General features: G+C 40.0%; 1 pseudogene; it reads right to left on the bottom strand.

The window, feature by feature from the left end:
• Positions 1-54,855: 54,855 nt before the first annotated feature.
• Positions 54,856-141,348, bottom strand: LOC133132553 (uncharacterized; annotated as a pseudogene).
• Positions 141,349-144,179: the final 2,831 nt, after the last annotated feature.

The following is a 144,179-nucleotide window of genomic DNA, read 5'->3' as shown; positions in this document are numbered from 1 at the left end:
TAATGCCTTGTTCACGGCTATAATTTTCAGCTGCCTCCGGGCTGTCCTCCTTTCTCGCTCTGTTCACCCCGTTTTCGGCTTTCATAACACCCAAGGAGCAGTGACAAACAGATGGCTGGTGGCATCTCTTCTGTCCTCTCTATACTGAACCCACTTCTCAATTTTAACTGCTCTCAGCTGAAGGTAATCACAGGTATCTTAGAAAAGTGCAGTTTGAGAATAAGCTTGGTTCAGAAATGTATATGGAATATCTGAGCTTCACACATTTCTTCAGTTAGCATTACACCTATGGTTTATAAACTTCTCCATGTTTGTAGGAAGGAGCTACTGTACATGGGAAATATGGATATTTCCCATATATATGTAGGACCATAAGGCAAAAGGACATTAAATGATTGACTGATTGCAGTCCTCTGAGCCTACACCACTATAGTACAGTCAATTGAATAAATTCCAATAAATTGCTGAGGAGCATTTACATCAGATGGTACTGTGTGTAGAGGTGACAGTGTCCTCTAACTTATCTAAAAATATCTTTAAAAACAAGAAATCATTTGAAATGAATTAATTTAAACCATTTTCCATCCTCCCTGTAAAGCCCAATATCCTATGAGATTAATATGCAGTGAATTGGACACAATACGGCATCTATCTTACAATTTTTTTTTTAAATTTGCCTTTTCACATGCGAAGGTCACACGTGCATGTGAATGTTTGGTCATTTTGTCATCTGAATTAAAACAGTCACATTTGAAAAGAAAATGTCACATGAACCGGACAATTGCCAATCACATGTAAATTAAAATTTCCAAAAGAAAATAGGTCACATACAACATGGAAAGTAATTTGCAACTTTTCACATCACGTTATAAAACTACAATTTTCAAATGTGAACACAACATGCAACTTTAAATAACATATGTTAACCTTTTCCACTCTCATCTTAAAAAAGGCATTATTTTTATAGTTATAGTTTTATAGTTCATGTGCTCTTCACATGTTGGGTGTTTGAACAGATGTGGTTTTGAATACGTTTTGAATTTGTAAGAGATGCACAAGCTGTATAACAATATCAGTCTCAGTGCTCACAGTCATATCACATCCTAATTAAAAACAAATACATAAAAACAAAGAAATAAATAGGAATCTCAGAAGTATCGCTAACAAGCCTATTAGTGTAGAGAAAATGTGCCACCATTAAAATGCTGTTTACTCTCCTTTAATGAGACAGGGGGACCAGAAAAGCTCATTTGCATTGAACAAGAGGGTCAGAAAGGGTCAGATCATGCAGCTATTTCAAACTCATTTGAAGGCAAGCAGTTAGAGCTGACACTCAGTGAATTTCCAGCGCATTTCAAAGCAATTTTATGACAGACCTTTACCTAAAGGTCAACATGTAGGCAGGTATAAGTCCAGTTACTCTTCTCTGAGCTAAATGGCCGAAGTTCCTCTGCAGTAGCATGAGGAGCTGCACGCTCTAGTGTGCTCAAACACCAGTCATTGCTTTTTTTTATGAATCAGAGGTAATCTTGTTTATGCAACAGCAGTCACCAACACACCACAGTCCTCAGTGAAGGTCACATGCCACTAATTGAGGTTTAATTGTCAATTAAATTAATGCTGGAGGACGTATGTCTAGTTTTGAGCTGTTCCAGTATTAGTGCTTGCATAATTGCTCAATCCAAATCACCAATGTTCCGTCTCACAAATGGCACTGTTATCATAGTGCACTCAGAAAGAAGCAATTAAGGGAACATTGTCTTATGAGGACATGCAATTTAGGTAAGACCTAGCAATTGGAGAGAGACAATCAAAGCAGAACCAGAAACGTGTTTATAGTCTTACTCTAAATGCATTACTCATAATGTGTACAAATGGCTAATTTGATCAGATCGAGTTACTACGCAGTCTAAACCGACTGAGCAACATGCGGCTCCAGAGCTGTGCATTGATCCAGGCTATTGATGGTGCAGTCAATTATTTCACAGTGACTTTACAGAGCTGGCGAAACAAGAGCCAATTGCACTGGCTGTGCTCGCCCTTGTGAGTGCAGACATATTAATCATTGCTTTATATTGCATTCTACATCTATCACAATATGAAAAAGGTTGTATGCAAGTAAGTATAAGAATTTTAAGGATAACACTGGCAATTTTCATTTCCATCAACATGTCCTATGGAAAGACCAAAACCAATAAATATTCTCTCAATTCATTTATCCTACAAACTATTAATTCTCCATCAAGCCACCGCCGATATACAAGAAGTCGTAGAAATCCAACAATGTCCGAAAAGGTATTAAACAAGTCAGAGACATACTGTTGTTTGGTCAGCATAATTAATCAATAAGAGAACCTGGCGTTTATAGTTTTTTACTGAAACAACTTTATAAAGTTAAAATGCTATTTCTATATGTTTAAGCAGACTAACCGTAATGAAGGCAAAGCACATGCCCGGGGGGAGGGGCATCACCCCCTTGTTTTCAGTGAATTCAGACGATAAATGAAATCATTATCTAGCCCTTAATTCCTGTATTCATATTTTCTTCACTAATTGGAGATTTGTATCAATGGTTTTTCTGATCACTGTCTGATTTAAGTACTCTCTTAGGATTGTACTTAAATCCTTTCTGTTTATGTGCACATACCTCATTCATTGCTATTGTGATACAAGAAGTCTTGAAATATAATGTTTTTAGGAAGATCAAGTGCAACAATATATCTTGTGATCTGTTGGAAACTTCAATATAATTAGTATTTTATTTCCATAATGAACACCCTAATTGGCCAGAATCGGGAAATACAGTCAATAAGTCCATGTAATTGCATGTCCATATACGAGAACTTAAAATGAGAGACAGCGACAAACCCTTCCCCCTTACCTGTCAGCAGAGGAAATTGCCACGGAAGAAAATCAGAGTGCAAAGCTGAGCCAATGTCAGTAGGAGAAAATGCATTAAAATATGTATATGAATGTTCTGATTTTCATCCGGTGCTACAGCAACTTCCCTAATGATATGAAGGCCATTTCATTAGACAGCTCTCTTGGGTGCCTTCTGTCCAGCCTGATAGCAGTTATTTGCAATAAAATGCAATGAATGCCACCACTGGTGAACATTTTCCTGTCTGTAGTGGAATAAATGTCACTCCTTTATCCTGTGCATTACTGTGCAATGTTTAGTAGACCTTTCCATTTTAGAAATAATTGATGCATCAGCTACCATTAGTTGGCGATGGTGATTTTAATGGTGAATTATGGTAAGATACATTCCTCAGGATGAAAGCAGTGGAAATGCAAATCTGCAATATCATGCTCTACAGAAGAATAAAGTCAATATACTGTAAGTCTGGATGCAAAATGCAGAAATGTAATGAAATGAGGCAGATATCACAATGTAATCTGCACTATTAAATATGACCCTATTGGTATGAGCCTACTAAATTCAAGCACAATCTGTCATTTGCACAATTGCTAGCATGGTAACAAAAGAACCTAGACAATTACTCACTGAAAACAATGACCAGGGTTTAAAACTTGGCTGATAGTTATTTCATCCACACTTAAACTTACTGTTCATTAATGACAAGCTAAATAATATGTATGCATACTCACCTTTGTCAAATTATTATTATAAACAACTGGTGGCATATCCAGTTGCATGGATAGTACACTTCAAGGCACCACTGGTCAAATGTAATATTACTTACACAAACACAATGGTTAAAAGCCAATTATTGGATAGTGAGCAGTATAAGGACTCTTGTTCTTTTCAACATAAAGAAACTCATTTGAATCTGAATAAAATAGGCTTAATGTTATAGTATTGGTTTTCTTTGGACCTATTTTAAAAATAGCTTTGATATAAAAATTCTATATAAACATAATTAGCTTGTTGTACAAAGTTCTAAGCTTGAGAAAATAGTTATTTAAAGTCTTACTTATTAGACTTTGAAAAGATAAAAAACCTGCTTTGATGTAAAATGTGAATTTTTCAATATAGCAGACTCAAGACTGGAAGGGTGTGTCAGTTCTGTCCTAATTATTTATGCATTCTCTTTTGATTGACGGCCCGCTCATTCCCTTTATCAGCACCACATTGATAGCTAACTTGTGTTCCCTAAAAAGATCAGGCAAGATAGATAGCTAACATTAGCGAAATATAACACTACACTATAAAATCATCTAGCTAACTAGGTGTGTATCTGTTATGCAAACTCACTGTGTTCCGAACAGAACACGGGGAAGTGGCCGCTTCCACCAGAAGTTAAAGTCTGTTCAATGGAATGTGATTTATGATTATGGTTGCTAATTGACTCTCTCAGACACTAAAACACTTTGATTGTGATTAATTTGACCAATAATTATAGAGAAAATGACAAATAATTGCACAACGTCCCTGGGATAGGAAGACCGTCCGAGCACCAGTGTATAAGCCTGCCCGGTTCAAAGTCGCTTGTCAGCACCAGCTTCCCCACCATACTGTCACAGGGGAGCACCATTACCTTGTCATTGTTTGCTGAGACCGAGCGCAAACCTGTCTCGTACAAAGTGTTTAATTATACTTTACTTACACACACACAAAAACCAATCTGGAAGTAATTTCTTATTTCGCCCTCAAAGTTGCACTGAACATTGTGAGCTAACTTGGTGTTCAGAACTCTGTGAGCTTATGTTACACTCCCTTGGTTAAGTGGCAGGCTATGTTGAATTTAAGCAGACTTATTTTAACATATGTACTGTATTTAGGCTATGTTTTGTGACTCCACATGGCTCTGGGGATGGCTGAGTCTCAGTCTCAGTCTTGAGAAGCAATTGTGGAGTCTTTCCTCTATGCAGCGCAATGTCGTCTGGTCCAGTCTGCCGTCCATTTTGCTGGTTGAATAAGTCCTTTTGCTGCCTGGAAAAGTTTGTTTCTGGTGGCCAGCAATATGCATTCACCAGGTTTGTTTGTAATAGGCCTAGACTAAGGTACCGCGAGGCAAGCTATGCCTGTGGAGGAGTGTGCGAGCTGCACTTCCAAGCACTTTGCGTGAGAGCCAGAAGAGTTGGCACAAGGCCAAGTACAGACAAAAAGGGAGGATGAAAGGGTCTCCTAATATTTTATACTGTTGTATGTTTTTGTTTACTTATGCTGCTTCCCAGTGTTACAGCATTGTTTACTGAATACAATGAACAGTGCAGTCGATAGTAACCTGGTGGAATCAACTAACAAATCAAAACAAATTATTAAATGGGCACGACAAATCTCACAATCTGATTGGTTAATAGCCATGGTAAAATAACAATATACCACTGCTATGGCTTCTAATGCTTGGTTACAGTTCTATTTCCATTAGCAGTAATTCAAGTCAAAATGAAAAACATACTTGCAAGCCGATGCACGGCAATCATCTTGCAACAATGTTACCCCTGATTTGCAAGCAAGCAGGGATGCAGAACACTGCCTCTGCTTCCCCATCATTCAGAAACTATCAAATGTGGGTCTTGATTTGCGAGAGAGATTTGTGTCTGTAAGTGGGCAGAAGTGCGAGAGTTCTCTCAGGTGACAGAAACTTGTGGACCAAAGGATGCAGAGCAGTGCTCTCCAAATAATGAAATGGGTTGACCCAAGCAACGTGATCAGACTGACTTTGGACAATTTTTCAGGGTTTCCATAATGGTAACATACAAATAAACATCAAAAATGAATAAACTCTTGTTTGCTCACTCACGGTAGCTAACTAGCTAGCTAGCAATAACTTTGCTGACACTGCTTCATGCAGAGAGCACCGCACCTGCACTGATGTGGCAATACTACGAGTCACTCATATCATTTAAAATAATAGAAATAAATAGTAAAAAGCTTCTAGATTTACGGAACACTCAGACGTGGGTGAGGATGGGAAATAAATGAAAGGGTATGATGGCAGATGAAAATTCTATACTTAGAGATCAGTAGGAGGCCTTCTGTGCAGAATGAGTTATTACTGGTGGAATCCAGCTTGTGAACCAGGGTTGTCCTCCCCCAAATGCTGTTGCTTAGGATCATTCCTCTCCTCAGGCACATTTTCCCACATGAGTGATCCCAGAATCTGAATTAAAAATGACTAACTGCATCAGCATCTGATCCATGTGAATAGTATCTGAAGAAAGGAGTGCATCGGGGATGACGATGAGCCTATTTTTTTCAACCGTGGCTGCACAGCTATAACCCATCAAGCTTGCATCTGTCCTTCAGCACCAGCTGCTCATTGGGGCATGGTTCCCACATGGCAGGCAACGAGATCAGCAGGCGGCTGCTGTCATTTTCATCTCCCTATCCACTGGGAATGCTAACTTAAGCCCCTGTCTAATGGACCGAAAATGTGAGTGTCTAATTATTTACCATATAGGTAGGATAAAAATAAAAATAAATCTTTTTTTTGTCCAGTAATATGTCAGTTTTCCCCAATACATTATAATATGTTTATGAGAAACTTCACACATTGTTTTACATATTGTTTTATATGCCTGGATTGAGATAATGCGGAGAGGCAGGTATGCCCCACTTATTAATTCTCCCCATTGGTCTATATTTTATTCAACCAATAACAACATCTGCTCACATCTACTTCAACCAATAATAACATCTGTTCTGTGCCAAACATTATCTTAAAACAAGCCCTGCAAAAATGACTCTCAACAGGGCTCAAAAAAGGCTTGACCTGAACTTTCGTTTAAGATAGTACTTTATTAACAAAGGCACGAAAATATATATATGAAAAATAATTTCTTAAAGCAAGCACGCTATTCAAATTAATCCTGAAAATGTAATAAAAATATTTTTGGTAGCGAGCCGCGGTAGCAGAACAGCGGATTTGCAGCCCTACACATACAACAACACACAGTTCAGACTTATGCCTAAAAAGGTTGAAAAATATCTAGGTCTTGGGTATCAAGAGATGACAAAATATTGTAGCAAATCCAATTATAGATTTTAAAAACCTAGTGTTGTCACTGCTTTCTTTAATGAATATTTATGTGGTATGCAGTCCTGCCAGGTAAGTAATTTTTGCACACCTGGCCTGACCCCTCCCTACCTCTAAGAAGCTTTGTGAAGCCTTTGTACAGCCATTCCACAAAGCAATACTCAGTGAGCCATTTAGAAGACAGAAACAAATACATTTTTAAATTAATTTATTGAAATCACCACACAAACTACATACAATGAAGATTCCATTCACAAACACAGTTTTGCGTGCCATTTTTCAAAACGGTTCCTGTTTAGCTGCAAGCACAGGGGGACATCGCACTTTCACAGAGTGTTGTTTTTTTCCCCAATGTCCATCCTGCAGAGCATGCACGTCTTGCAAAAATGCAGAGGTATTATTTTGAGATGTAATGGTTAGAACTTACAAACGCTCATTACTGAATATTCAGACGAACACAGAGAGAAGTTGCAATACAGCACACGTATTTACCAATATGATTGTTAGAAATACACTTGCTCTTGGAGTTGGTCTGTCCTCAAACATAGATATAGTGCGCTAATATCGATTTGCTGACACCCAGTTTTAGAATCCTGGGTATACCACTACATGTCATTATTATTCATGTATTATTTTGAGATGCAATGGTTAGAGTGTGGGGATTTACAAACACGCATATTGCTGAATATTGAAGCTGGAGAAGTTGCAGGAAAAATGCAGTTACTCATGACGCCCAGTCATCCGTGCCATTTTCCATAATGAAACGTGTTCTGTGATGAAACTTTTTTACCTCAAAAGAAGGGAATAGCCTATGTTTCTGTATGTCATTATATCGTGCTTTACGGTTGGTGTTCTCACGCATGGCATCGCCCCTCCCCTGCCAGAGAATAATTATCACCTCGTTTCAATTTGAAAGAGATGGGCCGCACAGGGCGAAACTCACATATTAATGAGTAAAGATTAAGAAATCGCATTGGTTTAAAACCTTTTTAAACTGTTAATCTTATGTGTCAATAGGTGCATTGTGAAGTCAAGATTCTAAGGTTTCTGTATGTTGCATCTGTATGGTAAAATCTCACAAAGTGAATCATCCAAACAGAAAGGAAAGTTGATCTGATCTTGTCGGTGTCGACCCCAGAGGGTTAATAATGATCCTTATTCTGTGTACATGTGGGTTGCAATTGTTCTATCAGGAGCCGGGACTAAGGAACCAATCTGCCCAGAAATGGAACGGGCCGAGAGGCGGGCATCACATAGATCAACCCACTTCATGCCAGTCTTCACCTCGTGCCCCAGTGACCAACCCCTGGTCACTCCTTCTGCACCAGAATGCTATGCGATGCAAGACAACTGTACCCATTTATTTACACAGACATGTGGATGATCAATTGTTTATACTGCTCCTGTTGTACAATTGTCCAGTTAAAAGGAAACGCCCATCTGTGATTGAAGAAACTCTGATGCCCGCCTCCATGGACTCTGCCTCCTCTGCCTCCCGTTCCATTCTGCAAGCCGTGATTTCCAGGAAAGGTGCCCAACAGCAAGTACGGGTCTTGATCAATTCTGGGGCCAATACTTCCCATCTGACGATGGCTGTTCGAACCAAAGCACACACTGGCACTCTGCTGGTGAGATTCTGGTCTCGGGGTATCACTGTGAAGAGATTACCTTCTACATCATGAAGTCACCTCATGTTCCCGTGGTGTTGAGCAGACCCTGGCCTCTACGACAAAACCTGCAGGTCAACCGGGTCCAAGGGACTATTGGAATCCTAGTTGTCACGTCTCCTGCCTCCACTCCAGAGGCCAACTTGAGATGGATCCTACTAAAACAAAGGCAGTTGTGGATTGCCCCCTTCCCACCAACAGAAAAGAACTGCAACAGCTCCCGACCAGTTTTACACTCATCGTGTATGCACTGGCTTAAAAATATTACCTGCCCCCACCCACAACTCCACATCCATACCCCTTTTCTTGTCTAGTCATACATCGTAGGGAGGCACATAATTACCATACCTCAGAAGTCTCCTGTGGGTCGTACTTCTTGTAAAATGCTTGCTTAGACCCCATCAGATCTGATGGAATGAAGGTGTCCCTGAAGGCTCTGAAACTGTCCCGAAAACAGATCTTTGGTAATCTACAGGAATAAAAAAGAAAAAATATAACAATAATTTATATGATAATACTTTTTTTCATGGGTGAATATAGTACGACCTGGAATAGCTCACTGCTATATTCCCATCGTCTAGCAACAGGTGTAAGGTGTTATACATACAGTAGATTTATATATAATATATATAATTTGGTGCTACCTCATTCTTAGCAGTTCTCCTTTGTGGAAACCTGTGCGGAGAGCTGTGAGGGGCAAGTGCTCAAAGTGAGAAAATAGCACATCAACTTACCAATTGTTGGTAACTGTTTTACCATTCATGAGCTGAGAATTAGAAGGTACTATCTGCGTTCTGAGAGAGATATTGAGCTTCAAAGATTCAAAAGTTAATGGTTAAAGCAGATACAACTTTTACATTGAGCATTTTTTCATACTTGTAACTACATGACATTAACTGATTTTCCCCAAAAATGTGAGTTAGAACATTGGCTCACACATTATTGTACGTTTCACTGGACTGAATGAAAATGAATGAGAGCATCAAGTTTTTTCCCCTTTTTCTCCCAATTTGGTTGCCAGTTGTACCCAACTATAGAAATTACCCATGTTATCTAGGATACACAGCTTACATACGGCCACGTCGCCTGGCAGCAGGAATGAATCTAACGATCTGGAGAGTGACACGCCTTCTCCAAGCTGCATCGTCTCCAACCACGACTGTGACTCTGAAGCGATTGGGGCACTGTTGTTGTATGTCGGCAAGCCTCCCCCTGCTGAGTCCTTCCCCCTCCATCAGAGCGTCGAGCCAATTATGCCGCCTGAGCCAGCCAAACCCAACCTTTGGCAGGACCAGGAATGGAACCCTTGTTGTTGCTGCAACACACTGAACTGCAACAGAAAGGTTCACTGCATCTTAGTATGTTGTTCCAACCTGGCTCAATTTAAAAATAGCCTCCCTCTTTCTTAAAATGCAGGCTATTTTACATATAACTGGTGCAGCTGCCCAGGAGGTAATCCAACAAATAAATCAGATTGCTTCTTCCCAATGCCATTCAACAAATTCTGAATAAACACGGTCTAAGTGACCGTGTTCATTAATTATGAAGGAGATCACAGAAAATAATGTGATCTTCAAACTAACTGATGTTGGAGAGTCTCTCTCTACTGTCAGTAAAAGAGCATCCTATTTTCAGAAGGAGTTTCCAATGGTGATGCCAATTAAATACAAACTTGACAAAGGCATGCAGTCACATACTTATGTACCAATTTTGATAATGCTAAAAAAAAATGATTTTTGATTTTCATTTTTGATGTCTGAGACTGCACTGAGGATTATACTTGGCCTTTACATAGAAGACTTTGAAATTGCCAATCCTCTGGGCACTTCGAGAAAGAAGCACAAATTATACAGTGTTTATTGGGTTCTTGCCAATCTGCTGTCAAAACATCGCTCCTCTCTTCAGTCTATTCTTCAGTCTATACTGTTTGATTGCCAGTGCAAAGAGTGTTTCTGTCACTTGGACACAAATCCATAAAAACCAAAAATTCAGTCACTCAGTTTCCATGAAGGGAATTGTGAAGTGACATGGGTGTTTTCATGTTTTTGTCTTGATTTCTTTTTTCACATATACACACCATTCAAGCTCTTTACACTCAGTGAGCACTTTATTAGGTATTTATTTAGACTTATTCTTTAGACATATTGGTCTTTTGCTACTGTAGCCTATCCTCTTAAGAGGTTTGATGTGTTGTTTGTTCAGAGATGCTCTTCTGCATACCACTGTTGTCATTTGTGGTTATTTGCCTGACTTCCTGTCAGCTTTGATCAGTCTGGCCCTTCTCCACTGACCTCTCTCATTAACAAGGTGTGGTTGACCATAGAACTGCTGCTCCCTGAAAGTTTTGTTTCTCCCATCATTCTCTGTTGTGCATGAAAATTCCAGGAGATCAGCAATTTCTGAGATAGTCAAACCGCCCTGTCTGGCACCATCAATCATTCCATGGTCAAAGTCACTTAGATCACATTTTGTCCCCATTCTGACATACGATCTGAAAAACAGCTGAACCTCTTGACCATGTCTGCCTGAATGCAATTCACTTATGTGTACTTATATAAGCAAATAATCATATCATATAATGTAATAGTGTTATAGACAAGTTTATACAATTTAAAGCTTTTTTAAACACTTTGTTGTTTCTCATATGCAGCCTTTTTCCTTTGGCACCCTCATTTTTATTTAGGGTGCCAATGATTCTGGAGCCCACTGTAACTAACCAATACTGCTCCAAAACTTGTATTGGTCAAAACTTGAGCTAAAAAACAGTATATAGGAAACAAATGTAACATCATGGGTTTTATGTTTATCTTTAGGAAGAGTATCACCACAATGCTGGATAGGCTTACTCAAAATCTTTCTTTGGTATGTTTTGATGGATATTACATGTATAAGCCTAGGTGTTATAAGACTAGCTATGTTACAATTAGGTGAAATTGTATCTTGCTTCACCTGGCTTCATTAATCTGTCTAACCACTGCTGGACCCTGGAGATTCCTGACCCTGTTTTTCCAACATATAATTGGGCCTTTCAAGTCAGAACTTCAAAAGTTCTCCCATCTTTGGGGATCAGTTAGGATGTGAGCAAAAATGTAGTGCCATGCTGTGATTACTGTAAAGCTCTAGCGCTATTGATATATGCAAACTAAAACAATTTTCTCCTAAAGGGTCATTACAAACTAAGTGTGGGGTGTCATGACGGTCTACATTAGGACAGAGACTCTAGAGAGAGGGCTCACAGTAGACATAAAACACACAGATCTACTACTCGAACATAAAGGACTGGTTGGTTGCACATACAGACTAGACTAAAATTATATATAATAGTTAAATCATGCAGCACAGAACATCCTGTCATTTAAGTCGGGCTTGAAAAGTAAATAAATAAATAGTGTTGAACTAAAACAAGAACCTTCACCCATACCAGCCCTTTTCAGTTTCAAGATTAGACACCCCTCTACTGAAACAGACTCGAAAAAAAACTCTGATTAAACACCCCTCCCTGCCTGCCTATGAGTCTATCGTATCTGTATCCCTTGCATACCTTGTTCATTTTATCATGGTGAGACCTTCAATCAATTACCTGATTCTACTGATCTTTCCTTCAAAATTCCTGTAAAACTGTCGCCGATCAACTCAGACAAAGCAAAGCACTTAGCTGGCAAGAGCAAGGAGGAGTTCCTGCCACCCAATAGCATCAAATGATCTGGTTCCACAAATTGACTGTCTGTGAGGTGACAGGAGAGTAGTGGACACAATGGCACAATATCATGGACTCCCTTTATATGTACTCAGTGGTTCACCGCTTTTCTTTGGAAATCAGTGCCAACTGGGAGACCGAAAACACAGTCCACAAATCAAGCTGGACAAGGCACAGCGCCATTAGGGGGCTGCTCGTAGAATCTCACAGCAGGGGATTTATGGGGGGGGGTTACAGGATGGGGCACAGTTACACCTGCCATGCGCCTATTGTTTTGGAATTACTCATGTACTTGTCATTGAAATCCCTTGATAAAAGAGATGAAAAGGTGGCATACTCTGCAGACAGAAGAAAGCACTATATAGATGAATTGATCATCATTGGAAGGGCTACTAACAATGGTGGTGTGTGACTGCAGTGAGGCTTGCCAGGAATTACTTCAAATGTTATTGCCCTTGCCATTAAAAGGCCTCAACAATTAAAATCAGCCATCAAGCACGTGGGCCGAGTATGACTTGGAATAAATGAATGACTGAATGAATAAATAAATAAATAAAATACATAAATAAATACATAAATGTACCATGAATAAGATTAGAAATTAAATGTGCTCGCTAATTAATCTGGATTTAATGAAAGCATGTATTGTTCTAATATTAGAATTAGAATTTCAAAGCAAACCTGTTGCTTTTGCTGTAGCACTGCTACTCATATCTTCATTATTAATAATAAGAATATTATTATTAAAAACACAGGTTCTTAACACATACGCAAAACCAGTTGATTTGAACCTTTTGTTCTGTTGTCCTCCATCAGCAAGGTGAAACGATGTATGTTCTTGCTAGCCTAGCTAAATTGTTATCATAGTTAACAACCAGAACTGCATCTGCATTGTTGTGCAATATAAATTGTAAATTCTGCTGCAATTGCATGTTGTAACTGATAGTAGAATTACATTCATGTTTGCAATTCATGTAGCCATTGTATAAACTGGAGGCTGCCGGTTGGATAATCCAGGTAAGGAATTGTTCCAGGGCATGGATGGACCCCATTGTCAGGTGTGTGATTTCACCAGTGTTCATTGTTTTTGGAGATTGCACTCACTCATAAAAATGATGAAGGTGAAATAATGTTTGGCTCATTACATTTTAGATACAATATATAGCAAATTGACTTATCCAGAGCAACTAACATAGCTTTTTCTTTTTACATACAATCTATTTGTACAGCTGGAGAATGACAGAAACAATTCACATTAAGTACCTTAAGCATTTGAAATGTGTGTAGTACATTATAACCTATATAAGCAGCGTTAATAACAAATTAAATAGCTTTTGTAAAATGGTGTATTAGTAGTCCAAAATATTGATAGTTTTGGGTCAGCAGTCAATTTCAGCATGGTTATGCTAAATAAACCCTTGGATATTATTAATTAAATTGACAAGAAAACATTGTTTACTGAGAGCAACGTGATATACAGTATGTTCATCATCCATATGCGTATTTCATAATAACTATGAAAAGAAGAAAAGTATCTAAAAGTTTTTTTCTCTGTGGGACACGCATTAATTTTCCATGTCCCAGAAAATGAATCTAATGACGTCTGTCACTGTGTGCTGTTTGGATATTTCAATGATAGACACTTTTTAAACAGGCATTTCTAAAGCATGGCATATGTAGTTTTAATTTCCATGAAATTATCTTTTTAGAAATATAGACAGGTAAAAAATTCCCCTTACATTTACTTATAATACAATATACAGTACTGTGCAAAAGGCACCTGTATAACATTCATTACATTACATTATTGGCATTTGGCAGACGCTCTTATCCAGAGCAACGTACAGTTGATTAGACTAAGCAGGAGACAATCCTCCCCTGGAGCAATGCAGGGTTAAGGGCCTTGCTCAAGGGCCCAATGGCTGTGTGGATCTTATTGTAGCTACACCTGGATTCGAACCACCGACCTTGTGTTTCCCAGTCATTTACCTTAACCACTACGCTACAGGCCGCCCCGTATTCTGTACAGATAAGATTGTTTCTAAAATAATTAAATGAAAGGTCCTAAATAAACGTACTATACATTTTACATTACATTTTAGTAATTTGGAAGAAGAGTTAAAAACTGAATCAAATCAATATTTTTTGTGACCACCCTTCGCCATTAAAACTGCATCACTTCTCTTAGATAGCCAACGCTGTCATGCAGTTCTGTAAGACAATCAGCAGGGAGGTTGTTCCAAGCATGTTGGAGAATCACATTTTTATGTAAAAAGTAGTCAATTGCTTACAGTAATATGTTACTCTTTAAAATTAAATACAAAAATATCTCTGTAAAATCAAATCTTTTGGAAAATGAATATTTGGAAATTTCAAATGTGTTATTTTATACTAAGGGTGCCTAAGACTTCTGCACAGTACTGTACATTCAGTGAGCACTTTATTAGGTATGCTTCTGCTGCTGCATCCACTTTGACGTGTTGGTTTGTGTTTGGTGTTCGGAGATGCGTTAATGCATACCACTGTTGTAATGTGTGGTTATTCCGTTTGGTCAAAGCCGACTGGAAGGTGACAGTCTGGACATTCTCCTCTGACCTGTCATTAACAAGGTTACTATTCTTGAACCCTTTTGACTGCAGGCATAATCCTGGTCTCTTCTGAAAGGTAACCCTTCGAATCAGAATTACTCTAAATATTACTAAAACAGTTACAGAAGCTCAAACACAGTGAAAGTGGAAGCTTTTTTTCCTCACTGAAAAGATTTTCTGTTTTGGACTAGATACAGATTAATGTAGCTGTGGCTGCTGTGCTTATAAACACAATGGAGCCATAGCTACAACAATGCACAAATCCCATTAGCTACAGCAATGCACAAATTTGAGGACAATACCACCAAAAATTTTAATTCTACATCATTTTATTCTCATGTATGTCTAGGCAGTTTTCCAAACATTTGGAGACTAACATGGACACATGGAAGCTAAATTATTTGCTCTAATGAGGTGTAAAATACAGCATTTTCTTACTAAACTACACAACACTTTATCCTGAAAAAAGTGTTTGCAGTTCCCCCTGGCTGTCACCCTCCCCCTACCTCCCTGTCTCATTACATTACATTACATTACATTACATTAGATTACGTGGCATTTAGCAGACGCTCTTATCCAGAGCGACGTACAACAAAGTCTCAACCTCCCAACCTTTGCAGCTATCCTCAGACAGCAACAGGTCGAGAAGATCATAAAAAAGTACAATAGTCACAATAATACCATCTTGTATACTAATATATTCATTGAGGTCCGTTGACTGAAGTTTCCGTCAAATACCAAACCCCCATCAACAAGTCAAACACATTCCATAATTTCACATGCTATTTATTATTCAAAAGCATATTTTGAGATTTAGATGATCAGCAATATAAAATAGGGTCATGTGACTGAATATGCCCTCTATTGTGGAGTCAACGTTGTTTTTGCGGTCTTCCTCAGAAATATTCACTCAGACGAGATTCCTTGGAAGTCTATTTAGATGTATTAGAGGTATTGCAAAATAAATGTTTTTGTTGTAAAATGTCAACCATGAAATCTCAAGAACTGTTTTTGCCGCAACAGTCTCAGAGTGTTGGGACAGAGGAACCAAGCGCGGACTAAATCGACAGGCTTTAATATAGCAGACAATACTGTAATGCAAAATGCAGGGTACAAAAACCAGCTGGTCAGGGCAGAGGTGCAGAAATTGCAAAGAGAGTCCAAAGAGACAGCAAACCTAATACAGAAAAAACAGAACTGACAAACTAGCAAAGGATGTGACACAGCGGGCCTATTGAAAATGCTACGTTTTCGTTATGCAGGTGAAAAAATGCTGTGTTGTTTTATGCAAGCCTAACAAACTATACACTGTTGAAAATGTAATATCATTAGCTAAAATGCTTTTTACTCATCATTTCAATAACATTCCCACATTTGGTTCTTTGAGGAGCTGAAGTAATACAAAATTTTCTTACACATGATTGGGGTAATGAATTTTCTCTGCAACTACATTACCAATACTAGTCAGAGACACTCATACTTGGGCTCAACATGTTTGGGAGAGCCTATACAATGTAGATAATAGCACTTCTATGTACAAGTTCTTTTGTAGAAGTGTAGAGGAGCGGCGAAACGGACAACAATGATAATTCCTCCAGATAAATTCTAAGTAAACAATGGACATTCTATCAACATATCTCCCAGTTAGCAGATTTTAAGAATGACACTGACATATTAGTTCTTGTAGTATGTGGATTTCCAAAATGCAGAGGAGGTGAGGTCCCCCCATGCACCCACATGTTACAAAATAAGGAACTGTTGTTGCTGAAGCAATGGCATCTTAAAATTGGTGATACAGATAGAACTGTGAGTTTCAACTCTTTCAAAAGGTATATCAAAAGGTACCGCAGTGAAAAAATTGCTCCCAGAGAAAATAAATGAATGCAAAAAAACAAAAAAAACATCACTGGCCCAGGACAAGACTTAAGGGGGGTTAAGAAATCCCCCATGCTACAGCATGATTCAATTAAATTTAAAAGTCAAATGCTCTATTGATGTTGGGCTGCACAAAACAATCTGCTTCCTCAACACCTTTCAGATTTACAACACATTTATTGTTGGTTCAGTTCAGGCAGCTATCACTTAAGTGTATTTATTTCCAAGTGGTAAGACGACAAGAGAACACTAAATTAAACAAGGTCTGGTTTCATCTCTTGCACTTGCAAAAATGTTCAACTCAAAATATCAAAGCATCCACCTTAATGTGAAAATGTCAACATATTTCCTAATTTGTTCAAAGGTGCTTTCCATGTGAATTTATGGATTGGCTATTTCTCACTTGTGATCTGACCAAAGGTCACAAAGGTGACAGATTTATTTTAAACTAAGGTTCTGGTAGCAAGAAGGCATCATGCCTTTTTCAGTTATCATTTCTTTTTATGATCACACTCTGGCAGTCAGGCATTTGACGAAAGAAAATGTATTTGGTATTAGATGCAGTAAATACATAAATATAATCAAATTCAGTATCGAATGAAATCCATTAACTGGATTATTGTAAATGACTACTAAATGGGAGTGAGTGAGTGAGTGAGTGAGTGAGCGAGCACATTTCTACGATACCATATTATGATTCAGATGTATAGTAATACCCTTCTTTTCCTCAACCACATTTATTTTAGAGGATATAATGTTTTTCTGATTTAGAGCCTAGCTAGGAGCTTGATGAATTAGGAGGGTTTTTTTGCTTGGTTAAAAAAATATTAACCAACATTACAAAGCACACCCGTTGTCATTAGAAAAGGTTCATTAACTTCCACATTGAGCAGAAGTTCACTGCATTCTTTTACAACAAATGAGTGGACTCTTTTTGGGGGTGGTAGGATATTTTGCCCTTCTCTGTGGAATCAAATGCAGGACTATGAACATGTGGACAACTTTTCTCAGGGGAATTAGGTCTACTACAATGCGCAAGGGAGATACAGTCAGAGAACATTTGTTCTTGAGAAAATCTCTAAAGACTTCAGTGTATGGAGTGCTGGTCATACACTCAGTGAGCACTTTATTAGGTATTTGACTAATGTTTTTAGACTGACTGCTGATTTCCTGGGATTTTCACGCACAACAGTCTCTTTTATCAGGTATCTAGAACAATTGACCCCAGTCACAGAAATCCAGTAGGCAGAGGCATTTTCAAAGTTTTTATTGTAATCAAGGAGAGTCAAACAAGCGTGGGTCGATAACAAACAGCAGGAATAAGGCACTTTGTGTTTAAGTATCCAAGCAATGGGTCAATATGACAGCGAACGGGAACAGTAAGGATAACCCAAAACGGGGTCGTGATCACAGGTGAAGGGTCGATAACAATCAGGCAAAGCAGACAAAAACAGAATCGAAATTTGAAACTGCAGTTCAAAACAAGACAGACTGGTAAAGTTGCGGAAGTGTGGAGACAAAACAGGTAGTATGTCACGTTTCAGGTCTGTCTCGCCATGTTTTATGTTTATTCATGTTGTCTTAGTCACGTAGTGTCTTATCATGTATTATGTTAGTCTAGGTTCGTCATGTTGTTTAGTTTATTTCTTGTTACGATTTATTTTCTCGTCATGTCTAGTTATGTTTCGTTACGATTATATTACCTTGTTATGTTGAATGGTTATCGTCTTAGTTTCGTTTTGTATTATGTTTTGATTTATGTTTATTGTTACGTTAACTGGTCGTTGTTTATGCATACACTTTTACATGTCTTTCCGCAAACCTTGCGTTCCGCCTTTTCTCTCTCGCTCCTTCTGTCATTCACTCCCTAATTATTTCCATTTGTCTATTTACTAAAACGACTAACGCTAGATCAGGATTGGGTAGAAACTAACAAGACTAATCATGTGTTCATGTTACCTTACGTTTCTCGTGCATGTCATTTACTAATTTACTAATGCTAGGGCAGGATAGGTTTATTACTAACGATTACTAATCTCCTTGTTAAACTTGTCATCCATCGCACCTGTTTTCCATTTCCTTGCTACGCTCTAACTAATTGTCTACACCTGTCTACACCCGCATTTATAGCCCAGTCGTGCAACTGTTCTTCGCGAAATTGTCTGCCTCTTGAACGCCAAAGCAACTCTTGAGCATTACTATTATTGATTACACGTTACGATCCAAGCCTGTTTACCGACCATAGTTTATTGATTTCTGTTTTGTTGACCACCGCTTGTTTTTGACCACGTCCTCGCCTACCGTCTTTGTACTTTTGCCTCGCTGATTGTTTTATGGTTTCGACTTCCGCATCGCCCTCGACTACGACTCTGCCTGCCGTCCGCCTGTACTTCAGCCCTGCTGACAGCTCTCCTGCTACCGGACCTCCCTGCACGTTTACCGACTACGAGTTTGCCTCTTCCCTCGGCACCGTGCTTTTTGTTTGTTTACTTTTTGTTTGGCTGGATCTACGTGTATGGACTTTGCTTGTGTTGACTACTCTCCTGGGATTCGTCCCGAATAAAGCCCTGAGGGGTCTTTATATTACTATTGTTTCTGAGTCGTGCATTTTGGGTCCAACCCCCACGCACCCGTCTCATAGTAACAAAAATCAATCAGGTATAAATGCTGGGAGGTACGGTCGAGAAATAATCTGGCGACTAACTGAACAAACAGAGGGGTGTATATAAGACAGATAACAAGAGGGAATGGCAATCAGGTGTGGGAAACAATCAGGAAGAGAAAACGCAGGTGAAACGAATAACAGTGAATGAACAAACTGACAGGGTGGCTATGGTGTGCACAGAGGGTACTAAGACAGGGAAATGCGACGCACATAGACAAAAATCGAATGCGAAAACACGGAACCTGACATCTTGAGTTTGCAGAGAATGATGTGAAAAACAAAAAACAGTGAACAGCATTTCTGCGGGCAGAACCACCTTGTTAATGAGAGAGGTCAGAGGGGAAGGGCCAAACTGGTCGAAATTGACAGGCAGGTGACAGTAACTCTGAACATACAACAATTCTGATTTCAAAATATACAGTTAATGGGCTGTCACTCTGTACCAAAACATTGCACAGCTGTACAACAATTCAAGCTCATTGGTTTAAAAATGATTCTAATTGCCACAGCCAATAGCGTGGGGGCTTATTCTGATTGTTCGGGTATCGCTACCCAAATTGCACTCCAGTCAAGCTATCACTGAAACTCTGCATACTATTGCTTATCCAACCAAAGACTACATATCTAGTTAACGTAACAATACCAGCAACACACATATTAGCCATAGTTAGCTTAGCTCGACAAATTTACAAATATCCCCTTGAGGAAATACGAAGATATGTATTCTTCGCTTGGGTAATAAGCAATAGTATACAGAGTTTCAGGGACAACTTATCTGGAGTGCAATTTTGGCAGCTACACATTCCTTTTATCTCTTTTTGTGTTGAATCATGCGTGTTTTGCTAAACCTTTATTTGTCTCAAACTGTAAGTTGCAGTTGAATCATTTGTGGTGCAGCTAGTTCCATAACAAAAATAAGTTGCTTGCTCATAATATAGTTAGCTAAAGTGAAAACTTCAAAAAGAAAAAGCATATAAATAGTGTTGTGCAGCACATTAAAGTCAACATTTCATAAAGTCACCTGGCGAACATTTTTTTACTAGAACACTACGAACAGATGGCAGGTTCTGATGTTTTTGCCACTGTCAACTTTCCAAAACAGTGCATGTTGTGGTTTGAGGGTATTTGTTCCTGCAATTCCTCTCTTGACTATTAGGAGTCCAAAATTACCTATTGTACCTGTAGGAGCCATTTTCCATTCAAATGAGTTGAATGCGTGCTACAGGAGTACAGAGAACTTGGTTTCAATTTAGGATCTTTTATTTTGAAAGAACTCTTATTTTTGTTATTATGAGAAGACCTTGAGCTTTAAGATGGCCGACACTCACTTTTGATTTTTATAACACTGAGAACAAAGGAATTAGGAATACGTAAGAGCACACAGTTCTTTACGGCTATTGAAGACTATTTGACCCTTTTTGAATACTTAAATGTCACATTTTCATTATTTGGATCTACTTATTTAACCACTTTCTACTAACCATTTCCAATCATTGAAATCTATTGGAGTTTCCTTTGTTTGCTCTCATCCACCTGCTTACTCACCTGCCAACTCACCTGCCTTGCCTGGCTACCCTGCATCACCTCCTGCCTGCCCTGCTTCCCTCTCTACCCCCAACCATCGCATCTTCATCCATTAAGGTACAATTCAATCATTGCAAAGCCAGTCAAAGAAGCTCGATATTACGTCTAAACTTGTGGCTATTTTATGGACTAATTTGAAAATATGCCAATACAGTACCTTTAAGTAGCATATTTGGTAGCATATCCCTTACTTGAAATAACTACAACAAGCCTGCAACCCATTGACTTTACAGGCTTTTCCTGCAGCCTCTTTCAGTTTCTGTTTGTTTCAGGGGGGTTTTTCCTTCAATCTTCACCTCGGGAGGTGAAATGCATGCTCAATAGGATAAAGGTTTGGTGATGGACTTGGGCAGTCTAAAACCTTCCACTTTTTCTCCCTAATGTTGTGTTGGCAGTGTGTTTTGGGTCATTGTCTTGCTGTTTTATGAAGTTCCTCCCAAGTAGTTTGGATGCATATCTCAAGAATGTTTTTGGAGACTTCTGAATTCACCCTGCTGCTACAATCATGAGTTACATCATCTATAAAGATTAGTGAGCCCACTGCAGAAGCAGCCATGCAAGCCCAATCCATGGCACTTCCTCCACTGTGCTCCACAGATGAGCTTGTATGTTTTGGACCATGAGCAGATCCCTTCTTTCTCGACACTTTAACCTCTACCAAAGTGATGGAAAGGCCAATCTTGGTCTTTTTTACACTCATCTCTATACCTCTTTGCAAATTGTAATCTCACCTTGCTGCTCTTTAAGTCTTCTTCAAACGGTTGATTGAGATACCTTAACCCCTGCCCTGTGGAGATTGTTTGTGAAGTCACTGACTGATGTTTTGGGGTTTTTCTTCACAGCTCTCACAATGTTTCTCTCATCCCGGTTGTGTCCCATCCTGCTGTTGTTTTCCTTGGTTGATCGGTTTCATGTCTGTTGGTCAGTACACCGGCATTTTTTTTTTTTTTCAGGACATTCTAAGTCGTGGTACAAGCTATCCCCAATGATTTTCCCTCTTTTCTAAGCTTCAGACTGCTCTCTGGTCTTTGTGTTGGTTTACCCTTTCTAACACAAATGCAGTCTTCACAGGCAAAAGCCAAGGGCAAAACCAAGAGTATTTCAAGAAACACCTGTATGTTCTAATACAGGGCTGCCCAATCCAGTTCCTGGAGATCTACCATCCTCTATGTTTTCACTTCAACCCTAATTAGGAGCTCAACAAGCTGGTGAATATGATGTGCTTTATTAGGGTTGGAATGAAAACCTACAGGACGGTAGATCTCCAGAAATGGGGTTGGGCAGCCCTGCTGTAAACAATAAGGCCCGCTGTCCAACCTTTTACGGGAATTTCCTTACCCAGTAAATATTCAGCAGTATAAAATTATGTATTATTATTGTTGTCATAATCCTAATCCTCATTGTTATAATTATCTGTGTGAATTGTCCAAACATTAGGATTAACCTAATTTTTCATTGCTCAAGAGTTTTCATTCCAACCCTAATAAAGCACATCATATTCACCAGCTTGTTGAGCTCCTAATTAGTAGAATCAGGTGTGTCACATTAGGGTTGAGGTGAAAACATAGAGGATGGTAGATCTCCAGGAACTGGATTGGGCAGCCCTGTTCTAATGCTTTTGCTCACCTAAAGATTGGGTGGTCTGATATAACAGGTGATATGTTCTAAGTTGTTTAACAAATCTAGATAAAAATACTAGGAAATAAAAGCTGAAATTCAGATCTGTCATCTCATGTACATCGCTTGACCTCAAACTCAGTTGTCTTCAGTGTATAGCAAAAACAAAGGAATTGACCTTGCGGTTCCAGTACTTTTTGAAGGAACTCTATTACCAATCAAGATATTACTAATGCAGTTAATGCATGTAGCTTGCACTTACGTTAGCTTGTATCTACCAGCACAAATTGGAAATACTGTGCTGTTTAGTTCACTCAACGGTAAGATAGATAAGACTGCTCAGTGATGTCGGTATGCACCAATACATAATGGTCGGTGTAATGATTATTGCTACGGCCTATTATCCTACAACTTAACGGGCTGGTTGTCACGGACAGGCAATCTGAAGGCAAGCGCAGACTCGCAAATGGCAGAATAGGGAGAGTCGTACAGTCCCAGGTCAATAGCCAGCAAATAGTCGCAACAAGGATAAGGAAGTTCATAACGATAAGACAGGCGATGGTAAGAAGCCGGCCAAACAGGGCAATGGGGATCAGACAGAGCGTTCGGAGCAGGCAGGGTTCAATACCAGGTAATCAGTGCAATGGGGCAGGAGCGGGGAAGGAGCTGGGCTGAGGCGAAGAGGTAGAGGGCTGGAGACAGGACGGGACATGAACCGGAAACACAGGAGCAGGTAAGCAAGGCACAGGAAACAAGCAGAACACGGGAGCAGGTAACAGGAGAAAACCGCTGGAGTATGGCAAGCAAAGAATATATGGATACAGACAGACTATATACATAGGTAACGAGACACAACAGGAATCAGGTGAGTGTGATTACACATTAGGAAATGCATAACAGATGTGGGGGTGTGACCAAGGGACAGGTTCAGTGCAAACTGAAAACGGAACTTGCAAATACATAGAAACGGTGAAACAAACTAAGACGTGACACTGGTATGGAGGAAAGGCAAGCTTGCTAGATATGACTGTATTCCAGATGATTCCTCCACAACACTTTGATGGTGAGATGAAGTGAAACAAATCGTATTGAAAAGAGGCGGAAACCCTTTGATTGCAGTGGCCAATGGACTCCTGATGAGGAGATTGTTATAGCAAAAGAACATTTCAGAGCAGGAGACAAAAAAAAGAAATCAGAAAAAGTAGCTAATACCTTTTTTTGATAGTAGCTAAGATTCATCAGTCAGACAAAACATAACATAAGGAAATGGCAAAACAGGCCATTCAGCCCAGCAACATTGACCACTTGCTATGTGAAAAAATACTTCCGAATACCTGTACGGAATTTCACCTTTGCCAATTTCCATTTGTGTCCTCTCATTCTGCTAACTGAACTCAACCTGAAGAATCCCCTATACTTCACTTTGTTAATCCCATTAATGAATTTAAAAGCCTCAATCAAAGCCTCAATTAAAAGCCTTCTTTCACTAAGCTTAAAGAGAAGCATCCTAAGTCTATCCTCGTAACTCTTATCTTTTATACATGAAATCAATCTGTTTGCCCTTCTCTGGACCTTTTCTAGTGCCTCTATGTCCTTCTTATAGTGTTGTCCCCAGAACTGCACACAGTACTGGTCTAAAAAGAGTATTGTATAAGGTGAGTATAACTTCCTTGGACTTATAATCAGTACTCCTGCCTATGTATCCTAACATCCTATTTGCCTTCTTTACTACTACCGCACATTGACTAGAACCTGAAAGGCTTTGGTCAACTGTGACCGCCAAGTCTTTTTCCAGTTGGGCTCTATCCAATTTTGTACTACAAGATGCAACAAGGTATTCACAAGCACCTCTTTCCTCTGGTTTACCTGACAGGAGAGCCATATGCTTCTAAAAGATATGTCAATATGGGTAAATTATTAATAGAGGCCTTTAAATATGAGCAGTAGGACTGATACTGAGCAAAAATGTCTACAATCACAAGCCTCCTGCCCCCAAAGACGTTTGTATACATTTAAACTGGGAAGCTTGACAATCGATAAAAGATTGTGCTTTGCAATCTGCTGAAACATGCTGAAGAGAACCAAATACAATGGACTGTATTATGTAATGTAATATGTATTATTACTGTGACAATATGAAGCTCTCCCACAGCATGATCAGCATAATGTATACTACCGTTCAAATGTTTCGGGTCACCTTGTTTTTTCCTGCTTTTTCTGATTTAATATTAAATTTTCTCTGTTTGTAATCAAACACTTCATACGTAGTCAAAGCACAGACTCAGAGCTTTTATTAAAGGGTTTTTTATACATCTTGGTTTCACCATGTAGAAATTCCAGCACTTTTTATATGTAGTCCCCCATTTAAATTTTTAAGACAAATTAACATCATGTCAAAAAAGTTATGTTTTGTATTTGGTTGCATATCCTATGTATGCCATGACTTCCTGATGTCTGTGACACTTCCTGATGTCTGTGACCCATCAACATTATCAGAGTCTGGATATCTTATTTTCAGGCTGTCCTACAAGCTGAGCCCCATCCCACTTTTCTACTGTCAGATCTATTAATTTTTCTGAGACATTTATTCCATTTTAATGTTGTCAAATGCGGTTGGTATCGACAAAATATAGACCATTTCTCCATTACAATTATCAGATGAAAAGAAATGTTGGATTCACTTACCTTTGACTTGTATTAAATCAAAGCATTTTTCCAGTCTGATTTCCAACATTTCGTTATAACGTGCCCCAGAGCTGTTTCAACTTGCCTCGTAGTTGGGGCATGTTAGAACAGTTTCACTCCCGCTACTTTCAACTGAATTGTAATAGCCAAGAACGTCTTGGAACTGAATGTCTTGGAACTGTACCGATTGTCTATAGTCAAGCAAAGACATATCTAATAATAATAATATTTATATATATTTTTTAATTAGCTAAGCAAAAACCTTTGTTGTTCCCTGGTCTCCCCTAATCATCAAGTGAATTAATGACTTTCCAAGGAAGTCCAGGTTGTTTCTCAACATTTAGTGAACAATATTTTCTTTAGCCGGTGTTTCTGTAATAGCTATGCATGTCCAATGTAGTAATAATAATAATAATAATAATAATAATAATAACTTTCCATTTTCCTTTTTTTTTTTATTGGTTAGCAATCAAAGAATTTTAACAAGCTCTTCATTTGTCTGATTTAGATAATTTGAAAATGAGGAGCCATCAACTACACTACGAGAGCCGAGTCTGATTAACCACCATAGTGTTTAAGTAGGATGAGAAAAACAACTCTTAACACCCTCCCTGTCAGACAATTGTCAAGAGGTGTTGAAGTGCTGAAGTGGGAATGTGTCTGGTCCGCTCTTTAGTAGCAAACTGAATGAATTACAAAAGCAAAATGTGCTGCACGTTTTAGAATTACAAACATTGCACTCTATTCCCAAAGAGGAAACCTTATAACCTTGGCCGCTCATGTACAGTATTTTCATATTTTTAAGGTTTGCTTTCTACATTAATATGTGACTATTAAAAAAAAGAAGAAGAAACAATTAGGAGAAGACTTCAGATAATTAGGGATGATAAGAGTCAGATACCCTTATATAGACACCTTGACTGTAACTACTGGTGGACAGTAACAAAGTAATTAGTTATGGTAAGTACTTTTTAGCAGTATCTGTACTTTATTAAATAATTTCCATTCTTAGAGACTTTTACTTTCACTCCACTACTTTCTGCACGTGTCGTTTCTCTGAAGTGTGGAAAAAATGCATTGTCCAAAAAATCTCAAATAAATCTTGAAGAATAATGATGCACTTTCAAAATGAATCTTCCTATCTGTGCGCCGCAGTTATCCTTGGCTCAGGTTACAAAGCAACAATCTGAAGTCTTCCAAAACAGAAAGTGATCTTCAGCGGAACAAGAATAGCGGAGCAAGAATAGCGATAAATGTGATATTTTTTAGATCAGTAGAGTTTTAAAGAAGAAAACATTTACAAATTGATGCAGTTGTTAATGTTAGCACATTATCTCTTAGTGGTGGTTATTACTTTCCTAGTGCATAGCGTGAGCTATGCAGGTCCGTCACCAAAGCAATTGATGAAAATAAGTTAGAAGCTATAGTAGCCTACTTTTATTTTACTAATAAGCTGAACATGTGATTGTTGGGACTAAGCAGCGGCTACCTAAAATTCTCATTTACTCCTTCTCCTATCTTGTGTGGGGGAGTGTGGGGGAGAAAATGAGTGGAGGAAAGGAGGATACTTTTTTTTCAGAGTAACCGATTGGGAATATATCCGAATGGCACTAATTTGTGTGCCACCAGGTGAAGGGAAGTGGGATAGGGGGTGGGGGGTTCGCTTCAGCACCTTTGCCTTTCTAGATATTTTTGCTATTCTGTTTCCAGAAAGTATTTTTTGGAACAGGTAGGTAGGCTATGACATATTGACTATATGACTGTAATTAGGAAAAGTCATGAAAGGAGGCAGCAATGTGCCCCCCCCCCCCCCCCCCTCCTCGGAGATATGAAGGTGCAAAGTTTTTTCAAATGACTTTTTTCAAATAGGTTCCTACAGTAGGGTATTCTTGCCACAGAGGTAAAATGGCTAATTAAACAGGAAACCCCTGTCAGTAGCCAGCTTCCCTATGTCTGACATTGTTCTTTTAACAAAAACACCAATGTACATGCATGTCTTGATGAAACAATTGCCAACTGCATACTGTACTGGAGAACATAAATGAGTAACTCCAAAATTATAATAATCTTAATAGTCAGGGTCTGTTTATTTGTGTTTGTGCGTGTGTTTTTCCACTGATTTCATGGGTTCACTTTAGTCATATTCAACTGAACACCAGGAAACAATACTGTTCCTCGGCTGTGTTCATAATTCGTTTAGTTTGACTAGATTTCATATTATGTAACATGTATCCTTAACTTATAAGTGTTAATCCATCAATATGGCAGTGATTAGGCATGCTCATAATGCACCTATATGCAATAGCTTATAGGTGCATTTGTTATCCTCCTGTCAAGAATTTCTAATTACTAAAGCTCACTGCTTTATCTCATCAGGAAAAAGTTCATATTTTTCCCTGTAAATTGCTTCCCCTTCAATTGATATTTTCACAGAAAGGGCCCCGGTGATTCCATCCCATGGCATCTGTAGGAACACTGAACCTCTTCCCAGCAGAACAATATTTAAGGTTTAGCCATAATGCTGGGATTAAAAAGGGATTCTTGGCCATTAAGAAGTTGTATTCCAATGGAGCCAATGGTTCTAATTAAAGTTCTCTATCCCTGTTTGGATGAATCTCTTGGGTAGCCCTACAAAGCTCACAATCGAAATCAAGTTGTAAAAAAAGAAGAAAAAAAATCCTCAAAGCTCCTAGTTTAGGAGTCACAGGGGAAACCCAATAATGGATTTGTCAAATGTATCTTGTTAACTGGAGAGTGATTTAGGGTGGAAGCACTTGGGGACATCAGACAAGCCTCTGCAATTGGGATACTTGTGGAAAAGACCTTGTCTTCCAGTGAAGATCAGATTTAATTGATTACATAAAATTCATGAACAATTATCAACAAACCCTTCCGTTTCAAAGTTTGAAATCTTTTTCTGCTTTTTCTGATTTAATGTTATTTTCTCTGTTTGTAATCAAACAATGTATTGGAATGTATTTTTATACATTTTGGTTTCACCATGTAGTAATTACAGCAGTTTTTATATCTAGTCCCCCATTTCAATATTTGTGACAAATTAAGATAATATCAAAAGTGTCATGTTTTGTATTTAGTTGCATATCCTTTTCATGCCATTACTTCCTGATGTCTGTCACCCATCAGCATTATCAGATTCTGGATATCTTCATTTTAGGTTGTCCTGCAAGCGAAACTAAAACTTGTTGCATTAGAATGGATCTCATTGGGAATAGGGGGGTGGGTCTAGATTCTGCGGTAAATTATGCAGATACAGTATGGTTTGAACTCAAACCAATAATATTGCAGCTTTCTAGAAAATGTTAGTTTGCTATGGATCCCTATCGCTGGCCTGGTATTCTAATTTTATGAACATTGCCAAATGAACATAGCCAAAATATTCAAGTATTCTTGGCTAGCTGGCTAATATGTGGTATGGAAAATGCAATCTGTTTGATTGCAAAAAGTTCAAGTTCAAAATCATGATCGAGAAGTGACATTTTATGTACACTGAACAAAAATACACGCAACAAGTTTTTTGTTCATAGTTTTGTTCATGGAAATAAAGGGTCACAATTTTTTTTCATGTCCCCAAAAGGCTTATTTCTCCCATTTTGTGCACAAATTAAATCCCTATTAGTGAGCATTGTTTGCCAAACTAATCCATCCACCTGACAGGTTTGGCATATCAATATGCTAATTGAACAGCATGACAGTTACACCTAAAAGGCTACTATAGAATGTGCAGTTTTGTCAGACAATATCACACAAAAAATGCCTCAAGCTTTGAGGGAAAGTGTGATTGGCAGGGAACAGGACTTTCCACCAGAGCTGTTGCAAGGGAATTGAATAATTCTTAATTTCTTGATCATCTTGGCAGTATGTCAAACCGGCCTCACAACTGCAGACCTCACAATTGCCTTCTTCACCTGTACGATGGTTTGAGACCAGCCACTCGAATAGCTGATCAAACTGCTGGTTTGCACAACCGAAGAATTTCTCCACAAACTGTCAGAAACAATATGATCTATAAAAGGGAATATAATTAGCATGCTCATTGTCATCACTGTGGTCTTGACCTGACAATAGTTTGGTGTAAAAAAAAAAAAAAAAACAGAGTGGGTAAACACTCACCTTCAATGATCATTGGTTCATTTCCATTTCAGTTACTGTGAAAAAAAAAAAAAAAGAAGCAAATTAGCCATCACCCGGGAAATCTCCCAAGGCAGAAGTGCCAAATGAAACACGAAACCACTGTATGTGTATATTTACCATTGTCATTGTAATTGAAACTATTTTATTTGTAGAGAATGTTCCAGAATACATGACATCTCTGGAGGTTCAGAGGCGGAAACTGGCATTTGCATGACTTGGACATGACCAGAATGCATCATGCAATCTGCTGTGTGGGTGCAGAGGTGTAAATGTTGTATTTTGAGTGCTGCTACAGATTGTTTGTTTTTGGATGACAAGTTAGTTTGGTTGGAGGACCTCAAACTGTTTTCACCCTGAACTGTCTGAGATGGAGATATGCTATTGGAATTGTTTTATGGACTATGATTATGGGATTACACAGTACATAGTTCAGCCCAGGGCCTTAAGTCTAGTTATTGCCTGAATATGCATATTAGGGTTTTCTTCCTCTTTTCCTATAACTGTTACATTCCTCAAATATTTTATATTTTGACAGTTGTCACTGTCGATTTATTGAATAACACCAAGTGGGTTGTCACACCTCCAACTTACCACAACACATACACACACACGCACACACACACACACACACACACACAAATTCATGTGTACATAATGTATATTCAATCTTGAACTCAAATGCTGAAGTCTCATGCTAAACTAAGAGATAAAATGAGCCTCAATAACATATCACTGATCTATACAGGAAGTTCGAAAGCAGTGAGGTACTCAATGCAAGTGAACTAAATTCTAGGAAGCACACTAATATATTGGCATATGGTGCACCATCAGTTAAAGAACACCAGATAAGAGCTCATACATGCAACTGGACTGATAAAGAAGACTAGTCCTGTATTTCCACTGGCTGTGTAAAATGCATTGTATCACACAAGATATCAGACATTCTGTAATACGGAAAGTACTTGGTTATTTTTTATTAAAAAGAAAAAGAAAAGGAGAGAAGGGTCATCAAGAACAGCAAGTGCAGCAACCCACAGAGGGGAATTCTATCAAAGTGCATATGGTATAAACCACAAAGCTGTTTTGATTCTGCATGACCTTTCAATAAGAGAAAATTCTAGGCTGCAGAGCACATGCGGGCCAAAATCCTCTCAAAACCGAGCATTGGATTCCCAACAAGTGGCTCACTGGTGCATTCATCCATGTACACATTCTCTTTCTCCATATTCTTCTCTATCCTTATTTACTTTCCCAGTCTTTTTCTTGTCTTGTCCAATTTATTTTTTATTTGTGAAATGAATGTGTTTTTAAAACCCTTCATGAATTATATGCCACCATGGGTTGTAATAAGGTGCACTCAGCTAAATCGAAATGCTTTATTGGGCTTGGATTCAACAGAACAGCTTAGAGTGACATATTTTAAGCTTGTAATAATAATCAGTTTAGTTGTGATATAAATAATCTAAAATAAATGCGCCTTAAACATACAAAAACTGTAATACATTTTCTTGAATCACTTGCAAGCAGTTGCAAATATGTCTAAATGCTTACTTCTAAACCCTGTCCAACAAAAAACAAACCTACACATTTTTATTTTATGGAGCAGGTGAGACAGACAGAAATTAGTCTCATTGACCCATTTCAGCTTTTCACAACCCCATCCTGTACATCAGGGTTACTCAATCTTATCTAGAAATGGTGTGGGTGCAGGCGCTTAAACAAACCTTCTACTAATCAAGGTCCTTAGCAAAGACTACTAGTTGATTAATAGAAGCAGGTATGCAGCTGCTTGGTTGAAACAAGAGCCTTCATCCATACGGACGGATTGAGTAACCGTGTTGTACACTGTTTGTTTCATTGAAAAGGGCATTGCATTCCTCCCTCCAGTATCATTAGACAAACTGAATGACTGAACATAGATTTGTTCTACATGCATATTTAAATAAGTTAAAGGTGCTACATTACACCAATTGTTTAGCTGTACCAGCAGGTCTCCACATTCCAGAGGGTGTCAACATATAATAATGTAATAATGTAATAAAACATTAATAATGTAATGTAATGTAAATCACACTTATGCACCAACCTGTCTCAAGTCTGCTACAATAATCCCTGTCCCAAAACAGACAGCGATCAGGTCCCTGAATGACTATCGTCCAGTGGCCCTGACCCCCACTGTTATGAAGTGTTTTGAGCATCTTAACACACATAAAAAGTAGCATCCCCTCTTACCTGGACCAGCACCAGTTTATTTACAGGGCAAACGGGTAAACCGAGGACACTGTCTCACTGGCCCTCCACACTGCCTTTTCACATCTGGAACAGCGGGACAGCTACGTTAGGACTTGTTGACTATAGCTCCGCCTTCAATACCATCCCCCCCAATAACCTGGCTATCAAATTAAACAACCTTGGTATCAACACCCACCTGTGCAACTGGGTTCTGGACTTTCTGACCAGCAGACCACAAACAGTGCGTATGGATAAGCACTTCTCCTCCTCCATAACACTGAACACCGGCACGGATGGTGCAGTGGGTAGCACTGCCGCCTCACAGCAAGGTGGTCCTGGGTTCGAATCCCCGTCGGTCGGGGCCTCTCTGTGCGGAGTTTGCATGTTCTCCCCATGTCTGCGTGCGTTTCCTCTGGGTACTCTGGTTTCCTCCCACAGTCCAAAGACATGCAGCTTAGGCTGATTGGAGAGTCTAAATTGCCCATAGGTATGAGGTATGAGGTGAGTGAATGGTGTGTGTGCCCTGCGATGGACTGGCGACCTGTCCAGGGTGTATTCCTGCCTTTCGCCCAATGTATGCTGGGATAGGCTCCAGCCCCCCTGCGACCCTGTTCAGGATAAGTGGGTTAAGATAATGGATGGATGGAAGTTTGTGGATGACATCATCGTGATTGGTCAGATCAATAACAACAGAGAAGAGGTTTAGAACCTGAAGAATTGGAGCCGGGAGAACAACCTTTTTCTTAACATAAAAAAAAAACTAAAGAAGTGATAGGAGACAGAAACATAATGGTCACCATCCCATCAGCATCAACGGAGAGAGGGTAGAGACAGTCCAGAGCTTCAAATACATGGGAGCTTACATCAGCTATGACCTGACATGGTCCACCAACACAACAATGGCCAAGAAAGGTCTTCAGAGGCTTCACTTCCTGAGGTGCCTGAAGAAAGCACAACTCCCACAACAGCTGCTGGTCAACTTCTACAGGTGCGCCATAGAGTCCATTATAACATACTGCATTACAGCATGGTACTCTGGCTACAATCTTGACAACAGGAAGGCCCTCCAACCCATCATCAAAACAGCCCGGAGGATCATCGGCTCCCATCTCTGGAAGAGATCAACAGAATCTGCTGCAGCCGTAAAGCCATGAACATCTGTAAAGACTCGACCCACCCCGGACACAGCATCTTCACCCTTTTGCCATCTGGCAAGTGTTACAGAGCTCTGTATGCTCGTATGACAAGACTGAAGAACAGTTTTTACCCATATGCTGTCACACTGGTGACAGCATATGGGTAACTGGATGTGGCCAGACTGTTTTCAGGCTCTCTCAGCCTCTCAGTGCAATAAGGGTAATACCTAACAATCACAGTGACTGTTTGATTGTTCTCTATTTATTTATTTACATATTTATTGTTGCAACTAATCTGTTCTGTGCAATATTTTCTTCAGGTGCAATCATGTGTATGGTATTTTAGCTCTTACTATATTCACTATTACTTTGTAACTCATGTTTATAGTTTTATACCTTATGGTCTTTTTATATTTAATTGGGCATCTACAGGCTTTCTCCAAACGACGTTTCGTTGTACTTGTACACTGACAATAAAGTTAAGTAAGTAAGTAAGTTTATTTATGAATCCTAAATATCTGTAAAAGTGGGCAGACGAGAATGCGCTTTTTACGACTCCACTCAGTGAATGCCCTCGATTATCCTTATATGGTGGCTTAGTGCATCTTACTTCATGATATAAGTTGCTTTCAAATGGTAGTAAAACTGTGCCAAATAACACAATTGTAATTGTAGTGAAACATAAGGGAACATATTGGCAGAAATAAAATAAAAATGGCAGCAAGTAGCTACAAAAATAATTATCTGAAGTTAACAGAGGTACAGACAAGAGCAGAACTATTGTTTGGTCACATCAACAGCCAAGTATTGTATCCAGCAAAACAAAATATCTTGCTTGGCAAACTGACAGGTTGGCTCTGGGTAATGGCATAGACTCATCCTCATGTTTAAGGAAATCTGTCTGGTCCCTAAAACACACAGAGTGTATCATTCCTTTCCCAAAGTCATACAGCACAGCATTGAATGTGAATAGCTCAGATTGTATAGTTATGTATATAATTAGTTAATATTTTGATATTTCACAAATGTAAAGCAAGTTGCATATTATTTATAGTGCCATCATGTACCAACTATGGTAAACTATTTTCTCCATTTTATGCACATATAATAAGTGTTAACACAAGTAATGGAGTTAACAGGCTAAATACGTAGTTCGTTTGCGATGAGACTAAACCGAGAAGGTTAAAAAAAAACACTGGAGACGTATACTATGACGTTGCACAGAGTTTCTAAGGCCGATGTACAATGGTACATTAAGGTGAAAGTCGGCCGTTTGTGGTCATTTGGTCCTCCAGATTTGGGGGTTGGGTGTGGTGCTAACAATGCCACCCTATAAAAACAAGTACTGCCTTGGAGCATGGAATGTCCGAACCATGTCGGAGACTGGCAAGGCAGCACAAGTCCTCTGCGAGAAGAAGAGGTACCTCCTGGACATCCTGGGGATAAGTGAATGTTGCTGGAGTGGCTCTGGACATCAAGTGACAAATGATGGATCTGTCATCCTTCACTCAGGCCATGAGGACGCCCACAAACAAGGTGAAAAGGAGAAAGCCAAAAGTTTGCTGGAATGGGAACCCGTAAGTGATCAGAGGGCGCCTTAACTCAAAGTTCTGCAAACTCACCATTTTGCAGGGCTACGTGCCAACAAATGAGGTTGAAGAGGACAAAGAGGATTGGTTTGAAAAATAAAGAGAAGTTTCTAAGGTACCCCAACATGACACGCTCTTGATTACTGGCAACATTAATGCCAAAGTGGGAACAGACATCATCATCTCTCTCATCCTTTTCCTTCTTACATGTTTGCTGTTTGGATTCTGTGTATGACCATTGCCTTGTTTGTTTGCCTATAGCTAACACACATGATGCTTGGAAAGGGTGTTCGGCTGTAGGCTGTGCACGTCCACAGCAGGAATTATACTCCTTAATGGATAGGATTTAATGTAAAATCAGATATAATATTACATTTTCTTTAGGACACAAGACTTCTTTTGAAGTCAGCTAGCAGTTAGTATAAAAATGCAGTTATAAATTAAAATTCGGTCTGCCTATGCATTCATTTGGCTATTTAATGAATTGTGAATACGGTTAATTTGTGTTTCTTCCTTCCACGCTCCCACTCAATCATTCTGTAAGGATTTTTCCAACTGTTGTTCTATCGGTGTTAATATTCTTTCCTAAGTTGGACCACCGCCTGCTTCTTTTTCCCTCGTAAAGTTTTTTGTACGTTGCCTGACGTCATGCTATCTTGTCTTTATATCTATAGCCTACTGTTTGTCTTATAATAGGCCTACCTATTAGAATAAATGTTTTATGCACTGTAACTCCAAAGTTTTCCCTCTCCGTTGCTGTTGTATTCATATGCTGTAATACGACGTGAAGCAGCTATGCCCCGTTGTCCATTAGGCTACTTATATTTGTAGCTAAATATAAGTTCTCTTTCTTGTGGTAGCTCCATACCCATTTCTGAGCACCTTGTAATCTGGTATGGGTAAGCATGCCATATTTCTGACGTTTTATGGGAATTTTCCTTCCGTAAAATTAATTAGTAAGAGTAAATCGGTCTTAATGTGTTGGTATCTGCAACTGCAAGCAAGTCGCAATAGAGCAAATGTTTTCTTAGTAGGCTAATGACCAAATTCTGTTGGCATTTGGGGTGAGATACAGATGTCAATTTGTTAATCCTGTGGACACTCCGAAAGCGCTGTTAATAGAGGTCCCGTTTGAATTTGTGGGGATGGATCTAATTTGGCCATTAGACCAAAGTGCATGGGGATATTGTTTTTTGATCTGTGTGTGTCATACAATGCAGACTGGAATGGTTTGTGGGAGAACATCCATAGAAAACATCACAACTGCATTCTCAAGAATGCAAATCCATGAGATCATTCACCCATTGACCCACTTGCTCATATAGCAGTGGTGTAGAGCAAAGGGTTGCACCCCCCCCCCCCCCCCTTCCAAATTTGAATGTGCTTAATTTACTCTTTCAGTCTGTCCTGCCTATTCTAATGATCTTGAAGAACGTAAAAGTACATGCATGGTGATGTGCCCATCTATTACGACCCGGTCTAGGGTCAGGCCATGGATAGGGAGATGGTGTCTAGAATAAGGAGTGGGAACACTCAGGCCAACAAGTAACTCCGGTCCTGTCTGCCTAACCAAATATAAATAAACCTTACTAGTCTTCGAACGTTTACCGGGCTCGGAGTGGGCGTGTGGCCAACCCCAAATGGAGATCAGGTCTCCTCCCAGGATAGACTTCAAAAAGAATAAAGGAAAACAATAAGAAATAATTTAGGAAAATAACCAGAAGTGAAAAGTGTACATTTCTGGCAAACCGGAAGCATCCAGCAAAGATGCACAACTGTGTATACAAAAGCTTACGACAGAGGTCACACCCAGAAAGGCATCCCACCCTTTCAAATTTCTTTCCAGGATATCAACGGGAAGGGTGTCCCCACCGCACGTTACATGCCAGGGGGGGCATTTCCCCTGAAATTTGCATTACTAGGAGGTGTTGGGGGATTCCCCTGCTGATTACATGACCTGGAGGGATTCCCTCACACTTTGCAGTTCCTCAATTCGCAACGGAACAATGAAAATTCTTACATTTCACTTCTGCCAGTGGTGTAGACTGCTCATTTGTGGGAGATTTCTGACCACTCATGGGTATCAGCGAGCAGGTTCCAAATTCCAGGAGACTCCCGGACCATCCCGGGAGAGGTAGGATGCCTGATAATTTATTTTAATTATACACAGTGCAATATATTAATCTGAGAACATCATGACAGGTAATTATCCTTCTAATAGGTGCTCTGTAATCAATAAAACTTTTAGCCTGGGGAGGCCACTTCTATTGCAAGGGAGCTGGCCTGAGATTATAAAGCAGTTGTTCCCAGGTAAAATGAATTGCTGAGAACACCACAAGTAGAAAGTAGAATTGATGAATCTATTCGGGAAGCATAATTCAGTAGTTGCTTTTAGACCCGTCTAATGATGTCTATCAGTTTATGAGTGTGCTTCATAGTGTCACATGCTTTTAAACGTGATCTTCTCAGTTGAGGGAAAATAAATTTAGAAAGGAATAATCTGTTAATTATTTCGATTGCGTTTCCTGTAGACAGAGTGCCTAGATTTTAAATGGCACTATTGTCAGTCATCCATTATAGTCTATTTGCAAGGTTTTGATGCGGAAGGGAAAATAGAAACCAAAGCATCATAAATATCTACAGATTTTCTTCTAAAATAACCCTCCACACTTTAACTGCTATTTGTATCGGAAAAAACGTTTTGAAAGGTTTTGAAAGGAAAAAATGACTGCCAAAATGAATGCTAAAATTTTTGTACCCAGATTCAAGAAGGAAGGTTTTGTTTTTGTTAAGATATAATCTGGCAACCATTCCGGCTCTTGAATGGGTCTTGCTAGTGTCTCAATTTGGTTTGAGGCCGAGAGCTACTGATGTAGTTTTTTCTGAAGAGTGTAACAGCAGACATATTTGTAGAGACATTGCAGGTGCGTTAACCCCTTGCACAGTTTTTCTGGCAACCCTCTCCCATTTTTCATGTGTTGTAATTAGAAGCACTACAACTCCAGAGTTGAGCATCACAGAGAGTTGAAATGGTTTAAATGAAGGAAGACACTTGATGTATACCTAAATTATGAAAATAAACTAAAGTGCCACAAATACAAGATGAAAATACAAATATGAAGTTCTGCTAGTTTATTTAATTGGTGCGAGTATGAAAATGTGTTTTTTTAAAGATATTTTTTAGGCCTTTTTCAGCTTTATTGGACAGTATAGTATAGAGAGACAGAAGAATAGGAGCGAGAGAGAGGAAGACATGTGACAAATGTCAGACAGTCGGATTCGAACCGCCGACGTCGGGGCTCGCAATGAGCATGTGGTCAGTGCTCTATAGGCTGCGCCACCGAGACACCCGAAAATGTGTTTTTGACATATAACATTCAGCAAAATTTTTTGCTGCCTGATAGTTTTATGAAGTAGCTTCCCTTCCCTCCTGAAGCAAACCTCTAATACTCAATTTTTATTTTTTCTTCTGGTACTGCAATAGTCTATGAATTGCAATGTATGTAAATATTTTCTATTGTCTTGACAATTGTTCTATCTTCTCACTTACATTCACACCAATGGAAAAATAATTTACCTCTTGGAACCGTTTTTGGCAGATTCATTGAAAGGTCACGAATGTAAGACCTGCTGAAAGGAGGTTTTGTGGTAACAGTGTACTTCCTACTGAACGTTCAGTTAACCTAGTCTACCCAGACTATTGTAGCTTTTTTGCACTCCTGTTCGCAACTTTTCCAGTGATTTGCAGCCCAACAGAACAATGTAAATGGCACCTTATGAAAGTTATTTTTTGCATTGACAAGTTCCCATGATGTCTTTATAGGAATTACACCAAACATACCGCAATCTATAACTTGCGAATATAGCCTTGTCCTTGTTACAGACCCCCCTTATGACACATTAATTCAGATTTTCACACTAGGTCCAGTTTGTATATTAAGGTCAAATGAATGAGCTGTCTTTTACTATGGGTACAGATACCATGGATATGCACTTTCACACCTTCTATAGCACAAGACATCTGTCATTTGCACTGACATTAAAATACATTTGGCATGTAAAAGCATGCTTGCTCTTGTTATACTTGCTCGCCAGTAAATATTCCTTAATGGAAATTTTCCAGTATAATGACACAATTATATGACAAGTAGAAGGACAAGTAAATGAATTACTGTATGAAATGTAAACATTACAGGGGAAGTCTGGAGACATGTAATATTCAGGCTCAACAACGGGAGACTGATGACTGATTTGATTTAGGTTTTTAAATTAATTCCATTAAAGGATTAGCCAATTTAACTACACTATATTTTTCATGTTCAGTTCTGTCAGCAGAACAAGGGAATGGAAAATAAATGAAATATGACCATGATAACAGGGAGTATTGTATTACTGAGTTGTCAATGTGTGGAAGGTCAAAGACAATTCATGCAGTATTGGATACATTCTACATGTAAGGAATAATCCACGACGAGGTGATCGTTAAAGGGTTTTAACCCACAATGCAGAGTTAATACCCTTTAATGACCACCTTTTTGCTGGCACCAACTACTTCAAGCTGTTAAGGTGGCTACTGTTCCAGCATGTTGCTATGGTTACGTATGTTGGTTAAAGGTCTGCTCAAATTAGAGAAGCTGGCCATCTATGGCTAAGTCATTTTGTTTGATTTTATTTACAATAATTACTAAGGGTGCCAATCATTTTGACACCTATGTTGTTATCAGAAAAAATAAGATTACTTAATGAAAAACATTGAAGCATGAAATGTATTGAAATTAAAGCATTTCGTTTTCCCATATGTTTGAACATTGCATATAGTAGATTATTACCAGTGTTGTTTACTATGTGCAGCCTTTTTTCTTAATTTTTATTAAATTGGCTGGCCTTCTCTTTATGTGAGAAGGGAGCAGCACTGGCTCATGTTCATTGATAAGGCCATTTGCTACAGCCCATCATTTCTTCACAGCCTTATTAATTGGAGAGTTGAGCTTTATCAAACTCGCAGGACTTGTTGCAGCTTCAAGTGCCTGAATTATGGATATGGCCTTTCGATACTTTGCACCAATGAGTAATTGTAAGGAAAAAAGGATGTCTCTCGAACTTATAAAATATAAAAAGTTTATTCCGATACAAGCAGTGACAAAGCAATCCGACTGAACCACAAATCTTTCCAGTAACTACTTTTTAAACCACTTTTCATCAGCCAACCATGTGGCAGCAACTAAATGCATAAAAGCACGCAGGGTCATCATATGTGGCAATCCTCCCCACGAGTCCCTCCCCCCATCCAGAGGTTTTTGATGGGATGTAGTGTCAGTGAGTACATTATTTCATGTGTGTTGGTTTCACTGCAGGCCTTTCCACTAGAACCAGTTAAGTACAGATTTTTAAATTGCTATTTTGACAGCTGAGGTTAGAGCTTTGAACTAGTTTGTTTTATCGGTGTGCTGCTCATCACTGAAGGCTACCTGGTGTAAATGATAGTTTGATTGTTTTGATAGCATGGGTATTAGTCACTAGATTAGCTTTGATTTGGTATTCCTTTTAAGCGCTTTACCCAATAGAAATGTAATAAGGCGTAGCCTATAGGTGTGCTTAGAGCGACGCTTGCGCATATGCCTCCCTCAAGTACCTTCAATTCTTCGCCCTGACTGAGACCTGGATCACACCTGACAACACCGCCCTCTCATCCTCCTTATTCTTCTCTCACACTCGTCTTTGTGAGGAACTGCTCATGCTCAAATTTCACAATTACCCCTCTGCATATATCTGATCACCACTTCATCTCCTTCTGCCTCCCCCTTTTTCCATATCCACCCTCCCCTCCTCCCACCCACTCCCTCTCAGCCTCTTCCTTTGCCCCCACTGTCATTGCTTCTCTCCTCCCTCTTTAATCCTTCTTCGAACTTCGCACTGCATCTGCCACCCTGCTTTCATCTCTCTCCTCTGTCTTTGACTCTCTCAGCCCCCTTGTCTCAAGACCACCTTGCGCATCCCCTTCTAGTCCTTGGATGTCTGACACCCTATGTACCTCCAGGGCCAGCCTTCGCACAGCTGAGAGGAAGTGGGGGGAATCCAGAGACCCACTGGACCTCACAACCTACCAGTCTCTCCTGATGGAGTCGGTGGAGATGCAAGGGCTAGTTGACAGCGACAAATGCGACAGAGCCTGCCGTCTTTTCGTAGTGTTCTAGTAAGAAAATGTTCGCCGAACCGGTGACTCTATGAAATGTTGACTTTAGTGTGCTGCACAGCACTATTTATTTGTTTTGTCTTTTTGAAGTTTTCCATTTAGCTGAACTATATCATGAGCAAGAAACTTATTTTGCAATGGAACTAGCTGGCTATATAATTAAGATATGATAGTGTACCGCAAATGATGCAACTGCAACTTACAGTCTGAGACAAATAAAGGTTTAGCTAAACACGCATGATTCAACATGTTAAGAGATAAAAGGAACGTGTAGCTGCCCAAATTGCCTTCCAGATAAGCAATCACTGAAACTCTGTATACTATTGATCATTATCCAAGCAAAGAATATCTAGTTATAAAACAATACCAGTTTATTATTGGTAGCAACAAGCAAATTAGCTATTATTTAGCTTGCCGAATTTACAAACATCTGCCTAAGACACAACGCCTGTGCAACAACGTTCGCTACTGTGTTCATATTGCCTCGTGGATATTTGCAAATTCGTCAAGCAAATGTTGGAATGAAAATGGTTATCGTATAATGATAACGCAATATGTTCTCACATTTTGAGTGCTTCATTTTTATTTTTCAATGTTGATTGGTTAAGAAACATGTGACATGGAAACTTGACATCAATTGATGAACTACTCATGCATTTAGCAGGAACGCGACTGGCGAAGACGTTCGTTAAGTTCCTCGTAAGAGTCTCCCCGTCATGTCTCTTGTTCCCGTCTCTTGGTTTGTTTCTGCGTACACACCCTGTTCTACATATCCGTGTTATTTAATGTTCTGTTTCATGCTTTCCGTTTCGCATTCCATGATGGCATAACTGCTGTAGCAGTTCAGTTCATTGCAGTTGCACACTGTGGATCGAGGTTCGTTTCCCGGTCCTGCCTAAGGCTGAGTTTGGCCGGCTAATCTGGAGCTGCATAATTGGCTCGCTGCTGAATTTATTGACTTTGAATGTTTATCAGAAGTTTATTCAATGAATGAAAGTCATAATGTTTTTTTCTTCTCACTTTTAGCCTGACTGAATTTGAACTAGCACTGGTGAAGAAATCAATCTAAATACTGATCTGGTCAGGAAGGTTACTACTTCACTGGGGGAAGGTGTGGTGTAGGCCCAGTGTGGTGCCCAGTGGACTACCTTCACAGATCATTAACCCAGGTCTGCCACTTTGCCTCAAACAATTAAGCTCATCACAGCAGTGGGGAAAACAGGATTATAGTGATATTCTTGGAAACCCAGGATTTATGGATACACACAGACATAATAGCACAATATAAAAATGTGCCATAATCCCCCCTTTTTGCCACCTGCTTGCGCACAACAAAAACTTGTCCCGCATTCATTTCCCACTGTGTCTGTCATACTGCTGGAACTGCGTGCTGGGAGAGCTAATTAGCACATCCTTCCTCAGTGCGCTCCAATCCAGCAATCTTCCTGTTGCTGCCACTCAGTCTCCAAGCGCTCTTCCTCCCCACCACCTTCCAACTTCATTAGATGGGAATCAATCATCTTCTCACATCGAGTAATCACAATTTAATTTAATGCATTTGGAGTTTTTAATTCATTCAACTGTTATGGGCGCTAAGTGTCATTCTGCCTTTGAGAGAGCTACAGCGCCATTTTGTTTCTCTCAGCCCTTCCAACCCTCAAAAGAATTCTGGGTTTCTGTAAACACATTGCTGGGTTGATCCTGCTGTAGGGGTGCAAAACAAATCGACATAGTCGACTAAAATCAATGACCAAATTAGTTGCCAGGAGGTTTTTGTGAATCATTTCTTTTTAAAGATAATTTTGTTGAAAGGTAACACGGTATGTTGTTTTTGCTAGATAACATTGACCGAATTCATGTCGCTATGTTCAGTTGTGAATCGCATCTTCAATAGTTTTCAATTCTTTCCCCTGTGATAAATTTGACACTGAATTATCTCCTCTGCTACAGCTGTGCCACTCTATTCTCCAGCTTTATGATATTTGTGTCCATTACAAACAAATACACTTATAATTGAAAGTGCAGTCACCATAGGTGGCACTTTTACATCCTCTGAGTCAACTCAGAGGGTCAACAAGGATCAGGAAATCACCCCGGGTAAATGCAACAATTGGCCTCTTCAACATTGGGCCTGCCACTCCCATCTCAGAAGAGCTACATACAGTATATGTGACGTTTGCCAAATGAATTAATCAAAGCCAACTTTTTCGAGCCCTCTCCAAATTAACAGCTCACACAAAACTAAATTGAGCTCTTCATGGATCTTCCTCCCTCAATAGATACAGAACAAGAGGTCCAGATGCAGAGAATGCGCTTTGAACCATGCAGTGAATATAAATCAGACATATGTCAGACCAGGCTAAATTTCGTATGAAGAAGTTGAAGTAAAGGCAGTGCAGCATCAAACAAAAGTAATGAAACACATTGATTTCTTGCATTGATTCTGTGATTTCTTATGTGTGAGAAGACTGGAAGTCAAATACCACGGTTCTGATAAAAATGTGATTCATTCCTTAGATGACTGATAACATGCAGGTCAGGGCTGTGCCCCCTCACATAAATCAAACTTTTTCACCTTATTAATTTTCTTGAGACAGACCTTTTGTGCTTTGTGTGTACTTCATTGCTCTGGCTAACAAGCACAGTTTCCCCTCCAATGCATTTACAACAACCATTCTTATTGAACAAATTATACAAACCTCGAGAATGTGTATGCACTCTGCTGGGCTTTACATTTTTCAGCCCCTAATAATTGCCTTGAATGAAGTCAAAACAGTATTTGTGGACTACAGTGCATCCTGTGCTAGTACATATAGTGGGCTCAATAATTATTGGCACCCTTGATAAATATACACAAATACTTTTAACTAACTTTTAATCAGAGATGGAGACTCGAGTCAGCGACTCAAACTCCAAAATGACTTGTTAATATTGACTCGTGAACAATAAGAGTCTGCCAAATGCCATCATGAACAATGTCATTATTTTTCAATGATTTATATGAAAAATAATCACACCCAACATCGTTTTGCACACCACACCGTGCGCTTCCCAATTGTAACCATAGCAACGCCCTACACTGCATTTCTTGCAGCATAGCTAACATTACAGTTCTGTATGTTTTAACCTTTGGGTTTAAAGATTTCAGGCTCATTCAGCCAAACAAAATGATTGCAACTTGCAAAATTTGCAGCATGAAATTAAAAGATGCGGGAGCAACCACGTCAATTTTTATCAGACATTTGAAAACTCATCCGGAAAGGTCAGTCAGTTTACTAGCACAGGAGCTGATGCCACTGATTTTCACTGTTGCGTTGGCCAAGTCACGTTTGCTTGCATGTTGGCTGGCATTTCAAATTGCATTTCGAGAAGCTATGCAAGCTATCTAGAGAACGACTAGCGCTTCCAATAAAATGGTGATCTAATGGGGTTTTTATCTGGGGCATGAGAAGTTTAAAAACCTTTGAGTGTAGTCTTTAAGCTTGATATGCAAGCAGGACAGGGAGTCATTTTGAATGTCCTGTTAGGTGACGTTATGTAGTAGTTACGCGGACATTGATTGTTATTCCATTGTCATACAAATATGAACTGTATGTTAGGGTGCATCAAATTGCAATGCAAAATATTTATTGTCAACATATCAAACTGTCTGGGGTTGCATTTTGTTTGAATGCCCATAAAAATGACTTTTGCAAAGTTTTGGAAAAATTATTTGATATTTAGAGGTGCAACACAGCATGTGAAATTCTGAAATTTTGTCTTTTTGGGTGTTCTCGGAGCTTCATTCCCTCTACAACATGACAAGGCAATTTTTTGCAGATTAACAGTGTTTTTATTTTTCTTAAACACAATACAAATGGATCTCAAAACACAGATATAGCCCCCCCAAAATCCCCAATTAACAAACAAAAAACGAACAAAACAAAAAAATATTCCAAAATGTGCTGTAGACACAGACATTACATGCAGCCACAAGAAACCTTCATCTTGTGCCGACCTCTGCAGATCAATCAAGGCTGACATGGCAATTTCTAAAATGCAAGAACTTGTTTTTGACAACGTTTTTTGAAAATAACAAAAATGTATTTAGTTAAGAACCAAATTTTGGAGAACAACAAAAATTAAACCACCAAAATACGTATTATTCTCAAGCATCCTAGAGTTCTAGTTCTGGTCTGTGTTCAGCTTGCTCTTGCTGCCGCGAAGATTTGGCTGTTTAGAGCGGTCATGCTCAACTGCCTGCAGCACATGCAGGTGCTGCTCACTCCTGGCTGCTACCACAAAGTCTGACATGAGTTTGACACCACGCTCAATACAGTCATTGACAACTTTGATGGCACATACACATTCACTGCACCCGCCTGGAATGCTACACTCGTAGGCCAATCCTCTACATTGAGTGAGAGAAATGCTGGATCAATGTGCAGCTGGTGCATGCCGAACCAGCAGTCTGGGTTGGCGAGGTCAGACAAGCTGGTGGTCGGCGACAGGGCTGGAAACTTTGGCTTGCCAAACCCATTGCCAAAGCGCAGTTGTGGGGCTTGCATGGGGAGATCTGCCGGCTTGTGCTCCAAGATGGCATCTGCAAGTGCACGCTGCTCGCCAACTGGTACCTTGGTGCTGAAGAGTGCCAGGGGCAGCATCTCACCCGTCAGGTACCAGAGGTGCCGCTCCAGTGCCTTGATTGCTGAGGCTGCAATGCCCTCATCAACAGACTTGTATGCACACAAGTGGTGGTAGAGTTCCATGCGGCATCTATGGCAGTGTCACAGGTCAGCCACCATTTTGCGTAGATGTGAGTAATGAAGTTGGCGAATGCCTGAATCTTTGGCACCTGCTGCCGTGTGGTGATAGTGCCCTGGGGAAGCAATGCGATGTGCTGCTCCATCAAGGCCAGCTTGAGAGTGTAGAGCAGCTTGGCCATCCATCGTGCCATGTGCAACGCTCCGGGCCGTTGGAAGGTCACTGGAGTTTGCACTGCAGAGGCTACACAAGACACACAAGACACAGCTACACAAATTCGCGGTAGTCATCTCGCTTGTAGTCGAGCACTCCTGCAGCACACATGGTGAGCTCAGCACGCAACTCGCCAAGGAACGGTGGTTCGGTGTCTCCAGGATTGTAGCAGGACATTGTGCTGCTGTGATCATGTGGCAGCAGGTTCCAGTTGTCCCGCAGACATGTGAGGTAACCTCTGGTGAGCGTGACATCTCTACCTTGAGGTCAGTGAAAATGTGGCTGAGGAGCACCTCACCGATGTGGTGCCGGCACCCAGACCAGAGCAGTGGTCGGCCCAGTGAGAGCTGGATGGCAATGCAGGCTGCCGTGAGATGGCCGGTGTTTGACGCGGTGGTATCAAATGCTGACAACTTGGTCAGCGCAGCACCATTCCTGCAGCAGCTTGCACGTGAGCCAGGCGATGATTGTTCCACACGCCTCGTCAGTCCCCTTCATATATGCTGGCACATCAAGCAGTTTGAGCCGCTCTGCATCTCCGACCACCACTGTCAGACGCTCCTCCAACTGGTGCACATTGCTGAGCATCGGTGTCAACTTGTTATCCCAGTGCAGGGTGCACATGGGAGGTGGTGTCCACTGCTCATGTTGTTCTTCACTAGTGGCCTCCAGCACTTGGCGGCGCGATCGGTCTGCTGTTGCGTAGGATGTGGAGACATTTGCCCAATTGCCACCTGACTCAGCTATCAGGCCGTGCGTGAAGGCAGCCTGTTGCATTGGGGTGATCTTCAACCTCGTAGCCAGTGACACAAGACTCGGTCGGCTAAGGATGTCAGGTGGAATGAAGGCTATGGTGCCAGTCTTCTTACGTTCACGGATGAATGGTGTGCTCTCAGCCTGTGGAGGGGCTGTTTCATCTTTTTTTGTTTGTTTACAATGGTGTGTTACTGTGCTAAGCTCACACAGTGAGTGCTAGCTAGCTAGCCTGTAGACTGGCGTGAACGCAGTTCCCCATTAATAGAGCCTACTCGTGTCACTGAAAAATAACAGCTGATCTGAAATATGATTAGTTGTTGAACTAATAAGTATACTCCATAAAAACGTTAGCCATGCTATGTCATGAAAAAGGAAAAAAATATCTGATATTTCAAAGAATCACTGACCTTGACATGCTGCCATGTGTCTTAGACTTCTTCTGTTGGCATCCAGTTTATAGGTGCAAATTCCATTCTTGTCAATGTTCTTGTTTTTTTAAGATATTTTTTAGGCCTTTTTCAGCTTTATTGGACAGTATATAGTATAGAGAGACAGGAAGAATGGGAGCAAGAGAGAGGGGAAGACATGTGACAAATGTCAGATGGTTGGATTCGAACCGCCGACGTCGCGGTTCGCAATGAACATGCGTTCAGAGCTCTACAGGCTGCGCCACCGAGACACCCGCAATCTCTGCAATTCTTAAACTTGGGTTACGTATGGCCTCCCTCACCATCTTCCCCACCATATGTGGGAGCAATGTGCACTTTCGTCCTCTTCCTCAGAAGTGTGCAACAATTCCATACATTTACCATGTTTTTTTATTGGTAAATATGTGGAATGCAGAAGATTTTGTGGAATGCAGAAGTGCTAAGTGGTATGTTTTGTGCCTGATACGCACTTACGCACTTCCTGTTCTTCCTGTTTGTGGTGTTGGTGGTGTGTGTTTACAAGGAACGAAGGAGATTTAATTTTTCTCTTGGAAGCAAATCCTGTTGGCAATTCATTGAGTTAACTTACGGTTATTTAAACAGTTCTTCAGCTTTTATTTAGCTGCGCCACCGAGACACCAGGGGGAAATGGACTTTTGTTCAAGGATAAAGAAGCACAAGAAAAGATACTATGTATAAAACATTGAAACCAAAGCACAAAGTGATCGCACCAGAGAAAGACAAAAAAAAAAAAACCTGATTTGTCATGGCTAGCCTGGTTAGCCATAAAAGCTAGTGTGGTTGCACCTCTAAATCACCACGCATTGCAAAAATATTTTGCATCTGTTGTTACAACATGAAATGGAACACTTTTAGCACCCAGACAGATCAATATGCTGAACTTGTGTATTTTGATGCACCCTACTGTATGTACTTTAGCTTGTTTGCAATAGACGTTGGCATTGGAAGCTGTAGAACCTGAGTTAGGCATGTACTGTGGTTTTTAAATGCTTTATAATTTCTCTATGCATTGGTTAAAAGAATTCCTTAGCTTTGGGGTGTCTCGGTGGCGCAGCCTGTAGAGCACTGACCGCATGCTCGAATCCGACCGTCCGACATTTGTCGCATATCTTTCCCTCTCTCTCGCTTACATTCTTCCTGTCTCTCTATACTATATACTGTCCAATGAAGCTGAAAAAGGCCTAAAAAATATCTTCAAAAAAAAAAAAGAATTCTTGGACTTGTCCCTCAGAGACTTGAGATTCAGACTTGCATTTGATGACTTGTGAACTGACCAGTATTGACATGTATTTTCCAAGGTCTTACATTTTGTGGAAAAAGCACTTTTCCATTTAAAAGTAGGATGTGTTCCAATTGGGTGAGAAACAGTACAATGCTGTTTTTACTAAAAACTTCCGAACAAATTTTTCTAAAACTTTCAGGATTAATTTGAATAGCGTGTTTGCCTTACCAAAAATCTTTTCATGAAATTGGTGCCAGAACGGCAAAACGACAAGACTGGTGATTTTTGTGTATAGAATGCAATTTTAGGTAGACCTGTACACCAGCTTGTTAATGCAACAACTAAATGCATAAACGCATGCAAACAAACTAAAGAGATTCAGCTGTTTTTCAGGCCAAACATCAGAATGCGGAAGAAATGCTGTCTAAGTGACTTTGACTGTGGAATGGTTGTTGGTGCCAGACAGGGTGGTTGGAATATCTACTGATCTATTGGGATTTTCACGCACAACAGTTGAGTTTGCAGACAATGATGTAAAAAACAAATAACATCCAGTGAGCAGCAGTTCTGCGGGCAAAAACGCCTTGTTAATGAGAGAGATCAGAGAAGAAGGGCCAGACTGGTCAAAGCTGACAGGAAGGTGACAGTAACAGCTCTGAACACACAGAGCGTCAAACCTCTAAGTGGATAGGCTACAGCAGCAGGAGCCCAAATGGTTAAAAAAAGAATTGTTCATAAATATCTAATCAAGTGCTCACTGAGTGTATATTGTGAGAAAATACAATGCAACAATACATTTAAAAAAATATACCATGTAATGAGAGATGGTATATAGTATGCTGCATAGTGTTTGGGATTTGTCCACAACACATTTTTACAGAACTCTGCAGGCTTTTTAAACACTTTAAAGGAGTTGAAATCACAGGAGTTGAGATGTATATTTTAGAGGAACATACATCTGTTGTCAGTGTTTGAACATACTGCATGAGTTCAGTAGCATTTATTACAACCATCATTGTTCAGCCAATATTTAGATGTGGGATGGCAGTCCTTTTATTTGAGGATTTCTAGAGTTATTTGAACTTAATAAATTCGGACACTCTTTGACAATGGGCAAGGACGAGATTGATCCAGCTAACTTTCTGGTTTAAAATCACTTTGAAAACCTAAACCATTAAAAATGAAAAACCATTATGAATTCATTATAATTTGATTGGAGGCTGTATGTGTAGTTAGAACTATATCCATATCGGATTAACCTTGTAAACGATATGATCTTAACAGAGAACCTGATAATAAATATAAGTATAAGCATAAGTACAACGCAGTATAACACAGCATACTTTCAGCTTCATTCTCCCAGATGTTCTTTTTGCACAGTGAGCTAATGTGTCTCCTAAGAAAATAATGGCAAGACTTAATAAACATTTATGTGGGGTATAATATATTAACTATCAACATGCACTATAAAGATTAAATAAAATGTGATAAAAGTAGGAGCTACTGAATTTTGTGGGTTAGCCTTAATGCATGTGTGTTTTGGGAGATCCCATATAAAAACTAGCAGGAGAGCATGTTAAATTACCAGTAGGGAAAATATTTTATTTCTTAATATCTCTCAAAGCCTATGGGTTCCAAACTTAGGCAATGCTGGGCATTTTGTATGTTATGGTAATTGTAATCGTACATCATGTTTCCACACTAAAAAACCTGCAGTGGGCTCCAGAATAATTAGTGCCCTTGATAAAGAGAAATATATGTATATATGAAAAAAGGCTGTATATAATAAACAACACAATCTATTTGTTATGTTCAAACATGAGACAATTATATACTTTTATTTCAGTACATTTACTGTCATGTTCCACTGTAATCAATTTTTTTTCTGAAAACCATAGGTGTCAAAATTATTGGCACCCCAAATAATTATTATAAGTAAAGTAAAAACAAAGTGAAATTGAATCATTCATAAAGCACACTACTTTACCGATGTTGGAAAATAAATATTATTTCAGTAACAGTATTATGTTTTAGTTTACAGTATTTTTTTGTGTATATTTGTCATTTATCATAATTGTGGAGCCCACTGTATTCGATGTGTAAAACATTTCAACTGAATGAATGTCACGCATAACAAAACATTTCAGATAGATTTCTGAAAACCAGTGGAATACTATTTTTAATGTTGACGTGGCCGTCTGCTGTATGAGGGGACTTTTACTGCAGGAGGACATGGGCTAAAAATGAGATGATCATATTTGAACAGATAACTGAAGCTTAATAGAAACCTGAATGGCCTTTCTATTCCAGACTGTTGATCTTGTGTGGTTGTATTGCATCCAAAGCCAGTCACTTAAGCTGACATGACATTAACATGTACCATTGACTACGAAATGTTGTAGTTTCTTGTCTGTCACACTATTTGATGAAATGGAAGAATGTGGTCTTAATTGACTTGTACTCCTACTCTGGGGCATGCTAAAGTGGTAACTATTTTCAGTATAAATACTTATTGTGAATTCCCCTTTATTCTGGTTGGGTTGTAAATAAAGCACAGTCAGGTGTTTTTATGAGCCCCTCTGCCTTCGGCCTTTCAAAGCCAACAGAGCTGTCAGAATCTGTTCTCTCACAAATGCCCATGGGGCTGCTGTATGAAAGGAGATCTGTCCTTACCTATTACCCTGTGTTGTCTGTTCTGGAAATAAAGGGGAGGGGCCACCCACAATGAACCAAACATCTTTCTCCATTGGGCAGACCAAGGCCTCAGATTGCTGTCTTTAGAGTAGCTCACTTTAGAGTAGTAAACTGCATAGGCCTCAATTCAGATGCATTCAACAAAGAATCTTGTAACTGTATATTCATATAAAATGCCAATTTCCATTTATATTTTACATTCTGCCCTCTTAAGCCTGACATTAAATAGCTTTATCACTGTTGAGTTGGAGTGTGTTTCGTGTTAGTCTGTGTGCAGAGCAAAGAAACTTTAAGCAAACAACTTTCAGCTTACAATTCTATTTCATGACGATGAACCTTCATATGAAAAGAGTGTTGAATTAAATAATCTGCCTCCAGTCTCGGATACTTAAGGAAAGAGGCTTTCTCTTGCGGAGCCACCAGAATGAAATTTCATATTAACGATACATCAGAACAAAAAGAAAAAACAACAACCAAGGGTAAAGCTGGGGTTTTGCTATGCAACGTGTCAAAGGTGCAGTTGCCCATGGAACCGGTCATGGAGCTTTTTCGAGCCAGGTCTCACACCAATTTGACGACAGGTGACCAAATGTTCTGACTACTGAAATCGACCTCTTTTCTGAAATCTGAACATCCGGCCCTGGCGGTTGAAGTTAACATTGTGTGGCATGAGGGTAACCAAGGACGGTGTGCTAGTATACCAGTTATAAAAGTACTGAGTAATTAATCAACAATAAGATCCCTGGGAATTTCACCCAGGGAAATAAACCTCAGAAAGTAGGCTCATAGGTACGTTAATACTAAGAAGCAGGAGACATGATTTCCTCCACCAAAAGTAATGTTTATTGAGCATCGACAAAGTGAATTCTGGGGAAGGAGATTCAGTTAGTAAGGGGTAAACTAAAAGGAGACAAGCATGATTACATAGCAATAAGGCAAATGCTTTCTTTATTACAAAATGGTACTCCAAGTACAGCACAATAATTTAGTAATAAGTTAGGCAGTTTAAAAGTCAGTTTCATATCAGACTACAGACACTATACTTGCCACTACATATGAACACAAGGGAAAAGGGGGTTTACAATAGTACGGGAGAAAGGCTGTGGCTTACCTGGAGCTGGCAGACTAGCTGAGGTGTGTTTCAGGATCTAAACGGACACACGTGCACACAACAAGTCATAAGAAAAAGGTGAGATCAGCCAACCTATGTGCTCTTAAGTCACATGCAGTGCAGGGGACCACCAGGTACCTAGCCTCTTCTGGGGCACACAGCCATTGCGAAAGAAAAAGGGGGGAAATAATGAACACAGAACCAAACACGTGACAAAAATGCGACTTAGCTCAAATTAATGAATGACAACGCCACCCTCATTTATAGGAGTGAGGGGTCCTACAAGAAACATTAACTATACATGTTTTACCAAGGTCAATGTCCCCAGACAAGTACAGGTTCGGAGAAATCGGAACCAGAGGCTGATGTAACAATTATGTCAAGCTTTATTTCTTCAAATACAGGATGGCTTAAGAATCACCACAGGAGGAAGCGCTAACAAAATACAAAACCAGAACCACAGAAAATAAACAAAACGGGATGGATTGATATGGATAACTAAAGAGCAGTGGCTGCTTGGAAGTTGGCTACCCAGGATGGCCTAGGCCTGAGGGGGGCAACTAAGCAACATAGAGGCCTAGGCAGAAGGCTTAAAGACCTATTAAGGGGCACAGCAAACAAAATCCACAGCAAACAAAATGGTTACCACTGCACAAAACAAAAGAATCAAGTTGATAAAGTGTATCTAAATCACACAAAATCATATCAAAAACCCACCACAACCAATGGCCTACACTGGGGCCCATAAACCTATCACTCCTTCAATATTACACATGACCCCTCTAGAATAAATCACCCAAATGGTCACAAGTTAACCTAGCACAAGTAAAAATGTCACAAGTTAAAATGTGGGAAAAACATTGATGGCAATATTAATGTTGCACTTCTCCCTGTGGTAGGGTACTTTTTTTATTTTTTTTAAAGATATTTTTTAGGCCTTTTTCAGCTTTTATTTTATTTTATTATTTTATTGAACAGTATAGTATAGAGAGACCGGAAGAATGGGAGCGAGAAAGAGGGAAAGACATGCAACAAATGTCTGACGGTCGGATTCGAACCTCAATATATCTTCCTTGAATGGAGATCAAAATGGCTGTTGGTCAAATATACCAGTTGGGACCATGCCCCAAAGGGAAACTTAACCATGCACATGAATAAAACCAGTTCCAATCAATACTAATTAGCTTGCTATAAGTAGACCATGTACACACAAAACCAAGAAGCAATACCAAGAACTGGAAACAAAATAGACGAAACGATTCAAAGTAGTGACAAAACAGCAGCGTTCCCACTCATCATTGACTGACAAGCAATGGATGGGCAGCCTCGAGCTCCCTGCAAGATAAGGCGACAAGATTACAACCCGGAAGGGTACAGCCAAAGAACGTTTCTTACCTATGTTTACAAGCAGCGAGGTCACGCAAATAAAACGATCTGCTGGCTAGGGATGCTACCGAGCGGACATTGGCTATGCAAGATAAAAACAATTGCACAACAATTTCAAAGAATGCACAAACAGACTGGACTACCAAGCTAGAATGAAACCTACCTGAACGATTGGTGTCGAGCAACACTGACAAGAACCGCAGCTTCCCAGGACCAGCTAATACAATGAAAGTTAGGCAATGCAACCAACAGACCTACCTCTCGAACAGAGCGGAAGTAAGGTGGCAAACAGGAAGGCACTCGCGTTCAGGTGAGGTTTGCGTGGGTGTTTTATAAACAAAATACTAAATGGCAGAGAGAGAGAGAGAGTACAAGTGAACGGCACAGAGAATGACAGGGAAAGAAACAACCTTTTCCCTGCTACAATCAAGTTAACTAAAACTGAGGCATTCCAACGTGTGCGTACAAAATGTTTTAATGTTACATCGTAACCCTAACCATACGCAGAGGTTGTGCCAAGACTGGAATAACATTGCCTAACCTTAAATGGCTTTACTTTAAATTTAGCACATGAAAAAAAAAGAAGTAAGTCTGACATAGGTCAAATTTTCTATTTAAGGCAGTAAAAGTGTAAGGATTTTCCTAAAACACTAGGAGTTATCCTATATTTTTGCTTTTCCTTTAACTAGAGGTTCATGCGAAGCAGCTATGTTCTTGAAAGTGACTAGAGGTTAGTATTGTTCTTCAGGGACAAACGATTCTCCTGAGAAAGCTAAGGAAAATTCAGATAGCTCTAGCGACCCTGCTGCTGCCTCTATGACTACACCTGCTGCCAGACCCCCGACAAGATCATTCGGAGATCAAACACCTCATTGGGAAGATTAAATGTTTATTCAATGTATTCAATGGCTAGAGTATTCCATTTCACTGGCAAACTGTTGAAGAAGGTGGGAGCTTGGAATTGGGAAAGAAATCAGTCAAAAATCTGAAAAAGGATCAGTGGCAGCCAAGCTATCTCACAGCCATCAAGGTACCGTGGAGAAAAATGGAGACTATTTGAGCAAATCTTTTGCTATTATAAAATTGCTTGCTGAATTAGGCTTGCCTTTCCACGGACACTGCAAAAAGACACTGATCAAGAAGCAACAGGCAATTATAGGAGTATTTGTGCTTTTTTCTCCAAGTATGACCCAGATTTCCAACTAATGCAGTCCAGGTACTTTAATTGTATGAGCGGAGACTTCTAGATTGAAATTACTGCAATGTGTGCTGAGTTAGTTTGTGAGGAAATAGCCAATGCCATTCAAGAGACAGTTTTTTGTTGGTTATTACATTACATTACATTATTGGCATTTGGCAGACGCTCTTATCCAGAGCGACGTACAACAAAGTGCATACCCATAACCAGGGATAAGTTCGCTGAAAGACCCTAGAGGGAAGTACAATTTCAACTGCTACCTGTACAACAAAGATAAGGACGAGGGCCTTTTTTTTTTTTTTGAACGAAGAAACAAACAAACAACAGAGCAAAAGTGACCAAAGTTAACTATCCAAACACTGCTTACCTAGCCAACTAAAAATACAGAGACACAAAGCAAGTCACAGAAACAACAATTAAGGTTCACAGGGAGGTAGGGAGGGATGGGGAGAGGTGCTGCTTGAAGAGGTGTGTCTTCAGCTTGCGCTTGAAGATGGGGAGAGATTCTACAGTTCTGACCTCAACGGGAGTTCGTTCCACCACCGTGGAGCCAGAACAGACAGTAGTCGTGAGCGTGAGCTGGAGGTTCGGAGAGGGGGAGGTGCCAAGTGGCCTGTGGAGGCTGAACGAAGAGGTCTGGCAGGGGTGTAGGGTCTGATGATTTTTTGTAGATAAGCTGGGGAAGACCCCTTAACTGCTTGGAAGGCTAGCACCAATGTTTTGAATTTGATGCGAGCCATGACAGGCAGCCAGTGGAGGGAAGTAAGCAGGGGGGTGACGTGTGAGTATTTGGGAAGGTTGAAGACCAGACAAGCTGCTGCATTCTGGATAAGTTGGAGGGGTCTGATGGCGGACGCTGGGAGGCCAGCCAAGAGGGAATTGCAGTAGCCCAGGCGGGACAGAACCATCGCTTGGACCAGGAGCTGGGTCGAGTAGGGGTGAGAAAGGGGCGGATTCTCCGTATGTTGTATAGGAAGAACCTGTAAGACCGGGTCACCGACGCAATGTTCTTGGAAAGGGACAATCTGCTGTCCATCACCACGCCGAGGTTCCTTGCACTGGGTGACGGCGTGAGACGGCCATTTTTCCGCTGTTATCACCGATAGCTAAATCGTCAAAGACTGAACACCTTTCTGTTTGTATCAGATATAAAGAGGGGCTACAAGTTAAAGAGTGATTTATTTGCATTATTGTCTGATTCCCGTAGTGCTGTGGGGATGATGATGGGATAAAGAGCGGTTTAAGATTATGTTGGCTGCAGGATATTCCTGTAATCGCTCAGTCTTACAACGGAGCCCCCTTCATGTCAAGATATTGAAGTGGCATGCAGCAGCGAATTAGGGAGGAACACCCCTTTGCTGTTTATGTTTATTGCATGACATATAAACTCAATCTGGTCCTCGTTCAATCGTGTACAGTCAACAGAGAAGGCATTGGGTCTTAAGCCCAAGGAAAAGGCGATGTCTCTATGCTGTCAAATCACAATATGCTGCAGGGAGATACGTGGTCCGTGGAGGCCAGTGGGTTGCATCAGCACATGACAACATGACGGGCACGTAACTCACAAGAGATTATGGGCCACAAATTTGCAGATGCAGCCTCTGCTGTGAAGAGCCTGGGAATGCAATTGTAACATTGCAGAGTGGACGATGAGGCACGGGATAGCATGTGCGTTTTGACAGGATGTTGCTGGTGTTTCATCACCTGAAGAGAACGACCCCCCAACCACCTCAAAGCAGAAAAGAATCAAGCGATCTTTCACAATATGCAGTCGCGTCCACACTTGGAGAGCGAGATGAGAACGAGGAGATACACAGGGAGTCAGACATTTAAATGGCATCTGTATTTCCCTGTCTTGGACACTAGGCCTATGCTGGTAGACCTGGACAGGCGATTTTCAAATGAAGCTCTGGCCCTAAGTGTGGCATCTGACACTGTGATGAAGTATGACAAAAAGGGCATTGGTGAACTTCTGAACACATATGCAAGCCTTAAGATCCACCCTCAGCTTGTGACATGAAATGGACATTTTGTACACATTTCCAATCACCCTTGAGAAGCTTATAGAGGAAGTGTGCAAGGACAGCCATCCAAACTTTTTCCGACTACCACAGCTGGCACTCACCCTGCCCATTGGCTCTTCAATATCAGAAAGAAGCTTCTCAGTTATGAGGAGAATAAGAACCTGGCTCAGATCTTTAATGGCTCAGGAGAGATTCTCTGATCTTGCTCTGCTGCATATTGAGAACGAACTGACTTCAACGCAGTCTGAAGAGAAGATAATGAACACCTATGGCAGTCGGAAAAACAGGCGGCTTCTACTGCACTAGGTAGGCTTTTTTTTTTTTTTTTTGTAAATGTAGCATTTGCCATACCCATGCAATATAAACATGCCGTTAGTTATCTATTTGTATTTGTTGCTAAATTATTTGTTTTGCCTACTTGTCTGTGGTCTGCATGTGCAAAAAAAAAAACATTTAAAAAGCTGCCCCCCCAGCACAAATGTCAAACTCTGCCTATAACCTAACCAAAACCAATTCTTTCATAAATAATACATAATAATAAATACATCTATTATTTAATATCTGTTCATATTTCCATTCACTGAGAACTTTATTAGGTATTTATTAGGCTTATTTTTTAGATGTTGACTGCTGTAGCCTATCCACTTACAGTTATGATGCGCTATGTGTTCAGAGATGCTCTTCTGCAAAACCACCATTGTAATGTGTGGTTTTAAGACTTTTTTTTTCATCATTCTTTGAAAAATCTAGACTAGTGTGATCCCAGGAGATCAGCAGTTTCTGAAATACTCAAACTACCCTGTCTGCCACCAACAATCATTCCATGGTCAAAGTCACTTAGATCACATTTTTTCTCCATTCTGATGGTTGATGTGAATATTAACTGAAGCTCCTGACCTGTATATACACAACTGTATACATTGCACTGCTGCCACACAATTGGCTGATTAGATAATTGCATGAATAAGTAGGTGTAATAAAGTTAAAATGTTCCTAATAAAGTGCTCGGTGAGTGTTTCTTTCCATCGCTTTTTGCCATTGCCAACAGATTATGTGTAAATACATCTAGTATTTAATATATCTGTTCATTATGTATATTTCTACAATATTCTATAATTGCAGAGTGGCGCTTATCCAGGATAAGGTATATGTGAACCGATTTCTAGGGCATAAAAAATCGGTGCAAGATCATGTTAGCTTTTGCATGGGTCAGGGTTTCAGAGTTCCAAAAAAAAAAGGTGTTTTGATTCTTCTGAGGATTTCAAGGAATCTCCATAAAAGCAGATGTGACAGTTTCAGTGAACAGTAGCTGAAAGTTACTTTATTTCCCCACTGAGCAGTGTGTTGACGAGATACCTCATCACTTTCTGATAAACACAGCTCATTTTAAGTAATATAGTATATGTCACAAGAGGGAACTATCACACCACAGGAGATGATAACAGACAAAATCTGTTTTCAATTTGAAGTAAAAGTATGGCTAATATGAAAATGCCCTTAACTCCCTTAATGGCTGATGGTAAAATTATTAGCAATCAGATTGTTGAAAGATTTTTCAGTAACAATATGTTTTTGATGTACCTATTTTTTTGTGATAAACCCACAGGCAATATGAGAGAAAAAAAAATACTGCTCCATCTGGAAGCTTTAAAAAGGAAGCCAGGAAAAATAAAATTGCTTTAGAATGGCTGGGGACATTATTATCTATGGACATGTATCTATGACCCCTACATCATCATCTATGGTGAAAACTGTTTTGCAAATTGGAAATTGTCTTGTGAGAGTTAATTTCGCAAAAGGGAAATACAGCATCATATGTGTCATTCCTATTATACATAGAGAACAAAATAAAAGTCATTAAAATAAAAAAAGTTTACGTGTATTTCAAATAGAATTAAAAAAATGAAATAAATAGAGGCCTAATCAATAAATCCTGAACATGAATCTATAGGCAAGTGGAAGGTAATCTGTATCCAAAAGACTTGGTCCTACAGTCGTTCATGATTCCACAGACCTTAACAAGAGCCCCAAGACTTGTAGATGCAAAACACATCCATAATATTGAAGATTTCCATTATTTGGTCACAAAGGGACACATAAGGGACACATCCAATGGGCTTTTTCGAAGGCTAGCCAAAAAAAAAGCATCAGCTTCTCCCGGAGCACAGTCCTAAGACCTCTTCATTCAGATCGACAGAATCCAGGATCTTGGATGTCCATTTTGCCACTGACACCAGTCAATCGATACTTTGTGCCCTGAGATTAAGTGTGTGCGCAAAGCAGCCTGAATTGTAGCCTTTTTATTGCCACATCCGTGTTAGCTGCATTATGAACATGGACAGCCATTATTTTATTGATTATTATTAGGTGCTCACAAATCAAAACTTGATTTGTGAAATCTCTTAAAGGGACATGAATACTGAATACTTAGAATTACTCAAGCAAATCAAATAAAAAATAAGAAAATATACTAATTGGCTCATATACTTGCTAAGGACAAATAGCTAGCTAAAGACAAAGCTAGCTAAAGACAAAGACAAGGACAGAAATGTGTCTTTGTAGTTCATACATTTTTTGACAGAGGGAACTCAATTTTAATATACATTTTGAAATATCAGTCTGTTTCATCCTGAATTGTACATCGTTAAAATAATAATAATAATAATAATAATAATAATAATAATAATAATAATAACTCAGATTTATTTATTTCAGGTTGAAGTGACTTATTTTACTTACACTATATAATATATATACACTACATAACATTTTTGAGTTAATTGTTTGCACTGAGAGATGGAGAGCTCCTTCCTGAATTGCAATTGCAATTCTACCTCACACTTCCCAAGATGAACATGCTACCAAGCATATGCTTGTTGTCATGACAGCACAAAACAGACTTTTTTTTTCTATCCACCTCACAACTGTCTTTCTGAAAGTGTTTTTGGGGGTGTGAAGATCACAGAAACAGGTTCAGGTGTTGCACATTCATTCACACCTTATTATCATATCACTGTTTTTCAGAGCAGATCATTTAATCCTGCAGTTTAAAGTAGAATATTGCATCATACGGTCGGTACTACACTTATGCAGTTAAGATTTTACTTGAGCAAAGATCAGCATTAGAACGGATGACTATTCAAGTTAATTTCCAGGGACATAACCAGCCACTTCTGCACACTTCTGGTCTTCTACTATAGGTGAACCACAGCCCTCACCATTACCTTGGCTCAGCATTACCTCATTAAGTTAATGACCAAGGTCTCTAGCTGTTGTGGGTCAAGAGTTACCATATTCTGTAGCACACAGCAAAATTCCCTCAGTGAAACCAACTCTAACAGTCTCAGAGAGTGCATTAGGGACCAAATGTACCATTTGTATAAAGTATTCTATCAGAGTAGGGTGACAGCAGAATATGATAGTTGGGGAACTGGGCTTGTAACTGAAAGGTTACAAGTTCAATTTCCAGATAGGACTCCGCCATTGTGCCCTTGAGCGGGGGATTTAACCGGAATTGCTTCAATATACAGTGTAGCCTGTAATTATTTTGACAGTGACATAATTTTTGCTGTTTTGGCTGTGAAACAATGAAGGTGAGGGGTAGGGTAAGTGCAGACTGCCAGTAATCAATATGTTGGAATCCATACTCAAAAATGTTGTAATTTTTTCCTTTTATCCATAATCCCGCAATTTTCGGGGACCAACCAAAAGTAATTGGACAAATTCTTATAATCTTAAATTTGTCATGTTTACTACTTGGTCGTAATTACTTTGCATTTGATGAAGTCTGCAACCCATAGACATCACCAGAGGCTGGGTATCTTCTCTGGTCATACTCTGCCAGGCCTGCACTGCAACCAGATGTGTGTTTCGGGGATTTTTACTTTCAGGCTTGTCTTCAGCAAGTGAAATGTGTGTTCACTTGAATTCAAATGATTGTCTTGGCCAGTCAAGAATTCTCTGAAAGGCTCTGAAAATCTGCCAGGTTGCTTTAGCAGTATGTTTTGGGTTATTCTCCTGCTGCAAGGTGAAACACCATCCAATGAGCTTTGAGGCATTTGGATTAATCTGAACAGTGCACAATTCATCCTGCTGTTGCCGTAAACAGTGACATCACCAAAAATGTGACCCAGTTCAAGTGGCAGCCACACATGCTATTGCCATAGCACTACGTTCAGCATGTTTTAAAGATGTTTCTCTACACTTTTCTTTCCAACATTTTGATAGAGGTTAGGCTAATACTCATCTTGTCTGTCCATAAGACTAGTTTTTAGCAATAACCCAGTTTTTCAAATGTGTTTAGCAAACTCTGGCCTGGCTGCTGTGATCATGGCACATACCACTGATATACAAAATCTGTATTCTTCTCTTTATTTTCATCATCTAGGTCTACATCCTGCAGTGATGTTCTTTATCTGTTGAAAAGGGATTTTTTCTTTGGTCATCGACAACTGTTTATTTGCTATTGCTGAGCTTGCCAGTGCATTTCTGCTTCTTGCCAATGTACCAAACATTGTTTTTTCTGATGCACCCAATGTTTTGGCTTTGTCTCTGATTAATTTATTTGGATTTTCCCACCCCATCGTCACTGGCATTGACAGCTTTTTTGGTCCTCAAGTTGAGAGATAACCGCAAATGCAAGTTGCACACCTTTTGTTACTTTTCTTGTGCATGAAGTACTGACGCAGAAACACTCAGCTACAACATGGCCAAAAAAATCTGAGCAGCCAATTGTCCAATTACTTTTGTTCTCCCAAAATGGGAGACCAAAAGTATGTATAACAGGGCTGCAATTCCTACATGGTTCACCTGACATGGATGTAAATACCTACAAATTAAAGCTGACAGTCTGCTAATCCGGTTTATCCTCATATTCATTGAGTATAAAGCCAAAACAACACAAATATTTATGGACTGCACCATATTCATATTTAGCTGGATGAATAGACTCTATATAAACAGAAACAAAGGAGCCAATCAATCCAATCACCATCATTTTTGCCTTCAAAATAACCTCTGATAAAGGACTAACCTCAACTAATAATAATAATAATAATAATAATAATAATAATAATAATAATAAATAACTAGTATTATTATTGCTTTCATGTGCAGGTTTGTTTTCATGTAGACTCATCTTCCTTTGTTACTCCATGTAAATCAATTAATGTTTGAGTCTTAGATCAGCATAATGTACATTGCATTCCATTGTTAAATTCATATTTCATGCAGAGGGGTATGTACATTGAGCTGAAATAAAACTTCAATTAACCTCAAGGGGAAGCATCATCCTCTGCTACAAACTAGTAATTGTGGGGGACCTATCACACTGCTGCAGTTATCATGCAGGCCCACATGTTCACTTTACACAGTCCAAATCAAGGGAAACAATGTGCTAGTCTGCTCCAGTCACCGATTGCGAGGCCCTAGAACAAAGGCTGGCACCACAACAGAACCCCGCAGCCTGTGAGCAAGTCAGGTAATGAGGGTGCATGCATATGTATGAGATATGCACTGAAATGGCAGGCGATCCGGGTGATTGACAAACATAATAAACAATAATAACAAGCAAGGGCAAAGACAAAGGCCTTTTTTCAAGGGACCCACTATTTTCAAAGACATCAAAAACGTGGTTGGTAGAGGAGAGGAGGGAAGAAATCGCTGCAAGTTAAAAATGTATTCTTTATTTATTTATTCATTTATTTGCTTTGTTACATACATTTCATTGCACAATACAATGTGGCTTTACTCCGCTTAAAACAAAGACAGAATTTATGAAGGACAAATGAAAAAAAAAATGAAAATGAAAAGGCAAATTTATGTTTGTATCAAGATAAAAATGTATAACATAAATTGGCAAGGAGATGTGAATAACAGATGAATTTCATAGAATTTTCAATCGCTATGATACCACATAACTACACTTCCTTTTCAAAGTTTCTTTCAAAGGATAGCAGCCAGTGGGGATACTTTCAACAGAACAAGATGGATAATTTGTAAGATAATAAGGATGCAATTTTAAAAATGCACAATAGAATAAAAAGAAAATCCCACTCTTGATACAGAAAGATACAGAATGATGAACATAAATATGGTTGACTGAAACAATGATCATTATTTTGTAGCTATCATTGTTTGTGGAAATGTAGCAGAGTGAACAAAGAATTTGCTGGGGACTGATTAATATGTGAGGAAAAATATGTGATATGTAGACAGTCATATACCAAAATCAAATCTGTCTTTATATTTTCAAACGGCAGGTTCTAGTTTTTTCATATTAAGTGCAGCATAATAACGTATAAGGGACAAGAAAGGCTTTGCAGATTGCCTTGGTTGGCAGCTAGAATACACCGAATACTAAAATAATTAAACACAAGTCAAATTATAACCTATAGCATACGCATAGTGTACATGGCTAATCATAACAGTCAAGTAGGAAGGGAAAGGTGCAGCCTGAGGAATCAACTTTTGCTACTTCAGGGGGATGAATCACCAAGCACAGAATGGATCCCTTCCAAAATTGTTACATGCTGAAGTAAAAACAGCTGCTCTGGGTTTGTACTCTGTGAATTTATCTACTTAACACATTGGACCTGTGGCTGTCTGCATAACCAAATAAGTACTTGCATAGAAGTTAGGAAAACCGGCATAAAGAGTTATTTGGTGCAGTGTTTTTGTGTAAAATAAGTGTGTTTAGTCTTACTCACTCTCCAGACAGAACATCTGCATCAAATAAGCACAGGGCCATCAATTTTTATGCCTATTCTAGATGCATTTGGTAGACGCCCAATTAAATAAAATTAGCAATCAGGATGGGAGATAAACTTTTTATTTTTTATCATTGGAGATGAAGAACAAGTTATCTTTTATTGACTTGACGTCTATGTTGTGGATTTCTGCGGTCCTTCAAGAGGTGTAATTGCTGTATAATTCATAAATAGACATCCTAATCCTGTATTCTAGTCATGCTGGTGAGACCTGTAGGCTTCAGGGGGGTTGACGTGAGAGTGCCTGGAGACTTTGAATACCAGATAAGCCATGGCATTCTGGATCATTTGTAGGGGCTTTAACAAGGAGGTGAGGTGGTGGTGAGAAAGGGACAAATTCTCTGGATGTTGTACATGAAGAACCTGCATGCCTGGGTCACTGCTGCAATATTCTCAGAGAGGGGCAGCCTGTTGTACATCACCGCACTTTCTTGCACTGGGGGATGAGGTCACTGGTGTCCCCAAGTGAAATATAAAAATCTGTATTTGAAATACATGTGCAAATGAGAGATGTTGTTTTTGGAGTTCCTTCAGAAGGTGTGGGGATCACTACACTCAACCAGTGGAAGAAGGAAGAAGACACGTGTGTTCAGCGGTTATAGTTCCAAGCGTCTAAGTTCTTCGAAAACAACCTCACTCATGTAAATTGTTTCCTTCAGGTGTATTTCAAATACACTTCAATCCTTGTATCCTGTCTAAATAAGCTTCGGAGTTGCTGTAAGGTGTATTTCTTCACTTTGAAGGAGGTAGGCTACTGACTCCTATAGGCTTCAAGTCTTTATGCTAAGTTAACATGTTATGCTAACATGGTAATTGAGCCAGTGAATGTACAAAAATAAAAATGAAATCGAACATCTCATCTAGAAAGTCAGAAAAAAGGTATATTTACCAAAATGTTGGTGTTTTCCTTTAAGATCAGTTCAAATCAGTTCACCTTAAGTATTGGTCCACCCAGATGTCACACAGAAAACCCTAAAAGCAACAGGGATGTTCCGTTTCCCCTCACGGTTTTATTTCTGGGATACATTTTCGCACAGTGGACAGCTCTGCTGGAACAGTTTATTTGTATATTCTAATGTCCAATAGAACATGTCATAATGTGCATTTTAATACCTTTGTTTGAGGAGATGCAGTATAGCAAGGAAATGTAAATTTAGTTTACAATTTTGAATTGCAAAACAAGGGGAAATAACGAGTAATCTGCTTTGTGACGTAGAATATAAAGAGAAGTGCTGTGAGACCACTCCAACACAAAGTTAATAAATCATAACATGCAAGCTGCAGATACCTTTGAGCAGAGCCAGAAGGAGAAAGATGTATCCTGCATCGGCAGATTTGTTCCCACTTCAATTGCGGGAAACAGGCTTACTATATGAGAAGCAGTGAGAGAATGGCAACGGAGTTAGCGAACAAGAGAGGCGAAAAGGGAGGAAAGGTGGGAGGGAGAGATGATAGCTTTTCTAAAGCAATGAACCGACTAACTATGACTGGTGCAAGGTCTGTCATGAGAAGATCGAAAAGAAGTGACACTTGTTTTGAGGGAATTGAGTGAATGGAAACAAAACATGTTTATTTCTATTTCCACAATTTTCCTGCCAGACAGGGCCTTGGAACATAAAATAGTAGAAAGCGGACCTGGGCAGTTAAAGAACACAGGAAACAATTTTTGGACAACTTGATTGTTCAGCCTGAGGGAGAAAGGTGTTTTAAAGCAAACAGCATAATGCATCCTGTCACTCAAGGTATCTAATTTGTGTGCCATACAGAGATAAACACAATGTAGTTATTTTGGCTGCAGAAAATTAGAAACCTGAAACAGTGGCATAGCTTTTAATGTTCTGCCATCCAAACCACTGACCACAAGCATTAACAGTAGTCGAATCAGAAGAGGAGAGCCTTATCGGTCTCTAACATTTATGTAATTTCTATCTATTAAACATAGTACAACACAGCACACAGGAAATCGGATTTAGGATAAACACTAAGCTATAGGAAAACCCAGAGCGTAGTGGAGATTATACAACATTGTAAACAGGGAAAATAAAATAAGCATTCAGGAAAGAGCCATCGATTGGCTGTCTGATTCATCAATAATTGCAAATCAATTCAAATGCATTATACAGAAATAAAATTTTTTAATAAAATGGCAATAACCAAACAGTTACAAAAGGAGAGGACTGGAGGCATAACAACACACAACATGAGTAGGTAGACAGGGAAATGTCTGTCTGAACACAAATGATCTTATTAGTCTTTCTGTGAACCACATCAGCATTAACCAGCTGCATATCGTTATAATGAAACATTTTTTCAAAATACCTGACAGAAAGGCATGCATGCTCAAAATATATTGTTTTTTTAATTTATTCTTTAACTCCTTAATATTCAACAGGGCTGGGCCTTCAGAATTCATTCTGTTTTTAACAGTTTTTAATTTTCAATCATGATGGTGACAGCATGTGCCATTTGAAAGCGTTAAAACTCACGGTACTATCTGTATAACCTATTTTACAATCCATTGCTTTAGCAACAACAGTTCCGTATTATGTAACGTGGGTGACAAAACAAACAAAATAATGCAATTCTAAAAATGTGGTAACTCGGAGAAACGATAGAATTTCCATTGTTTACTCAGGAGGAATTAAGATTTTTGTCCGTTTCACCGCTGCATACTTCTACAAAAGTACTTGTACATATGAATGATATTAACTATATTTTTTATAGGCTCTCTAGAACAAGTCGCGCCCACATACAAACTTCTCTGACCAGTATCGGTAATCCGGTTGCACAGTAAATTTGTGATCCCCATCCGTGAGCAAAAAAATACAGTATAACTTCAGCTGAACCAAGAACCAGCTTGTGGTTTGGTATTGAAGCATTTTAGCTAATAACATTATGTTTCTAACAATGTAGTTTGTTAGGCTTTCAAAAAATAGGACAGCACACAGATAGCACTAATGTGGCAAGCACTCAATTTGTGAAAATGTGTCGGATGCAGTAAAGCTTGTGCGGACAAAAAGAGACCAGCTAGGTCGGTGTACATAATCAGAAAACTTACAGCTAGATCAGCAGCTATGGTTTGTTAGGCTAGTCATAAACACTAGCTCTAGCTACATGGAAAAATGGCAGTGACAGTGTTAATACCAGCTAGATAAATCAGGCATCTGCTATTTCAAGAAAATAAGGTAATTGTCACTACCATATAATATTTTAAGGTTTAAGGATGAAATAATTTCATTATTGTTACACTTTAGATAATACAACACTAATTACATTTTGTAAAAAATAATTTAAAAAACGTTACATGGTAACTTTACATGGCCAACAGGTCACCTCTTGTCCTCATAATGGGATGAAAGGAACAGGAGCTAAGGCAAATAAAACTCAAGCGATCTGCTAATAACTTGTCCAAAAATATCAAACAGCTGTTCACAAAATCAAGAAGAGAAGATATTACAATGTGCAAAAGTTAGTTCTTTGCCACGTTGTTAGCTGGCCAGCTCCATCATGACTTGCAAAAAAATGAGTGTGGACTAGCTAAGGCTGCCAACTTCCAAAAATGAAACTTCCCAAATGAAAATAATGTAATAGAAAAACTCTAGCTAGCCACTGTGTTATCTTGGGTTTAAAGTGTGTATGTGTCTGGGAGTAGTAGCTACTTGGCGCCAACTCATTTAGCCTATGAAATACAGTCCATGCTTAGCTCAGTCTTTTGTTGATCTCCTTCCATGGAGTATAAATCCTGTAGCCCAGGGATCATCAAATCACCGCCCTCGAGGTCTGAGAACTGCTGCTTTTCCACTCTCCCTTTACCTGGGAGTCACAAAAGTCAATCAGTAGCATTAATTGTTCTGTTAATTACCCATGCGAAAATAAAACCAGGGCTGGATTTGAGGTCCAGATTTGAAAATCCCTAGCCTATTTCGTTTTTCATGCTTGGTTTTATTTTTAAAATTGTATGTGATTGTTTCATCTATTTAATGAAACAAGTTATCAAACATCCATGTCACCCCTGTGAAAAAAGTAATTTCCTCCTTCCATGTAATAACTGGTTTCACCACCTTTCTTTGCAATAATTGCAACTAAATAATTCCTATAATTTGAAATCAAGCTTTCACATCATTGTGGAGAAATTTTAACCCACTCTTCTGCTTTCATAAAGACAAGTCTGAACTGCTCTTTTCAGGTTCTGCCACAGCATCTCTATTCGAGTCAAGTCATGATTTTGACTTAGACCACTCCAAAACTTTTATTTTGATTATTTTCAGTCAATTAGACTTTGTGCCTTTGTGTTTTGTATTATTGTCTTGTTACATGAGCCAATTTTTCTTCAGCTTCAGCTCATGGGCAGATGACCAGAATTTTCTGATACAGAGCAGAATTAATGTTTCCTTCAATAATGACAAATGGTTCAGGTCCCGAGGCTGCAAAACATCCACACACCATCACACTAACATCACCATGTTTTATCTTTGGTATGATGTTCTTACTGTGAAATACTATATTTGCTTTACGCCAGACATAATGGCACCCATATTATTCAAAATGGTCCACCTTGCTACTCTCTCATGAATCCCGTATTTGACCAGTCTGTTTCTTATTGTGGCGGCCTGTGGCGTAGTGGTTAAGGTAAATGACTGGGACCCGCAAGGTCGGTGGTGCAATCCCCGGTGTAGCCACAGTAAGATCTGCACAGCCGTTCGGCCCTTGAGCAAGGCCCTTAACTCTGCAATGCTCCAGGAGAGGACTGTCTCCTGCTTAGTCTAATCAACTGTACGTCACTCTGGATAAGAGCATCTGCCAAATGCCATTAATGTAATGTAATGTAATGTAATTGTAGAGTCATGAACACTGATGCAGCTGAGGCTTGAGAGACCTGCAGGTCTTTGGATGTTCTTCTGGGATCATGTGTGACTTCCTAGATTTGTTGTCACTGTGCCCTTGGAAGACTTTTTTTTCCCTCATCTCTTCTGGAGTTTCCTTTGTTCTATTCCAAACCTATGAATTTGTCTCAATTAAAGTAGTTCTGCAAAAAGTAGGCTAAAATACCTCCACAGCAATGTGAAAGACTAATATCAACATATAGGAAGTGTTCAATTGCAGTTTAATTAAGGTTAAAGGGGAAATTACTTTTTCACAGATTTTTAATGCAGATATTTGGTTTTGAAAATACACAAGGCATTTAGATTTAACTAAATTACAACTTTAACTAAGTTGTACCAGAGGCAGTCTTCATTCTAAAAATGGCTTGTACTTCACTGGGTCTGAAGCTACCTTTTTTGAACCAGCCACTGTGTCTGGTGGATGAAAAGATTTACCTGTCATTTTTCACACAATCTTAAAATGAAAATCTCAGAACTGTATGAGCATGCTTTGTAGAAAATCTTTTCAATCTTTATTTTAAAACAAAATTGATTTTGCAATGCAATTAAATGAACAAAAATTGTAATTAGGCAGGCTACCAGCCTTTCACAACACTTGCCATTATCATTGAGCTTCCACTTGTCATTTAAATGCAATTAGTTTTTTAACCTTGCTTTGTTCTCCATCTACATTATCATTTGTCTTGCTTTTTCAACAGTTTTTCTTACCCCAGTGATTTGTCACCACATGTTTTTCACAGTTGTTTTTTGACTAACATTAGATTTGGCTATGATTTTCACATAAATGTATTGGCTAACATTACCTCTCGATATAGTTATGCCTGGTGAAGAAAGCAGACCACAGAAACTTCAGGGGTGGCAGTCTGTGCCAGGCTTAAATGTTTTAAACATTTAAACATTATGTGCCATATTGCAGACTTGTCAAGCTTGCAGACCTCTCTCTCTCTCTCTCTCTCTCTCTCTCTCTCTCTCTCTCTCTCTCTCTCTCTCTCTCTCTCTCTCTCTCTCTCTCTCTCTCTCTCTCTCTCTCTCTCTCTCTCTCTCTCTCTCTCTCTCTCTCTCTCTCTCACCCATAAGAATCAAGCGTGTGAAAGCTAATTGAGCTCAAATATAAAGTTTCTTTCCAGAGACTTTTGTCTCAGCTGGCTTATGTTCCTTTCAGAAGTAAGTTCCAGTTTCCAGGCATTGGTCTTCCAGCGTTTTTCTTTTTTTTTTTGCTCCTTTGTTCTTAGAATATGTATAGTTCTAAGACCTCATTAGGTATACACAATACCATGAAAAAGTATTTGCCCCCTTGGTGAAATTATTGTGTATTTGTCACCCTGAATGGGTTCAGATCTTATATTAGACAAAGGGAACCCGAGGAAACACAAAACACATTGTGAACTTATTTATTATTTACTGAAAAGTCAAACAAACACCCACATCACCCCTGTGAAAAAGTAATTGCCCCTTTAAATTGAATAACTGCTTGCACCACCCTTCACAGAAATAATTGCAAATGGTTCCTGTAATTCATATCAGTCTTTCACATCACTGTGAGGACTTTTAGCCCACTCTTCATTGCAGAAGTGTTTTTATTCAAACATATTTGTAGGTTTTTTAGGTCCTGCGACAGTGGCTCAGTATTGTGCTTTTAGTAAAGACTTTGACTAGAACACTCCAAAACCATTTCTAAGGCTCTGGGACTGCGCCATACCAAAATGAGAGCCATTATCTCAAAATGGGAATGGTACTGTACCTTCCCAAGAGTGGCCAGCCTGCCAGAATAACTTATCCAGGAAGTTGCAAAAGATCCCAGAAGAACATCCAAATAATTGCAAGTCTCTGTAGCCTCAGCTAAGATCAATGGGGAAACCACTGCTAACCAAGAAAAACATCAATGCTCAGCTCACATTTGCAAAAAAGCACCTGGATGATCTCCAAGACTTGGATGACAAAGGTGGAAGTCAAACTTTTTGGATGACACAGGTTTCATTACAGTTGTTTCATGTTTCATTTGGCAATATCTGAGAGTAGGGTGCAGCAGAATGTTGTATGCCTAATATAAGCCTAAGTTTCAAGAACAGTCCATGAACTGCTCCAAAACTAGCCTACTATCTAAAGATACAGTAAACTAGAAATATTCATGAATATTCTGTGCGGTAACTGTCATTTCACAAATAATGATGTTCAAGATCATTTTAGCATTTTATTGTAGTCTACAATAATAAGTTAGAATTGGAGTGAGGAAATCTGATCTGCACATCAGGACTTCACCCTGGAACTGTGTATTGAGGCACGTCCAAATTAATTTTAAACAATAAATGTATTAACTCTCCAGCCAAATGCTAGAATGCAAGATTGTGGATGCAACGAGCAGATCTATAAAACAATAATGATTTCGCTAAATTTGCATTTCTGTAGATCTATGGTCGTTACAATAAATAACACAATGCAGGCTGACATTTTTTGTTTGCCGAGTGTGAGTCAGAGATGTTCACAAGACATCAAATGTAAGTCCAAGTCCAAGTGAAGTCTCAAGTCTTTGAGCTGGAGTCCAAGTCATGTCTCAAGTCTCCAAAATGGTGCAGCCTAAACAACAGTATGACAACAAATTATGATTGCTATGCTAATTGAAGGTATAGGAACTAGGAAGTGTAGAAGGCATATTTTGTATAAGACATCAAGTGTGTGACAACTGAAGAAACCATATAGGGGCACAAACAATATGTTTTTGGTTTTTTCATTTATTTATTCATATATCAATTAACTACCACGCCTGAGCCAATGTTTTGGCAAACCCTTCTTGAGGAAGCTAGCTCGAGAAAGGCTTTGCCCAAAACTCAGGTCTGGTGTTGGGGTGTGGTAGATAAGATGCCCCAATATGGGCCAGATGGACTGGGTGTTCTCTCCACACTTGATGAAAACTTCTGCAAAACTCTAACACAAATAAACAGAGTCTGATGCAAGTGGGTTTATTGTATATGACTCGACATGGGCAACATTGGCTCAGTGTTGGAGGGTTGGAGGGTTGCCGGTTCGATCCCGCCCTAGGTGTGTCAAAAATCTGAGCAAGACACCTAAGACAAGGCTCCTGATGAGCTGGTTGGTGCCTTGCATAGCAGCCAATCACCGTTGGTGTGTGAGAGTGTGTAGGAATGGATGAATGAGAAGCATCAGTTGTGCAGCGCTTTGTATAGAGGCGCTATATAAATGGCAATCATTTATGACTTGTCAGTGACATAAAAGAACCCGGGCTGGTCTGCGCAGAGCAGTACACACAAACAGTTTCTCAAGCAGTCCCCAAACATTTGAATTATTTTCCAAATGAAGCCCCCTTTTATCCTGTTTCTCTAACTCCTCCTATTGAGGAGCTTAAACTGAACTCCTCCCCAACTTCTCAGTACTTTTACAAAACACCATTGTTTTCCTATCTTGTCCCAAATGTTTACCATTATTTCCTTCTCCAGAGCTTCCCCGGGCTCAGTATCAGTCTATGCTTTGGATCTGCCTGTTTATATTAAAGTCTGCTATTTTGTTCCTTATCCCTGTGTTTGGGCATGGTTCCTCTGTTTCTTCCGCACTCTCAACAAAAGAATCATGGCATATTTGAGCCAAAATAAATATAATCAACTGCCCGATCAGACAGTCCAGCAGTGACAATCAGATTGTCCACTGGTGGGCCCATTCTGGATGTGTTTTATCCATCAACTTGTTACTGTGTTATTACAGTATTCTTAAAAGTTCAGTCTCTTTTGCTGCAATAGTATCCTTTCACATCTTGTGCAGGGGAGCATTTTATGATTTTCAAAGGATCCTTTTGGATTCATACATGACAGACTCACTCTCAGTGTCATTTTCATTGCTCTCAAAAACATTCAGCATGTATATCACTCCCATTAAAGTAGAGGCATTGTACTCATTGGATGCAATCATGTTAGCTCATTTTCTTTGCACCAGCACAGCGCTCACTCTCTGAGCAGACGGTTTATTACCAGTGTACAGCGTCTTCGACTGAGGAAACACAGCAACCAAGAGCTCATAAATTGTCTTTGTCTTGTTTCTCTTTGTTTAGTGCAGCTGGCTCTGTGTGAGGGCATCAAGCCAAACAGCATCGTTATGCTAGCAAAGCCATCCCTGTGGAGTGTGGAGCTGCACAGGTTTGCAAAGGATTTGGGAGCAGATGAGAATAAAGAATTTCAGGTGCCGCTTCCCCATCGTTAATAGCAATGCATGCTGTCAGTGTACTTTCTTAGGCATGTGAGGGTTGTCGTGCTTCTTTCTTAGGGCCTGCAACTGGGGCAGTACTCAGTCAGTTGCACATACATTACATTACATTACATTACATTATTGGCATTTGGCAGACGCTCTTATCCAGTACAGTTCATTAGACTAAGCAGGAGACAATCCTCTGCTGGAGCAATGCAGGGTTAAGGGCCTTGCTCAAGGGCCCAACGGCTGTGCGGATCTTATTGTGGCTACACTGGGATTAGAACCACCGACCTTGCGTGTCCCAGTCATTTACCTTAACCACTACGCTACAGGTCGCCCTATATGCATGTATCTGTAGGCTTTGTGCCTGAAAGATGCAGGCTGGGATTAAAATAATATTTCCCTTAAGTTCAACTCCCAGCTTCTGCAGCAAGATTGTCGCCAACTGGGAAAAGAAATACCTGTGAGGTTCCGCCAGTTGCATTTTGGCCTATAACAGGCGGAGCAGTCATTTGTAGAAAGATTGCCGACAATCCATTGTGGTTTAGGGTTTGTTTTTCACACAACCACCACCAGATGGCAAATGTGAGCACTCCACTGTTGTGAGTCCACCCTTGCAGGCGCGATGGACTTAATTTGCCTAACCCTACAATTTCGACCTTTTTCTTGAAATATCGTGTTTTCAGTGAAATTATTGTCAATTTGTACACAGTAGCTAACCGACAAAAGCTAACAATTGCTGCAATTCCTCACTTAACTGTTAGAAGTCCAAAATGAACTTTAACTGAGATTGTGAATCTGTGTTTTCTATTTGTCTTATTTTTTTATCAATCAAATGCATTATGTTGACGTGAGTTTATGTGAATAGCTGTGTTTTTTACGTGAATAGGGTCGCCTTCTTAAACTACACACGTAGTCTCTCTTTGCAGCTAGCCCTCTAATTCTCTCCATCAGAACTCTAAGGTAACTAACCATCGTGGTTGAGTCGGTGAATAACCTAGTAGTTACTTTTATTGCTTCACTCTCTGACGAGTGATACTTGCAACAGTTTGGTTATTCCACCAGGCCAATAGGCCCACGAACGCTACTACCAATTAGATCTTTGTCGAACAGTGTATGTTCTGTGTTTGTATGTTTGTTTAATACATGTAGGGGCAGCCTGTAGCGTAGTGGTTAAGGTGAATGACTGGGACATGACTGACTAGGCACAATAAAATCCGCACAGCAGTTGGGCCCTTGAGCAAGGCCTCCCTCCCTGCATTGCTCCAGGAGAGGATTGTCTCCTGCTTAGTCTAATCAACTGTACGTCGCTCTGGATAAGAGCGTCTGCCAAATGCCAATAATGTAATGTAGTGTAATTTATTTTATTAAAACCGGTGTCTGTTTTGATGTCACATGAACATGAAAGCTGAGTCAAATTAGTCTATCAAAGAGCATTCCCTGCTGAAGAAAACAGCTCAAGCTAGGCTTTGAGACAGCTTGACATGGTTTAATTGGTTGACCAGTTCAGACCAGCTCCCAGCCCGACATGGCTTAGTTGGTTGACTAGTTCAGACCAGCTCCCAGCTTGAGATGGTCTGACCAGCTCAAGCTATGTTTTGAAACAAGCTGGTAGTTTGTTAACCAGCTATTGGCTCAGACAAGCTACCAGCACTACTCATACTCAGCTAGACCAGCTTATGTCCAGCTTCACCAGCTGATTTCTTAAGCTGGTCAAGCTAACATTACTGCATGTTTCAGCAGGGTGCAACCTTCAGGTTATCTGAATATGTTTGTCCATTAATATTGGTAGCTTGAATCAAGCACTTATGTACGTGAGCTACTGGTCCTGGTAGTTAAACAGAACGGCTGCATTGGAATGGTTGATTGACCAGGATGGTGTAAGGATTGTGAAAGCAAGAATATCTGCTGCAAATCACTCCCTAGCAAATCATGATATTAGGCAGGATGACTCAATTGAGTGGGCATAGAAAAGCTAGCATACATATCAGCTTGCTGGCAAATATCTGCCAATCCACATGCAGACAGTCTCTGTGGTGATGGAAATTAATGAGGTTGATATAAATCAAGAGTACCCTCCCCCTTCAATGTACACACACACACACACACACACATACACACACCAAGGACACCTCCCCCTCCCTCTGGAAAGCCTAGGTTGTGGTGCTTCTTTGAAAGATGAAAGAAATTCAGGTAAGCTCCTCTTCAGATCACTGCTCCTGTTTTAAGAGCTGTGTATTACTCTGCTTCTGAGTACTCATGAAGATTGCTGGCCTTTTTCATTTAGGTTTTAATCTCACGTTATCCTCGATAAGCAGTAAAAACAATTACAAGACTCTGTTGATGAAGCCAGCTGATTCATATCATTTGAGACCAAGCATTCACCTTTACCTAAACTTACCCTGCATGCTCCCTTGATTCTAACAAGATTTGATGGCAAAACAAAAACAACAGAACAAAACATTACCTAGCCTCATTAAACTATCATTATGTCTTATAATACAACACACTAAAGACATTTCAAATGAAGAACAGAAAAAAATGGTCACACTTTACAACAAGGTTCATGGATTGGCATTGCCTCGGGGAAGATTTACTAAAGGATTGTGAGACTGCTTTTCCAATGCAAATCACTATAAGGTTGCAATTTGTAATGTGTGGGAATATGATGCATGCATATGTATATAGCTGTAATGAAGGCACTAAAACTTTGCGACTCCCCTCTTTTCATGATGAACTTTGCATGAGGACATTTGTAAAATATCATCCCATGCCCATGCAACAAAAGATGATATACTCTACAGAGTACAGCAAAACGTACAAAAATGAATTATTATAGTACAGTATGTGCACCACAATGTGTTAGCATTATTTTTCAATATGGCATCAATGTTTCATCTTAAAGCATCATCGATCGTATGTATGCTTTTAATGGACATTTGACATTGAATGTTTTATTCATATTCTGAGACATTTTCGATTGGTTTTTAGACCCCAAGATATTTTAAAACCAATGAAAATGAGAATATAGTAATTCTCAAATGCAAAAGTGAGTTTCATTAGTCAACGTTTCTGAAATTATCTATGCTGCTTTCCACTCTACTTCATCCAGCCATCTTTTAATTCAAGCCCATGGTTCTAGCTTGTCAGTCTAGCATGTCACATAACAGTTCATACAAAATATGTAGCTTGCATGTGGCACATTCAACAATTACTTTTCAACCACCTCATCACATTGGGGGAGGGGGCTGAAGCTCAGACACGACAATTATGGTTTTAGAAAGGTCTTACGTTTCAGTGTCAACTCCACGTTCTGAATTATATGGTTGCCCACTGTCATGAAGAGGATACAGCCCTGGACAACTGATAAACAGATTTTTACATGCTTGATGACATTGCAATTCGACATTGCAATTCGTCAGTACAATCCCAAGCCCTTGCAGACAAAGGAATTCTGATTGGGATTTTGATAAAATTATATAATTGAATTGTTATAACTGATAAATTAAACCCTGAGAGTGAAAGAGTCAAGTAATCGATTCTTTTGGGGTTGACTCCCCACCACTACTAGAAAGGCATACCTGATAATGTGGTCACTGAGTGTAGATACACTCAGTGAGCACTTTATTAGTTATTTTAGACTTTTTTTTTTTTACTTCGACCTGTCTGGCCTTGACATTTCTCATTAACAACATGGAACTCCTGCTTACTGGATGCATTTCGTTTTCTGCACCATTCTCGAATTTTAGTGACTATTGTGCATTAAAATCACAGGAGCTCATCAGTTTCTGAGATACCCAAACCATCGTGTCTGGCACCAACAAGCATTCCACGGTCAACGTCACTTAGATTACATCTCTTGCCCATTCTGACATTTGGTCAGAAAAACAGCCGAACCTCTTGACCATCTTGCATTTAGTTGCTGCCACATGATTGGCTGATGAAATACTTGCATTAACAAGCTGGTGTCCAGGTGTTCCTAATAAAGTGCTCAGTGAGTGTATATGCCATCTCAATTACAAAGCAAAAAAGAAGATAACTGAATTGCATGTGCTCTGATTCCCTAAGAGAGTGGCTTCATGGGACCAGTCAAAGTGACCTGCAGAAACAAGGTGCCAGGAGACAGGTCTTAGAGGCCAAAGTCTCCACGCAAGGCACCACTCCTCCACCACCAAATCAACCCTGGGCCCCAGAACACTCCCTCAACTCCTTCTCCAGCATTCCTCTGTTCAGTGGCCCTGTGCTCTCAGCCTCACCCTTTTAGTCAAACGAGCGTCGGGTGTACGGCAGAACAGATAGCCACTGCCACGTTCCGTTGTGCTTCTTGAATCTTGGAAAACCGGAATTTTAAACATGGTGAGCGTTTTTCTGCTAGGCAGCAAACCGTCTTGCACAGAGCTAGACAGCTAGAGCTTCAATGCACAGTAAAAGGTCATCGGTCTGCCAAGGCAGGGAGGGGCAGCCCAAGCATTGGCTTCTTCAATTTCACTATATTGCAAGCCAATTAAAGGTCATCATCATTCAAAATAACCCCCCCCCCCCCCACACACACACACACACACACACACTGGGGTGGCATCATATGTCTTGCAGTGCAGTATGTAAGTGCTTTGACAATGAAACAATTTATGTTGTTTTAGCTCAGCTTAGCTCAGTGCTCTTCAAGCACATTGGAAGTGTAATCCCTACACGGATCATCCAATATGGATGTAAATGCCCTCAAATTAAATGTGACAGTGTGCATTTTAATATTAATATTTATTGTTTCATTTCAAATCCAGTGGGCTGGAGTATAGAGCCAAATGAACACAGACTGCACTGTATCGGCACTGTTTGTTGTCTTGGGGAAAAAGCAGCAAAAAAGGGGGAAAAGGCCTTTAATTTTTCTCCTTCCCTTTTAAACCTATTTCAAATGGGAGGTGGATTGAAGACCTGCCTGCTGCTTATGGAATCGCCCACAGAGATAGATCACTACTGGAGAAAATTAAATCTATCACTTTCCTGAGTAAGATCCCCCCCTGGCTGGTCTTGTTTGTGTAAGCATGAAGAAACATTCTGCTTACAGCACTGACAGGATAACCCCCTAGTGGTCTATTACCAGAGAATGCAATATCTCTTCCTCTCACAGGGCTCATTCCAATTGCTGATTTTTCTCCTCTTTATCTACTCCTAGCTCCACCCATTGGGAGAGGCTAGGAAAAGTAGCAAGACAAATAAATTAAAAAGACTTTAATCCTTCCAATGTCAGTTCGAGGCCTATTTCTATACGTTTTTAGTTTGAACAATATACATTGAATAATTCCTCAGTTTTAAATCGGTTGCATACAGTGGTTTCCTTTTTCAATTGCCAGGAGATCTGCATATACACTCACTGAGCACTTTATTAGGCACATTTTTACTTTATTACACCCACTTATTCATGCGACTATCTAATCAGCCAATTGCGTGGCAGCAGTGCAATGCATACAATCATGTAGATACGGGTCAGGAGCTTCAATTAATGTTCACATCAACCATCAGAATGGGGAAAAAATGTGATCTAAGTGACTTTGACCATGGAATGATTATTGGTGGCAGACAGGGTGGTATCTCAGAAACTGCTGATCTCTTGGCATTTTCACGCGCACTAGTCTCTAGAGTTTGCAAAGAATGGTGCAAAAAACAAAAAGAAATCCAGTGAGCAACAGTTCTGCAGACAGCAACACCTTGTTAATGAGAGATGTCAGAGGAGAATGGCCAGACTGGTCAAAGCTTAGAGGAAGGTGACAGTAATGCAAATAACCACACATTACAGTGGTAAGCAGAAGAGCATCTCTGAACACACAACGCATCATAACTGTAAGCGGATAGGCTACAGCAGTAGAAGTAAAAAAAAAAAAGTAATAAATACCTAATAAAGTGCTCACTGAGTGTAAATAAAATATAATTTTCATATAGCTTTTCCACAGTAACAACTTGTTGTTCTCACAACCAACACTAGGTGGCAAATATGAGCACTAATTCAGAGCTGTCTGAAATACTTATAAAGTTCTGACAGTAGGCGGTAGCATAGTGTCGTATTTCTAATATAGGCCTAAGTGTCATTAGCAGTCCATGAACTCCTCCAAAACTATGTAAAGATACAGTGAACTAGAAATATTCAGCTGTGTATCAAGGCGCACCCAAGGTAATTTAAAAAAAAACATTTAATATCTCTTCACTTTTGTGAAAACCACATAAAAACCAAAACCATAAATACATTTTTCCATTTAAAAATCCCATTGACTTTTTTAAAATCACGTAATATAAGAACAGATTGTCTCTGCATGATGCACGTGACGTCGTCATGCTCGTCTATCATTCGGCTATAAACCAATTACGCGTCACAGTGAAAATATGAAAATATGAAAGCTGATCTGGAAGTATTTTTTTATTTATACATCATGAAAATTGCACTGTTCGGCACATAGTGAGCTAACTTGGTGTTCGAAACATGATGAGTTTACGCATTTGAGCAATATTGCATTGTCAGCTTGTTGTCCATGAATGACAGTACAGCAGCTAATCATAGTTTGATTTAGTCTTGTTAGCAGTCCTGCAAAATCATGCCATCATTTTAAAATAAAAGACACGGTCTACCTCGTTAGCCTATTAACCCTCTGTGGTCGGGAGCTTTGCCGACGACGCCTACAAGTTCAGATTAACTTACCTTTCTATTTGGATAATTAACATTGTGGGATTTTACCATACAGATGTAATGATCATATTGTCAGAAACCTTAGAATCTGCTAAAATAACATACAGAAGCATAGGTTATTCACTTCTTTAGAGGTAAACTTTTTTCTTCACAGAACACGTTACATAACAGAAAATGGCATGAATGACTGGACTTGCATGCATCGTGGGAGAGCGGAGATGAAGAAGACTGAACTGAAGCCGACACAGATGAAGAGCGATGTCATTTCAAACAGCGAAAGAATCCAGCTGAGGATAAACTTCATGAGTAAGTACATTTCTTGCGTGTGTAATTCAACTCCTGCAGCTTCGTTTGAATATTCAGTCATATGCACGTTTGTAAATTCCCACACTCTAACCATTGCATCTGAGAATATGTCCTTAGCTAAAATGCTTTTTAGTCGTCACTTCTATAACATGCCCATAGTCAGTTATTTTATGAGCTGAAGTTATACTGAATTTTCTTACACATGGATTGGGGTAACGCATTTTCTCTGCAACTACATTACAAATTCAGTGTTCAATGTTCAAGAGAGCCTATATAAAATGTAAATAAGATTTTTATGGACAATAACTTCAGTAGAAATATACAACAGTGAAACTGACAACAATGATAATTGCTCCAGATAAAATTGGAGTAAATAATGGACACTCTCAACATTTCCTTTTTTTTTTAGAATGAGAGACTATTATGTCCGCTGGACATTTGTTGTGAAAAGGACACTGATTTTACCTTATTTTTTGTAGTATGTGGATTTCCAAAATGCAGAGAAGATGAGGACCCCCCCAATTGTTTTACCACCGACAAAATAAGGAACTGTTGTCGCTAAAGCAATGACACCTTAAAATAAGTTATACAGATAGAAGAGTTTTAACACTTTCAAAATTGCACCCTGAAAAATTGAATGAATGCAAATAAACCCAGCCTGGGCTGGTAAGACTTAAGGGATTAAATTCAGAACGAGAGGGCACAAATGGGAATTGGCAAAGGATAAACATTGGACATTAGGAAGTATTTTTTCACACAGAGAGTGGTCACTGTGTGGAATAGCTTGTCAGGACATGTAGTGGAGATAGAAACAATGGTTTTCAAGACTTGATACGGTGCTAGAAACAATTTAGCTTTTAGGCAAACTAAGCAGTCGGTACAGTTAGTGATAAGAAATGTTTGGGCTGAATGACCTGTTCTCTCCATTATGTTATGTCAAATACAGACCATACTTGCAGGCAATTACTAATTATGACATTGTGACAATCTGCAATCTGTTCATTAAAACAAGCTGAAAATTAATACAGGAAGAGAGAAGGTGAATTTTCCCTCTTCTTTTTCATTAAGCATTAAAAACGAACCCATACGAAACAGCCTGGGCCATGCGGAGGACACTGATAAGATTTAAATAGGGAGTGCAAATACGAGAAGTCTCAATTTCAAAACATGATGATTGCAACTCAGGGACATAATGTCTGAAAATATCATGTTGTCCCCTTGAATTTTTATTTTTTTAAAGGTTCAAAGGACATACTAATATGCAACAATAATAGTATAAAAATGAAATCAGAATCCGTAGAGGAAGTACACCACTCGAACAAACAGGCCATTAACAGAGCTAAATATTATAATTACTACTAGTGCCATGCTGAAACAAAGTGAGTCATTAGCAACCAAAGCATCCCAGTCCCTTCCTGTCCATCTGCCTTCCAGCGGCTGGAGAATGCTGGTTCCCATAGCAGTGACAGTCACAGTCCCCTCATATGTGGGAGGAAAGTGTTCATCAGAAAAAGCGACTCAAGAGGTTGACACAGAATCTCTCTCTCCCTCTCGCTCTCTCTGTTGTAAATAAACACCAAGTGATACACTTTTTACATTATTTTGATGATGAATTGTTTATTCAATTTATTTGAAATTGAATATGCAACATAAATAGTTACCCCCTATTTCTGTGTATATAGAGTGGGCTCCAGAATTGGCACCAAAGGCTGCATATAATAAACAACAGAGATTATAATCAAAGTTATGTTCAAACATGGGAAAAGCTAAAGCCAAAGTTAAATTGGCTGGCAGGTTGTTCCAAACATATCAGAGAACTTGCCATAGTTTGTCTGCATGCTTTGCATGCTGTCTCACTTTCTTTTAGCTCTCCAGACAGCCACAATCACAATTTTCTACTGACACTCTAATGCAGAAAAAAGTAATCCATATTCTGCATTGACCATCACTGTGTCCAGACTTAAATCCCATCCAAACCCAAGGATATTGATGATTCTGCAAAGTTTTGCATTGAGGAATCCCTCCAAATATGTTCTCTCATGTTACCATAGATTTTAATAGCACTTAAGTATATTTATTGTAGTACTCATCTACTCTTCAAGTGTTCAAGTTGTATCTATGTGATCATGCTAGGACTCGGAACTGTACTTTCCTCTAGGGTCCTGAACGTACTTGTCCCTGGGTTTGATTTGCACTTCATTGTATGTCACTCTGGATACGAGTGTCTGCTAAATGGCTTTAATGTAATGTAATGTAACATTCTCACAAAGTATTGGAAGACCTGTGGCTGTCACCTGTCATAGTTTTTCTGGGGAAATGTTTTATTTGGAAAATGTTAGGTTGATTCAATTGAATCTTTAAAAAAGTGTCCTACTTTACACATGTCGGAAAAAGCTCATGTCAATTTTTTAGTTTACAGTATTTTTTGTACGTCACAAGCCGTGACACACCTCTGCGGGTACAGATGAGCTGGAGATACGAAAATTCCGGACGTTGCTGGCCTTTATTCACAAGAGTGCTGGTTACAGAGTGGGAAAGAGGGCGTGCCAACACGTTGGAAAATCACAAAAGTCTTCAGCTGGCACCCTCACAGGATTCAGACTGAAAATAATGAAGTAAAATAAAAAAAGCAACGGAAATAACCCGACTCACATGCATCTTTTCAGCTGGCTGGCTTTTCAGCGGGGTCTCTGCTCTCTCCTCTCCTGTGGTTTTCCAGTCTCAGCCGCCTACTGTGGGACAAAGCACATATCATATTTTGAAAGCCTGGACTGATTCACCGCGTAGTCCAGGTGTGTGCCAGTAGGCGGAATCCTCAGATTGTCACGCAAGCCAAGCCCTTGCCACATGTACATATTTATCAAGCCAATAATGGAACCCAGTGTATAGTGACCTAATGATGATGACAGTAGATTGAATTCTAGTGACTGATACAACAAAGAAAATTAAAAGTAAATCAATAAAAATATCAGTAAAATAAAATATTGAGTGGCAAAACCCTTTTTTCTATATTCCTGTTTTTCAGAACTCTAGCAAACAAGCAAGGACTCAATTTTCAAGGGCATATATCCAGAAGCAAGTGGGTTTTGTGGTGACGGACAGCACTGCGGTAGACCGAGTGCTTTCGACGGCCAGTGAGCAAAGGAAGCCAAGGCAGTCTGGACTAACGAGGGGGAGCAATCCCTGCTGCGTGCTCTGCTCTGCTCCTCTCAATTACTGAGTCAGAGCCATGGGGAGATTCAGTGTCTGTGACTGAAGAGCACAAGGTAAGCACCTGCTGCTCGCAGGATCTCAACCCAGAGAAATGTCTATTCAGCCTTGTGCGGATTCACACATGATACATGAGAAGGAATTCAGCGACTGCATGGAAACCAGTTGCTCTAAAAACAATTCCCTCCCAGCACCCCCCCTCCCGTCTAGTTACAGTAACTCCCACATACGTGGTTTATGTTTCCTGCATTCTTCAACCTAACATTAATTTTCAGCCGCTGGATCGAAGAATGCATAACAACTGCCATTTCTTTTGGATTGATAAAACAGTCCTTCTACATTTCACTCCTCAGGCTTTGTTTTCAGAAGAGAACTGTACAACGCTATCTTTTTGGAGTGCTATTTGTTCATTTATGTTTTTCTTACAGGCCTGAGTGGATTTTTCACTGGACAAATAGCATGAAAATGTTCAGAGGACATGGAGGCTGACACAAAGATGAAACGGTTTTCTCATCTAAGTTACATAATGCAGCCATTACTAATGCATTCAAAGAAAGGTGCTGCTGGGAAACTAAATGATGTCTGCAACAACAAATTCTTTCAGCCATTTTGAAGATCACCTTGAATATATGGGGGGGAAACAGTGGACCCTGGTAGCTGGTTGCTTTGAAAGTAAAATAAGTTTTACGTCTTTATTCATCACCCTTTTTCACCTGAATCCATTAGGGTTTATTTTTTCTATCAGCACAAAATCACTAAAAGATATAGAGTATAGAAAGATGTTTTATCTTATCCTGCTGGTCTAGTATCTAAATGGCCATTTTAGCATTCTGTGAAACCATACATCTATTGTTAATTAGATTCAATAATGAATTATAATGAATTCCAATCAAAACATCATAAATGCTCATTCATTTAGCAAAAAATAGGCAGTGAGGAAAGGTGAATTAAATTAAAATCTGACCTTAATTATAGTTATCTGAAAACCAGCCATGCTCTCTCAGTATCTCAGATTTTTGATATACAGTAATTCAGTGATAGACTTGATGTCACTGACAAGGTGCAAACTGTGATGCTCATTCAAAATCAAGGACGCAGGGGTACTTATCCTATACTGTCATTCAGTGAAATACAAGGTCTTGCATCAATGAAATCATTCTCACCTAAGTCATTGGTGTGGAAAATGTGTTTGGGGCAGGGAGGAGGTACATGCACACACATGCACAAAACATACTCCCACGCATGCACGTACACATGCTCACACACACACAAGATAATACAAAACAAGCCCCTCAAAATGATAGTCTGAGACCATTTCTGTGAGGTTTAGAATTAATTCTCTCATCTCATCATATAATGTGTTCAGGAATGTCCTCCTCCATGCGAGTGGATCAGCACAATAGAGTCCATTGTCTTCCCATCAGCAAATATGGCTCTTTTCCCACCTCTGCTTGTCTAGAATGCAATATAATTGTGTTACCAGTGTAATCCTGCTGGTTGGCTGAGCACAATGATCATGTTAATACAGTGTGTGCTGCACCGGGACTCCAGGGACACTCCTAACTCAACACAAGCTCAAGGATATTTCATAGGTGTATGCAAGCTTGCATCCCCATACCAGTTGGAATTACTATAATACTTTCTTATCCCCTAAACAATGAAGCAACCAGCTACTCTTCTTTCTACATTTGCATTCAATTGAAAAAGGAAATTAATCAAGCCCAGCTGTAATCGTATCCTTACACATGAGGGGAGGTATAGTATAGGTAATAAGGTGATAGTAAATCACTTCTGGGAGAGTGGTGCTGCTAATCATCATAACTTCTCTGTTTATTCTTGCCCAAGGTGGGAATCTCAGAGGGACTCCAAGACAACCAATGCCCTCGAAAGAAACATCATCCTTGACAAGTTAACCCCTTAAGTCTGAGGGTTTTTTGCCTTCATTCCTTTTTTCAGCCTGCAATTTTCAATCACTATGGTAACAAGATATACCGTTTGGAAGTGTTAGAACTCATGGTTCTATCTGTATAACCTAATATAACATGCCATTGCTTTAGCGACAACAGTTCCTTAATTTGTAATGTGTGGGTGGTAAAACTAGTGTGGGGACCTCACCTTCTGTGCATTTTGGAAATCTACACACTACAAGAAATAATATGTCAGTGTCCTTTTCACAACAAGTGTACAGTGGACCAACTGCATAAGTTTCTCATTCTACAAAATTCTGCTTACTAGGAGAAATGTTGATAGAATGTCAATTGTTTACTTCTGGAGGAATTATCATTGTTGTCTGTTTCGCCATTGTATACTTCTACAAAAGTACTTGTACAATTCTATTATCTATATTTTGTATAGGCTCTCTCAAACACGATGAGCTCAAGTACAACCATCTCTGACCGACCTTTGTAATTTAATTGCAGGGAAAATACATTACCCCATCTGTGGGTAAGAAAATTCTGTATAACTTCAGCTCATCAAAAAAACAACTATGGGCATGTTTTTTTTTGTTTTTTTAGCTTTATTGGACAGTGTATAGTATAGAGAGACAGGAAGAATGGGAGCGAGAGAGAAAGACATGCAACAAATGTTACATGGTCGGATTCGAACTGCCGACGTCACGGCTCGCAATGAGCATGCAGTCAGTGCTCTATAGGCTGCACCACTGAGACACTCGACTACGAGCATGTTATTGAAGAGACGACTAAAAAGCATTTTAGCTAATGACATTAGGTTTGCAATGGTGTATCATTTGTTAGGCTTGCATAAAACAACACAGAATTTGTTTGCTTGTGTAACCAAGCATTTCCAATAGTCTGAGTCCGTTGGACTTGGCAAAAACAGTTCTTCAGATTTTACACAAAAAAGGTTGACGTTTTACAATAAAAAATGTGATGCCTACAGCTGCATAGATGACTTCTTTTGGAGGAGTTCCAACAAATCTCTCATCTGAGTGAATATTTATGAGGAAGAGAGTGAAAACAGTGTTGACAACACAATTTTCAGTGAGCATCTAACTACTTTCTCAACATATTGTATTATTATTCAGTATGCTTATAAATAAGGAGCCAGTCTGCTTTTGAATAATAAATAGCAGTGAAATTATGGAATGTGATTGATTTATTGATGGGGGTTGGGTATTTGACAAAAACTTCAATCAAAAACAATCAATGGACCTCAATTAATATATTTGTATAGAAGATGGTTTTATTGTGATTATTGTACATATTTTTTATGATCTTCTCAACCTGTTGTTGTCCAAAGTTATCTGCAAGGAGAGGGAGTTTGGGACAGAGAGGTAGGGGAGGGTGACAGGCAGGGGAAGTACAAAAGGATAAAAGGTGTTGTATAGTATAGTAAGCAAAATACTGTATTTTAGACCTTATAAGACCCATAATATCATTTAGCTTCAATGTGTCCTTTTGGAGTCTCCAAATATCCTTTTTGGAAAACTGCCTAGATATGTATGAGAAAAAATAATGCAAAATGCTCATTTTTGGTAATATTGTCCTCATATTTGTAAGGGGTTTTGTCCAGTCTTGTCTCCTTTTTTGTTTCTAAGCACACAAGCACACAAGCCACAGCTATAATACTCTGTATCCAGTCAAAAACAGAAAATCTTTTCAGTGATAAAAACAACTTCCACTTTGAGCTTCTGTAATTTTGTTTCAGTAATATTTGGAGGACTCTTGGAAAACAAACCAAAAACAGTTCCCTTTTAGAAGAGAACTTGTGTCAAGAAAAGGGGCATTAAGGGGTTAAAGCAAAAGTCAGAGGTAAAAATCTCAATCCCATGAAAGAAATCTACATGGAGCAGCAGCCACCATGGTGACATCAGTGACCAACAGGCAATTGCATATTTCACAACAGAAATGAAAATGCATGGCAGTTTCTAGAGTTAAATGAGAGTTAACTTTATTTGAACCCCACGCCATAGGGCTGACATTACACTGTCATACACATGATGTAACAGCTGTCACAAGATGGCATAACAGATGATGTCAGTTGATATAAAACTGTCATACTTTAATCTGTAAATGTTATGACAGATGTTAATTTGATGTTAATGTAATTTACTGATAAAAGTAAATATGAGTTTTATTTCATTTGACATAACCTGACATATGTTATGCCATCTGTTATGACAGGTGTTATGTCATGTGTATGATGATGCTATATCAGCCTTATGGCGAGGGATTTAAGTTTACTGAGGTGTAAATCTGTGAAATGCTGGGTGGGAGGGGGTTAAACACACTGTGCTTCAATGACAAAGTTCTGGGAAAACATACAACTTTTAATCTCAGAAGAAATGACTTGAATCTTTACTTTAATCACCTATTCAATGGCTTCGGTCCATGATGTGAAACAGCTGAAATCGCTTAATGACAAGCCACTTGACGATGACATCATATCCCTACTAATCCCAAGGTTAGACTCACCACGCCTGCTCCGCATGCCTTTTGGGAGTGGAGTGCACTCTTTTACTTAGTGACCTGGCTGGGATTCAGAGATCTCACTGCACAAAAAAGAGCTTCAAACGAACTCATTCACACAGGTTCAGGGGGAAAAAATCATCAGGTCTCAGAGGACACCTGTGTTATATGGGAACAGACACATATTCTATGTGCTTGTTTCCACCATCCCCCACCTGGCTGCTTCACAAACTCAGCGTGGAAAGATTAGCACATCCGTCAGTGCTCCAACGCCTCAGCCCACCCCCACCAAAGCCGTTTCATCGCTTCAAATTAATTGGAAAATGTATCTGATCACACGAAACAGACACAATTAAATCGGATGCTGTCCCGGATTCCCTTCTCCCTGAAAACAGTGCAGGGAGAAGGGTTTTATCGTTGGCCCACCTCAGGCGCTGTGCCCAACTCAGCTGCACACGGCTTCTCAAGTCTGCCTGGGGATGACATTTTGCATTCTGCTGCATTGCCTGCCACAGGCATGCGCTTGAACCTCCAGATGGTGAAGTGTAATAGAGTATTCTCTTTCTGTCTGAATGTGTGGTTATACACCTTACAGTAGGTAGACACCATCCTTATAGTTTGGAAAATTATTTATTATGATGGAGTCTTCAAGCCTTGAGAGAATAAGAGAGAACTGTATTCATACAATCTCAAACCTAGCCTGCCCTGTAACACTGCTGGGCATGAAGTTATGTGAAAGATTCTCCAGAATTGTGAGAGAAAAAAAGACAATTGTCTGTGAGACCAACTTAAAACATCGGCATACTATGAAACAAAATACCATTGCTTCTGTTAGAGAGCATTGTGTAATATTGCTACATTATGTTTGAATATGGATGCAAAAGCATATGCAAGATGCAAATTACATTCATAAAACAAGAAAACCCCATCTGCCATTCTCTTTCAAAAAAGAATGAATAACAGCAGTGTTACATAGATAAATAAAGAAACATTGTGTAAGTCATTACAAAGGGTTAACTCTAACTTGGTTTAATAAGAAACATACACCCAAAATCACTAGCACATGTTCATGCAAGAGGCAACAATCATTTTCTGATTAATGAGGTAAGCCTGTAAAATAAAAAAAATAAATATGTACTTCAGCTTGAACAAGAGTGGAAAGCTGAATTGTTTCGTCATTGTGATATCTTAACTGGTCCAAGTTTAAGAACATTCCTAACACATGCAGGCAGTCTCAACCAAACGTATCTAATTACACTGTTAAAAGAAGGGAAGTAACTGTTTCTGTGGAGTCAAGTTATTCCAGAGAATGAAAATGTATACCGGCATTTAATAGAAAAATCATTGCTGCACTGAGGATAAGTGGGCTCCTTTTCCCTTATTCGGTTTGTGGAGGGAGGTGGTGGTGTTTACAAAAGACACCCCGGGGGAGTCCATGCTTCTCAGTCTTCTGCATTTGCAGGTTAATATATTTTTACTGGACTGGATTTCATCAGGTGGGGGGACTTTCTGTGTAATATATCCCAATGGACAGCAAAAAGTATTGGGCATCAAAGAGCTGAGCACTACCGCTGTATTTTCACTTCCGGATACAGATAACTTGATAAAGCCCAACCGAGAAACATAAAATGAGAAACACCAAGGAAAAAGTGAGCTTGAGTTGATGGAAGGTCCTCTCAGAATGTATTTAAAACCAAATAAAATTGGCAAAGCAGACAATGTGGAGTCTTGCCTTTCTCTCAACCATTTTTCCCTCCTAATGAATAAATCAGCCAGCAAAGAAATCTCTAACTGGCACATGGAATACACAACATGAGCACTAAATCACTAACTGGCAGTCTTTTTGGAGCTTGATGGTGTCAATGCAGATGCATAGTCTCCCTAAAGTAATGTATTCTGTTAGTACATTGGACTTCAGTTAGATTTATCATTTCAGTATAGCCAACAGCCTTGGTGATTTTCAGTTGATACAAATATCACCCAGGAATGGGAGATTGTCTGCTAGCCAGGATTTGCATTTCACAATGAAACTTTACCAGGTTTAACCCACAGGTGTCAAAATTCTGCCTGGAGAGCCTCAAAGTCTGCTGTTTTTTTTTTCAGTGCGTTTCAGTGCCTGTGATTAATTTAAAGTGACTGTAAAAGGGCTGAAAAATAGTAAAGAAAAAACCATAAATGATTATACAGAGGGATGTATCCACTACCCATCCACCAAATGTATTCAAATCCATTCAAAATATTTCATACACATACACTGTACTGATGCTGAGAGCTAAGCCACTTTGCTGTGTATAAAGTGTGCCTTGCGCTGGAACCTAAACATCGTTATAACATTCCCTGGCCATCAAAGCTAACACACCAAGGAAAAGTTCCACAGAATCGCACATAGACTTCCCTATTAGTGGGCCAATTTTATAGCGCTTTAGTATATATTTCTTACCATATCGGCTGTCAGGGTTCCCAAATGTTACTGGTGCTGTGTACTGTATATTTCCAGAGTATTAATGTGGTCTTGACTAATTCCAATTTTTCATTTTAATTTTGATTTGTTCCGGTCCCTTTTGTTCTACTGGGATTGCTCCTAAACACACCAAAAAATACATTCTAATACTATACTATAACGCTACTATTAAAAAGCTTTTTTTAAATTGAGGAAATGTTAACTTTCCAGACCTAAACATCGGGACCCTGATCGCCAATTTACTGTAGGCTGTCAAGGAGATGGCCATATTCCTTCCTGTTGGCCTAATCGTAGCAATAGAGCAGTAGATCCAACCTGTTCACGACAAACTATAATAATTTCCATCCAACTGTTCGCTGCTATGTTCCCTCTGGATTGTCGCTGCCACAGAGTCTCAGATGTGCATTGCTCAATACACATTCACTCACAAACAAGTCATTTGTTATTAATGACTTTATTGGTGATAATGCATGGGATTTCATTTGTCTGACAAAGACATGGCACAAAACTGCTGAATACTGCTTTTTAAATGAATCCACCCCCGCAGGCTATACATACATTGATCAGACGTGTACATGTTGACGTGCAGGTGGACTCGCGAATGTATCAATTTCTGTCCAGTATCGCTCCCTGTATACACATCACTAAAATATTTAGTCTTTAAATGTACTCTACCTCAGTCTATTACTGTTACTCTGCTGTACCATCCTCCTAAAAACAATGCCTGTTTTTTTAAATGAATTTTCTGCCCTCATAACCTTTATCAACCCTTGGCAACAGTCTATACATTTTTTCTACCTAATTGTTATTCTTGGTGATTTCCACATCCACCTTGACAGTCCTAAGTGTCCTTTAGCTTTAGTTTACATCTTAACCAACATGTTGATGCACTACACACAACCATGGCAACAGTCTTAACCTTGTGATTACTGGCAATCTAACAGTCTCAGATCTGTATGTGGTGGAAGTTGTTGTGTTTGGTCATAGAGCAGTGATAATGAAATTGGCACTCCCCCACAAGCAGTGCACGAAAATGTGTTGGAACATCCGGTCTATAAATCTGAATAAATTCCTTGAAATAATTATCCTGCGATTGGCTGCCTCCACATTGGATGAGATGGTAGATATTTATAACGACAGTTTCAACACCACTATAAACCTTTTAGCCCCTAAAAAAACATTTGTTTCTTTGTTTTTAGTTGTTTCTTTTCCATGTTCATCCCCCTGGTACACTAATGAGCTGCGTAGCATGAAGGCTCAGGGTCACAAACTTGAATGTCACTGGCACAAGTCTGTTCTGACTGTCCATTTACTGCCATTCATAGAACATCAGTCTACCTACACTTTTGCAGTTAAATCTGCCAAGGTCACCTATTTTTCTGGGCTAATTGCTCGCAACCCTGGAAACCAAAAATTCCTTTTCAGAACCATTTATCACATTTTAAACCCTGCCACACATTAGCTGTTGCTGCCACCTCTGAGAAATGCAGCCAGTTCAATGCCTTCTTTAACTCCAAGATAATCACCATCAGGGAGCATGTTCAGTCCTCCAATGCCAATCAGTTCACTCCGCCATCCAAATTTCTATATTCAGATGCATTTCACAAGTTTCTCAGCTGCTGACGTATTAGCTGTAGTTTCCATAATGAGATCAACAAGTTGCTTGCTTGATCCCATCCCCACAACCCTTTTCAAGTCATGCTACACCCAGCTTTCTCCATTTTTGCACTTTTAATTAACAAGTATCTGGGGTAGTACCACAGCTCTTAATATCTGCTTGAGATCACTCCCCTTCTGAAAACACCCATCCTTGTTCCAGATAATCTTTCTATTTTTTTAACTATAGGCTTATCTCCAATCTTCCATTTCTTTAAAAAATAATGGAGAATGTTATAGCCCACCAACCTCATTCCCATCTGTCCACCTTTGTGAGGTTTTCCAGTCTGGTTTCAGATCAAGGCACAGCACTGAAACTTCCCTTGTCAGATTGACAAATTATATTCTAATGTCTGTCGATTCTGAATCCATCAGTGTTCTTAATCTCTTGAATTGTAGCTCTGCTTTTGCTCCGGTTGATCACAACATTCTCTTCTGTCAACTAAAGGACCATACTGGCCTTGATTGCATTGTCCTCTGATGGTTTAAGTCCTGCCCTACAAACAGAATCCAGCATGTTTCCATTGGCGATGCAAAATCTGACTCAAACCCCGTCAAATGTGGTGTCCCACAAGGCTCAGTGCTTTACGCTGATAATACCCAGGTTTATATCAAACACGTAATTGGCACACCATATCAACTAAAACACCATCCTGTAATCACCAATGGCCATGTCATCGCTCCATCCAGCTCTGTCACAAACCTGTGTTGTTTGACTCCTCACTAACATTCGATGCACATATCAAAGTCCGAAGTCCTTTCATCTTAAGAATATAGCTCGCTTGCATCTGATTCTTACCCTCCCAAAACTTGACTTTCACTGATTTTCAATAAAGACAAAACAAAACACAATACAGAATTCTGGTGGCATCAAACTTTAGGCAATCAATTTGACATGAGGCATCAGCTTGTAAAGTCTTTAGAGTACAGTAACCTTTAAACAGACTCACAAAATCACAAAATGTCCAGTGAAATCAAACTCTCCATCATCTCCCACATCACATCATATTTATAGCATAATAAATTATTAAGTGTTATCCATATTTCCCTTTTCCAGAAAATTCATAAACGGCCCATAAATATCTTTATACAACCCTAATTTCCCTTTGGCTATATAAGCAAGTTTCTACATAATAACACATGAGGACAATTGTTTGATGCACTGACTTATGCTTGGTCTACTTATACTTTTCCATGAAAGAGTGATAAGTTGTTTTGCTTGTAATAGGCAGAGGTCTAGCAGAGTCTTCCTTTTTTGTTCATTACAAAAACCGGCGGGTAAACACCTAGAATAAATGGGACTGAATGGAATGTTTACAGACGTTATTTGATTCATTGCTTGATCTTCATTCCTGCTCTAACCTCTCCCCTTCTGGATTTCTCCATTTCCCTAAGGGATACCTCAGTGACACCATCACCCTGTGCAAGGAACCTCAGAGTGGTGATGGACAACAGACTGTCCCTCTTGGAGAACATTGCGGCGGTGACCTGGTCATTCAGATTCCTCCTATACAACATCCTGGTCAAAGCAATGGTTTTGACCAGCCTGGACAACTGCAACTCCTGCAGCATCTGCCATCAGACCCCTCCAACTCATCCACAATGCAGCAGCTCGTCTGGTCTTCCCAGCTGAGTGTGCATTTCAGGGCAGAACCAAGAACCGATAATTGGTTAGTAATTAGACTGCACCTGGATATCAATTAACCAAGGCAGCAATCTGCTTGCGTGAGACCGAAAAATGATATTGCCTGGAAAATTAGTAGGAAAACCCTGACAGTTGTGCATGAAAATCCCAGGAGATCAGCAGTTTCTGAGATACTCAAACCACCCTACCTGGCACGGTCATTTCTTCTCCATTCTGTCATCTTTGACTATTTGTAAACTAGAGTGATGGAACTTTATATTCACTGGACAAAATGTATTTGAATTTATATAAATTAAATTAATTGAAGTCATGATAATATACTTCTATAATTCAAGCCATGTTTGGTATTTGCGTAGTGTTGACATCTGAAGTTATAAAGCTTTGAACTGAATACAAAACATGCAAAAATCTGAGCTTCTGTGAACAGTGCAGTGCAGTCTAAGGACCGGGTGCACTTGTGAAGGGGATCTTAAAGTTACCCATGGACCGTGAGGTAACCACTAGTTAATAAAGTGCAACTACCTAGCTTGGTGACGTGGCAGGTCATGACGAAGGATGTACACCCAGTGAACTCTGCCCTACTAGCAGTGAGAGAGCTATCAAAACGAGGCAAGAAGGGAATCTGTTATGCCGGGGAGGACAGAGAAACCAGAAGCAGACACAGGGGTGTGGAAAATGGCAAGTTTACTAGCAGGTGAAGGGGCAGGCAGAGCGTAGCCACAAACAGGCAAAAGATCAAAAACCAAGGGGTCAGTCCACAGGCAAAAGTACAGAGGCTGATCCAACAGAAGAGTCCAAAAAGGAGGCAGGGGTCAAACACAGGAAATCCAACAAGAAACAGGGTCAGGAAAGGACAGGTATAAATACACAGGGGAATGGGACAAACTAGGCGGGGCATGGGAGTGAGGGCGGTCTAACAAATAAACATCAGGTGAGACACATGAATGGGTAATAGGACAATAACGAGGGGGAAACGAAAACGCGGACTGGATTAAAAAAAACACACGTAATACAAACGGCTCCGGACTAGGGAGTAGACAATTGCAGAGAATCAGAAGATGCAGAGATACGGAGAGCCAGGTGCGAATACTTTGCTGAAACTAAGCAAGTAATCAGTGATAGAATAGGGAGGTGGAGTTACAGAACAGAATTGAAACTGGAGATGCGTTAGTAAGTTAGTTAAGTGATTAAAATTACAAATACCCAAAACGAGTGAATGTTAGTTTGTTGGTTTGACAAACATATTAGTGTGTTAGCATAATTAGCACTGTACAAATTCTGTGTTAGTTGGGATTAGTATATTAGTGCTATGTACAAACATGAAATGGAGAGAAAGCAGGAAGTAAGGAATGCAAGATTGGAAGGAAGGTTGAACCCTGGCTCATAAACATTCAGACTCAGACATCACAGGGGAAGATGAGTGCAAAGACTAAATGAATGAATATAAACAGAACACCAGACATGAATATGAAAAATAATAAATTACAAGAATAACAATAATAAACAATGGTAAACTAACAGACAGAACACAGGAACATAACAGTATAGGTACAATCCCCTGCATCGATTACAGTTTGGCATACAGCGCTACACACCGTGCAGTGCTGTGTGGTTTACAGTTCTACACTCAGCCCTGTGTTAAGTACGATGTTCTAAATGGGGGCCTACACACAGCGCACAGGTCAGCACTGTGGACAAAGTGGCTCTAGTGCTATACACAGTACTGTGTATAGTAGGATGTTCAGAGGGACACACAGTAATAATGACATAGTGGTTAACTGTATATGTGGCTTTGTGAATACCAGAATAGTGAAAAAAAAACAACCTAGACCAAATAAAGTCATTGCCTCCCGCTCTTCTTATAGTGACCGAGCTACTCAACTGAGGCGAGTACAGAAAGCACACAACGTCACTGCAGTAATAATGGCAGCACCATCACAGAGGAAAACCCAGCCCAGGGCGAAAACTCTAGCCCAAATTAAAGTGTGTTTTTGCATCTCTATTTGAATAAGAGGAAAACAGTTATCTGGCTAACGTGTACTTAGTTTGTTCTATTTTCTTGCAGTCATTTACCCAAAGTGAAAACTAAAGTAAATATGCATGGCAGACTCCGCCTCCAGGTAACCTAAAAGAGACATAGCTGATAAACCGAGGCAAGAAAGAATTGCTGGTAGAGAGATCAAACTGCTGAAATGTCAGGCAGCGAGTCTACGAGCTAGTAACCTGACCAAGATCAGTGACAAAAGGCAACTATACACTTGGTCCCATAGCTACAAGAAGATCTGTGATTCCTTTTACTTTTGCAAGAATTCTTGTCTTCCAACTACTATTTACCCTCCATTGTGAATAACAAAAGAGAGTTACAAACGGCATTCCGACTCTGCCTCTAGCTCTGCTAACACTGAAGGAGCTGATACTGAACTAAGGCGAGAGGAGATTTCAGGTAGAGAGATCAAACTGCCGAAATGTCAGGCAGCACGTCTATAAGCTAGTCCTCTACACAAAGCTAGTTTACACACAAAAACCTAAAATGGATTTTTGATTGGGACTAAATAAAACCTTTCATGCCCCATAAAGAAGCTGAAACATGTGAAATGGGTTAAGAGGAAAAAGCTATTTTCTAAACTGAACTTGATTCTATATTGAGGACACCTCACAAGTGCCCACTGCTCCAGTTTTTTCATGAAAGAGTGGGCGTAGGAGAGGTCAGTTCATTGACTCCCCTCCCCTCCATCCCTGCTTCACTAAATTGCCTGTGCATAGTTGTCTGGAGATGAGACCTGTCAGACTTCCATTCTTTCTCTTTATCTCTCTCTCTTTCTTTGTCTCTCACTTGCTCTTGATTTGTGTTCCAGGCAGGAAGTGGTTCCGTGACTCTCCTGATGATACAAACTGCCCCCCCATCCATTAGCTCTGTCCTGTTGACCTGTTTAAATCTTTCGGCAGCCATGGAACTCCCAGGCAGATGTCACAGTTCTGAATGTAAAGCAGCAATTTGAACACAGCCCAAAGACGGCTGACTGGATTAAGGATGTCCCTGTAGTTTCCATTACTGCTCTCAGCACAGGGGCTCTGTGACACTGACAGAAGGTTCCTCCATTCAGTGCCCCCCACTGTCTACCACAAACTTTTTCTCCCCCTCAGAAAAAACTATTTTTCTTAGAAAAAGGTCAGTGAGAAAGTGACATAGCTAATGGCATAGTTTGTTCTTCTGTCTTTGCATACTTATTTAATTCCAGCGACCTGTTCGTTTGCTTCCATTCCTGAGCTCACCCAGACTGCAGACCTGACCCCATGGTCCCTTCCGAAATAATGACTACTAAGGAGTGGGCCCGAGTGACGTCTGCAGTCTGTGCAGAGATGATGGATGTCATAATTGGCAAAAGAAAGGCACTACTGGGATGTAATTACACCAGTGGCACTGTGGTACCATCTGGACCTGCTCACTACTTGAGTCAGAGCTGTGGGATTAAGTGTCATTCTGCTGTCATCTTTTCATTGAACCCAGCAGTACATTTTAGGTGTGGAGACATGTTTCATCTGAGTTTTCTGACATTCATAAGTACCTCAAGGTAATTACAGTGGCACTGGAATAAGTAAATGTATAGGTATGGGTGACCTGCACTGGTGAGTGTGTATAAAATTGAATCTCTATTTTGATGGTAAATCAAATAATTTTGGTTTCACATAGTATATCCTATTTGCCTATCATGTTGTGAAAATGTTGCATACAGCGATGATAAACGGTAAATGTCAGGGTTTATGGAAAGGGTTTGGGAGAAAGCTGTATTTTTATTTCTGGCAGTGACATCACACTTGTTAGGTGGTGATAGCTTTATCCAAAGGGTTACACAATGGGCCAGTTCTCAGCAGTGCAATTGTAAATTCCAACAATCCTAAATCCTTACAGAACCATGGTGCTCAAATTGAGGAATCCTTTATTGACTATAAACAATTCCTGACAGGCGTTCAGTTCTGAGAATGTTTGAGCTCCCGAGCAGTCACCCTGCTGCTCTGTAGTTAAGGTGATTTGTGGCTTCCTTCTTGTCATTTCTTGGCGTTTCTCTCTAAATATGTCACCTTTAATATGGGCTTGTGAGACAACAGAGTCAAAACCGAGTACCTGCCAATTAAGGTTGGACTAATCAGTATCTTGCAGCAAGCTGAACAGAACCAAAATAAGGATTTAAATAGAATAAGAATAGCATAAGAATCCAATTTTTGTAACTTCCAGTGACACATATAGTTCACATGATGAACTGCTACAGTCAACTACTGTTTATATACAAGAGGACATACTGGATGAAAATAATGTCAGCAAAGACAAGGAATCAATCATGTGCAATGACAGCACTAGAAATGGGGCGCTATATCAGTCACTGCTGTAATTTAAACCGGTCCTGTAGCAGCAACTTATACCCAGAACTTGGGTCAATTTGGCATCACTCAAGTCAGAGGTGCTTACTGAATGTTTCCATTATTTTTGCCATAGCATCTGATGTTGTAAATGCTGGACTCTCTGACACATTTTATCTTAAAGTTCACTTACGCATGCTCACTGTTCACTCTACATCCAGTAGTTTCATTTTTCATTTGGTGCTTCTGCCTTTGGAGATCTGCCAGGTGGCAATTTGAACATATTTTTGTAATTTTTTCACAGTAACTACTTCTGGTTCACACAACCACCACCAGGTGGCAAATGTGAGCACTCTAGTCCATCGCTGTCTGAAATACTTGCAGTGTCTGACAGTAGGGGGCAGTAGAGTGTCTTATTTGTAATATAGGCCTAAGTTTCAAGAACAGTCCATGAACTGTTAAAGACACATAACAATCTGATAAAGACACAAAACAATCTGGCAACGAGACATACAAACTGAGGGGTTTATATAAGACAGGTAACAAGAAGGAAACAGCAATCAGGTGTGGGAAACAACCAGGAAGTGAAACACAGGTGAAATGAAGGAATGGAGTGGAGTGAACTGAACTGACAGACAGACTATGGTGTGTGCAGAGGGTACTAAAGCACGGAAAACGTGATGCACTTAGACAGAAATACAACATAGTGAAAACACGAAACCTGACAGTAATGTCAACACACAGATAACAAGTATGTGTTTAATCATGGAAGTCTATTGGACCTGTCGCTTTACTTACATTTTTACAGTTCTATATTGACATGTTTTTCTTTCTTTTGTGGGTGTTCTCGGCATTCTGCAGTACCAAAAGTCATAGTAACCTTCTATACGTTAGGTCATAACATGTTTCAAACAACTCTGGCACATGTTGCCATTTCACTAGCTCCTGATAATACATTAGCCTATATTTAGCTTAGAATTTAACCTGATAATATTTGATGAGAGAAAATTAAGGCCTCAGAAGTTCAACTAGGAACAAGCCCAATTAATAAAATGGGCAAAAAGGGCATGGGCTTGTGATGATAAAAAGGCAGTTCATGTAAGTTTAGTGTGTGAAAAAACTGGGAACTGGGTGCATGAACTCAAAGGCCATTTGCACATTAAAAACAGAACATGATTTGATTGCAGGACCTTTTAATAAAGAAACATTTCATAAAGAAAATGACTGAGCATATGATTATTATCTGTGTTTATTGTATGTAGCATTTTTTAAATTATTTTTTTATAAAGCATGCCAGTAATTCTGGAGCTAACTTTATACTTCATAAGAAAAAAAACCAAAAAAAACCCCATTGTTTTCTCAATGTTTTAGTCTTGTGCTCAAATACACTGGCAGAGTCAATTCTGAGGCTGTTCTGTAAATAGTTGGTTTGCTCTTGTTCCTCCGCTGTGCTAGTTCTAGCCGATATGCCTTTAACCCTGTGACTTCCATATGGATATGGCTTTCTTCTTATGTAGTTGGTGTTTTGGGGCCTTTTGGCCTGAATTTAATTAAATTTTTCTGCAATTCAAAACAATTCCAAATAAAATTCCGTAATTTTATGGGATATCCAACTACTGCTTATTTTGAAAAGCATTGTTTGTGATAAACAATAATCGATAATGTCCTGAGAGTAATCCTCTGCCCATTCTAACTGTTGACAGGCACTATCTATAGTTGAGAGAATAGGCAGTGACATGTATTTGTCCGTTGTAACCGTACAGAGGGACACTCATCAATTTGGTGACCTGACTCAAAATCAATATGCATGAAACCAGACAGATACATTTGATAGAAAAGTTTCCAAGCATTGCAAGTCTAAATAAAGATCTAAATAAAAGAATGGATATATTTTTTTAAACTAAAAATATTTCAGGTTGTACAAAGTAAAAAGTATAAAAAAAGACACCCACTTTTATATTTTTACATTGTTGTGGATTCAAACATTTTTATCACAATTTTTTATCATGGGATTTGTTATATTCTGCGTCACTATACATATCTGAGAAGAGCTTGTGATCCTACAAAGCAGCCTTTTTTTAACTTCAGGTTTATGCTTTGTCATCTCTCTTGACATTTCCTTAAAAAGTCATGATTGAATGAGTTTTTGTGCTGTCACCTCTTTTGACATTTCCATAAAAAGTCATGATTGAATGATAACTACTGATGTACAAAGACTTATTGGTACCTTTGATCAATATGTAAGGAATAATCCATGACGAGGTAGTCATTATAGGGCTTTAACGCACAATGTGGAAGTGTGTGTTAATCTATTTGGACCATTATAGTGAGTTCTGGAACCTGGCGGCCCCAGCTGGGTGGCAAACTGAGAGGCGAACAAATTGACCACCTGTGAGCTGTCGCATTCCCTCATTAACCTCATCAACCTCTCCATCCACGTGGACGCACGACTGAGCGAACGGCAATCTACGAGGCGTGTGAGAGCCTGACAAGTGCCTCCATTCCTGCATCAACGACCGTGGACTCAATGACATCACAGCTCCCCTATCCCGTTCGTCTCCTCTGCCTTCTTCTCTTTCCAAGGCTGCCAGTACTTCACAAAACTTGACCGCCGCAATGCTTACCATCTCATCCGCATCTGTGAGGGAGATAAATGGAAGATGGCCTTCAATGGAGACCACTACGAGTACCTGGTCATGCCTTTCGTTCTCATGAACGCTCCAGCTGTTTTCCAGAAGTTAATTAACGATGTTCTCAGAGACATGATCCCAACATTCGCCTTTGTCTACTTGGACAATATACTAATTTTCTCTGCAACTTTGGAGGAACACATCAGCCACATCCGCCAGGTCCTCCAACATCTCCTAGAGAACTGGCAATTACTGTAAGATGGCTGCCCCTCTGACCACCCTGACCTCCAGCAAGATCACGTTACGTTGGATCCCTGAAGCTAACTCCGCCTTCAGAGAATTCAGGAAATGCTTCTCCTCAGCTCCTGTCCTTGCCATGCCCAATCCTAAGAAACAGTTCACTCTCTAGGTGGACGCCTCCGACACTGGCGTTGGAGCAGTACTATCCCAGAAATCCCCCCACAACAAAATCTACCCCTGCATCTTCTTCTTCTTATTCTTCTTCATCGGTAATCGCAAGGTCCTGGCAGCGAAGCTGGAGTGGCGCCACCTGCTGGAGGGGGCTGTCATACCATTAATTGTCTGGACTGATCATTGCTACCTGGAATACCCAAAGTTTGGCCAAAAGACTAAACCCCCACCTGGCCTGGCCAATTTCACCCTGAACTGGCTCCAAGAATGTCAAGCCTGATAGCAAAGAACCCGCCACCATCCTGCCTCCCAGTACTTTGGTCGGCGCCACCCAGTGGGACATTGTGGGCACGGTCTACGGGGCTGTCTGGTTCCGGACTTCACACCTGCCAACTGCCTGTTCATGCCAGAGGGGTTCCGGTCCCATGTCCTGGAGTGGGCTCACTCCTCTCCCCTCACCTGCCACCCCGGGGTCAGCCGCAAACTGGTCCTCCTGGGCCGCCACTTCTGGTGGCCATCAAGTTCATTGCCACCTGTCCCGAGTGTTTGCGAGGAAAGGCCAGCAATGAACAACCCCAAGGTCACCTCCAGCCATTTTCCGTCCCTCGCCATCCCTGGTCCCACGTGGCACTGGACATTGTATAATTTTGTCGTCCTACCAAAGCTGCACTCATCGAAAGAAACTGCTGAGCTCCTGTTCCTACACGTATCCCGTATTCATGGCCTGCCCCTGGAGGTGACCACAGGCCGTGGTCCCCAATTCTCGAGTCACTTTTGGAAAACGTTCTGCACGCTCATCTGCACAAAAGCACAACTCTCCTCTGGGTTCCATCGCCTGACCAATGGTCAGACTGAAAGGGTGAGCCAGGAGCTAGAAAAGAGTCTGGTGGAGAAATCGCCATCTTCCTGGGTCAACTCACTCTGGGTGGAGTATGCCCTTAAATCACTGCCAGTCTCCTTCACCGGCCTGTCGCCTTTTTCCTGCTGCTTGGGTTACAAGCCACCTCTGTTTCCTGAGGAGGAGAGGGATGTGGAATTCCCTGCTGCTCGACTTCTGGCCCGTCATGCCCAAAGGTCCTTGAAAAGGGCCCGTGCCACTCTACTACATCACGTGATGGACATGAAATAATTTGCAGACCACTGCCGGCACCCGGTTCCGTGCTACTTGGTGGGTCAGAAGGTATGGCTCTCCTCTCGGGACATTCCCCTTTGCTCAGTTTGTCACAAACTCACCCCCAGGTTTATTGGCCCTTTTTCCATCACCCGTGTCCTGACCCCATCTGCTATTAGACTTTGCCTCCCACCTCCCCTACGCTGCATCAACCATGTATTCCACGTCACCCGGGTTAAGCCATTTGTCATTTATTTACAATAATTATTAAGGGGTGCTAATCATTTTGACACATATGGTTTTCAGAAAAACATGAGATTACTTAAAAAAAAAAAAAACATGAGAGGAAATTTATTGAAATAAAAATATATTGGTTTCCCATATGTTTGAACATGTATAGATTATTATATGCAGCCTTTTGTCTTCATTTTTATAAAGGGTACCAATAATTCTGGAGCCTTGTCTACTAAATGATTATTCTTTAAAGTTGTTGACTTAACTTTCAAAGCATAAAAATGTCTTCTTGACTGCCAACCTCTCTCAGCAGAGGAAGGTGTGCCCACTGCCCTCTCAGTCACCCTAAAAGAGTACTTCATCAAGGGAAAAAGAGTTGCCATTATGTTCCCTTGCAGCTCAAAAAAATATTGTTTACACAGCTGTTTTTCACAGGCAATCAATTCATAGGGTGATTGCCTCTTAGTTATAATCATCAGCATCATTGTCTGACAAAATCAATATGATTCTGCATGACTTACAAATGACCTGACTTGCCTTTTTGTGTACACGTGGCATTTGCTACCCAATTGCCTTTTATATCAGAGGGACATTAATAGCAGAATTTGTTTAGAAAAAAATAATCAGGTGATATGACTGAATGTTACATTTTATATCTAGCCATCTGTTGAAGTAGGGGTTTGGGGTAATAAATGTGATTTCATAGGAATAACAAGGAACATAAAAATCCTTAGATCACCGATGCCTTTTCTGGGCTTCAGAAAGCACACAACACATTACAGCCTCTACAATACAATCAGGAAGTTTGCCAGACGTCCGGTTTTCAACAAGAATGTCTGGTTTTCAAATGATTTGTACATGTCCAACTTTGGTCCTGACTGGACAATGTAATGTCTGACCAGAGGAATTGATCAAAGACATTTTTGTGTCAATGATAGCACCCGGTCCGATAGCATTGCTTGCCAATCTGACATCAGTTCCAAGGAGGGCCCCCCAACCCTCTCCCACCGATGCAAGCGGCCTGTAGTGTAGTGATTAAAGTACATGACTGGGACCCGCAAGGTTGGTAGTTCGATCCCCGGTGTAGCCACAATCAGATCCACACAGCCGTTAGGCCATTGGGCAAGGCTCTTTATCCTGCATTGCTCCAGGAGAGGATTGCCTCATGCTTAGTCTAATCAACTGTACGTCACTCTGGATAAGAGCGTCTGCAAAATGCCATTAATAATGTAATGATCCGAAAGCTGCCAACCTCATTTGTGAATCTTGTCTGGTTTCAACAAGTCTGACAATCCTAACTTGTACCCATCCATAATAAGAAAACGGCAACGGTTATCAGTGTGTCATTTCCTGCAAACAACTTCAGACCAATACTGGAAATATCAATATGAGTAAAATAGTCCCACAGAAACATTATCAGAGCTCATTTCATACCAGATGTTTAAATGTTCAGTATGTATAAAATTTGAATGAGCCAAGCAGACTGGTAAAACTGGTGTGATTTAATTTCTTAAAAATAAAATAATAAAAGCTGAAATCTCTGGAACAGACACAGGCTACAGTAAATGTCAGCGCTGCTTTTCCACAGAGCATCAACGGCACTGATGATGACCAATATCATTCAGTGGTCACAAACATGTTTCTTTATTTCAGTGCATATACAGTGGTGTGAAAAAGTGTTTGCCCCCTTCCTGATTTCTAATTTTATTGCATGTTTGTCACACTTAAATGTTTCAGATCATCAAACAAATTTAAATATTAGTCAAAGACAACATAAGTAAACACAAAATGTTTTTAAAAAATCCAAACCTACATGGCCCTGTGTGAAAAAGTGATTGCCCCCTAAACCTAATAACTGGTTGGGCCACCCTTAGCAGCAACAACTGCAATCAAGCGTTTTGCGATAACTTGCAATGAGTCTCTTACAGCACTGTGGAGGAATTTTGGCCCACTCATCTTTGCAGAATTAATAATTCAGCCACATTGGAGGGTTTTCGAGCATGAACCGCCTTTTTAAGGTCATGCCACAGCATCTCAATAGGATTCAGGTCAGGACTTTGACTAGGCCACTCCAAAGTCTTCATTTTGTTTTTCTTCAGCCATTCAGAGGTGGACTTGCTGGTGTGTTTTGGATCATTGTCCTGCTGCAGAACCCAAGTTCGTTTCAGCTTGAGGTCACGAACAGATGGCCGGACATTCTCCTTCAGGATTTTTTGGTAGACAGCAGAATTCATGGTTCCATTTATCACAGCAAGTCTTCCAGGTCCTGATGCAGCGAAACAGCCCCAGACCATCACACTACCACCACCATATTTTACTGTTGGTATGATGTTCTTTTTCTGAAATGCGGTGTTACTTTTACGCCAGATGTAATGGGACACACACCTTCCAAAAAGTTCAACTTTTGTCTCGTCAGACCACAGAGTATTTTCCCACAAGTCTTGGGGAACATCAAGATGTTTTCTGGCAAAATTGAGACAAGCCTTAATGTTCTTTTTGCTCAGCAGTGGTTTTTGTCTTGGAACTCTGCCATGCAGGCCATTTTTGCCCAGTCTCTTTCTTATGGTGGAGTCATGAACACTGACCTTAACTGAGGCAAGTGAGGCCTGCAGTTCTTTGGATGTTGTTGTGGGGTCTTTTGTGACCTCTTGGATGAGTCGTCGCTGCGCTCCTGGGGTAATTTTGGTCGGCCGGCCACTCCTGGGAAGGTTCACCACTGTTCCATGTTTTCGCCATTTGTGGATAATGGCTCTCACTGTGGTTCGCTGGAGTCCCAAAGCTTTAGAAATGGCTTTATAACCTTTTCGAGACTGATAGATCTCAATTACTTTCTTTCTCATTTGTTCCTGAATTTCTTTAGATCTCGGCACTTCACTTTGTCTACTTCACTTTGTCAGGCAGGTCCTATTTAAGTGATTTCTTGATTGAGAACAGGTGTGGCAGTAATCAGGCCTGGGTGTGGCTAGAGAAATTAAACTTGGTTTGATAAACCACAGTTAAGTTATGTTTTAACAGGGGGGCAATCACTTTCACACAGGGCCATGTAGGTTTGGATTTTTTTTCTCCCTTAATAATAAAAACCTTTATTTAAAAACTGCATTTTGTGTTTACTTGTGTTGTCTTTGACTAATATTTAAATTTGTCTGATGATCTGAAACATTTAAGTGGGCAAAGAAATAAGAAATCAGGAAAGGGGGCAAACACTTTTTCACACCACTGTATTCCTCTTGATGAAAAATTCAAGAGCATTCTGATGAAACAGCATCTTTGACCAACATAAACTATTTTAAATTCATGCTGTATTCAATTCCAAAATAATTATTTGTTATTATTTTATTATTTCCTCTACACAATCTCTTTAGATTTACCAGTGTTAAGTTTTTGTGTGAAACATTGCTATGTTTTTTTTCCAATGTGTGAGCTGGCATAACACTGTTAATTAGCAGTGATAAAATTAACTGAATCTGCAGTAGGTTTGTCTGTAATTACCAACAGCACTATGGCATAAGTGTAATATTAATACTTGCGTTTCCAAAAAATAGAATGTCCTCACAAATCTTATTTTTGGTCACACTAATAGACACCACAACACATAAAGCTGCACCATTCTGTGAAATGTCAATCCCGTTTAAAATGTGTTTCTGGGCTGTGGAGTATATTATCACTGCATTCCAGCACTGGCACACCCACATTGAAGATTATTGTGCCTTTTTTTTTTTAAGTTTCATCTCTCCTTCTATTCACATAAAACAGCCATTCTCCATTTTGAATGTCAGAGAGCAGCTCCACCTACACATCATCTACTTCTTATGCCTCCTCAAAAGGGTGTGAAATTGCATCTTCTGATGTCAGGGAAATGCTGTATGTCCGCACGATGATAATGTTACATAAAACATCCAACTTTCTGTTTGTGTTTATCTGCAACTAAAATCCACACTGCCCTTTGAAAAACATTTGGAAAACATAATAATAATGGCAACAATAAAAACAACTAAAATGGCAGCAACCTCAATTTTGCAATGGAGCCCTGTTTGTTTTTGATCTCTAGTGTTGTTTGTGAAGAGAATAGGAGAATGGGGCTTGAGTTCTGCGCTGAGGATGACAAACTATTCTGGCATAGATACAGAGACATTTGAACACTGCCAGCCTCTGAAACAATCCCTCCACACAGGATATTGGACAGGATTGTGGCCCTCAGACTAGCCAAGAAAATATTGTGAGGTGTGACAGAGCTGCAAGGGTAAAACACCCCAACCATGAGCCTATAATGCAGACATACACTCACCGAGCACTTTATTAGGAACAATTTTACTTTATGACACCTACTTCATGCGATTCATGCCAATCATGTGGCTGTAGTGCAATGCATAAAATCATGTAGATACGGGTCAGGAGCTTCAGTTAATGCTCACATCAACCATCAGAATGGGGAAAAAATGTGATCTAAGTGACTTTGACCATGGAATGATTGTTGGTGGCAGACACGGTGGTTTGAGTATTTTAGAAACTGCTTATCACCTTGGATTTTCATGCACACTAGTTAAAGCTTACAGGAAGGTGACAGTAATGAAAATAACCACACATTACAACAGTGGTATGCAGAAGAGCATCTCTGAATACACAACGCATCAAAACTCTAAGTGGATAGGCTAGCAGTGGATAGCAGTAGAAGTCTAAAAAATAAGTCTAATAAATACCTAATAAAGTGCTCACTGAGTGTGTTAACTAGAGGAAACTCACCAAGCTGAAGTAAAAAAAAAGTTGTACAACCAAATACTCTCAGCCTCATACAACTCTAGACAAAGGGATGTAACAATACTCCATCCATCCATCCATCCATTATCTGAACCCGCTTATCCTGATCAGGGTCGCAGGGGGCTGGAGCCTATCCCAGCATACATTGGGCGAAAGGCAGGAATACACCCTGGACAGGTCGCCAGTCCATCGCAGGGCACACACACCACTCACTCACACATTCATACCTACGGGCAATTTAGACTCTCCAATCAGCCTAACGTGCATGTCTTTGGACTGTGGGAGGAAACCGGAGTACCCGGAGGAAACCCACGCAGACACGGGGAGAACATGCAAACTCCGCACAGAGAGGCCCCGGCCGACGGGGATTCGAACCCAGGACCTCCTTGCTGTGAGGCGGCAGTGCTACCCACTGCGCCATCCGTGCCGCCTGTAACAATACTGATTAATAAAAATATACCATATATGCAATCCAAGAACCAGAAGGCCACTACCTAATAAATCCATGTTGCCTATTGAACCATTGATTAACTAAATGGTTGGAATTTATATGAATGGGAAATGGTTGGCATTTACATAGCGTCTTTATCCAAAGCGCTGTACAATTGATGCTTCTCATTCACGCATTCACACACACACACACACACACACACACACACACACACACACTGCAAGGTAAGGCACAAACCAGCTCGTCAGGAACATTTGGGGGTTAGGTGTCTTGCTCAGGGACACTTCAACATGTCCAGGGCAGGAATTGAACTGGCAACCTTCCAACTGCCAGATGACTACTCTTACCGCCTGAGCCAATGTCATAATTGCATTTGGCAGACGCTCTTATCCAATGTGGCCCCTTTATAAACTATAAACTATTGTAACATTTATGGCCCTAACAATGATAACCCTGCTATTTTCCAACAGTTTCCTCATAATGTAACTATTGTAGGTGGAGATTTTAACACAGTTCTGGATCCATCTAACATAAGCCATCCAACAACAACCATAAAACTTACATAAAATATGTAAAAAATCTGGTCAATGGAAATACTTGGAGACTAGAAAACGAAACAAACAGAATACATATTTTTCTCCTCACCATAAAATTTACTTTTTCCTTACCAGCAACTCAATAATTCACAAAATATCCAATAACAAAATTCACGCAATCACTATAACCGTCCATCTGTAACGCTAAACTAAATGCAGCAAAATATTAGCTGAGTGAAATCATAAATAAAGGCTAAATTCAATACCAAAAGACTAAAAAACTACTTCCTATACACTGAAACCTTTTCAAAGCCAATCAGCTGAAAAATTAAAAAGAAAAATCCATTATATCATCCATTTGTCCATTTTCCTATTGTTTTTCCTTTTCTCTGTATTCTCACTCCAGTCCTTCTTTTCCCCCTCTCTCTCTATTACATGTCTCTGCCCTTCACTCCCTATTTGGACTTCCTGTCATTAATCAATTCCTCTCACCTGTTCCTCGTTTTCTGTTCCCCAGCCCCCACACCTGTTTATTGTTTAGTCAATTTGTTAGTACTTATACGCCTGCCTGTTTTCTTCTTTTGTTGGTAATTTGTCAGTTCTGTTGCTTTTGTGTAAGGCTGTTCTGTTTAGTTCTAGCCTGTTTTCTTGTCTGTGTTCTATTCTATTATATTCTATTCTGTTATGCACTGTTTTGCATTCTCATTTATGACCCCTGCCTGCTCTTTGGACTTTAGTACCTCTGCCCTGTTTGGACTGATCACCCGGGTTTTGAACTTTGCCTGTTTTGATTACACTCCGTCTGCCTCTGCATCTGCCTGCTTCATTAAACCTACTATTTCCTTGTCTCTGAGTCTGTGCATCTGTCCCCCGAACCTGACACTATTAAAGACCCCAAAAGTAACATTGCTAAAATACAAACAGACATCAATATAATGATGTATTTCATTAATTTCATCACACATTTTAACCAACCCAAATACCACACACTTAAGGAATCATCAAATTCCTGAATATTAATGAATTAATTTGCCTAAACAGAAGAGAAGATCAAGCTACTGCATTAGATTCTCCGCCCTCACCTTCTGAATTTGAAAAAGCACTTCAATCAATGCCCAACAATAACCACCTGGAATAGATGGATACCCAGCTGAATGATACACTTTTGATCACTTCAAGGTACCTTCCCCTCTCACTCATAAACACAGATATTAAACTAATTAACAACCCTCATTCACCCTGGTTTCATTAACGCCTTAAGTATCACCCCTTTTCTTAAAACAAGCTTGGAAATTACATACCCACAAAATAATGCCGATTATTCTTGAACCCTTTTGACTACATGCATAATCTTGGCGTCTGAAAGGTAACCCTTTGTCAGAATTACTTAAAATATTACTAAATCAAAGTTACAGAAGCTCAAACAGAGGAAGTGGAAGATTTTTTTTCTCAATGAAAAGATTTTCTGTTTTTGAGTGGATACAGGCTATTGTGGCAGTGCCTGGCACAAGTAAAAGCACAATGGAGCTACAGACAAAACACTGGAAAAATCCCCTTTCAGACTTGATGACAATATCACCAAAAAATGAGCATTCTGCATAGTTTCTCAGCTATGTCTATGAAGTTTTCCAAAAAGGACATTTGGTGGCTCCAAAAGGACACATGGAAACTAAACTAAACAGTCTGATTGTGACAGGATAGCCAGCCGCAGAGTCAACAGACGAGGCTAGATAATTTATAAAGAGAACTGTTCTTTTATTTTTTTCTTTTCTTTCTTTTTTCTTAAGTACAGATATTTACGGTGGAAAAATCAAGGAAAACAAAAACTTCTTCTTCTTCTTCTTCTTCTTCCTCCCTCTCCCCAGCAACGCATTCCAGCTCCTCCTGGGGGATCCCGAGGATATATAATCTCTCCAGTGGGTCAGATCAGATGCCCAAACCACCTCAGTTGGCTCCTTTCGACACGAAGGAGCAGCGGCTCTACTCCGAGCTCCCTCCAGATGTCTGAGCTCCTCACCCTATCTCTAAGGCTGAGCCCAGCCACCCTATGGAGGAAGCTAATTTTGGCCGCTTGTATACGCAATCTCGTTCTTTCGGTCACTACCCAAAGCTTGTGACCATAGGTGAGGGCTGGGACGTAGATCGACCGAAGATCCCTCTTCACCACGATGGTCCGGTGCAATATTACTGCTGACGCTGCCCCGATCCGCTTGTCGATCTCACGCTCCCTTCTACCTTCACTCGTGAACAAGCCCCTGAGATACTTGAACTCTTTCACTTGGGGCAATGGCTCATTCCCAACCCGGAGGGAGCAATCCACCGTTTTTTCAGCAGAGAACCATGGCCTCGGACTTGGAGGTGCTGACTCTCATCCCAGCCACTTCACACTCGGCTGCAAACTGCTCCAGTGCATGCTGAAGGTCACGGTCCGATGAAGCCAGCAGAACCACATCGTCAGCAAAAAACAGAGACGTAATTCTGAGGTCACCAAACCGGACACTCTCCTCACCTCGGCTGCGCTTTGAGATCCTGTCCATGAATATCACAAACAGGACCGGTGACAAGGGGCAAGCTTGGCGGAGTCCCACACCCACTGGAAACGTGCTTGACTTTGTGCCGAGGATGCGGACCCAGCTCTCACTTTGGTTATACAGGGACTGGATGGCTTGTAACAACGGCCCCGGTACCCCATACTCCCGCAGTACCCCCCACAGGGTTCCCCGGGGGACACGGTCGAAAGCCTTCTCCAAGTCCACAAAGCACATGTGGACTGGATGGGCAAACTCCCATGACCCCGCCAGCAACCCTGCCAAGGTAAAGAGCTGGTCCACTGTTCCACAACCAGGACGGAAGCCACATTGCTCCTCCTGAATTGACTGGTTCGACCGTCGGTCGGAGCCTCCTTTCCAGCACCCTAGAGTAAACTTTCCCGGAGAGGCTGAGGAGTGTGATACCCCGATAATTGGAGCACACCCCCTTCTTGAAAATGGGGACCACCACCCCGGTCTGCCACTCTGCAGGTACTGTCCCTGACCTCCATGTGACACTGAAGAGGCGTGTCAGCCAAGACAGCCCAATAATGTCCAGAGCCTTCAGCATCTCAGGGCAAATCTAATCAACACCTGGCGACTTGCCACTGAGGAGCTTTTTGACTACCAAAAAAAAAAAAGCTCCTATTCCAGGATTTAAAAAAAATAATTCTTAGTTAGTTAAATTCTATATTCTATTAAACAATCCTGTTCATTTTACATTTACATTTACATTTTAGTCATTTGGCAGACGCTTTTCTTCCAAAGCGACTTACAAGTGCATAGGTTCTTCCACAAGTTAAAGCATCACATCCACAACTAGTAAAAAACATTTTGTTGTTTTTTTGGGTTAGACAAGAGGGATAGGGATATCAGGAGGGAAGACTTAGGTACAGTTTGAAAAGGTGTGTTTTTAGGCTGCGTCGAATGCCTATTAGGAACTCTATTATCCCTCGCTGTACTTCCCACACCTTATCTCCATTTGTTCCTAGTATCCCTTCCAAATCCCAACCTCTTTGTTGCAAATGCTCCCATTCTTCTTTATATTTGATACAATGTAGTATTACGTGTTCAGTGTTTTCAGTTATATTACAATGTGCACAAACATGTAAATTTACTTTACCAATAAAAATAAAGTTTTATTTAAACCAGTGTGGTCAAATCTTAATCTGGATATAACTACCTCCTCTCTTCTGCTTCGCTCTGCTCTAACAGACTTTTGTACCCTATAGTATATTCTACCCTTTCTGTCCTCGTCCCAATTTTTCTACCAGCATTACAATATTTTCTTTTTAATTATTGCTTTACCTTCCCCTATTCCAAATGCTATATTAATTATGTGCGTCATATTTAGCCATCCTGTCTGCAATTTCATTACCCTCTAATCACACGTGCAGGTACCCAAGATTATTTTTTTATTCCCAATCTCTGCGTTCTAAATAAACTTTGAAACATTTCATATATTAGGTCTTCCCTAATTGAGTTAATCGTCTGTAGGCTAAAAATAACTGCTGCAGAATCGATACACAGCACCACCCTGTCTGGTCTCACTTCTTCTACCCATTGGAGACTAACTGCCATCATCTCAGCTGTATAAACTGATAATTTATCAGAAATGATCTTTCCTTTGTGTATTTTAAATTGTGAAATATATACTCCTATTCCTACATGGTCATTTTTATCTTTTGATCCATCAGTAAATATATGTAGATAGTTAGAATATTTGTTTATTATATGCTGGTTTGCATAGTATCCTATTTCACATTCTGCCCAATTTTTCTTTAGTTCCAGGATACTAAAATCAACTTTAGCCTTAGGGAAGAGCCATGGGGAAAGATTACTTTTTGGAGCAGGGGAATTGAAATATATTCCAGGGCCATGGGGCCGAATACAGCCTAAGGCTGTAGCCCCACCCACTGGGTAACCCCAACTCTTGCACTATTCAAGAAACTAACAACAACATATTTCTTACTAAATAAATTAACCAAATTAGCAAACTCAAAACAAACAAACATATTTCTTGCATACAGACCACTCAGTGTAGATAAAATAGCTGTTTGTCATTTCCATTAAAACACCCCTATCTATGTGGTCTAGTCCACCGGTAGCCCGCAAAACACCCCTATTTCTATGTAGTGGTACAGCCGTGCGATTTCCCAAGAGAACCAGGAAGTGTACGCATAGTTAAATGGTGGTGAGTAAATAGTTGTAATATTGAAGTTTTAACCAATAAATGAGTTTACAGCCAGAGTGAATGTTTGCATTTGTTGATTCCGGACAAAACTTGAACATGAACATGACAAAGCGTACAGAATGTTTTGCCTTTGTGGATTTTAAAACATTCGTTGCTTACGAAATTCCGGTAGGCCTTTCCCCGCATTCTAAAACAATGTTGTTTGTTTGATGTGAGTTAAAGTGACAGTAATGGTGCTTAATGACGGTAAACCAGAATGGAAAACCGTATGAAGACAGTAGTGACAATGAAAAATAGAGATTCTGCCTGTGCGTCACAGCTCAGTCTGTGACACTTAAGACGTGTAAAATACTGCTTACTAAAGTATATAACACTTTATTCTGAAAAAAAAAGTGTTGGCACTTAACCCCACCTATCACCCTCCCCCTACCCCTCCCTCTCCTTGTGCTCTACTCAGATAGCAATAGGTTGAGAAGATAAGAAAAAAAATAAGTACAATAATAACATCTTGCATGCTAATATATTAATTGAGGTCAATTGATTAATGTTTTTTCAAATACCCAACCTCCATGAACAAGTCAAACGCATTTCACAATTTCACATGCTATTTATTATTCAAAAGCAGGCTGAATAATAATACAATATTTTGAGAATGTATTTAGATGATAGCTGATATGAAATGGGGTCAAAATGATGAAAATGTCCTCTATTGTGGAACCAAAGGTGTTTTCACTGTCTTCCTATATAATATTTACTCGATAATACTCGGAAGGCTAGAGAGACGAGAGATTCCTTGGAAACCCCCCAAAGGAAGTAATTTATTTAGAAGTAGGCATCACAAATTTGTAGTAAAATGTCAACCATTATGGCCAATCTTATGGCCAACAGTTTTTTGCTGAAGTGTAACAGTTGTGGGTATAGAAAATGCAACTGTTTCATAACACGGGTAAAAAATGCTGCGCTGTTCCATGAAAGCCAAAAAAACTATCGAACATTGAAAACGTAATGTCATTAGCTAAAATCCTTCTCAGTAGTTACTTCAATACCACACCACTAGCCGGTTCTGGGCTCAGCTGAAATTATACTGTATTATTTGTTCATGGATGGGGATCACGCCTTTACTGTGCAACAGTTTCTACGTAGGCTCTTCTTCCAGGAGGCCAATACAAAACGTAGGTAATAGCATTCTTATGTGCAAATACTTTTGTAGTAGCGAAACTGATAACAATGATAATTCCTCCAGATAAATTCTAAGTAAACAATGGACATTCTATCGATGTTTGTCTGATTTTTTTTTTTAATGCTATTCTAAAAACGTGCTAACTCAGAAATTGCATAGTTTATATAATTGCATTATTAGCAGGGAAGACCATGCAAACACCCATAGAAATAAATTACCTGATGGCTTTCCTGCTGAGTTCTATAAACATTTTTGGGATACAATTTCACCACTGCTTTTCAGAATGGTTCTTAGCATTAAACAGAACTCAACAATTCCTTTGCACATGAACACAGTACTCATCTCAGTGCTACTGAAAACTAATAAAGATCCAACTCACTATCACTCATCAACACAGATCTCAAAATTATCTGTAAAACACTAGCCACCAGAATGGGAACTCATCACTAATCCATCCAGATCAAACCAGATTCATCAAAGGAAGACACTCATCAAATAGCATGCACAGATTATTCAACCAAATTTGATTGCATTTGGAACACTACACAAATTTGGTTTCAGAGAATTGTTAATTCACTGGATAAGAATTCTGTATAGATCACCAATGATTCACACTGGTGCACCAGGCAAGGATGCTCACTCTCTCCATCACTTTTTGCCCTGATCATCAAACCTCTTACTGCTGCAATATGTCAAAACAACAACATCAAGGGAATCCAAACCCTCAACACTCACCAGAAGATTGGCCTATATGCGGATGATATATTGCTTTATCTACAAGAACCATCAAACTCTCTCCAAGAAACCATCAATCTCATTAATTCATTCTCCAAGCTTTCCGAATATGCTATAAATTTTACAAAATCAACAATTCTACCCATATATGGTGATGACTGAAATGCTGCAGCTCAAAACTCACCCCTCCCCATTCATTGGGAATATTAAGTATCTGGGCATAAACATTTCCACCAGACTGTCAGAGTTGTTTCACCTAAAATCTACTCCATCAATAAAAGCAATAGAAGACTTAAACTGCTGGATAAACTTACCCCTCTCATTAATTGGCAGAAAAGCAACCGTAAAAATGATCATATTATCCAAAAATAATTACCTCTTCATAATGACTTTGACCCAACTCAACACTAAATAGTTTAATTCACTAAACTCCACAACAAGCTAATTTTTCTGGAAAAAATAAAACACCCCCAATGGAATTGGTCACATTACAGAAACAGAAACACAACTATATCACCAATTGGATTCACCAACAGAACTCATGGTTAGAAATAGTGGTTAGAAATCAGAATGCAAAGACTTCAATCTCTGATCTACCATTTCTGAACACCACATTAAAACACCATAACCGCTTTAATAACACTAATTTCAACAAATCTGAGAGCTGGGTGGAAAAACCAAAATCTTCAAATTCAACATGAAACCCTGTAAATACACTCCAATATGGCACAACCTTGACTTTCTACAAAACAAAAAAAACACTTGGAAACAAAGCGGTATCACACACCTTCACCACTTTTCAGCATTTGGTCCAGAAGTACAATGTCGGGAAAGAACAATATCTTCAATTAAAGTCTGTTCTAAGATCTAAAATCAACATATCAAATAACAATTTGCTCCCATCCCCACTAGTGGAAGAAATCAACAAAATATCCAACCCAAGGAAAATTCTTTCAAAACTATATAAACTACTATCAACAATTTCCATCCCAATCAAAGCATGGGAAAAATACTTGTCATTTACCGCCAAAACCAAATTCTGGACCCAAATCTGCAGGAACACCTTCACAATGACGAACAATACTAACTTACAACTAATACAATACAAGGTAATCCACAGAGCACAGATCACAAGATGCAGAAAATGGGACTCACAGACTGACACATGCTCACACTGCACACCCCAGATAATTATCTCCACTCCACCTGGCACTGCCCACCAACTCAACTCAATTTTCAGCTACAGCATTCCACTATTTCCATCCCTCTGCCTACTTGGATATCTCTCCATAATAAACCCACCAATCCAAAGTTCAAAACCTATACTCATCACCTTAACTATTGCCAAGAAAATTATCCTCCTAAACTGGAAAAGTAGAAATGCATTAAACAGCACACAAGTGTTAAACTTCCTTAAAGAATACATATCCATGGAACAAATTACACTCCAGCACCAAACCTCATTCTTTAAAAATGTTTGGGGCCCGTTCATCATCTCATTAGACTTGCCTGCTAACTAATCCTACCAGCACATACACACATTACACCTCACCAAAATCATATTCTTTTCCTTTCATCATCTTACTTTCCGATCTCATATCGCCCAAGCTGGTATACAGGTCAACCTAATAAACTCAGTCAGATTGGATGGAAAGCATCTGTGAACTGCCGTCTTCACGTCTGCCCTCAGATGTTCTATGGGGTTTAAGACCGGGTATTGGCAGGGCCACTCAAGGATAGTTCCCAAAGCCACACCACTGTTGTTTTGGCTGTATGCTTTGGGTCAGTGTCATGCTGAAAGGCAAACCGTCGGCCTATTCTAAGGTCACATGGTTTTCTTCAAGGACCTCACTGTATTTGGCTGCATTCATCCGTCCCTCAATTCGGACTAGTTTCCCTGTCCCTGCCACTGAGAAGCACCCCTATAGAAGCACCACCACCATGTTTCACCATTGCTCTGCCCAAAGAATTCCATTTTTGTCTTATCAGACAAGAGAATCTTTTAAATGCCGCTTGGTAAACTCTTTTACTCAAGAGTGTCTTCTGTCTAGCCACTCTACCTTAAGGCCTGATTAATGGAGTGATGCTGAGATGGTTGTCCTTCTGTGAGGTTCTCCCATCTCTCCAAAGGACTTCCCAAGCTCTGATAGAGTGACTGTTTGGTTGTTGGTCACCTCCCTGACCAAGGCCTTTCTTGCCCGATTACTCAGTAAGGCCAACTCTATACAGTAATTGAGGTCACTGTGCTCCTGGAAACACTCAAAGCTTTAGAAATGACTTGCCCTGATCTATACCTCTCCACAATTTCATCGTGAAGGTCTACAGAGAGTTCCTTGGACTCCATCGCTTGGTTTTTGTCATGAAATGCAGTGTGAATTGTGGGACCTTAAATACACAGGTGTGTTCCTTTCCAAACTATATCCAATCAATTACATTTTCCACAGGTGGACTGCAACTGAAGTTCTAGACACATGTCAAGGATAATTAAAGGAAACAGGATGCACCTGACTTAGATTATTAATAAATTGAATAAATTAAACATTTCTAAAACATGGTTTTACTTTGTAATTATTGAGTCCAGATTGATGAGCAAAAATTTAATCCATGGAAATCCACAACACAATAAAGTGTGCAAAAAGTTAAGGGGTCTGATTACTTCATATAGTTAAAACTGAAATCATTGCATCTATGTTATGCGGTCATGCATTCATATGTGTGGCACATTCATAGCAGGACCAAAATAACATAATGACACATCCGCCATTGATGCAAATGGGTTTACTCCAGAACATGAAACAACAAAACCACAGGTGAAAATGATTCCGTTTGCGTGAGACAAAACAAGCAATTCCACTTGTGCCAAGGTGCATTTTTGCTTGTGTTGTCACCAAAATATAGTCCCAGAAGTTTAGTAATGCTCCATTCCACTGATGTCACACCTCATTCTCTTACATTAACTTGCTACATTAGGCACAATATCATACCTTTGTCTCATTTGTAGCTGTTATGTTCCACTGCTTTCTTGTGTCTCCTCTGTCATGTGTTTTGTTTGGTTACTGCTGTGTGTCCTGAATCTTTCTGCAGCTTCAGTTGAGGATGTCCCATTCCTGGACAAGCATTTCAGAGGATGCTATAGAACTGGGAACACTGACAACAGCCAGAACAGCCAGATTGGACGATGCTGTGGAACTGAAGATGCCGATGATTATTGTGGAGCAGCTGGATTGAACAATACCAGTGTATAAAAAAACATCTCCAATCTTGTCGCTGCTATGGTTGTTTAGCCTCAGCTTACCCCTGTGTCCACTTGAGGTTTTTGTCATTGATTGTTTTAATGATGTTGCAAGTTTCAGTGGACAGCCTGTCTTTTTAACAGTTATATTTTAATAGACCTAGGTAAGCTTGTGACAAATTCTCTTTTGCCTTTTTATGGAACAGTGATTATTTTCTATTTTGGGCAGGGTTCATGGCTTTCCTGGAAAGGAAAAAAAAGACTGGGGCAAGTAGACACATACCAATTACAAACCACTCATGATCCCTGTTAGTTCTCATCAGGCTTTTTCTATGCAGACTGGAGAGTGGTGAAAGTTAACATTTGAAAACTAAATTGACATGGAGTGCTCCTATTTCATGGTAATTAGTCCCCCAACTGGTCGGGGAGTCCCCTGAGTGTGGGGCGCATGTCTCTGTGTCCTTGATTACTTATTATGTCTGTCGCACTCCATCTCGGCTCAGGGCTGCTGTGAGTGGATCAGACATCTTCCTGGCTCTTGGGACGCCCCCCAACCCCCTGAACCCCCCCTGCCTATGCCCCTACTGCCACACCATATCCTATCCAACACATGCAACAGTGGTGCTTAAGTACAGACTTACACTGGGAAGGAATAAGAGACATGAGATATTCTGGTACTGGGTGGTAGGGTGCTGTGGGTTTGGGGGGTAGGTTGACAGAGAGAAAATTCTACACAAGGACAGAGAAGAGGCGAGTGCTGTGGGTGGTAAAAAAAAAAGGAGAGGGAGGAGAGAGGAATGGAGAGACGCTGTTGATAAAGTCAGGCGGTGGAGGAAGCAGGGTTGAATGACAGGGAGAAGGACTGTTAGAATGCAAAGGAGGGAGTCTTCGGGGAAAAATAGACAGTTCTTGGCATGATGTCTGAACTCTGAGCATACAAGTACAGAGCACACTCTGTAGACAGGGCTCTGTGAAGCAGTGCTGCTCATTCATTTAAATAAGGGCCTCTGGGACTGTAGATGGAGCCTTGCATTCTAGACTGACTTCTCCCTGCAGCGATCTCCCAATCAGCTGCAGTAACTTTAGGACTGGGAATCGTGATTCATGACCTGGGTACATAGCAGAAAAGCAAGAGGTTAAGGTTAAAGGTAAATGTGTGTGACATTTGAGGCTGCTGTATGATAAAGTTGCTTTTTGATGCTTGGAGAGGTTTTCCCATTCCTTTCCAGTTTTGTTTTGTTCTGATATGCTGTTGTTTTTTAACCATATTTTCTAGAATCCAGAATCAGCAGATGTGACTCTGCCACCCACAACCCCTGCAAGGAGCGTGACCAGCAACAGACCACACCACAGACAACAATTCCCTTCAGGTTTTCAATTCAATTCTATTTCTATAGTGATTTTTACACTGTGACAAAGATGCTTTGCAGAGGAAACAGAAAGGAAAATTGGTGAAAAGAATAAAAAACTTTCAAATGTGAAGAAATCTCGTGGGGGAACCTGGTTATAGAGTGGGAGCCTATCCTCCATTGGCTGGCCCGCTAAATGATTATGCAAAGTAGGAAATGGAGGCAGAACTGATTGACTCCAGACCACAAGTCTGATTAGATCTTTGCCATTGGTAAAGACAACAGTAGCCCCTTTTCCATTACATCTTGTTGCAAATTATTGCCTTTAACTTTGCAGCGATTTAAGATTATCTGAACAGTTTTCCATTAATAGAATATGGTGGTAGCGTATTAAATTAACCCTTTCGGGCATAGCATCACAAATATGTGATCACTCCAGAATTGGCCCAAATACATACAATCGCAATTATGTGATTAGAACACATCATTAGAATGCTTACTTGACGTTGTCACTTGTGATTTCAGAAGTTGAAATGGCTGATAAATTAGAATTGTTTTACATCTGACTGACAGCAACACTAGCTAAGCAATTTCGTGGTTCTTGACCTTTTAAATACAGTCTAACAATGGGGAATGAATGTAAAAGTTCAAAAGTTCAAGCATGATTCCAGTACAATGCCTATGACTCACCTGTTGTTAGCTACAATACAGTAATGTTCGTTGTATATTTTAATTTGCACTATATGCATTGCTTGGATACACAGCTGTATAAACACTACTTACAATCTCAGTTACATACATTCACAAATGGGTTTTTAACGCAATAAGAACTGACAGGGTGGCACGGATGGTACAGTGGATAGCACTGCCACCTCACAGCAAGGAGGTCCTGGGTTCGAATCCCCGTCGGCTGGGGCCTCTCTGTGCGGAGTTTGCATGTTCTCCCCGTGTCTGCGTGGGTTTCCTCCAGGTAGCAGAAGCATTTTACTTTGGCTCAGAAAATTGTAGGTGTGCTACCGCATCAGGAAGGTTAAATAATAAAAGACTGAAAGAAATCCAACACTGCATGCTTCAGATAGTTGTAGTGCTTACAAAAAAAAAAGTGGTTTTACCGCAATCGCTACATTGCCCTACTAAAGACTCTATAAACGTTGAAAATATACTGACGGTAGCTACTGCTTTTGCGGCACTCTACAGTTCAATGGGTGCTGCCATCTTGTTTTTCCACATTCAAATAAAGATAATACATTATTGCCTCAAGGAAATAGAGGAATTCAGGTGAAGAGTGACTTGTTTTAATTGTGACATCCTCCCTTATATCAATACAAGCATTTTCCATTGTAAGAAATCAAATTAGATCTAATCTGATCCACCTCTAGCGAACAAATGAGTCTAGTGCATCATATGTTGAATTAACTTGTTTTCCATTAGCATTGTCACAATAACTTTCTGTTATGTATCAAGTTGTAGTGATATAATCATTTAATGGAAAAAGGGCTAGTAAGAGAAAATCTAAATAGAATTCCTAAGAAATTAATTTCCCAGGAGAAAATCTGCTTTCAAAGGGATATTTCACTTAACACAATAATATTTGTGGAGCTAACCCCATTTTAAGTGCATAGGGTGAATGCTAACATCAGCTGTCCCTTTCATTCATTTTGTGACCTCATTGTTATCAGAATTAACTTCTGAGACTATTTTTGAGATACTGTAAGCTGTTTCCGGTTTAGTCTAGCTATAATTAGAAGAACAATTATCAAATTGGCTACCTTGGAGAAATACAGCTGTTTAAAACTATTCATTTCAGTGAGGTACCAAAAATGAATGGGAGTGAATTGGGAGACTGATTTGTTTGCCACATGTTATGGCTAAGACACATTAATTAAGCTCCTAAATTCAGCCCTTTTGAACCTTGCAAGCCTTTTGAATCTAATTCAAGTTGCTTTGCACTTGAACTATCTGCTGTGAAACTAGTGAAAATCTTCCCTAAATGGACTTGCATGCTGTGCTTTAAACTATGCACTAAGACTATGATGATAGACCCCAAGAATTGCTTGATGAATTTGCACAGTAGTTTCTTTCATTGCGCTCAGCCATGACAAAGATTATTGTATATTATGTGAGCAGTATTATGTGTATTCACATTTTGTGCAGGGCAGGGAGGATGGGGGCATTACAGGATAAAATTTACGCTCTTCAATCTCTCCAAGATTGAATGCTGTTCATAACTGCCAAACAGCTTCCAAAGTGCAGGAAGCTGACACGGCTGACCACAGCTTTCTGAAAATGGGAATAGCCTTGGGCAACATCCTTTCCACAATTGTACCCAACAGTTCTTTTCAGTTTGGTGACCCCCTGACTTCCTTAGAATTTCAGTTTAGGAAGCACATTTGTACACTTGTTCTCAACTGCAGTTCATAACCGAAGAGACATGCAGTCAACAATACTTACAGATGTCTCATTTGGAAATAAATGCAAACTGAATACAATACCCTTCTGTAATAATTACAGCTTTAGAACAAGTGACTGGCAGTGCTAAGTAGTCTTGTCACTGTGAGTAATTACAAGATGTTGCACCATTTAAATGCCAAGGTTAAGGAGCATTAATCTCAGCAAGTAAACAACATTAGACCAGTGGAAAACAAGAAGATGAAATGAGCTCTGATTTCAAGACTACAGTTCCTTCATGTTGCTTTTTTGGCTCAAAATCACATCTCCGAAGAATTCTGAGACATTTTTTCAGAGAACCTTATTTTTGCACAGAAAGTACTGTAACTCACTACTTGCAAGTCTGCCAGCCATCCAGCCGCTACAGCTATGCCATGGCCCTACTCGTCTTCAACCCTCCAAAGTTTTCACGTCATGCCCCTGCTGAAGTCACTCTACTGGCTACCAGTTGCTAATAGGATCAGAATCTGACACTGGCCTATGCTGCTCCCTACCTACAGGATATAATTCAGCCCTGCACACCAGTTAGACCACTCTGCTCTGCTGCAACAGGCCGACTTGCTCATCCTGCCAGCTGCGTGAATGGTTCTCGTGCTCACTTACACCGACTGCGGAGCTTCTCCACCCTAGCTTCCCAGTGGTGAAACGACCCTAGCTCCCCAGTGGTGAAACAACCCTAGCTCCCCAGTGGTGAAACAACCCTAGCTCTCCAGTGGTGAAATGACCTGGCTATTGTCACATGTTTTTTCACCTGTCTATCTTCGCCCCTTGTATTTTATACCTAGGACTTTTGAATTTGTATGTCTCAGTACTGTAGTTTTTTGGGTAGTTGTCTTGGTATGTTAGTTACAGACTTGGCTTTTCTATCTTGTGTACTGGACATAGGTTCATGACCTTACAACAAATCATATTGTACCTTATCTGACATGTTTGGTTGTTTGTTATATGAGCTTGATATGCACTGTTTTGTACGTCCCTTTGGCCAAAAGTGCAATGTAATGAATAAATAACAAGTGACCTTAATATCAACACTAGCAACAATAGCAATAACAACAATAGAACAGTATTATCAAGGCTATTACCTCAATGTGATAGTGAGTGTGTGTGCATGTATGTGTAAATATGTGTGTCTGGTATGTAGCTTTAGGAAGATAGAGAATTAATGAGGTTTGTTCAAAGTTTTGTGTGTGATAGCAGGTGACATTATTCTAATGAAATATGTTCTGGGAGAAGTGTATTCCATTGTGTGATGGTTAATTTTTCCTTGTTTTCGAGTTCATGAGGATGGTTTTCTTGGAAATGGTAATGGCAAATAAGTGTTCTATTATAGTGGCTGGGAACAGAGTGTTGATAAATCACCTGCTAAGCATATGGTTTGATGGCGTTCCCCATGCCAGTTTTCAATATCAAGTTTATTTTTTGCTTTAATAACCCATTGAATAATGACAGATATTGTAATTGTATGTGGCTGGCTGTTTAATTTTAAAGGGTGCCTGCTCTTTTAGACCTTAGCAATCCAATGGATTTCTTGATAAACCTTTTAACAAAAATCCATCCTGTGATGGTTTCAGGAGCTATACCACCTTCAATGTTTCCTTCTTTCTTGGCTGAAAGCTTGAGATGAAAACTCTAGGTTCAAGAGAGGATAAGATTCATATGAACGGATACTTCATATAGAGACACTTGTAGAGTACGTGAGTGGTAAATAGTGTCAGTAGACTGGGGTCATCAAGTATACATGCATAAATCTAGAAGTCATATAATAAAGAAAGCTATGTAGCACTCATCTGTAGTGCTCTTTAAAAGTACTGAAAGAAAATCCTCTTCAATTTCAAGTGTTTTTCATTGTTTAATATTTACCTGAAAGATACAATTATTAAAGTTCTTTCATAGTCTTATTTATTTTTTTGTACTCTTGGGTCTTTTTTTGCACAGAAAATCTAATTTTATTCACACTCAAAGCTGATAAGAAAAGTGCATCCAGAATAAGTGCATAGTTTTAAGTTATCTGAAGCCTCATTTAAACTAGTGTAATACAATCCCTATCGAATTTTGAAAGGAGCTCATCTTTCCAATTGAATTTCAAATGTGTGGTCTGTTTGTTTGGCAGGGGGCTGAACCTAGATGCCCTGTTCAAAACAAAGGAACAGCTCAAGAGAAAATGGGTATCAATTGAAAATACCAAGACCCAACTGGATTTACAGTTAGGGAAGAGAGAAAGAAGTGCCTATGTAGGGCTGAAATGGGTGGAGAGAAGATCTGATGCACATATAATTATGGCAAAACCATCCTGCTAATAAACTATAAACATGTAAATGAGGGGAAAGAGTTGTTTGTGGTTTCTGTTTGTATGGTGCTGGCTAAGCTGCTGTGTATATGGCCCATTAATCCTACATTTGTCCAGCACCTCCACCCTTTCCCCACCTCTCCAGTCCAGATCTAAGAAAATAAAGTGCATGGGGGCTAAGGTCCTTAGCAGTCTAAAGTGGAGTCCCTGCCATCTAAGAATTGTAGCCCTCCTTCCTGAGGTGTAGGAGAAGGATGCAGCCACTGTTGTGTGTGTGTGTGTGTGTGTGTGTGTGTGGAGGGAAACTGATTCCAGCCTGGCATGCTTCAGTGGCAGTCCTCCCTAGCTCTGTCTGTTTCCCTTTTCTTAGAAATGATGGCTATTCAGGACAATGGCCCAGATGCGCCTTGGCAACATGTGTCATTTGAAAGGAGAAGTCTGTGCCTCCTAACAGTCTCATTCAATTTCAAATCATGGCTGGCTTCACAAAGAGCTGAATTACCAGAGCATGGTTTCAGAGGTGAAATGTATGATACAGTCAGTAAAATAACAATAAAACTAATACTTCAACTGCAATGATAATATACATCTTAGCACAATAATATACTTAAACAACATAATTGGCAATATAACTGTAAACAAATGAAAGATGATGATAAAATAAATGAACTAAAACACAGTCCACACTTGCACCTCAAAATTATTATAATTATAATTATTTTATTTTTTATTCACTCCTGTTCAGTGTGTCTTAGATTGCAGCTGGTGAACACATGTTCCATGTTCAGAATTAAATATAGCGCTAACAGTTTATATGAGTTGATTCAGTATGGAACATTTTGCAGCTTGTCTGGATGTCAGGTTTTTTGTTTGCTCTTTTCTCATTGAAAGAGTGATATTTTATGGCTGTCCAAATTACCTGTGGTATGCAATGATTACATCTGGTAACAAATAAATGAATACAAAATTGTTTGTATCTATCCAATACCAAATCCTTTCTTTACAAAGCACTTGATGACCACTCTTAGAATTTTGGGAGGCTATGGATCCTGTCGGATGAAATGTAGCAATAATTGCGCCTTTATTGTCTAATTTTAATCAGTAATAAACATTAATTAATCTGGGTCCATGGGCAGCAGTGTTACAAAATACTTCCCTCTTTTTGCAATGAATGGTGGAACAAAACAATTTTAACTTTTCACAAAGGACCCATTAAGTACCAGGTCCCTACAACTGTCCATTATTGTTTGTCATGCTTGTCACTAGATAGATAGATAGATAGATAGATAGATAGATAGATAGATAGATAGATAGATAGATAGATAGATAGATAGATAGATAGATAGATAGATAGATAGATAGATAGATAGATAGATAGATAGATAGATAGATAGATAGATAGATAGATAGATAGATAGATAGATAGATAGATAGATAGATAGATAGATAGATAGATAGATAGATAGATAGATAGATAGATAGATAGATAGATACTTTATTCATCCCGAGGGAAATTTTAACTAAACATCAGTGGAATATTTATTTCAACGGGAAGGTCAGAAATCTGATACTTCTACCCATGAATGGTTTTGTATGTTTTCATAATATCAAAAGTGAAATTGAAATGGAATATTGGGTCATGTTAAAAAATGATGAGGGACTTGCTGAATATGTATACACACACACGCACATAGTACAGTACACTAGGAATAGACCTTCCTGGAAACTGGACTGTTGTTCTGTCAGAATTCTTACATTTTGACTGAGGCACAATTTGTTTCAGTGTCAAACTGGACCCCTGATTTGCATGAATAATAATATATTTTAATTAAGAAATGACGCATACAGTCCAATTGCCTTTGGTTGGGAACATCTCATTTCCATCAATGGGTTTCCTTTGCTTTGACTTTAAAATAAATGTAAGGTTTACACACTGTGTTCCCTCACAGACATTGCTTGGTAAGTTAGGTGATCAAAGGAATTAATCACTGTAACACTTTGTTTGCAAGCCAGATTTAAGAACAAATGTTGATTTAATCCAGGCAAGTGTTCACTTAATAGAGAATGGGGGAAGAGGGTGTTATGTTGTAAGCCAAAGTAAAGGATGTAAAACAGGAATTGTGTGCCTTAGAAGTACATATTGTGGCTAAATTATTCTCTTGCTCTGTGATGTAATGGTTTAGCATTTGGAATGAGATGTATACACTAAAGTAGATTTGTACAGATATATACTTATACTTTACTTACAGCGGTGACAGAACTTAATAAAATAAATGTGTTCCTTATATTAGACACTAAATTCAGAACACTGATACTATCAAAATGTGGTGTATATACAATATAAAGACATAAAACACACTGAAGCAGGCATTTATGTCTGCAGCTGGTCTTATCTAAATTATTTCTCCAAGGGGAACTGGGTGGAATATACACACAGTGAGCACTTTATAAGGTAGACATGCACACCAGCCTGTTAATGCAAATATTTAATCAGCCAATCATGTGGCAGTAACTAAATGCATAAAAATGTGCAAATGTGATCAAGAGGTTTGGCTGTTTTTCAGACCAAATGTCAGAATGGGGAAGAAAAGTAACATTGTCCTTGGAATGATTGTTGGTGTCAGACAGGGTGGTTTGAGTTTCACAGAAACTCCTGGTATTTTCATGCACAACAGTCTCATCCAGTTAGCAGAAGTTATATGGGAAGAACCACATTGTTAATGAGAGAGGTCAGAGGAGAAGCCAGACTGGTCAAAGCTGACAGTAATGCAAATAACCACACATTACATCAGTGGTATGCAGAAGAGCATCCAGGAACAACATGTCAAACCTCTAAGTGGATAGGCTACAGCAGCAGAAGACCAATAAGTCTAAAAAATAAGTCTAATAAATACCTAATAAAGTGCTGACTGAGTGTATGTTACCATGTAAAATACAAAATGAACTAAATACAAAAAGTCCTTAAATGATGGTCTCTGGGGCCTTGTCTAAGGGTGGGATACATGCTTAATCTTTAAAGGAAGCATACTTTTACTTTCCAGAATCATGTCGATAAATGTACTTCAGATTTGTGCCTTACAGAACATGGTTTGAAACACACCATACTTAAATTACATATTTGTGCATACAAATACAAGAGATTCCATTTTAATTTGGATGGAAAGTCACAGAGTCCCACACAGGGTACGTGATGCTGTGTGCAAAAGGAGTGCCGACAGCTCAGACAAGACTCAGATCCATCTCCCACTCATATCCTCTTCCATCTCTGCTTTAGATAATTCTTTCCGCACATTTTGTTTTCATTGACCAGTCAGAGAGCCTGCTGGCACTGGTCCAGGAACTGACTGATATTATAATCACTCACAGGAATCTTCTCTTCAATCTTGACTTGGATCAGCTTACAGCCACAAACCATTACCCGCCACATAAATTTGAGAGCTGAACCGAGTCGGCAGAGTTAGCTTTCATTACACAGAGAGTGACTGTAAATAGGATGCATAAAACAAAGAGAAATAAATGATAGTGTTGGTAGGTAATGCTTTACCAACAAAACAAGGCTTACTTACTCATCTGAAGTGGGAATACATAACAGTTATTTAGTTATTTGCAACTGGTCATGTGGTGTCCCAAAGGCCTTTTGCTTGTCCTACGTCCATTGGGCCTCATTTATCAAATGTGAACCGAACGAAATTAAGTTAAGTCATTTTATTTTGATTTAGAGTGCCAACATTATTTTCATAAGCCAGTAGAATATTATGATTTGTCCAGTTCTGTGTTTTTCTGTTATCTGTTTATAAGGGTGGCCTGTAGCGTAGTGGTTAAGGTAAATGACTGGGACACACAAGGTCGGAGGTTCTAATCCCAGTGTAGCCACAATAAAATCTGCACAGCTGTTGGGCCCTTGAGCAAGGCCCTTAACCCTGCATTGCTCCAGGGGAGGATTGTCTCCTGCTTAGTCTAATCAACTGTACGTCACTCTGGATAAGAGCGTCTGCCAAATGCCAATAATGTAATGTAATAAGTCCCCAGCGGTTTTGTTCCTTGTTTCCCTCTGTGACTACGGTAGTCTGTTTCTTGCTTCATTCACCTTCATGGATTTGTTTCAGCTTATTTGTACTTCCTGTCTCCTGTCTTTGATTCCACCTGTTTCTTGTTTAGTGCTTGTTAGTAGAGCATTTAAACCTGTCATTTTCAGTTTCTTGTTGCTAGTTCATCTTTCTGTTATTCTATTCCCTACCCCAGTTCTAGCTACCTCTACCCCATGCCTGTGCCCCGTTATATTCTGTCTGCCTTGCTCTGTTTTTGGGATTTTTCTTGTTTTTCTGCCTGGTTTTTGGACTTTTAGTTTTTTGTTTGGTCAGCGATTCTGATCATTGCCTGTTTTTGGACTACGTTTTGGAACTGCCCTTTGCCATTAAAGCCTGCCTTATTCACGTTATCCCTGAGTCTGCAATTGGTTCCTCTGTCCTGAACCTTGACAATAATTATTCATATTATATGAAAACCCAACAGGATTCAACAATAAAATCAGTGAGGTTTCATTCCGGTAATCCTGGTGGAGTTTAATATAAATTCCATAAAACACATATAAAAACAGTTTGCTATAAATAGGGGGTACAAGTCATAGCTTGGATATCTGTCGCTATGGTTGACCTCTCTTTACATTACATTTACATTTATTGCATCACTAGAAGATTAAAGCATAGCTTACTTTGGAGAGTGCATATTCAAGAGAAGATTTATTTGGTGAGGCTCATGAGTCGGTTCCAACGACCCAGACACCTCCTTCTCAGTTTGTGCAATGCACTGGAGCCAGAACTCAGACGATCCACACACCATCCCTGTCCTTTTCCAGAACATGGTCTGGTGCTTTCCATCCTCAGCTTCTCTGGGACTCGTGCATGACAGTGAAAGTATATTGCTATCGCCCTCCTTGGTAATTCCAGACAGCAACATCACTCCTATTTGTAATGTTCGATATTCGATTTTCGGACTTCAATAGCTCTTCAACAAAACATACCAACTTTACCGCACTACTCTGTTCATTTTGATTCAGTCATATGTGCCGCCTACGTAGTTTATGGAGCCTATATAAACAAAAGTATACTAATTAGCAACTAACTATGTTTAGATGTCAGTTTGGATTAAAATAAGGAAACCTGCGTAGGCTACGCAGCATTTTACATCGAAATTTTCATCTTTTCGCATCATACATTTTGCACTTTTAGTTTACGATTGATTGGTATTTATCAACATACGCACGTAGCTGTGTCTACTCCTGTTTGATACATCTGGCAGACATTTTTCGATCACAAATACATGTGCACATCAAAATATTGATAAATGAGGCCCACTGATATTCGTATGAAAACCTTCTGGTGGATTTAATCATTTTTGGATGGAGGCAATAGGGTGACATATACAGAACCCTGAATATGACGAACTGTGGAATCCACTGTCAGTTGCAGTGACCTTTCCTCCTGGTTTGATCACAGATTGATGTGGCTGGAGATATCTCACTGGAGGTCCTCGGGTAGAGGAAGCTTTCTCTTTTACTTAAACTAACGAGAAACTGCGACACAGCTAAAAATGACAATGGAACAAATGTTAACCAATTAGCATGTGGACCCAGTCTTTATACTTTTACAACACAAACCTGAAACACATCACCAGATTAAGGTATGTGTGGGCACTTACTTTTCACCTGCTGTGCATGGACAAGTGTTTCAGCCCTGTCCCGGAGTAACATGCTTTGCTCCATGTGGACAGCAGCCCTTAGCACTGATCCAGGATCTACTAATATCACCCTAAGCTCTACCACAGGCATTTACTTGCCAAAATAATGAATGTCATCCAAATTCAGCACTTGGTGATCTGTCTACACCATCTGCCTTGAGTGGAAGAGGCACTCACACTGGTGAACCGCTGCCCCTGTCGGTCAGTCTATAGCCTCTGCTTACACTGGACTCAGAAGGCTTTTCAGAGAGAGAAATGGAAATGGGATCAGATAAAATAAAAGCGAGAAGCAACTTTCATTGATTTTCTTAAATGTGAAGGTCGGTAGAAATTCTCTGGTCACCTAAGAGCTAGTAAAGCCAAGGTCTGTATTCTGCTCCAGTGTGTATTCTGATCTACACATCAGAGTGGCTTCTTGCAGCTTTGTTCATGACAAACATGTCATGATTGCAATATAACAGGTGATCTCCTCTTATTTTTTTTCAGTAGGTATGTTCGTGTGTTCCCATTTCGCTGGCCCATTTCCCCTTGCAGAACTGGCATCTCATTCACAGAAGTTGCAGGATCTGTTCCTAGGTGAATTTTGCCTGCTGTGCCCTTGAGAAAGTTTCTTAAGCAGAATTGCCTTCGTAAATGTATCAATGGATGCCATGTAAAAATAGTAAGCTGTGTAAAAGCATCCACTTAATGCCTAAATATAAACCAAACATGATGTAGAGCTGGAAACTATGAACTGCCATGCTGGCCCCGGTTATTCGAAGTAGCTGCTCGCAGGATTGGCTGAAAGAGCCATCAGCAACAATCTTAACCATGAAAGTCACTTTTGAAGCAATACATTCCCCTTGGTCCATGGTGGAAGAAAGGTTTTGTGGATGGAAGGCTCCCCTATGTCAGACAGCAACACAGATGCGGCTGTTCCAATGGCGTGAAATGACATCGACCTTGAAGGTCACATGCTCTGACAGCAATGCAAGATTCAGTGAGGCCAGCTTAGCTCCAGGGAATCTGTCTGTATGGTCTCAGAGAGGCACAAGTGAAAAGACAGATATACACAGGATATAAAGTAGTTGTGGCTTTTAATGAATGCATAATACACATCTGGGGCCTGTGGAACACATTGCTGTCATCATGCTGCCTATGATATAAATATTGGAGCACATTTTGTGTGACAGGTTAGAGGGGTAGATGGCCTGTCTAAACAGGCTACACACATACATTGTTTTATAAAAGAAATACATAAATAAACAATAATAATTTGGGAAGCTCTCCAACTTCAATCAACGATTTTCCTCTGATTTTACTTGAAAATAAAGAGTTACATGCAGTAAGAGTTATTGTGTTTCCTCACAAACATTGCTTGGTGGGTTCAGTGATCAAAGGAATGAATGACTGTCTTTACATTGAAAAGTAACACTCATAACGTATTTGTGAGCCAGATTTAAGAGCAAATGTTGATTTAATCCAGGCCAGAGTGCTCACTTAATAGAGAATGGGGGAATGTCTTATTGTCAGCAAATGTAAAGGACATACAGCAGGAATAGTCTGTTTTTGCAGTATATCTTGTGGCTAAGTTAATCTTGTGCTCTCTGATGTAATAAAGGCAAATATCATGCTTAAAGTAGAGTTCCAGAAATGTATACACTCAGTGACCACTTTATTAGGTAGACCTGTACCTGTATCAGCTTGTTAATGGAACTATTTAATCAGCCAATAATGTGGCAGCAACTACATGCATAAAAGACATGGTCAAGAGGTTCAGCTGTTTTTCAGACCAAATATCAGAATGGGGAAGAAGAGAGGGTGCCAGAGAGAGTGGTTTGAGGATCTCAGAAACTGCTGATCTCCTGGGAGTTTCCAGAGAATGCTGTGAAAAAAAACAAATGACAATATTCCGTTATCTTCCAAGACAGCACCTGATCACAACATAATTATCTGTGAGACAGAAATTGCACAACATGGAATGAGCATCAGTTTTAACATATGTGCAACCTGTCCACTGTATAAAACTAAAATCAATACTAACATCAATATCAATATAAACTATGCTGAATGTTAGCATCGTTACGATATTTGTTGGCTACAGTGCTATTACGTCGTTGATGTACAGCAAAGCAATAATTCCCCCTCCCCCATTCTTCCCCAGAACTACATTTCTTTCCACAACCAAACTGAATAAATAAGAATAAATAAGAATAAGTTATAATGAAGTGATTATGGCGAAAAGTTGTTAATTGTGAAGAAATAATGCCAGTGCATATAAAAGGATTTTTTTATGATGCTATATAGAAACGCATTTGGTTCTTCCAAAATTCTGATGTTCTGCCAGGCCTATACTGCAGCCATCTCCAGTTCCTGCTTGTTTCTGGGACTTTTTGCCTTTAGTCTTTTCTTCAGCATGTAAAATGCATGTTCAATTGGATTCAGATCCAGTGATTGACTTGGCTAGTCCAGGATTTTTTTACTTTTTGGCCGTCAAAACCTTTGTTGCTCTAGCAGTATGTTTCAGGTCATTGTCATGTTGCATGATAAAGTGCCATCCAATAAGTTTGGAGGCATTTGTTATTATCTGAGCAGATAAAATATTTATGTAGACTTCAGAATTGATTGTTCTACTTCTGTCTGCAGTCACATCATCGATGAGCCCCATTCCACTTGCAACCATACAAGCCCAATACATAATATCCCCTCCACCATGTTTCACAGATGAGGTGGTAGGATTTGGATCATGGGCATTTCCTTTTTTACTCCAGACTTTCCTCTTTCCATTGCTCGGATGCATGTTCATCTTTGTCTCATCTGTCCACAAGACTTTGTTCCAGAACTGTTTAAGATGCTTTTTAGAAAACTGTAAGCTTGCATTTTGTTCCTGATTGATTAATTTTCATTTCTGAGCCTTATGATGGCCAGCTTAATTTGCATCGCACTGCTGTCTTCCTCATATTATCACACCCCAACAACAGTCTCTAAAGGCAATTTCAGAGTCTAGAATCGAGACAAGACATCAACAGCTCTCTTCTGCATTCAGTAACAACACAAATGAATACAGCTGCCTAAGAAACACATCTGTGAAACCAATTCAACAAATACATGTAGTACCGTAACCCATAGGTGCTATCTTCCCACCCATAGACTCCATGTTTCCCAGGAAGTGCAGGCATCAATACCGAAATGAATGCTGTCTTGAACTCCTTCTTATTGTTGCGTAAATGCATTGCTTGGTCATTTCAGTACCGAGCTAATATAAAACATGGTCAGCTTCTTGTACAGGGTTTCCTACCCATTCCAACAAGGTATATCATTTGGACTTGCTATAGATACATCTGTAATTGTGCTGGCTAGCGGGGCTCTGGTTAACCTAATTTTGAAATAAAGTTCCATTTTAAATATGATGTATAGGTTGGTTAGAAAGCATTAGGGTGAGTAATCCTTTTTTGGGGGGCTTTTAGGACACCTTGGGCATGCTTTATAAAAACATACTGTCATATATTTAAATGAAACACACATTAATTTCCTTTACATTTTGCATCAGAAAATAAGTTTTAATAGAAAAATAAGCTTCTTTCTGTGTCTGAACAAAAGATATGCCGATGTTTTGTATTTGAATGCTTATAGATAGCTTTACCAAATCTTGTACACACATTGAGAATATTATTTTATGTACCTATCTTTTGTGTACACTGTGTACACTGCATGCTTTGACATGAATTTGTTCCATCTGAAATTCCTGAATGGTACAAGCCTCTTCTTTAATTTAAGTCTTCAATCATGTTAGTGCAGCACATAGTTTTGGAGATATTTACACTTAGGAGGGCAAAGTGGAAAGGGTTAACAGTCAGGTCTTGTTACGAAAATTTAGATAGTAGTTCACACCCAGATGCCAATGGTAACACAAATCATGGAAGCTGTCTGTATGCACAGATGCCTGTTGTGATTCCTTTTTCAGTTCACCATTTCCCCTTCTACATCATTCTCGGCTAATATTTGAAACCAGCTGCCATGATGAGAACACGTGTTTTTGGAGATTTAATATTTTGCTGCTTGGACATGGCAGGAATTTAAAACACCTCTTTGGGCTGGTATTTCAGAACAAAAAAAGCTTAACCTGGGACCAAGCTGAGGGACAGAAAGTACAGCTGAATTAATAACACTTCATCCATTCCAATCATAAACCTCCCATTAATGTGCATAAGTAGATCTAAATGAGTATTCAGCATTTAATAAAAGGTCACAGATCACATTAAGTAGGACATGAATGGTATAAATGATCGATGCATTAGAACAGAGAGGTTCTAAAACAGAATATGACATATGCATTAAGTAAGGTAAAAAAATCCATGTGCATTTCATTATTTGATGATAGACAAACTTACAAATATTTTAAGGAAATCAATATATGGAGAATTATCTACTGAGGGAACAAAAAACTTACAAAAAACTTTTCTGAAAGACCATTTAAAAATGAAAAATTCCTCTTTCTGCATCTGAAACAAAACTTTTTAAAATGTAATGTTGCTAACCAGAGGTCCAATTTTATTTCACAGTAATTCTCAGAAGCACTTAACATGAAAGCTTGGCTGGCAGCATCCCCCAGTGCTGATGGTACTTCCTCAGCAAATGAGATCATCAATGATTTGTATCCAAGTTTGTAAAACATGCACTAAGCTCTTTTATGGACGGCAAGCAGTATTTAGAAAACAAGCAACTATTTATAGGCTCGCTCTGTCAGAGTAGATGAGAAATGTTTTTGTTTTTTGTTGTTCTTTAAAGTAACATAATGTGGTTGCTCCCTCACTTACAGAACCTTACACACTTAAATATAGTGAAAACAAAGTGCTCTGCTTAGCTGTAATTAACTCCACAAAAAGCTTGTTTCAGTGCCATGAAAGACAACGCATTCTGGTTTGCTCAGTGCCTCCAGGAGACTAATTGGCACAGGATGGAAGACGTACACAGCATGTGTCAGCACTGAAGTACAGAGCCGATTGACTCACCTGCCATGGTGATTAATGACAGTGGCAAATAAAAACAATAGACATCTAAAGCCTGGAAGGATGGCTTTTGGGAGCTGAGACAGTGACACGTATCACGTGTTTAATTCACCTCCCTGACTCTTCCTCAATGGGGCTCCTCACGGAACATCTGCAGGGTGCTGGCAGGGGAAGTGATTGACAGTTCCCGACTGCGCAAGAGACACACGGAAAACGAGGCACCTGCTGATGTCTCCATCTCTCCCGCAGGTGCCACACCTGGCATTCTTGCAGCAAGTGGCTTTTCATCCCTGCTACGTCGGCCCTAGAGAGGGGAGCTCAGAGATACCGGGCTATATGTAGGACTATTCTGTGCAAGGAACGTATAACCATGCCCCCCACCAACTCCTCACAAACCCCCTGCACTTTTCTCAGTGGGACTGCATCTACTACAGACCGAGAAGCCATTAATGTGCCCGCAAAGACACAAGCGTGCATTTGCCTGTGAAACGGCAGGGTGGCCCTTCAGTGTAGCTTCTGTGTATTTGCCCAGCAACTGTTGCACCATCATTTCTCCAACTCTTGGCATCTGTAAGAATTAAAGCTTATAGCTAACAGCTGTGCTATTCACTTAAATTGGGTCTATTTCATAACCACCAAGAACCCCTTTTGCTAATCTCTTGTTCTCCCACTGTTTTGCAGTGACTTGGGGGGGGGGGGGGTCAAACAAAGGCTGCATATTCATTAATTAAACATCAGCATGTTTATTACAAGGGTAATGCTTTGCCCTTTGGCCCTTCTTAGGTGGAACAAGGGATAGTTTCCAATTAGGACAGCGTACACAATTTCTCTCATCTGCACTGACAAGATTCACTCAGGGAAGGGGAATGTAATTAAAGTGTCTAATATACTGATTCAATACTGAAGGTAAAGTTTTAAATGGTACCTTTTACTGCTACTTTGGTAGAATGTTGCTTGTAATAAACAAAGCCGGTAAGGACCACTGCACATTATATTTACAGTCAGAAGTCAGTCTAAAAATGTTTAAGGCGAAAATGCTTTTGTCTAAAACAGTTGTAAAATACAATGAGACTGTAATGTAATTGCTATTTAAAGATTTTGAGTCATACTTGCAGCTTCTGCATAGCATGTAATTTCACAATTGAACAAAACACTTTAGATCCCAAGTTTTCAAAGGTAACTAAAAACTGTTGGATATGTTGTTTCTCTTAAAATCTGAAAAGCAATCACTACAAGGCATACAGTGCATCCGGAAAGTATTCACAGCGCTTCACTTTTTCCACATTTTGTTATGTTACAGCCTTATTCCAAAATGGATTAAATTCATTTTTTTCCACCAAATTCTACACACAATACCCCATAATGACAATGTGAAAAAGGTTTTTTGAGATTTTTGCAAATTTATTAAAAATAAAAAACTAAGAAATCACATGTACATAAGTATTCACAGCCTTTGCCATGAAGCTCAAAATTGAGCTCAGGTGCATCCTGTTTCCACTGATCAACCTTGAGATGTTTCTACAGCTTAATTGGAGTCCACCGGTGGTAAATTCAGTTGATTGGACATGATTTGGAAAGGCACACACCTGTCCATATAAGGTCCCACAGTTGACAGTGCATGTCGGAGCACAAACCAAGCATTAAGTCAAAGGAATTGTCTGTAGACCTCTGACACAGGATTGTCTCGAGGCACAAATCTGGGTACAGAAAAATTTCTGCTGCTTTGAAGGTCTCAATGAGCACAGTGGCCTCCATCATCCGTAAATGGAAGAAGTTGGGAACCACCAGGACTCTTCCTAGAGCTGGCCGCCCGTCTAAACTGAGCAATCGAGGGAGAAGAGCCTTAGTCAGGGAGGTGACCAAGAACCCGATGGTCACTCTCTCAGAGCTCCAGCGTTCCTCTTTGGAGAGAGGAGAACCTTCCAGAAGGACAACAATCTCTGCAGCAATCCACCAATCAGGCCTGTATGGTAGAGTGGCCAGACAGAAGCCACTCCTTAGTAAAAGGCACATGGCAGCCCGCCTGGAGTTTGCCAAAAGGCACCTGAAGGACTCTCAGACCATGAGAAACAAAATTCTCTGGTCTGATGAGACAAAGATTGAACTCTTTGGTGTGAATGCCAGGCGTCATGTTTGGAGGAAACCAGGCACCGCTCATCACCTGGCCAATACCATCCCTGCAGTGAAGCATGGTGGTGGCAGCATGCTGTGGGGATGTTTTTCAGCGGCAGGAACTGGGAGACTAGTCAGGATTGAGGGAAAGATGAATGCAGCAATGTACAGAGACATCCTGGATGAAAACCTGCTCCAGAGCGCTCTTGACCTCAGACTGGGGTGATGGTTCATCTTTCAGCAGGACAATGACCCTAAGCACACAGCCAAGATATCAAAGGAGTGGCTTCAGGACAACTCTGTGAATGTCCTTGAGTGGCCCAGCCAGAGCCCAGACTTGAATCCGATTGGATCTCTGAAGAGATCTGAAAATGGCTGTGCACCGACGCTCCCCATCCAACCTGATGGAGCTTGAGAGGTGCTGCAAAGAGGAATGGGTGAAACTGCCCAAAGATAGGTGTGCCAAGCTAGTGGCATCATATTCAAAAAGACTTGAGGCTGTAATTGCTGCCAAAGGTGCCTCAACAAAGTATTGAGCAAAGGCTGTGAATACTTATGTACATGTGATTTCTTAGTTTTTTATTTTTAATAAATTTGCTACAATTTCAAAAAAACTTCTTTCAGGTTGTCATTATGGGGAATTTTGAGGAAAAAAAAGTATTAATTCCATTTTGAAATAAGGCTGTAACATAACAAAATGTGGGAAAAGTGAAGCGCTGTGAATACTTTCCGGATGCACTGTAATTCACTATTATTCTATGTAAAATAATTTACTAAATAATAGGGGCATGCACCATTGCAGCCGTTTCAAGTGATCATGTATAAAAACATTGGTCAGGGTGCTCATTTAGACAGGCTTACAATGGAGTTGATAAGAGTCTTTGGTGTGATCAGAGAACCCCACTTTGCTTATTCTGCTGAAGACTGAGAGGGTGGGCCTATATATTAATTCCAACAATAGGAGAGGTGGGGGATGTGACTACATTGCAGAAATATGCAATATTATCCTGTCACCACCTACACTGGGGGAGTGCTGTAGCACCCAAGACATATGGCAAAGCATCCATTTTTTATTTCAGTTTCTACAGAGAGAAAGATTATATGGAATCCTTTGCCTGCAAAACAGCATATAAAGGAACTACTAATTTTTATCCTTCTTTCATCCTAGAAAGTTTTTTTATTCAATTAAATTAGTAAAGCTATTATCAAGTTCTTCCCTCTGAAATCTCTCTCTCTTTCTCACTCTCCGAGAAAGAGCAAATGGCAGTCACAGATTGATCACATACACCAATCGAGAGTGGGTTAAAGAGCCGCAAGTGGATACCTGAATAATTTCTAAACCCAATGCCATAGAGAACAGATTAACTGCTGTTAGTACTTTTTCATGAAGCTTTTACTTCTCAGACCCAGCAAAAGCAAAGATATTTTTTTAAAACTTTTTTTTTCACTTTTTTCGGGCAGTGGCTCGAAGTTGACGAAATATCCTTTGTGTTACAGCTCGATTGATTAGCCAGTAATGGCAGGAGACCTTGTCTGTATGCCAAATGGAGTTTTTCCTGAGATTGGTTTTGGACCGATGCCTTCCTATGTCAGGGATCTCATTTTGTTTCTCCCCCTGAGAATGTAATTGCGTGTGTTTCCCATGGCAAAGGTTTAATTAACCTAGTCAGTATCAGTGGGGATGCAACATGAAGAAATTTGTCCACAGGTCAGGATTCATTCATTTTTAACCTGGAGCCTCATCATTTCAATTATTTGATTATTCCAAGAGATCCTTTCACCTTCAAGGAAAGACAACACTTTAGCTGCATTTTAGTTTAAAAAATTATAACTGCTCAGTTCTCATTCGGCTGCATTACATTACATTACATTATTGGCATTTGGCAGACGCTCTTATCCAGAGTGAAGTGCATACCCAACAAAGTGCATACCCATAACCAGGGCTAAGTGCACTGAAAGACCCTAGAGGGAAGTACAATTTCAATTGCTACCCGTACAACAAAGATAAGGACCAGGGCCTTTTTTTTTTTTTTTTTAAATCAACAAATAAACAAACAACAAAGCAGAAGTGAGCAAACTTAACTATCCAAATACTGCTTACCTAGTCACCTAAAAATACCGAAACACTACGTAAATCGCAAAGACAACAATTAAGGATCAAAGGGAGGTAGGGAGGGATGGGGAGAGGTGCTGCTTGAAGAGGTGCGTCTTCAGTTTGCGTCACCACCGTAGAGCCAGAACAGACGGTAGTCGTGAGCGTGAGGTGGAAGTTCGGAGATGGGGAGGTGCCAAGCGGCCTGTGGAGGCTGAACGAAGAGGTCTGGCAGGGGTATTTGGGAAGGTTGAAGACCAGACGAGCTGCTGCATTCTGGATAAGTTGGAGGGGTCTGATGGCGGACGCTGGGAGGCCAGCCAAGAGGGAATTGCAGTAGTCCAGGCGGGACAGAACCATCGCTTGGACCAGGAGCTGGGTCGAGTAGGGGGTGAGAAAGGGGCAGATTCTCCGCATGTTGTATAGGAAGAACCTGCATGACCGGGTCACCACCGCAATATTATCGGAAAGCGACAGTCTGCTGTCCATCACCACGCCGAGGTTCCTTGCACTGGGTGATGGCGTGAGTGTGGTATCCCCGAGGGAAATGGAGAGATCCAGGTGGGGAGAGGTATTAGCAGGGATGAATATCATTTCAGTCTTGCCTGGGTTGAGCTTTAGATAGTGGTTATCCATCCAGCTCTGGATGTCACTCAGGCAAGCAGAGATACGGGCAGAAACCTGTGTATCAGATGGTGGGAACGAGATGAAGAGTTGGGTATCATCCGCATAGCAGTGGTAGGATAGCCCATGTGCAGTGATCACAGGGCCAAGGGAATGAGGGTAAAGAGAAAAAAGAAGCGGGCCTAGGACTGAGCCCTGGGGAACTCCTGTGGCAAGGGACCGAGGTGTCGATACCGTACCAGCCCAGGCAACCTGGAAGGAGCGACCAAAGAGGTAGGACTCAATCCAGTCCAGGGCTGTGCCACAGATGCCCGTTGCTGACAGGGCGGACAGGAGGATGGAGTGATCCACAGTGTCAAAGGCAGCAGAGAGATCTAGAAGAATGAGGACAGAGGAGAGGGAGGCTGCTTGTGCGGCATGGAGCGACTCACTGACTGAGAGGAGCGCGGTCTCTGTCGAGTGGCCCGATCCAAAGCCAGACTGATGGGGGTCTAGCAGGTTGTTGTTAGAAAAGAAAGAAGAAAGTTGAGTAGAAGCAGCTCGTTCTATGGTTTTAGAAAGAAAAGGAAGAAGAGATGGCGGTAGTTCAGGATGATGGAGGGATCCAGGGTAGGCTTTTTTAGCAATGGAGTGATGTGGGCCCTCTTGAAGGATGCTGGAAAACAGCCGGAAGACAGGGAGGAGTTGACAAGGGAGGTGACAAATGGGAGAATGTCAGGTGTGATAGTCTGGAGAAGAGAAGAGGGGATAGGGTCAAGGGCACAGGTTGTAGGGCGGTGGGAGAGCAGGAGTTGGTGGGTATGTCACAGTCTGTTGTTACATTACACCACCGACCTTGCCTGTCCCAGTCATTTACCTTAACCACTACGCTACAGGCCGCCCCGTTGTAACTTTATTTTATTAACACCACTATTACCCAGACACCTGTTGAACCCAAAGGTGAAATGACATGCATTTGAACATTTCAAAATTGCCTCTCTGACACCACCTGCTGAAGAAAGACCCAGAGTAGATCGTCTTTGAGTCAAATCATCCACACTGATTTTTGCTAGGAGAAAGAAAGTGTGAGAAAAGGGTGTTTCTTTCTTTTAAGGTGTTTGTGCATGGCCGTCGTACTGCTGTGATCTGCGGTTTCGGCTTTGCACAGTGTGTAAAGCACCATAAGAATTCTCACACTTTAGATGCTCGGGTTTTTTGGATGTAGTCTCTCCCGCACTCTCAGCTGGGTTTGCCACCGCCATGTTCAAAGCAATACGACGTGCCGGTCGTGAATATGCAAATCCACAAAATTACATGCTCGACATCGTCGAAAACGTCGACTAATCGTTGCAGCCATAATTGTGACAGCACGTGACAACCTCTGAATTTTTATTAATGAAGTTGTAAATATTAACTTTTTGGTTTCACTCCGTAATAATGACAGCACTGTTTATATGTGGTCCCCCATTTCAATGTTTCAGACAAATTAACATAATGTCAAATAAGAGTCGTGTTTTGTATTTGGTTGCATATCCTTTGCATGCCATGACTTCCTGATGTCTGTGACTCATCAACATCATCAGAATCTTATTTTCAGGTTGTCCTACAAGCAATACACTTCACATTTGAATGTATCTCTATGGGAATTGGGGGGTGGGACTAGACTACAGATTCGACTAACAGCGTATTTTTGCCCACAGAACTGCTGCTCATTGGAAGTTTTTTCTCTGCAAAAACTATTGTGCGTGTAAATCACAGGAGATCAGCAGTTTCTGAGATACCCAAACCACCCTGTCTGGCACCAACAATCATTCCACACTCAAAGTGATTCTACCCCATTCTGGCATTTGGTATAAACAGCTGAACCTCTTGACCACGTCTGCATGCTTGTATGCATTTACTTGCTGCCACATGATTGGCTGATTAAATATTTGCATTAACAAGCTGGTGTCCAGGTCTACCTAATAAGTTGCTAATTATCCTTGTAAAACACTGAACTTAAATGATAAAGAGTTGTGGCTGAAGATTATGATGGGAGAACACTTCAGCAGTGTTCCAAAATAATACATACTTCACAGCTTTCTCTTCAACGCATGAATTATCTTAACAAGTGACAAGGAGCAGAACAAAATAAATAGTGGGTGACACTTGAAAAACGGTGTCAAACAGCAAGAGTTATTTTCACTAGAAGATTGGTGGGACCCAATTAGGCGAAATTGTATTGTTCGGAGACAGTATAACCTTTCTTTGCCCCCGAAACAAAGGTCTGACCTGCTCCTGCTGGGCTTCTCAGCGGCCCCCTTCTATTTCTGGACTAATCTGGGAAGTTTTCACAGAGAAGCATGACATAGCATGCTCTGCCACACGCCCCCAAGCACAGCTTCCTTTTACTTTCTTTATCTCTCTGCTTCTAAATGCACACGCGCCTCTCCACTTACAGTGTACCACGGTACAAGCCGAGCATGTATAACAGACCTCACTTTGTACACATAAGATGAGGGCATTTTATGATGCTGTTACTGTTACTGACCATCCCATGGGCTCCTTTTTCGAAAGGATTTATAACCTTTGTGGCCTGAGACATAGATTATATAGTGGAAAGACAGATCAGCATAAATTGAAGAACTAACTTGAACCATCTGAGGCCCCATGTCCATCTGAGGCTCAATGTCCGTCTGAAGCCCCACATCCGTCTGAAGCCCCACGTCTGTTTGAAGCTCCGTGGCCATCTGAAGCCCCACGTCTGTTTGAAGCACTGTGGCCGTCTGAAGCCCTGCAGTCACCTGTACTTTCCCAGTTTCCCTTACTTAACCTGTTGCCCTGATTGTCCCTGTACCTCTGCTCTGCTTTTCCTTGATCCCTTCACCCCTGCCCTGTGCCCTGTTGTGATGTCACCGATTGATGCTTTGGGGTTTTTCTTCACAGCTGTTGTTTTCCTTGGTCGACCGGTTTGATGTCTGGTTCTCAGTACACTAGCAGTTCTTTTCAAAATGACTTGCATTTCTCCCAAAGACAGCTCTCTGGTCTTCATGTTGGTTTATCTTTTCTAAAACAAATACTTCACAGGCAGAACCCAAGGCTAAATGTGTTAAATAGACATTCAGAACCATTTGTTGTTAAATCAATCAATCTATCAGAATTTGGATCTGTCGTCTCATGTACATCAAACTCAATTGTCTTCAGTGTATAGCAATAACAAAGGAATTGACCATGCTGTTTCAATACTTTTGGAGGGAACTGTAAGTTGTTACACTGTTGTATTGTTTTAACAATCGGAAGGGGCAGTCTTGACAGCAGCATTACCCACCAAGTCAGAGGCAGTGAAATTAGATTTTGAGGAAAGCACTTCTCTTTAAAATGAGGCTTGCTCTATTTCAATGATCACAAGGTCGCTTGAAATGCTAAAAACTTTCTCAGAAAATGCTTGAGATGCTGGCATTGCCAGAAGGTCAAAGGCAAGAGGTTTTAGGGTCTGGTAAACAGTAGAACCCTGTGCAGCCCAAAAGCCAATAGCACTTGTTTATGCGTTGAGAAAGCCGCTCCTTGAATTTCTGCATCTCCAGTCTCCTCTCCTGGCTTTGAGAGGCTAGGTCGCAATGGTTGGCTTGCACTTGCTTTTGACAGTAATCTAAATCTGGGTCACTTTGAAGATGGGGTTGTCTCTGCTGCCTCCCTTCTCTCTTCTTTGTCCTCATATGCATCATCTTCCTCCTCTTCCCGTATTACTGAAGACACAGTTTGAGCAATGTAGTCTTCTGCTCTTCTCAGAAGCTCCTGAATTTGTTCATCATCATTTTCAATGAGGGCTTCGGGAGAAACGGTCAGACCGACGAAGCATGCAGCAATGGTGAGGGGCAAGAACTTTGAATCATTGAGATCAAGGAAGCAGCTGAAACACTGCCCCATGTTTGCCTTCATATTTTGTGTGAGGACAGCTAGGTCCCTGTAGCCAGTGCTGCGGGTGAACTTGGACAGGTGAGCACTCAGGTCCAAGAGGGCGGGCACCACCAGGTATAGGGACATGGCGTCACTCTGTAGCATCTCTACAATGGGGAGGTCTCAGCCCATTCCATCAGCCACCTTGACTATTGAGTCCTTCACTTCCAGAAAGCAGGAGATCATCAAATATAAGCTAGACCATCTAGTGAGGCAGTCCTTGACCAGAGTAAGTCCACACAGCTGTAGCAGTTGCTCAGTTGATACAGATAACTTGCGGAAGAGCCGGTCAAGTACTCAAAGTTTGTCAAGGAGTCGTTTGACACTTAGTTCCTTCTGGATCATGTTCACAACGAGTTGCAGAGTATGTACAACACAGGGGGTCCTATTTATGGCTTGTACCTAGATAGATAAGACAGAAGACAGGCACTTTATTAATCATCGCAGGGAAATTCAATTGCCATAAGCAACATAATGCAATCACAATACACAATGTATTAGGGTCAATGACATGCCATGGGAAGTTTTGTGTGTAATACATTAATTTAAACATATTTAAAATGAATTAATTTTCAACAAATACGCTGCATTACCAAATTACATATTTTTATGAGTATAATTTGAGAAAACATACAGTACTGTGCAAAAGTTTTAGGCAGGTGTGAAAAAATGCTCTAAAGTAAGAATGCTTTCAAAAATCTAAATGTTAATTGTTTATTTTTATCAATTAACACAATGCAGAGTGAGTGAACAGAAGAAAAATCTGAATCAAATCAATATTTGGTTGACCACCCTTTGCCTTCAAACCGGCATCAATTATTCTAGGTTAACTTGCACAAAATCAGGGATTTTGTAGTTATGCTGCATCAGCAAGGTCTCTCCCAGGAAGAGATTTCAAGGCACACAGGGGTTTCCAGATGTGCTGTCCAAGCTCTGTTGAAGAAGCACAAAGAAACGGGCAACGTTGAGGACCGTAGACACAGTGGTCGGCCAAGGAAACTTGCAGCAGATGAAAGACACATCATGCTTACTGTCCAGCAGTGCCATCAGCTCAGAATTGGCAGAAACCAGTGGGACCCAGGTACACCCATCTACTGTGCGGAGAAGTCGGGTCAAACGACCCCAAACATAACAGTCATGTCATTAAGAACTATCTTCACCATACAGATGAACAAGGAGTCCTGGAAGTGATGGTATGGCCCCCATAGAGCCCTGATCTCAACATCATCGAGTCTGTCCGGGATTACGTGAAGAGACAGAAGCATTTGAGGCTGCCTAAATCCACAGAAGAACTGTGGCTACTTCTCCAAGATGTTTGGAACAACCTACCTGCCGAGTTCCTTCAAAAACTATGTGCAAGTATACCTAGAAGAATTGATGCTGTTTTGAAGGAAAAGGGTGGTCACACCAAATATTGATTTGATTTATATTTTTCTTCTGTTCATTCACTTCTTCTGTTCATGAATTTTGTTAATTGATAAAAATAAACTATTAATATTTCTATTTTTGAAAGAATTCTTATTTTCCAGCATTTTTTCACACCTGCCTAAAACTTTTGCACAGTACCATATAAAAAGTACCTAATTTGCTCAGTTCTTGGATAGAAATTCAAAAAAATGTAAAG

The sequence above is a fragment of the Conger conger genome, chromosome 7 (assembly GCF_963514075.1).
Source record: "Conger conger chromosome 7, fConCon1.1, whole genome shotgun sequence".
Lineage (NCBI taxonomy): Eukaryota > Metazoa > Chordata > Actinopteri > Anguilliformes > Congridae > Conger > Conger conger.
Note: the sequence above shows the minus strand (reverse complement) of the source record. Positions and strands in the feature narration are given on the sequence as shown.